We start from the raw sequence: 144179 nt of genomic DNA on the forward strand, positions 1-144179 counted from the left end.
ATGATGTTAGGTTCCATTTTAGGAGTTACCACCCAGGAAAAAGATCTGGGTGTCATAGTTGATATTACATTGAAATTGTCGGCTCAGTGTGCTGTGGTGGTGAAAAAAGCAAACAGAATATTAGGAATTATTAGGAAGTGAATGGAAAATAAAATGGAGGATGTCATAATGCCTCTGTATCGCTCCATGGTTTGACTGCTCATTAAATACTGGATGCAATTCTGGTCGCCGCATCTCAAAAAGGATATAGTTGCACTGGAGAAAGTACAGAGAAGGGCAACCAAAATGATAAAGGGGAAGGAACGGCTCCCCTATGAGGAAAGACTAAAGAAATTAGGGCTGGTCAGCTTGGAGAAGAAATAGCTGAGAGGGGATATGATAAAGGTCTACAAAAGCTTGAAAGGACTTGAACAGGTAAATGTGAAATGGTTATTTACTCTTTCAGATAATACAAAGATTAGGGGGCACTCCATGAAGTTAGCAAGAAGCACATTTAAAACAAATCGTAGAAAATTCTTTTTCACTCAACATACAATTAAGCTCTGAAATTGTTGCCAGAACATGTAGTTAAGGCAGTTAATGTGGCTGGGTTTAAAAAAAAAACAGTTAACAGTTTGGATACAAAATCAGGCATGCATGTATGTGCGGGCATCATATTTTATAACATGTGTGTGGTGATGCGCACATGTTATAAAAGTGCGTTCATGTGCGCCCGCCGGGAACCGCGTGCCCATGGACACCTGTGCATTTTTTTTAATCGACCTTTATGGTTTTTGAAGAAGGTGGATGTAAAAAAGGAAAATGATTAGCAAACAGAAGGTGCAAAGGGCCTCAGAAAAAGGACAGGAAAGAATATTTGGAGAAGCTGAGAGAGGCAGAGAAGATAGTAAAGGTAAGAGCAGTGGCAGTAAAGCTAGGTGACAAGTCTTTGTTCGGATATATTAGAAGAATGGAGAGAAACCTGCAACAGAGGATATTGCTGGTACAAATTGCAGAAGCCATGGGAAAAAAAATCATCAGTATTGCAAGTGCAGCAAGGTCAGTTTTGGAGGGTGGAAGGACTGAGTAACAATAGTAGCAGAAGAGAGCACCATATGGGTAGTAAATGAAGCAGTCACAGAGAACTGCACTTTCTGGGATTACATCAACATTTCAGCAGGAGTGTTAGGCAAAGGGGAGGAATGTCATGAGTAGCATAAAGAGAAAGAAAGTATGGGTTGGAAAAATGGGAATGTTGATGATATGTTTAATATCATCCATAAATATCAAATTAATCTTTATATGTTTCTACTCTTTCTTAAAATCAGTAGAATACCTTCAAAATGGGTAAACAAATAAGAGTGGGGGTAGCTTGCTTATTATGGCGGTTACTACCCTAAACCAATTAAGCCTGATACATCAATTTGAAAGCATATACAGCGTTGCTATCTGCTTCAACAGTAGGGGGGGTGAGGAAAACAGGATTTACATTCAGACATCATCCAACAAGGCATCGATCTGTGCAATCTGGGTAAACAAGCATCGGGGTAACTTGCTTGATGCGGCAGTTAGAACACTTAACCATAAGCCTTATGCTCACTTTGATGCAACTCCAACATTACTCTCTGCATCAATGACAGGGGATGGCAGGAAATTTGAATCTAACAGTTACCAACAAGGGCCCTGAAATTGGTGATTGGTGAAACAGTTATGGAAAAATAAGTGTGGAAGCTTGCTGGGCAGACTAGATGGGCCGATTGGTCTTTTTCTGCCATCATTTCTATGTTTCTATGTTAAAATACTACTGTAATAATGAATAATGTCAACAGATTCATATGGTTGGCAGTGAAGTCAGCTTTCTTCTTTACTTGGATATAGACAATGTTCACTACTTCTCTTCTAGAAGGTCATAACTGCTTTGAGCTCTTTAGAAACAGCTTTTACCAGGTTGAACATGTGGCTACCCATGTGTTTTAAAGTTGCAATTATATATTGTTGTAGCTACTATGATACTTTTTACATGTGCATTTCGGGGTAGATTTTAAAAGGAGCGCGCATGGCGTGTGCACATGTACGCCCGATTTTATAACTTGTGCGAGCAGGCACTCACAAGTTATAAAATCAGGGGTCGGCACTTGGAACTGAAAATGAGGACTTGGACATTGAAGAGACTTGGCTCTTGGAACTGAAGACAAAGACTTGGACATTGAAGAGACGGAGGCAAGAGCAAGGAGCTCCCAGGACCCGGACACAGTTCAGGGGAGAGCTCGGAGAAGGGACTCGGAGCCAGGTACACAGAGGCGGAACTCAGTGAAGGAAGGTTAAAAGCCAGGAACCTCAGGAGACTTTCACAGCCATGGAGACATCAGGAGACGAAGGACGTGAAGACAAGGAAGACTGAAGTCACCACAGGAACATGGACGAGGGATCCAAGACAGAGGATGCCAGGCAGGAACAGAAGACGGAAGTCCAACGGAGCAGAAACAAGGAGTCCATGGGAGGACTGCTCCAAGGAGGCTCGCTCCTTGCCAAGGCGAAGGCTGAATGAGCTCAAAGCCCTTTTGTAGGGCAGAAGAGGCAACTCCCTGGGAGGAGCTACAGGTGGAGTCAACAGGACCACACCTTCACTGTCCCTTTAAGAAGGGGATAGAGGCACGACCTCGCTCCTTAGGAGAAGGGGGCAGGACCCTGGACAGCGGCCATGCTGCCACTGCAGAGTGCAGGAGGAAGCTGGGCCATTCTCTCCACTCCTTCCGGCGTGTCCACTCTGTTGCAGATCTTAGTATCATCCGCAAAAAGACAAACCTTACCTTCTATCCCGTCCGTAATATCGCTCACAAAGATATTGAACAGGACCGGTCCCAACACGGATCCTTGCGGTACACCGCTTAAAACCGCTCTTTCTTCAGAGAGAGTTCCATTTACCATCACACATTGTCTTCTGTCTGTCAACCAGTTTGCAATCCAGGCCACCACCTCGGCACTCATTCCTAAGCTTCTCATTTTATTCACCAGTCTCCTGTGTGGGACCGTATCAAAAGCTTTGCTGAAATCCAAGTAGATGACATCAAGTGCTCTTCCTTGATCCAATTCCTTGGTTACCCAGTCAAAAAGAGCTGGAGAAACTGAAAGTGGACAAAGCCATGGGGCCTGATGAAATTCATCCCAGGATACTGAGGGAGCTCAGAGATGTGCTGGCGGGTCCGCTGTGCGACCTGTTCAATAGATCCCTAGAAACGGGAGTGGTGCCGAGTGATTGGAGAAGAGCGTTGGTGGTCCCGCTTCACAAGAGTGGGAACAGAGAAGAGGCTGGTAACTACAGACCAGTTAGCCTCACTTCGGTGGTGGGAAAAGTAATGGAGTCAATGTTGAAAGAGAGAATAGTGAACTATCTACAGTCGGGAGAATTGATGGACCAGAGGCAGCATGGATTCACCAGGGGAAGATCCTGTCAGACAAATCTGATCGACTTATATGGGGGTGTTATCAGAGGTTCTGTGGGTTAACCACATGATGTTGTCACTTTCTACACTAAATTTTCTTCTTTTTTTCTTTGCTGTATGGTTTTATTTAAAAATTTCTATACTATATAGCCAATAAAATTTACAAAAGCAGATTAGAGTTAACACACATAATAAAAGCCAACATAAAATCAATTACCAACAATACATTAAAAGGTAGATTTTAAAACAAGCTCGTGCACATGCATGTACGCGGGGTTCCCAGCATGCGCACATGGACACGATCATTTTATAATATATATCAAGAAACTCAATCGATTAACCAACGAGTCCAATATGAAATAAATCTAAATACGTTAGGTTATAAAGTTTTCTCCAATATATTGCCTCGCGAACGTGAATTTTACTTCGTCGCGGTCTAGACGAGGCAATATTGAAGTGTAACCGAAGGAAATTTGGCACACGCGAATACAGCCAGACAGGTTCCTGAAGCAGCACAGGACGCGAAACGTGCACGTCGAACTGAACTCTGGACTGCATTTAAAAGTAATTGGAAGGGTATTCACTCTCCGCGGACATTGAGCTTCATAAGGGAAGTACAATTTTTATCTAAAAAGTAAAAAATTGCAATATAAATACATGGGCAAAATTGTGACCAGTGATTAAAGATGATCCCTGATGCGGCTTGAGAGCAGATATGCCAATGAGCTTGCGGGATGGTATGAGAGTCACTTGCCTATGAATACATTTCAGAATCGGTACTATTCACATATATTGGAGAAAACTTTATAACCTAACGTATTTAGATTTATTTCACGATCATTTTATAACATGCACTCGTATGTGCGGGTGGCCCGCGACTAAACTATGCACGGTGATGCAATCGGGCCTTTCCCAGTTCCCTCCCAGTCCGCTCCAATTAAGGAGCAGACTAGGAGGGAACTTTCCTTTAGCCCTACTCTTCCTCCCTTTTCCCCTCTCCTCCTTGACCCCTAAACTAACCATATCTATCCCCCTTTTTTTTTTTATTTTCATATTTACTGCTCCTTGGGAGGAGAAGTAAACTCCACGTGCCGGCAGTGGCTAATGGCACTGTCCCGGCCTGCCCTGCTCAGACCACACCTCTGACCAGGCCCTTTTGCAGGGCCCGGCACTTCTGCACCTAATGGAGGTTATGTGCGTGGCAGGGCCCATTATAAAATGCACGCAGCACACGCAAGGCCAAGCCACACGTGTAACCCCCGTTTTTTATGCGAGGCCCTTTTAAAATTGGGCCTTAAATATATAAACTACCAACTGCTTACCCCCACTCTCTAAATCATAATCCCAACTTTCCACAGCATCAAAAACCAGTGTTGTTCTGCTTGTATGGAAGTGTATGCCATAATGTACTGCTTTTTATTTAAAATCTTGCTTATAAAGTTTTTTGGGGGTTTTTTTAAGTGTCAAGCTCACTGCTAATGGAAATAGTTTCTACAGCAAATTATCAAAATGTAAAGCCTAAACTCTAAGAAGTAAACAAAAAGTGTGAGGGAACGAGGGAGTACTGATTGCCTCCTAATCATAGACGAGATATAACCAGTTTTAGGAGTATTCTTGTAAAATAAAAAATATATATATTTGCCGAATCTTGTTTGCTTTTTATTCCCCTTCCAGTTGCCTGTTCAAGTGGGCATCGAAAAGATCAGTGTATACTGGGATTATTTAGTGTTCTTTCCAAGACATGTATCATTTTCCAGCTAATTATAAAATGTTGCACAATGATTCCATGATTAGGGTTGTCAGAAATACACCTAAACTTCAGACATCTCTTGGCACCTAATTAACCCTCAGGTATACCCTAGCCCGGTTGAATTTATACTCTGCCACCTGCCCCAGGACCACACGCAGGCAGCGAACCCTGCTTTTCCTGTCACCTCTGATTGGCTGCTGCTGATTTGTCATCACTCTGCGACTGTTGGCTAGGCTGTCCGAGGCAACAACAAAAAAAAACAAAACAGAGACGCCAACAGCATAGCACGCAGCTACTCAATCGCCTAGCCCAAAACTACCCCAACTCGCACAAAAATATTTTTTTCCTGCACAACGGAAAGAAAAGTAGCCCAATTGGGGGCGTGAAATAGCCTAATCTGGCAACAGGCGCAGGAGACCATGTGACCGCAGCCAGATCAGGAAATGCGTTTCGCTGAACAGAAGTAACGTGGTGACGTACGTTTGAGGAAGCTCGTGTGGTGACGTGTTACTGCGGCGTGTGGGACCGACCGGCGCTTCCGGCTCTGCCTATCAGGACCTTCGCTTGGTTGTTGTTGTCAGTCTCTGTTTCTTGTCATCTCTCTGCTTTTATCTCCTGGTGTCCTGCAGCATGTAAGTTCGAGAGAGGTGGGCAGACTGTCCTGGTAGTGGTCTCCTGCTCTCGTTGTGCAGCAGGCTGAGGTTCGGCGTTGACACTGATTTTGTCTGCTTGTCGCCAGTCAACTGTTAGCTGATTTAATAACTGGGTTATATGGGGGGTTAAACTATATTGGTAAATGTTCGAAGTGAAATAATTCAATTATGATTCTATTCTTAAAATAGAATAGTACTAAAGAAAATCAATTATGATTCTATTCTTAAGATAGAATAGTACTATAGATGGTATTAAAGTTATTTACTTTTAGAAAGTAATTATTTCCGTTCTCTTTTATATGTAGGCATGTTAGACTGAGGACAAGAGCCTACTACTTTGCAAGCTAAAAAAAATCAAATTAATATGAGACATTGTGCATCTTGGCATATAGATCTTCTTTGTAACAGTAGCTTTTATTTATATATTCCTTCTACTTTGGGAACGGTTGTTATATCATTGTGTCCCTAGTGGGGTTGAGTGGCAGGATGTTAACCCCTCATATTGTACAGGGTCTCGTTCTCAGCCTAAAGGCTATGAAGAATCTTTCCTTCGCATATAGATCAGACATTTGTTTTGATTTTAGCCCAGAGATGTATATATAATTTCTGTTTGTAAGCCTATGTGGATATGACTTTATGGAGTAATTTTCAAAGACATACCAATGAGTTGTGTGCATAAAATTGGCATATATCTGCATAAGTAGCATTTAAACACAGCAAACAAATTTTCTGAGGGAGTGAAAGGAAATGTGTACTACTGCTGCCATACAGTTCTGGGATGGGGTTTGGAAGTACATACACATTTGTATTTTGTAATCAAAGTATGTGGATACATCAGGCAACTTTATAGAGAATAATTTTAAGTAACTGTATCAAAGTCAGCACATACATGCATAAATAGGTGCACCTGAAGTTCCACCTGTATTATAAATGATGCAGTAGAAACTGTACAGTTTATAAAATACTGCTCCAAAAGTACATGCTTATGTTTCAGTTAATGCTCATTTTTATTAATGCAGGGATTCGAATACGTTCTACACCTATTATTTAAAAGTGCATGCATGCATTTTACATGTTTGTAATATATATATGTAATACCCCTCAGTTTATGCATGGTAGCAAGTATTTTATAAAGCTGGTTGATGTACTGTATCCACATATTTCGCTTATGAAAATACTTGTGCACGTACTTCCAAGAAGCAGTTCGCTGAGACCTCCACCATTTGAAACAGACCTTCACGAGTTCACCAATACCCTCCACCACTTGCTCCTGAACCCACCACCAAAAACTGCAGATAGACGAGTCAGATTTAATATCCGTGGGTTGATTAGCAAATGTCAAAGCAGGTATGCATGTACTCCCTTTATATAAATGTGCGCATACTTGTAATCTCTACTCTAAAATGCCCTTTTTGTATGCAGGTGACAGTACATAAGTACTCCTGCCCTTCTGAAAAGTTGTTTGCCATACACAAAGGTCACTTGCATGTGATAATGCTGATTTACACTCGCAGTTCCACCTAAATCTTTGGAAAATTATTCCCATAAAATACCCACGACCTTGCATATATTGAGTTATTATATAAATGGATAAATTATGGTTTACTTCTTACTGTTATGTGTCTGGAGATAGGTTAAGGGTAGATGGATGAGCATAGAACTGTTGGCTTTTATATTGTTCTTAAGAATTATTTTAATACTGTATCTTGCTCTGATGTTGGAAGATTAAGAGCAAGTAATCAGGTGTTATGAAAATGAATAAATTTTGCATATGTGACAATTGTTTAACATGTAAAATATACACATGACATATGTCACTAAAGAGGACCCTGGAGAAGGACCGTCGCTAGTTAACAAGAAACCGGAGGGGAGTGGAGTAGATGTAACTCCATTTACAGTAGAGAATGTATGGGAAGAGCTGGGGAAACTGAAAGTGGAAAAAGCCTTGGGGCCTGATGAGGTTCATCCCAGGATACTAAAAGAGCTCAGAGATGTGCGGGCGGCTCCTCTGAGTGACCTGTTCAATAGATCCCTGGAAACGGGAGTGGTGCCGAGTGATTGGAGGCGAGCGGTGGTGGTCCTGCTTCACAAGAGTGGGAGCAGAGAAGAGGCTGGTAACTATAGACCGGTTACCTCACCTCGGTGGTGGGAAATGTAATGGAGTCACTGAAAGTAAGAATAGTGAACTATCTACAGTCTGGAGAATTGCTGGACCAGAGGCAGCATGGATTCACCAGGGGAAGTTCCTGTCAGACAAATCTGATTGACTTTTTTGACTGGGTGACTAGGGAATTGGATAGAGGAAGAGTCCCTGATGTCATCTACTTGGATTTCAGCGAAGCTTTTGATACAGTCCCGCACAGGAGGCTGGTGAGTAAAATGAGAAGCTTAGGAGTGAGTGCGGAGGTGGTGACCTGGATTGCAAACTGGTTGACAGACAGAAGGCAATGTGTGATGGTAAATGGAACTTACTCTGAAGAGAGAGCGGTGTTAAGCGGAGTGCCGCAAGGATCTTTGTTGGGACCAATCCTGTTCAATATCTATGTGAGCGACATAGTGGACAAGATAGAAGGTAAGGTTTGTCTTTTTGCAGATGACACTAAGATCTGCAACAGAGTAGACACGCCGGAAGGAGTGGAGAGAATGAGACGGGATTTAAGGAAGCTGGAAGAGTGGCCAAATATATGGCAGCTGAGATTCAATGCCAAGACGTGCAGAGTCATGCATATGGGGTGTGGAAATCCAAAAGAACTGTATTCGATCGGGGGGTGAAGGGCTGATGTGCACGGAGCAGGAGAGAGACCTTGGGGTGATAGTGTCAAACGATCTGAAGTCAGGGAAACAATGTGACAAGGCGATAGCTAAAGCCAGAAGAATGCTGGGCTGCATAGATAGAGAAGAATATCGAGTAATAAAAGGGAAGTGATTATCCCCTTGTACAGATCCTTGGTGAGGCCTCACTTGGAGTACTGTGCTCAGTTCTGGAGACCGTATCTCCGAAGGGACAGAGACAGGATGGGAGGCGGTCCAGAGAAAAGCGAACAAAAAGGTGGATGGTCTTCATCGAATGACTTATGAGGAGAGATTGAAGAATCTAAATATGTACACCTGGAGGAAAGGAAGAACAGAGGTGATATGATACAGACTTTCAGATACTTGAAAGGTTTTAATGATCCAAAGACAACGACAAACCTTTTCCGTTGGAAAAAAAATCAGCAGATCTAGGGGTCACAATTTGAAGCTCCAAGGAGGAAGACTTAGAACCAATGTCAGGAAGTATTTCTTCACAGAGAGGGTGGTGGATGCCTGGAATGCCCTTCCGGAGGAAGTGGTGAAGACCAAAACTGTGAAGGACTTCAAAGGGGCGTGGGATAAACACTGTGGATCCATAAAGTCTGAGGATGTTAATGAAGAGAGGGTGGCTTGCGGGAAAGACAGCTAATACCTGGAGATAATACCTTTATTCAATAGACATACACACGGTTAATGCGACTACGACAGTGCTCTATGCTTCAACGACAAGAGGAAATGTGGATAAAAGGATTGGCAGTCACAAAAAAGCGGGGAGTAGCTTGCTTGTTACGGCGATTACTACCCCAAACCAAACAAGCCTGATACTTCACTTTCAATGCATATCCATGTAGCTCTCTGCTTCAACGGCAGGGGTGAATGAAGAAAAGATGATTTTATATTCAGACAACAACCAGCAAGGACTGAATTACACAGTCTGGGTAAACAAACAAGCATGGGTGTAGCTTGCTTGTTATGGCAGTTATTACCCCGAATCAATTAAGCCTGATACTTTACTTTCAATACATTATCCAGAGTAGCTCTGCTTCAACGGCAGGGGGGAATGAAGAAAGGTGTATTTATATTCAGATAACAACCAACAAGGACTAAATTGCACAGGCTGGGCAAACAAATAAGCGTGAGAATAGCTTGCTTATCGTGGAGGTTACTACCCCTAACCAGTTAAGCTAGATACTTCACTTAGAAGCAGTTCCTGCACTGCTCGCTACATTAATGGCGGGTTTGGATGGGAAATGGAACCAAAAGGTTTCTAAATGCCAAGAGTAACAGATAAGTGTGAGCGAGGAGGGGAAATAAAAAAAAAAAAAAAGTGTGAAAGCTTGCTGGGCAGACTAGATGGGCCATTTGGTCTTCTTCTGCCGTCATTTCTATGTTTCTATGTAACTCTGCAGATCCCTGTATTAAAAAATAAAATGCAACAACTGAAACATATGCATGTACTTTTAGGTCAGTGCACAGTATTTTATAAACTGTACAGCTCCTACTGCATAGTTTTTCTTTATAAAATATATGCGTTACTTTAAGGACACTTATGTGTATGTATCTGGATTATACACACTATATTGAAAATTACCCTTTTTCTATATGTATTTTTCTAATATACTTCGGGATTTCTTATCCTGTAGGTCGAAAGCTACGTTTAAAATCACACTAACTTCTGACCCTCGGCTTCCCTACAAAGTGTAAGTTTGTTTTTTATGTAGACTCTGATGTTTGATTTATATGTTCTATATATCGTCCTTCCAAAAGAAGATCACAACGGTTTACAAAATCAGCATTCATATTCTATGACAACATTTATAAACATTGTCATGTATTCTAGTTGGTCACTTTTGTAAGATTAAAGTTGGAATTGCTGCTACTATAGGATCACAGTGAGAAATAGCTTTGAACAGAGATGCTATATATATGTAGGAACCTTCGTTTTCAGTTTTTATTTTATTTCCCCCCAGAATTTATCAGTGTTATTATAACTAACAAAAGCAGAAAAAAGTCATTAGGGGGTGGAAGGAATGACTTTTTTTCCACTGATTTTGTACTATTTGGTTGGTTATAATAAACACTTAAAAATTCAAAAAAATAAAAACTGAAAATGAAGGTTCCTATTTAAATGTTATAGTGTTACAAGAGAGAGAGATGACAGCAAGTTCTGAGAATATCACTATTTATTATTATGGAAATACCTAGTTGTATTAGACATTGTGTAGCCAACTTCAGACAATGCATTTATCTGTAGCGCTAACCAATAAGATAAGGAGCTTCTCCATCAATAAGCAGGACTGAATTAACCATGTCATGTGGGTGACATCCTCCAACAGCATCAAACAGAGCCTCCTCTCCTAGTTAATAGAGCTTATGCTCTACTGAGTATGGGCAGTGTTGCCTCGTGAAGTCCTCAGTCTCTCATGCGAGACAAATTGGACTGGTTAAGTACGCCCCTACGATACCACACACCGCAACGAACCCTCCGATCCTCTTAACACTGGTCTTCTCCATATCCCCATCCCAAAAGAAGCACATCTAACCATGACAAGGGAACACGCGTTCTCCATAGCCGGACCTTCCCTCTGGAACAGCCTTCCAGCACAACTAAGATTCGAACCTTCAACACAGCTCTTCAAAAAAGACCTAAAAACCTGGCTTTTCCAGCTAGCCTTTCCCCAATGATCATACCCCCAACCACCCTACCACTCTTCCTTGTTAGCCCTGTCCCTGTTACCATTTTGTCCGACACCCCCCCCCCCCCCCCCCGTACCTGGTCACATGCTGCTCACTTTCACCACGTGTCATTTTAAGGCTAACCAATCCCTTTAAGTTGCGTTAGAGTTTGCGTATCAACGTTCATTCTTTTTATATTCCCATATTTTCCTTATCTTGTTGCTAAACTTCAAGTTTCATTTTGTTGCATTGTTAAAGATATGTTTCACTGTAAGAAATAAGTACCCCTCCCGCTTATTTCCTTTTCGTTATCTGTAAACCGATCTCAAATCTCTCCTTCATAATCCAAGATCATCGAGAAACACGTGAACCTCGAACTCTCAGAGTACCTAGAAAAATCACAACCTCATGTTCCTCAACCAACACGGCTTCTGATAGTCCCTAAGCACCGAGACCCTCCTATTGTCTCTCATAGATGCCGGTCGCTCCTACTTACTCATCCTACTGGACATCTCTGCCGCCTTTGACACCGTAAACATGACATTCTCATGACACGACTGGAGGAGATCGGCCTAAGAGAAAACACCCTCAACTGGTTTCAATCTTACCTCTCCAACCATTCCTACAAAGTTCAACTTAACAGCTGCCAATCTGACCAATACCCACTTCCTCACGGAGTTCCCCAAGGATCCTCCCTCTCATCAACCCTGTTCAATATATACATGCTCCCGCTCTGTAAATTCCTCACCAGCCTGAACCTCATTTTCTACATCTACGCAGACGACGTCCAGATTCTCCTCCCCATCAAAGAAAGCTTAACCAACACAATCGCACTCTGGGACACCCTTGCCACCCAAATAAAGAACCTCCTCTCGCAGATCTCCCTCAGCCTCAACCACAAAAAAAACTGAAATACTACACATAACTAACAAACCCTCTACTAGAACCGACAGTGACTCCTCCTCCAGCCAACCCCCCCCCCCCCCCCCCCCACCAATGAGGTCAGAGATCTCGGCTTCACCCTCGACTCTGATCTCAATATGAAAAAACACAGCAGCAGGACAATCAAAGAGGGCTTCTACAGGCTACAAGTCCTCAAAAAAACTCAAACCTCTCCTCTTCCACCACGATTACCGCACTGTCCTACAATCCCTCATACTTTCCAAGTTAGACTACTGTAACTCCCTCCTCACTGGACTGCCTGCCTCCACATTAAGACCCTTCCAGCTGCTACAAAACGCAGCAGCCAGATCACTCACAAACGTCAACCGCTCAGCACACATCACTCCTATACTAAAAGAACTACACTGGCTCCCCATTCCACACCGGTCACAATATAAAATTCTCACCTTACTTCATAAAACCATCAACAACCAAAACATCAAGTGGACCAACGACCCTCCCCAACTACTCCACAGCCAGAAAAATCTGTGATCTCAAAACACAGGCCTTCTTATCATCCCTCTCCTCCACCAGACAATGCACTTTCTCTGTAGCTGGCCCCACCCTCTGGAACAAGCTTCCCCCCCCAACTCAGACTGGAACCCTCCATCCACTCTTTCAAAAAGAAATTGAAAACCTGGTTATTCCTAAACGCCTACCAACACCCACCGTCTCTCCTGCTTAATTGTATATACTGGATACATGTGCCCCCTCAAGGCTTACCGCCACTCGTTTATTAAAGTTCGTTTCTATGTATACTTAGTTCCAACCAGTTTATGTTAAATGTAAAATAGTACGACCTCTTGTCATACTATTCCAATTGTTGTTTTGTGAACCGATGTGATGTACGCCAACAATTGTCGGTATATAAAAGCAAATAAATAAAAGAAATATATCTTTGATCTAATGTCGGTATATAAAAATGTATAAATAAATACATGGACATGCATTCTTTCTCTTGTCTGTTTTGACTCAATTGAGTTGCCTTGTTGCCTCAGCCCATCAACAGCATTTTTCAGTGTTAATAAAAAAAATATAAAAGAAAATGTCTAGCTTGAAGAAGACTGCATCCAGTAGCTTCAGAAACTACGTGTATAGTAGAAAGATGTCCATTACCAATGGCCAAAACATCTGTTTCCTGTGTCTGGGATCAGACCATGACACACTTAATTAGAACATAAGAATATAAGGCTTACCATACTGGGTCAGTCCAGGGGTCCATCATGCCAAGTATCCTAGTTCCAACAGTGGCCAAGCCAGGCCACAAGTACCTGGAAGGATTCCAAGGGGTAGATAGATTCCAAGCTGCTCATTCCAAGAATAATCAGTGGATTTCTGCAACTCTTCCTTAATAATTGTTAATGAACTTTTCCTCTAGGAAGTTGTCCAAACTTTTTTTTAAATGTAGCTATACTAATAGCTTTCACCATATCCTCTGGCAATGAACTGCAGAGCTTAATTATTCATTGAGTTAAAACTAATAAGAGAGAATATTTTTTTTAATGTATTACCCAGTAACTTTGTGTGTCCCCCTGGTCTTTGTACTTTTCGAAAGAATAAACTGATTATTTACTCATTCCATTCTACTCATTATTTTATAGACCTTTATCATATCTCCCCTCAGCCGTCTCTTCTCTAAGCTGAAGAGTCCTAACCTCCTTTAGCCTTTTTTTTCATAGGGGAATTGTTCTGTCCCTTTTATCATCTTGGTCGTCCTTCTCTGTACCTTTTCTAATTCTTTTATATCTTTCATGAGATGTGGTATCCAGAACTGAACACAATACTCAAGATGAGGTTGCACCAAGAAGCGATACAGAGGCATTATGATATTCTCTGTTTTATTCTTCATTCCTTTCCTAATAATTCCTAGCATTCTATTTGCTATCTTGGCTGCTGCTGCACACTGAGCAGAAGATTTCAACATATTTTCGATGATGACACCTAGATCCTTTTCCTGCATGGTGATTCCTAATGTGGAACCTTGCATTTTGTAGCTATAATTTGGGTTACTGTTTCCTAAGTACATCACTTTCCACTTGTCTATATTAAATTTCATTTGCCATTTGCTTGCCCAGTCTCCCAGTTTTGCCATGTCCTCTTGCAATTTCTCACAATGCTCTTGTGATTTGACAACTTTGAATAATTTTGTGTCTTCGTTAAATTTGATCATCTCAATTTGTGTTCCTGTTTCCAGGTCATTTATAAATATATTAAAAAGCATCGGTCCCAGAACAGATCCCTTGGGCATTCACATTCAATCACTTTACACACAGATTCCTCAACAGTCGGCGTTAGAGGTGATAATTCAGGAAATATCGAGTTATGATGGATTTAAGAGAATACCAAAATAATTTCTTATTTCTCTCACAGAGTTGGTGCTATTCAACAATTTTTTTCTGTTCAAAGATAAAATATACCATCAAAATCACGGTATCCCTATGGGATCCTCGTTGGCACCAGCAGTCGCCAATTTGTATGTGGCAGACTTTGAGGCAAGGTATATATATACACATCTGAATGGTGGCGTTATATCAATCACTGGTACAGATTTATTGATGTTTTTTTCATATGGCGGGGGACCGGTGAACAACTGATTACATTTGTGACATGGATTAACACATTGGATGGTAACTTGAAATTCATCCATGACTAGTATAAAAAGCATCGCTTATTTGGATGTGATGATTAAAATTGAAAACAACACACTTCATACCACAGTCAATAGAAAATCTACGGACAGAAATAATCTGCTCCGTTATGAGAGCTATCACCCAGTGGGGTTCAAGCGAGGACTTCTGGTCTCCCAGTTTTTTCGGATACGCCGAGTTTGTGCCACGTTAGAAGAATTCAAAATACAAGCTGACATTTTAAGCCAAAGATTTTTAGAAAGAGGATACCCGAGAGTGTAGTAAAGAAAGCTTATAAAAGAGCCAGATATAGTGATAGAGAGGCTTTGTTGCAGTACAAACCCATTAAGGAACAGAATTGATTGGTATGCACATTGCCACAAAGCACATCCACAGCAGCTGTCAAGACGTCCATTAGAAAACATTGGCATATAGTGGCACTCCATAAAATTTTGGAAGAGGAACCCCTCATGACAACACAGAGAGGGAGGAATATTCGGGATCAAGTAGTGCACGCACAGTTGAAGACGAAGAAGCCCCACGGTAGAGGGCACCACAGCAAATGTGGGAATTGCACTGTTTGCGACACTACAATTGAGGGAGAGGAGTGGATTCATCCAGTCACTGGATATAAAGTACACAGAAAATTCACAACAGACTGTACTTACAAAGCAGTAATATATGTAATAATATGTCCCTGCCCGAAGGTATATGTTGGCCGTAACAGTCGGCTAGTCAAAGTACGGATAGCGAAGCACTGTTCCCAATTAAACACCTGTACAGTAACAGCACCTATAGTACTTCATTGTATTGAGGCCAATCATACATATGACCAACTAAGATGGACAGTGATTGATAGCATTGATGAAGAAAAACAGGGGAGTCTGTCACTACTTAACTATCGGGAGCAGGCATGGATTTTCAAATTAAGCTCTGAACAGCCAGCAGGGCTCAACGAGCAATTGGATTGGATGTCTCTGGTTTAATAGGCTATGATTGGGCGAGCCGGTATCCGGGGAGTTCTTTAAGCAGGAAGTGAACTAGAGTTGAGCACCGTCAGAGCCAGCGTTACATGGAGGCTTGTGGAGCACCGAATTGAGACTGGAAGAAGCGGTTGAATACGAGAAGTACTGCTTTGAATTTCATAAAAAGGAAAAGGAAGAACAAAGGGGGAAACAATCCCTGATGAAGACATTAGGTGTCGAAACTTGCGCAAGTCGGGATATTTGAAACAGGATTCTTTACGAAGCAAGAATGGACATTGAGACAGTTCAAAGCTAAGTAAAATTCAGTCATTTGTCTGACGGTTTATTATACAGGCAGGCGTAAATCCATGGATAAAGGTGGGGGGGGTTTAGGTAGGGGAAGGGAGGGGAACGGAGGCAGGCTGCGCGGCTCGGCGCGCGCAGGCTGCCCAAAATCGGCAGCCTTGCGCACGCCGATCCCGGATTTTATAAGATACGCGCGGCTACGCGCGTATCTTATAAAATCCAGCGTACGTTTGTTCGCGCTTGGTGCGCGAACAAAAGTACGCGATCGCGCTATTTTTTAAAATCTACCCCTAAGTGTTCAGTACAGTACTGCGAGCGCATGGTGCTAAAGATGAAATATAAGACATCCTAATGTGCAATTATATTATTTTTTTCTCTAGGAGAGCTTGATTTTCCAACTATGAGTTCCAGTATCAAAATATTATGAATAGTGTTCCTCCAATAAGCAAAAGAAAGTCTGTCTGCTCTCCATGAGTGAAGAATTGCCATTTTAGGCAAAGGAAACAGCTTTGCAATCCAAAGATTCTGTATCGCTCGTCTGTGCCCTCCAGTGGACAACATACCAATTATTGCAACAGAAGCATTAAAAGGAAAATGAAAAGATAAAACACTTTTCACATAGCAGTATACTTATTTCCAAAACATTGGAATTATATCGCAAGCCCAGAATGCATGCCCCAAAGTTCCCTCTGCAACCTTGCATTTCAAACATAAATCCGAATCGGCTAATCCTGGAGCTTACAATTTTAAAACTCTTTATTAAGTTTTTTAGCATACACCAAAATATAAAAGACAAGGTAGAACAGCTTACAGTTTTTTAAATGGAAAAGATTTTCATCTTGGTGTCAAGCCAAAGAAGTTGCTTTAGTATTTGTTTTCCATCCCCACCCTGGATCTCGGTATATCTTCATTCAAAGTGCTTCCCAGAACCATTGTGGCTTACCATGTTCAAGTTGCAAACTAATATTCATACGTCCTTTTAGAGTCAAAATTAATGAAAGGTTTCTGGCACACCAAACCGCCAGTGCCATGAGATCTGGATGTGGTATTGGCACAATGCATGTATCCACCTTATCAATCATTAGCATCGGCTTCCTTTAAGTTCCTTCCCTGGAAAGTAGTCACAATTGAGGCACTAGGAGAGTCAGTAAGCTTCAAGCATTGGTTCATTACTCACCATACATGCACTTTTTCAACAAGAATAAAGCTCCTCACTCACCCCAGGTTTCTGCCAAAAGTGGTTTCAGCCTTTCATCTGAATGAAGCCAACATTTTTTTGGGGGTTTGCCCTTCTTGCACTGGTGTGTTATACAAAATTTTTATTGAGGCATGACTTCAAAAGGTTGGGAAATAGTGGCATAAAACACAATTCTGTTGATATGTCCAAAGTTCTTAGTACATCCTTTTCCTGCTTTAAGTATTTATAATAATTTAAAGTTCACTTCCCAATTTACTAATGATAGCCATTTTTTTTCACTGGACATTTTGACCTTAGTACATTGCCTGAGTGTGAGGCAGTCTCCAGTGACTTTGTTCCCTTGGTGGATCTGGACAGGGCTGCTAGGGCAACAGTCTTCAGGCCAATTTCCCTAGTTGAGCGAGCTCCTGGGGCTCAACAGTCTTCGGGCTGATTTCCGTGGTTGAGTAGATGCCTAAAAAAGAAGAAGAAAAGTCTCCTATGATGCTGTGTCAGATTTGGTCTCGGGCGAAGGTGATCATTCTCCCGTTCCCTCCCTCTGGCTTCCAGTTTCTCTGTGGGGAGTGGGGAAGAGAAAAAGAAGGTGAGGTACCACAGGAAAGTCACGGTGACTCAGCAGGTCGGCCAGTGAATTCTGCCTGGTTTGTGAGCAGGCAGATACCATGGAAGGTCAGCACCCTGCCAAAAATAAAATTGGATTGTTCCCTATTTCAAGCCTTGGCCCCTATGGGGAAAGGCAGTGCTATGGATAACATGGAATAGGGCCAGGCCAGTGTGTCAGTTTTGGAGGGATTAGCATCCATTTTACTGTCACTTTGAGCCAAAAATAAAATGAAAAAAGATAATTATAAAAATAAATCAAACCCACCAGACTCTTTACCTCTCTCTCCCCTCTGATAGTTGAATGGAGAAGTTTCATGGCGGGGCTACAGATTTCCCCTCAGGCACAGCAGAATCTGCATAGCTCCAATTTGTTCTGGAGTACTTATTGCAGCAGATGACCTCCAGGCATGATGGAGTTTTTCTCTCCCACCCTCTCTGTTAGTGGAGCGATTAAAAGAATTGTCTGTAGAACTGGCTCTCTTCCCTGCCGCACAAATAAAACTTCCTAGAGGGGCTTTTAAAACCAAATTAAGGGCCCGATTCACTAAGTATTTTTCCCATAGACACAGAATGGAAGAAATTCCTTAGTGAATCGGCCTTAAGCTTGTGCTGCTAAAAATGACTGTAGGCTGTTTAAAAAAAAAAAAAATCCCAGGGTGGTTCTGCTTGGGCAGCATCTTTGGATTCCTTCTTGAGCACTTCCCAGCCCTTATTTATGTTCCCACATGGCAGAACCTCAGGTTAGCCTTAGCCAATGTTAGGGGTGCTAGAGTGCACCTCTGGCTGGGACAGACCTAGGTAATCAGCAGGACAAGAGGAGGAGAGAGCTGTTACTCCTTGAACAGTGGAAGAGGCGGGATACAAATACTTCTAATTGAATAAATAAGTAAAGGGGGCAGATAATGCCTCAGTGGGGGGAGGCTATTCAGGAGATAGGAGGTGGTGTCCTTTAATTATGGAGCATGAACTACAGCTCTTGGAGAAGCAATGGGAGACAGTCTGTAAGGGGATCCCATATTCCTAAAGCCGCCTCCCCCACCGAATGCTTCCTGTTACATCTGCCTGTTGAAGATGTGATCTCAGAGTGGGACACCTGATTTCAGCCTTAAGGTGACCAAGGCTAGGAGGAAGGATCTATGTTCCCTTCCCAGAGAAGATAGTGTGTTGGATCACAGAGTGAGGGTGGGTGAGTTGCCCTCATCTTTTAAGATCAAGATTGGTGGAGGAAAGCAAAGTGGAGTGAGGCTCCGTTTTAAAAAGTGTTTGGGGTTTTTTTTCCCTATAATCTCTCTCTCCCCAAGTGGCTGTGTTCAATAGTTTCATGTCTTTTGAATCCTCCTGCGTTGGGTCCAACATTCCTCAAAAGAGGCTCTGATGTCCTTTCCCACAGGTAACGGTGTACAGAGGCTGGAGGTCTCAAATCTTCCTATGTGGGGACTGACAGATTCACAGCTGGTGAGTCTCATACAATGGAGTGATGCTGGGAGTTCCATTTAGTCAGACCCTCCATCTGGCCTTGTCAGTGCTAGTTTAAGATGGGGCCACAAAGTTTATGCCCATGCTTCTCAGGAACTCCCCTCAGAGCAATGGCCATTGCAACCTTGGCCTTGTTACACAGTTTTATCCACTCTAAAAGAACTGTTTTTTGGCATGATCCTGGAAGTTTAGGGATCAAAGGCCAGCTAGGAGTGCTTATCAGAAGCTCCCCCCCCCCCCCTTTCTCATCTAACCAAGACTAGTCCTGATTGAGGGCTGTTTCAGAGGCTTCAAGCAATCTGCTGAGGCAGTTAGCTCTCTTCCTTAAGGAAGTATTCCAGGATTGTGGATTTGGCTGAGGCAGTTGCCTTCTTATTACAGGTTACTGGGTTCCTGACGTGCTCCTTCATGGAAAAACTGGGAGTCTTCTGCACTGGGTGATGGACCCCACTAGGGGGACTTCCGTGTTCCCTCAGTGTAGGCCTCAGAGACAGTGATATTAGGCTGGTTTGGTCAGTCACAGGTTTTAAGGCTCCATCTCTTCTTTAAAAAGAGGTCAGTAGTGTAGTACTACTTATTTCAGGTCTCATAGTAGAAGCGGTGAATTCTAACCTTGAGGCCATGGAGAATGGCAGAACTTTTCTTAGATATTTTTCTCATATAGAGGCACAAGGGTTTTCCCACTTACTCCCTCCAGGGGTTATTACCAGATATTTCTCAGATGCATTATCCTGTATCACTGGCAGCTATGAGGCTCTTCCCTTGTGCTAACCAATATTTCAGATTCCTTTCAGTCAAAGAGTAGTAAAGGCCCCTCCCTGTATATGTGTTTCTTCCTTTCGTGAAATATCTGACTATTCACGGCTGAGGTGGTTATGCAGGTGTGGAAATTATATTCCCAGTGACTGATTTATGTATTTATTTACTTATTAAAAGTGTTTATAATTCACATCTTCCACAGTTCAGGGCGGGTTACATGATTATCTCACATAGCAATTAGTCCTTCACTATCTCTGGAGTATAGAGAGAAAAATGTTGACCTTATGGCCGTGGATGTCATGGGCTGAAAACCTCACTCTTGGTGTTCAATTTTCCTGTTTCCATGTCTGTCCCGCGCATGGTCTATTTTGCAAGTCCTAGATTACAGGGCAGTTGGCCTGAAGGTAGTACCTTAAGTACAGACCCATGTGCATCTCACTCAATTTGGTCTCCTCTCAAGGTGTAATTCAGTAGCCCAGGTAGCAAGGCTATTTTTCTCCCTCTTTAGGGAGGTTTTAAGAAGCCTGAGCAGTTGGGTTTTCATAGTTGCCTCCCACAAGGAATGACAATCATGAGTCTCCTTCATGGTTCTTTTGTGCCATAGGTGTGAGACTTATAGGTTGAAAGGGGAGTTATGATCTGGGGCAGCTGAAGCGGGGACAAGAATACTAGTAGAAAACCAATAGGCAGCTCTAGGCAGAGGCAGCTGTCTCACATTCCAGCAATCCTGGCTTTTAGCTCAGAAGAAGGTAGCTTAGATTGTAGAGGTCAATGTAATGCTATTAGCTGATGAGAACAAATTGAGGAAATCTAGTAGCCCCCAGGTACCCTGTGAGTCAGATTTGGTGTGAGATAGAGTTCCTCTGCAGGATGTAGCAGATGCTTACATGATCAGTGCTGTCATTGTACAAATGAACATTTTGAGCTGACCCTTTTGAGACCCTGAAATGCAAGGTCTGGCAGAAGTGACCTTTTCCCTACTAGGGGTCAGGTGATGCGCTTCCATAAGTGGATTTGGGATCAATCCCATGAAGTTCCAAAATGGCCATGTTCTTCAGTGAAAGAGAAAAGCAGGAACCAGGGGATTCGGATATCCTGGTAAAACCATGACCATCATCCAATTGTTGGAGTGTGGATATTCCTTGGACTAAGTTCAGAAGGTGCAGTCAGGGGTGCTCCTTCACTTTTTCCCCTATTCAGAAGAATTCTTCCCTAGAAGACCCCTTTCATTCTTTTACAGTCTAGGCTGTTAAGAGAACCAGGCTACATAGCAAGCATACATAATATCCGGGGGTTACAGCCTTCAGTAGTACGAAAGAGTAGCAGACCTAAGAGTTTTGAGCCTCTGTGAGAAGACAATAATCCTTTAATCTTATCCTTCTACCAGAAGAGATTGGGATGAAGGCCTAAATCTGAAATCTCACAGAGGGCAGAGGCTGGCTCTGGCTTGCTGCAAGGGACACAGTCACATATATTTTCTTGTTATTGTCTGGTTAAACACTTCTTTCAAGGAATCAAGAACATAAGTCCTCTATTGCAGGAGGTCTCCTTGACTTGGAAGTGAGCTTAGTTTTGAAGGGATCTGGCATTCCCTTCATCTTAAGCTTTCTAGGGTAGCATCTCTTTGGTCTATTAAGGGTTCTGTTAAACCACAGTAGTTTCTAAGGCATCAATTCCAAGAGTAATCAAGGAGCATATTGGCCCACTTCAGCAAGTGTGCAGGTCTCAGAGGGCCAGTAGCGCCCTACTTGACAAGGGTGCAGGAGTTCTTATAGGCAGAGTCAGAATCTGTCTTTCCAGAAGATAATGGTAGGACATCCCCCTTGCCTCCACTGCATCCCTGCTCTAACACTTCAGAGTGGGTGTGCAAACCAGGAGACGTTATGCCTTGAATGTAGGAGTCATGAGAGCTAACATGGCTTCCTCCCACTTGGTCTGGGTTGACCTTTGGTATGTACCACTTGTCTTGACTGGTCTGGCATGGACAATAAAGAAGTTGAAATTGAAACTACCTGTTAATTTCCTTTCCCTTAGTCCTGCCAGACCAGTCCAGAACCACCCAAGGAAGAGACAGAGATCAAGGTTCAGAATAACATTGAGTACGTTGTTACCCTGAAGGCAGCTGGCCTAATTGTGAATTTGGTGTATGTATTCTTATTCCAGGATTAATAAACATGGAGTGACGTTTTTTGGCGGTATCAGGTTTTGGTTGTGGTAGTGATTTGGAAACCAAAACAAGCAACTTCCTTTGGTTGTCTTTGCTTTGATATAAGATATTATAGAGCTGATGGCAGCACCAAACCTTGTAGGAGATGTGACGTCAGCTTTGACCTGTTTGTCTCTGTTTGCTGGCCGGAGGACATAACCCTACTTGCCTGGACTGGTCTGGCACCACCAAAAGAAAGGAAATTAATAGGTAAGTTTTACTTTCATCTTCCTAAAACATTCATCAGTGAAATAAAGTTATCATCTTTATCCAGCTACTTTATTTGCTTTTATTTAACAAATTATTTTTGGCAGATATTCACTTTCCACTTTATGCAGTGCAAAAAAAATGAATGTTGTTTAAAATGGTTTATTACCTAGGTTATAATACTTCCTAAGTATGTCTGGTGCTAAAATATAATGCTTTGTTGCTTTACAAGGAGAAATCAACTTTTAAATGAAAATTATTTCTCTGTGATTTGGGATTTGTTCGTGTTCCATGCAGCTGGCTATGCTTCTGTCTTCTGTGAAATCTATTAGGGAACCGTTGTGGAAGCATATGGTATCTTAATGGGCTCTATAGGGGTATGAAACACCACTGGGAAGGAAACAATGGTTTCTTGGCATGGACCAAGCACCACATAAATGTAACACTATATCCTCAGTCAGTATTTTAATCTGGCCAAATTTGAGTCAGCAAGTGTGAAATAGCAGTAAGTACATTTTCTTCTTTTAATTGCTCCAAATCCATTGCACAAAGGCCAACTCCTGCAGTGAGTTTCTTTTGCTGAAAACGTCGTGCTGCAGTGCAGGTCATTGCTTCCAGTATTGCGCAGCCACAACTTCTGTAATGGAACACGTTTATAGACTGGCGTTCTCCCTGCGGAAGAAGCAGCATCCCCTGTCCTTTCTAGCCTAAGAAACCTAGCTAGGTAGAGTCTCCCCCAGGTATCCTACTTTAATAGTCAAAATGATTTTTGTGTCTTAATTTAATGTTTATTTTTGCTTGTGCTTTTAAATTTCAGACGCAGCAAACTCTCATATGTCCTTCAAAGGTCAACAAGAGCACATTTGCTAGGAATTACTAACACTTGGATTATCTTTATTTAATTAGGAAGCCGCAGGAGCAGGGGTACACAGTATCATGGATACTTTTGAGAAATCATCAGTCTTAACAGTTGTATTTCAGATTAGTGAGAAATAAATTATCTGAGGACATTGATTTAACTAACCCTGGCAAAGCTGACATAAAAACTTTCCATGCTTGCTTAGAAGAAAATAATAGGATTACTAAAACTTTACCATCTAAACATTTCTTTAATTAACCTGTTTTGATGTTGTCTCTGTGTTTGTGTATATCCACATTAACACTTGTGGTCTTACTATTTAAACAAAACAAGCAATCCAATTATAAAGATGGTACTTTGTTATAAACTAGCTGATAGCCATTCACTTGGTTAAGATAGTCTTTGTTTCAAGTGAGTTCAACAGTCTCTTAATGGAAGACCCTCTCACCATCTGAAGTTTAAAGGGGAGAGTGGTATGGTTTTCACAGGGAATGGCTGAAAAAGTGAGCTCCAAAAAATTGGTATTCAGAAGGTCATGAAAAGAAGAGCAAAGAAAAGAATATTTGGAAAAGCTGAGAGAAGCAGGGAAGATAGGATAGCAAAGATGTAGATGGAAGAAAAGGTAACTAAGGATGTAGAACAATGTGTAGAGCAAGGCATGTCAGTGAAAGGAAGTGTAGAGATGGGATTGTAACAGATTTTTAAAAAGAAATGTGTGGAAGACCAAGAAAAAGCAGAAACGCTACACAAATATTTTTGTTCAGTATTCATTGAAGAAGCGACTGGAGAAAAAGGGAGGGAAGTACATATGGTAGTGGCGTTGATGTCACATCGTTTATGTAACAGAGGGTTTGAATGAAACTAACAGAACTAAAAATGGACAAAGTTATGGGGCGGATGAGATCTAATGTATGATATTAAAGGAACCCTGAGATGTTCTGATAGGTGCACTGAAGGCTCTGATAATTGACCTTTGGAATGGAAGTGGTTCTGCAGGACTAGAGAAGGGCAAATGTTTAACCTCTTCATAAGAGTGGAAGTAAGGAGGAGATGGGAAGATTATAGGCTGCTTAGCCTCACTTCAGAGTGGATACATTGATGAAAACTGTTCAAGGAGAGGATAGAATTCAGTAGCATGTAAAATGCGAGGCACAAAGGTTTTACCAGTGGACGATCATGTCAGACAAATTTGATTTTCTTTGATTGGGAGCATGTACTGGATATGGTATACTTGGATTTCATCAAAGAGGTCAATATTCAATGACATGGCGCGTGACAAATTTATCAGGGAGAAATTATGTACCTAATAATCTCTGTTTAGATATTAATATTGGGGCATACATTTTCTGAGAGGGTTCATTTAAAGCAAAGGACAAAAACTTCTAGAAAGAATCCTGCTCTAACCAGCTTGGGGGCTGTTTGACTCAGAGAGCCAGCAAGAGTCAATCAATCAGATCCTTGTGGGCTGTGCTCTGCCAGGAGACAGGAAGCACTAATGCTTCTTGTGTCCAGCTAAGTAAAAGTTTAACTTAGCCAATCAGGGGAGGGTCTTTTCAAACTCAAATTGCAGATAGTAGTGAGTACAACCTTGAGCAAGGGTTAACTGTTTAACTCCCACCCACTCCTAGGTTTGTTTTTCTGATATGATCTGCCTAAATACATAATTGGCAACAAGATAAAATTAGTAAATTGGTATTTCCTTAGATGTTACCCATCAAATTTACCAAAACGAGGACTATCCAATGTAACTATTGTGGAGCCTTTATTCTGAGGGAAATCATCTGGAAACTTAGGGCTTGCCCCATTTGTTTAGAACTCTCTTCCTTGAAAAAAGAGCTGGCTGAGGTTAAAGCTGAATTAGCTGCAATAAAGAAAGTTTTACCCACATTACATTATTCAGGAATTAATTCCCCATTACCACAGAAAAACCAAAAGTCAAAAAGGGATTTACAGTGGGCTCAGGTAGGATAAGACCTGTGACCCACAAACACCTATTATTGACAGCTGTGCAGCCCACAAGTCTACCCCCCCCCCCCCCACACACACACACACACACACACAGAGTCATCAGAGGCACTATTTTGGGAACTCTTCTAGAGGGAAACACTACAGTTAAATGCCTCTTAGGATTATCGGCCGGCAGAAATGCTATTCAGATAGTCAAAATGATCAAAGAAGAAAGCAGAGATTCTAAAGCTGATATTATCATCCATCTGAGAACCAATGACCTTGCTAGTAACAGTATCCAAGCGGTACAGAGAGATTTCCAGTCTCTAGCGATGCAGATTGGTCACATGGCGACAACCATTACCTTTTCAGAAGTGTTACCTGTTCATGGAAAGGGGAAGGAAAGGCTAAGCCGTATTGATAACTTCAATGTATGGCTCAAATCCTGGTGTAAAGAAAAATGTTTTGGATATATTGGGGGCTGGGGCCATGTATGGAACAGAAAAAAGCTCTTTGTCAAAAATGGCGTACATCTGTCTGTGGAGGGAAAAAGGGTCCTAACAGATAAATTCAAATCTTATGTCATAAGGCATTTAAACTAGATGACGGGGGTGACAGTAGGACATTATAATGTCACCCCCCCCCCCCCAAATAGAAATACAATGAAAAAGGGCAAAGTGGATAACAAACGTCAGCTAAATAAGTCACAAAGAGAGTCCAAGAAAAGCATTCACCTGTACCAGAATAGCTGGAAAGCTATGAGCACAAATGCTCGTAGTTTGGGCAATAAAATCCCAGACCTGCAAGCCCTAATGATGGAGGCGAACTTGAACATTGTTGCTGTCACGGAAACGTGGTTCACAGATTCACATGGTTGGAATACTATCATACCGGGATATAACTTATTAAGGAAGGACAGAGAGGAAAGAAAAGGGGGAGGAGTGGCTCTTTATGTCAAAAACAATATCCAAGCATCCGAGCTGCAAGGAAGATGAGGCAAAGAAGAAGCTTTATGGGCCGTCCTAAAAAAAAAGATGATGGGGCATCCGTTTTTATTGGCGTGGTTTACAGGCCTCCAAATCAAATGGAAATAATAGAGATCTGGTTGAAGACATCCAAAAGATGGGTAAGAAAGGAGAAGTAGTGATTGTCGGAGATTTTAATCTGCCGGATGTAAACTGGAGAATCCCTTCTGCGGAATATAACAGCAGTAGAGAGATAGTGAATGCTCTGCAAAGGGCTCTGTTCAAACAAATGGTAATGGAGCCTACGAGGGAGGGAGCTATACTAAATTTAGTGCTCCCTAATGGATATAATGTCTCTAATGTCTGGGTGGGTAACCACCTCAGCACTAGTGATCATCAAACGGTATGGTTTCATATCACTAATACGATACGGAGAAGTCTCACAAAGACCTGGATTTTGAGTTGTTGAAATGGGGAAGTACCTGGAGGAAGAACTAGAAAGCTGGGAGAAAATGAGAAATGTGGAACAACAGTGGGCCAAACTAAAAGGAGCAATTACTGAAGCGACTAATATATATGTTGGGTTTCATTCTTTTCTTGCTTTTCTTTACTTTTCTATCTGGTTCATAAAGGAGGTGGCTGTTAAAATAAAAGATAAAAGAACAGCATTTATGAAATATCCCAAAGGGAAGATCACAAGGAAGAATATCTGGTAAAACTGAGGGAGACAAAGAAAGAAATCAAGAAAGCCAAAAGTCAAGTGGAAGAAAGGATTGCCAAAGAGGTAAAGTAATATGACAAAACATTTTTCAGATATATCAGTGAAAGGAGAAAAGCCCAAAGTGGTATAGTGAAATTGAAAGGTGAAATGGATCAATGGGTGGAAACCGATGAAGAAATGGCAGAAATATTAAACGAATACTTCAGTTCAGTGTTTACTAAAGAAGACTCCGGAGAACGACCGTCGCTAGTTGACAAGAAACTGGAGGGGAGTGGAATGGATGAAACTCCATTTACGGAAGAGAATGTATGGGAAGAGCTAGGAAAACTGAAAGTGGACAAAGCCATGGGGCCTGATGAGGTTCATCCCAGGATTCTGAGGGAGTTCAGAGATGTGCTGGTGGCCCCGCTGTGTGACCTGTTCAATAGATCCCTGGAAACGGGAGTGGTGCCAAGTGATTGGAGAAGACCGGCGGTGGTCCCTCTTCACAAGAGTGGGAGCAGAGAGGAGGCTGGAAACTGGAGGCTGGTTAGCCTCACTTCTGTGGTGGGAAAAGTATTGGAGTCCCTGCTGAAGGAAAGAAGAGTGAACTATCTACAAGCAGCAGAATTGCTGGATCAGAGGCAGCATGGTTTCACCAAGGGAAGGTCCTTTCAGACGAATCTGATCGACTTTTTTGATTGGATAACTAAGGAATTGGATCGAGGAAGAGCGCTCGATGTCATCTACTTGGATTTTAGCAAAGCTTTTGATAAGGTCCCGCACAGGAGGCTTGTGAATTAAATGAGAAGCTTGGGAGTGAATGCCAAGGTGATGGCCTGGATAGCAAACTGGTTGAAGGACAGAAGACAATATGTGATGGTAAATGGAACTTACTCGGAAGAGATGAGCGGAGTGCCGCAAGGGTCAGTGTTGGGACCAGTCATGTTCAATATCTATGCGAGCAACATCGCGGACAGGATAGAAGGTAAGGTTTGTCTATTTGCTGATGATACTAAGACCTGCAACAGAGTGGACATGCCGGAAGGAATGGAGAGAATGAGATGGGATTTAAGGAAGCTGGAAGAGTGGTCGAAGATATGGCAGCTGAGATTCAATGCCAAAAAGTGCAGAGTCATGCATATGGGGTGTGGAAATCCGAAAGAAATGTATTCGATGGGGGGTGAAGGGCTGATGTGTACGGAGCAGGAGAGAGACCTTGGGGTGATCGTGTCTAACAATCTGAAGTCAGCGAAACAATGTGACAAGGCGATAGCTAAAGTCGGAATGCTGGGCTGCATAGAGAGAGGAATATCGGGTAAGAAAGGGGAAGTGATTATCTCCTTGTACAGATCTGGAGTACTGTGCTCAGTTCTGGAAACAGAATCTCTGAAGGGACAGAGACAGGATGGAGGCAGTCCAGAGAAGGGCAACCAAAAAGGTGGATTGTCTTCATCAAATGACTTATGAGGAGAGACTGAAGAATCTAAATATGTATACCCTGGAGGAAAGGAGGAACAGGGGTGATATGATACAGACTTTCAGATACCTGAAAGGTTTTAATGATCCAAGGTCAACAACAAACCTTTTCCGTTGGGGAAAAAAATCAGCAGAACCAGGGGTCACGATTTAAAACTCCAGGGAGGAAGACTCAGAACCAATGTCAGGAAGTATTTCTTCACGGAGAGGGTGGTGGATGCCTGGAATGCCCTTCCGGAGGAAGAGGTGAAGACTAAAACTGTGAAGGATTTCAAAGGGGTGTGGGATAAACACTGCGGATCCATAAAGTCTAGAGGATGTGAATGAAGTGAAGACAAATACTACCTGGTGATTAACACCCTTATTCAACAAACACACACGGTTAATGCGATTCCAACATTGCTCTGTGCTTCAACGGCAAGAGGAAATGTGGAAAAAAGGATTTGCCATTCACAAATAAGTGGGGGAGTAACTTGCTTGTTGCAGCGGTTACTACCCCCAAACCTAATAAGTCTGATACTTCACTTTCAATGCATATCCAGCGTAGCTCTCTGCTTTAACGGCAAGGGAAATGAAGATAAGAGGATTTACATTCAGACAACAACCAACAAGGACTGAATTGCATAGTCCGCTTAAATAAGTGTGCGGCAGTATCTGAAATCAATTAAGCCTGATACTTCACTTTGAATACATATCCAGTGCAGCTCACTGCTTTAACGGCTGGGGGGAACGAAGAAAAGAGGATTTATATTCAGACAACAACCAACAAGGACTGAATTGCACAGGCTGGGTAAACAAATAAGCATTGGAGGTAGATTGCTTATTGCAGCGGTTACTACCCCTAACCAATTAAACTTGATACTTCACTTTGATGCAGATCCAGCACTGCTCTCTACATCAATGGTAGGGGTGGAAGGAAATTAGAACCATAAAGTTACCAATAGGGCCCTGAACTTAGCGGTCAGAGTAACAGATAAGTAAGTGTGAAAGCTTGCTGGGCAGACTGGATGGGCCGTTTGGTCTTCTTCTGCCATCATTTCTATGTTTCTATGTAATTTCTACCAGATATTCAGTGGGATTTATGTGCACATATTTCTTGCCGAATATATCATTTTATTGATTGTTACTTTGTTACTTTGTTTATTGTTGCAGTATATTGTTTGCTCTTGGCTGGTTGTACCCCGCCAAGAGTGTCTGATCAGGTGGGCAATAAGACTAAATCAGATAAATAGGACTGCTTTTTTTTTCCAATCAGACATGCACATGTGACTTTCCTCAGACAGCGCTGAATGTGTTCACTCACTGGGTAAAGTAACCCTGTTGATCCCCCCTTTTTGACTGGATACATTTTGTTTGCAGAAAACGTGTGCACAATATTTATGTACTCGGTAGGAAGAAATATTCAAAACTCAGCTTTTTGTGTGCTTAACTCCAAACATACACAGAAGTTTTTTAATATCAACCTCAAAGCTTTTGGTAGTATCCTGCATAGAAGATTTATAAAGTGAGCAGCTTGTTGGGTGGACCAAAGATGGTACATTTGATTAGAAATTGGTTAACTGGTAGACAACAGAGAGTGGTGGTAAATGTGATTCATTCTGAGGAAAGAAGGGTGATTTAGTGGAGTGCCTCAGGGTTGCGTTATGTTTATTGTCTTTGTGTATAATATTGTAGAGGGGTTAGGAGGAGAAGTTTGCCTTTTTACGGATACACTGCAACAGAGTAGACTTCTCTGAGAGAGCAGACAGAATGAAATGTAGTCTAAGAGAGTCTGAGAAGTGGGTGAGTAGTTGGCAATTTAACTTTCAGTGCAAAAAGTGCTATGAAATGAGATGTGTGGACCTAAATATGCATTCCTAGAAGAGACTGTGGAGAGAGAGAGAGAGAGTGATGAGTTATGTTCACATTCCTCGGAGGTATCAATAATACACAAGAAACAAAACTTTTTTTTTCCAGAGGAAAGAGTACTGTAGAACAAGATGTAATTGCATGAGGCCATAAGGGGGTAGAATCAGCAGCAATATCAGGAAATAATATTTAATGGAAAAGGAAGTAGATTCATGGAATGACCACCTAGGGCGGGTGGTGAGACAGGAAAGAGTGACAGAGTTCAAGAAAGAATGGGATAAGCACTAGCAGAGGATTCCTGGTTATGGGAAAACCAAAAATGAACTCGGATTTTTAGCTCTGGTAGCAGGAATAGAGTTGGGCCTTAGGGTTTTTATCTGCCATCAGGTTCTGTGTCTTTTTTTTTTTTTTCTTCCCACCAAATGGTGTTGGCTATGTTCAGAAGCCCAGCTCTGGAATTGCCCCTGAAGTAGGTAGGGGCTAAGCTACTGTCCACTTTTTTGAGCCAAAATGAAAAGGGAGAGTTGACTTTCTTGTGATTCATTTTTTATATTATGCTTGTACGTTATTTATTATTTGTTTTTTTTAACTACTTGTGATGGCGAAACCGAATGGCAGTATATAAAACTCGATAGATAAATTACTGTAGTAGAACACAAGGGTTTTTTAATATTTACAAATGTATTCTGTGTTGAAGATATCTTGTCTTTTCATCTGATTATAAAGCAGCAATGTGTTGAAACAGAACTGTCATGAGTGGAAGGGCAGTCTTTATCAGAATGAGTGATTAGAGCCTTAAGGGTTACTTTTGCTAAACAACCTTAAATTATGAGTTTCATAGAATTAGCTTGGAACCAAGAAAATTAATGACAAGTGCCCTCTCTCTCTTATGTTATGCCCTGACCACAAGATGCATGCTTTCGCAGTGGCACCTAATTTGTTGCCGAAGATGATGAAAAGAGGAGCACCTAGGAACCATCAGCAATTTTATTGATTTCCAGTTAACTAAAATACCTTCATGATTTCTGTGCTATAATTTTATTGTTTTTACAAATAGTCTGCTGCATCATCTTGTTTTATCATACTTTATTTAATCACATACCTGAAATTTTGTTGGATTTATAAATTTATATTTTAATGTATATCTTGTAAATTACGTACTAATTAGATGCACATTTTGACATATCTGGTTGTCTTACACATACAATTGAAGTGATGTCTGACAGAGTAAACATTATAGATTTGCACAAAATTCATTGTTTTCAAACTACAGTGTGTATGCTAAAAATAAATAAAGGTAAAATCTTTCAGTGGCTGTTACAAAGACTGCTATAAAAATGGCCATTGCACTGAGGATTAACACAACCAGTGATGTCAAGCAAAAGGACCTCAGGGATTTCTTCCACTGGACCTTAGAGAGTTGCAGCTGTGGGCCCTGAGATATTCTCTAGAGAGCAGCATACATCAGCATGGGCCCAAGTATCCCCCTGCACCAGGCCTGAACAAGTTGTAGCAATTTGTGCAAATCTTGAGAGATCCCTCTGTGGGCTTCAGAATGTCCGCTTTCCCTCCTGGAGCCTAGGAGAGGAGCGAGGAAACTCTGGGCTGGTGATTTTACCCTACACCATGCCAATCTGAAAATCCCTTTTGCTGTTTTTCATGCGTTGCCACTTGTAATAACATGATTCAGTGGTAATTGCATTGTTTTCAGACGTCTCGCCAAATAGCAACCTGCCTTGTTTCCCCCTTGAAAGTTCAGCTTATGGGCAATTTGTTCATTGTCAAGTGCGGATTGTGATAAATTGCAGGAGGATCTTGCAAGACTGGAAGATTGAGCTTCCAAATGGCAGATAAAATTTAATGTGTGCAAGGTGTTGCATATAGAGAAAAAAAACCCTTGCTGTAGTTACACGATGTTAGGTTCCATATAAGGAGCTACTACCCAGGAAAGATCTAGGCATCATAGTGGATAATACATTGAAATTGTCGGCTCAGTGTGCTGTGGCAATAAAAAAAAAAAGCAAACAATGTTAGGAATTATTAGGAAGGGAATGGTTAATAAAATGGAAAATGTCATAATGCCTCTGTATCGCTCCATGTTGAGACCGCATCTTGAATACTGTGTGCAATTCTGGTCACCGCATCTCAAAAAGGATATAGCTGCACTGGAGAAAGTGCAGAGAAGGACGACCAAAATGATAAGTGGCATGGAACAGCTCCCCTATGAAGAAAAGCTAAAGAAGTTAGGGCTGTTCAGTTTGGAGAAGAGACGACTGAGGGGGGGATATGATAGAAGTCTACAAAATCATGAAAGGACTTGAATGAGTTAATGTAAATTGTTTATTTACTCTCTCAGATAATAGGACTAGGGGTAACCCCATGAAGTTAGCAAGTAACTCATTTAAAACAGAAGACAATTATTTTTCACTCAGTGCTTAGTTAAGTTCTGGAATTCATTGCCAGAGGTTGTGGTTACAGCAGTTAGTGTAACTGGGTTTAAAAAAGGTTTGGATAAGTTTCTAGAGGAAAAATCCATCAACTGCTATTATGGTAATTTAATAAGCAATAGTAGCTTAAGATTTATTTAATGTTTGGGTACTTGCCAGGTACTTGTGACTTGGCTTGGCCACTGTTGGAAACAGGGTACTGGGCTTGATGGACCCTTGGTCTGACCCAGTATGGCATATCTTATGTTCTTATGTATATTTTGGGATAAGTTAATTGTACTCTTTTGGTACTAGGCTAATTGAGGAGGAGGCTTATGGGGACATTTCTGACATCGTAAACTAAGATTTCTGTGAATTCTGGAAAGACAGACAGATGAAACTGGAGTTTCAGGCTCATCTGAACAGTTGACAGATACAGAAGTTCCTCACAAAGGGGCGGATTTTAAAAAGCATTTACATGCGTAAATCTGGGTTTTACGCATGTAAATGCACTTTACTCGAGTAAGTGGGCTTTTGAAAATTGCTACAATATATGCCATTGAATCGTCCATAGGATTTATTCGCATAAGTGCACTTTACGTGAGTAAATGGCTTTTGAAAATTGCTACAATAGTAGTTACATTTATGCGCGTAACTCCTTTGAAAATTACCCCCAAAGTGAAATAAATCTCCCAGGATCACACTGTTGCTTACCCAATCAGGTTACAAACTTCTGTATTAAGATAAATATACAGTGAATGCTAAAGCACTGTTTCTCTGTAATAAGTGAGTAGCAGCATAGCACAAAATGAGTATACAGAACAGCAATATATCAAATTAGTGTAGACAATTTTTCTAAGACAATTATGTTTGCCAATCGTTTGCTTCTTTCTAGGAGTCTTTTAAAACTTCTGAATATCATATTTTATTATGATTTGAGCTCCTAGAGTATCAAAACTATGACCCACTCCTTTGATTGTCATCAATAGCAATAATAGTGATGCATTGCTTTTTACCTAAATTCAGTTATTCATTACAGCTTTAATATTTCAGAGATTCTGTGACAGTTATTCTTATTTCCATTTCTTCAACCACTAACTTCAGTTTTCCAGTTGTTCTCAATGCATGTTTGGAATTTAAAAATCAAATCTGCCTTCATGTATGAAGCTGAAAAAGTGTAGCTATCTGTATAGCTGTACCTTGTGATACACAGCAAAAACAGATTATTAATAAATATTAAAAACCCGAAGTCATTGCTAAAAGTGCAAGGTTTATTCTATAACAGATTATATAATCATGGTACTGTACCATAATCCCGATTTGCAACTTCCCAGGTATTTCAGTAAGAGGCTTGAACCTGTACTTAATTAGCTAGGTTGCTCCAAGATCACGACAGATCTTTAAAATCAAATCCTAGCTAAAAATACCACACTTCTACCCAACTACTTTGTTTCAAATTTCTGCTGTCTTGCTCATTAAATTGTACTCTCTTTCAGATTATGCGTTCCTGAAAATACACCATTTACTGCAGTTTTAAAGTTTGCAGCAGAAGAAGTAAGTAATTAAGATGATATGATCAAACTTATCCCAAAGTTAATTCTAAAGTTCCATGTAAATAGTTTAAAAGAGGTATCATATGACTTAGACTATAGATTATCAAGGCTTCATTAAAAACATTTCTTAGCAGAATTATTTATATTTATTTATAAATTCCAGTTTCTGTTCCTATATACTCTTAGATAATGGAGGTAATTTTCAAAAAGATTTATGCATGTAAATGGGCTTTTGAAAATTGATACCTTTATGTATGTAACTCCTTTGAAATTTCAAAATGTTTTATACACTTAAATGGACATTTGAAAATTACTACAATACATGATACTTTTACACACACAAATATTGGAGGTAATTTTCAAAAGGATTTATGTTAAAAAAAAAATAAAAAATAAAAAAATAAAGAAAGAAAGAAACAAAATATTTTGGCAGTATATTCCTATAAACGAGAGGTGGGTAAACTTCCCCTCAGTCCCTACCCCAGGACCACATGTGTGGTTATTGCCAGCTCCAGGGTACGAAGGGGGGATGGTCTCACAGAGAAGAAAAGGAGTGGAGAGGGAGAAGAGACTGGCCGGGAGCAGAAAAGAGGAAGAGCAGGAGGAGGTGAAGTTTTGGTGGTGGTCTAGGGTTTTGGGGCCAGATTTACATGCAGATTGAGACGTACGAACAGCACAGTAGACCTCTGTGAAGATTTGATGTGAGGAAAGTCATTCTAAGATGAGATTACTTCAATATTCTCTCACCCTAGCTTGATAGAACCCCAATAGAGAGTCCATCAAGCTGGGGCGAGAGAACATTGTAGAAATCTCATCTTTGTGTGACTTTCCTCACTCCAAATCAAAACCTCACCTCAAGTTACTAGCTGGCCCTCCTATAGCAGTATAAATAGTTGACTACTATGTGTACCACCCCAGAGGCTCGCTCTCTGTCCTCATTTCCTCTTTTTTAAAATTTTATAGAGTATATTTGCAAATAAAATCTTTTCTTCTTGTTTCTTTAAAAACTTATTGACATAGTGTGCTTAAATCGTCTATATGCCTGTATCTCTTGCCACATTTACATTTTAAGTTCATGTATTATTCTTTCATGTATTTGTTTATTCTACAGTCCAACTTCAGACTGACAATGTACTATTATAGTCTTTGGTCATTGTTAAAATGCCTAATAAGTTCGAACTTACCTTGAGGCTGTATTTTCTCAAATCATTTCCGTCGTATGCTTCATGTTCACAATGTACATAATGCATTGGTTGTACCAGTTTTTTGGGTCCTGCAATGAGTGGTATAAGTATAGATGTGCTTTGTACCATGCAGGGTAGGTTTTGAATGGTGGAATCTCTGTGTGGGTCGGATGAGACTTTAACATATCAAAACGGATCAACAAAGAAGATAAACACTATGGTGAACTTTAAGGGTGAAAGCATTACAGGAGTCATCTTTCAGATGCTCTGAGTAAACAAAAGGTGTGCTTTGCCATATGAAAATTCAATGCCATACCTTTAGGGGCAGGAGAGCTATTCGTCAGTTAGGGAGAAGGCAATATGCAGACATAGAAAAGATATATTTTGGGGGAAAAGATACATTTATCTTTCAAGATTGCAATTCATACATTTTACCTTCCTAAGCCATTATCTTTTTATTAATTTAAACAGAAGCATTTTATTGGTAAATAAGAGAATTTTTATATGTGAATTGTTGCTGCTTTTTCCCCCGTGGGTTTTAATGGAGCCAGGCCATAAAAAATGTTTCAAAGGAAATTAAAATAAAATGAAGCCAAATGGTAGTTTAGTGTGGGCATTTGATTTTGGCTTCTTACCCATACTTTGTTCTGGCATCATGTCGTAAATGTGCTTCAATTCCAGATGTTACTGATAGTGCAAAGCAATTTTGGATGTCTAAAAAAGGGTAATGGACTTTATATATACTGTAATGAAGCTTATAATATATCATGTGCTAAGGGCAGGGGCGGCCTAAAATCTTGACTAAAGGGACTTACTTGGGGTTATACATGTATATACTTGTGTATGCCTATCTCATGTATAAGTCGATTTTGAGACTAAACTCCATTGAAATGCATTGACCTGTGTATAACTAGAGGTTTAAAATGAGTGATCTATCAGAAACATAAAAATTCAAGAAAAACCATGTCCGAATTAAAAAAAAAAAAAAAAAAAAAAAAAAGGTCATGCGGTGTGCTAACTTTTGGACAGGTCGGCAGCATGACCACAGTTAGCCGCATAAGTTAAACAGCTAACTTTGCTCCGTTTTGGCTGTTTGCACATACATACACGCATACCTCCAGGACTTTACAGTGTATGTGGAAAAACGAATAGTATGCGTGCATTAGTAAAACTGTCTTTTTTGGACCTATTTTCCAGCATCATTTTTATGGAAAGAGAAAACTTCTTGGATCAAATTCCAAATGTTGCATCAACCCACAAGACTATGGAGAGTTAGAATTTCTAGATTTATTTTTGTATTATTGATTGGATCAATTAATTTGGGTTAGGGGTGGCCTCAGTGATGATTCTTTATGATCTTAGCAGACTGGAGGAGTTGCAAACTAGGGTTGATGCTCTGATTTCTGTTTGTTACACAATAGGATCAGTAGGGGTAGTCCTGTAATCTCGCACATAGTGAAGATTTGGCATGATGTTCATAAGTTGTTAATGAAAGATATTGATGAGTTTCCCCCTTTATCTCCATTGTTAAATAATCCTTCCCTCTCACCTGCTACAATTTCACCACATGCTAGGGAATAGAAGTGAAGGGGATTACAATATCTTGGCCAGATATGGAAGGACAGGGTATTCAAATCTTTCACAGATTTGATGACTGAGTTTGATGTACCCACTTACACACACTACTTATTTCTGCAACTATTTGAATGTAAAGGAAAGATGTGCTCATTACGTGATAGAAATGGCCTAGAAAACATTTTAATTAGGAAATTGTCGGATAAAATGATTTCATACATTTATTGTTTGCGCAGTAACATTTGTGAGTCTAAGATGAATGCTTTACTAATTACCGTATTTTTCGCTCCATAAGACGCACCTGACCATAAGACGCACCTAGGATTCAGAGGGGGAAAATTTAAAAAAAAATAAATTGTGCTAAACCGGCTCTGCGTCTGGGCGTCTTATGGAGCAAATTAGGGGAGTGCATAGCTTTTTTTTTTCTCCCCATTTTGTTTTCGGGTCTGGGGAGGGCCATTTCGGTCCACTCCCCAGATCAGAAAACTTTTCTTTCTCTGGGAACCCCCCCCCATCCCAACCCTTTAAATTAACAACCTCCACCCCCCTGACCCCCAAGTCCTGCCGAATTAATTTCCTGCAACCCCCCACCCTCCTGACCCCCCCAAGACCTGCCGAATTAATTTCCTGCAACCTCCCACCCTCCTGACCCCCCCAAGACCTGCCAAACGTCCCTGGTGGTCCAGCGGGGGTCCAGGAGCGGTCCGGGAACGATCTCCTAAGCGTGAGCCGTCGGCTGCCAGTAAACAAAATGGCGCCGACGGCCCTATGCCCTCACTATGTCACTGAGACCGACCAACAGCAGCGGTCGGTCTCAGTGACATAGTGAGGGCATAGGGCCGTCGGCGCCATTTTGTTTACTGGCAGCCGACGGCCCACACCCAGGAGATCATTCCCGGACCCCCGCTGGACCACCAGGGACGTTTGGCAGGTCTTGGGGGGGTCAGGAGGGTGGGGGTTGCAGGAAATTAATTTGTCAGGTCTTGGGGGGGGGTCAGGAGGGTGGGGGGTTGTAGGAAATTAAGTCGGCAGGTCTTGGGGGAGTCGGGGGGGGGGGGGGTTTGTTAGGTTTTTTTTTTATATTCGCTCCATAAGACGCACATACATTTTCCCCCCACCTTTGGGGGAAAAAAAGTGCGTCTTATGGAGCAAAAAATACGGTAATACATGGAACTCTGAGCTTGCCTTGGAATTAGATGCAGATGATTGGTTAACCATATGGTGCTCTATTTCAAAGTTATCCAACTGTAACAAAAACAAAGGTTTAATGTTCTAGCTACTTTACCGAATGTACGTATTTCCACTATACTTTGCTAGGTTTAGCCCCTCTAGCCCTCTGTGTTGGAGGAGGTGTTAGTTTCTTATACATAGATATATTGGGGGGTGGATGCACTGTCGTACAAGAGTTTTGGTCCAAGGTAGAAAAGGATATTCATTCTGTCACTGGTTTATCTTTTTCTCTCCCTGCATAGTTATATGTATACTGGGTAGATGGGGTGCGCTTGATTTTCCTATCAAGGTCAAATGCTTGTTGTCTCATTTATTGCAAGCTGCTTGGCTACCATTGCTTTCTGTTGGAAGTTAATACCATGCCTGGAATGCTGGAGTATGGCAGAGATTACTGTAATGGAAAAATGTACTTATGCCTTACAAAGACAGACCTGAGATGTACGACCAGGTTTGGGACCTGTATTGTACTTGGATGAGACTGCTTTGTGAATCATAGAAGGATATTTTAAGGACAGTAGCTGTTTTATTGTTTCTGTACAGTGGATCCTTGACTTGCGAACTCAAATCGTTCCAGAGGGCTGGTTTGTAAGTCAAGACTATTTTTTTCCATAAGAAATAATGGAAATACCCATAATGCGTTCCAAACCTCCCAAAGCACCCTTTACCTAACATTTTCATAATAAAAAAGGGTTGTATAATGTGCGTAATTACCAGAAACACCTATAATTTTCCTAGTGTATTCACCAAAAAGTTATAAAATGTGCCTAGCCTACCAGAAACAACAATTTCATACTATACTCACCATTCAAGTTGACATCTTTGTCTTGCAGGAAGGGAGGAGGGAGAGGATTCCCCCCTCTCCACCCCCTCAGAGCACATCTCTGGACCCCAAACACTCATTTCCCCCTCCCAGCATACTCATTCCTCCCCTCCTGATGCCTTGCTGTAGCCAGCTGAGTGCTACACTCCCTTTCTGCTGCTGCACAGAAGCTTCCTTGGTCACCAGTGATGCTGTTGCTTGCTGCAATGCCGTTCCGGGTCTGTCTACGTGTTCCTGTGAACATTTGCAGCTCAGGTGCACCTGAGATGGACAGGCCTCATCGGCGGCGGCAGCAGCAGCAGCAGCCAATCACTGCAACAGCAGAGCAGAAGTCCCACCCACCAAGCCCAAAAAAACGCAATCGACAGGGAAAAAACGCCCAATTAGAAGCAACCGCACGCATGAGCGGATAGACATGGCCTTGGCCGGCATTCAGGTTGTAACTCAAGACTTTAGTTGTAACTCAAAACTAAAATTGTGGTTGTAACCCAAGTTGTTCATATGTCAAGCCGGTTGTAACTTGAGGATCCACTGTATATTTCTGCTGTATTATGCTGGTGCCCATGCTTGATGATATGTGTTTTCTCAGTATGATTTAAAATAAAAATTTCATGCAAGAGTTTTATAGCATTCCAGACCTCTGCTCAGTAACATTCCAGTGCTTTGGGACATCAGTGTAGTCCTAGCTCAACTTATGAAACCTTTTGAACCTCTCAAATAGGTAAACGTGACATTTCTCGCATGGAAAGTGTTTCTTCTTGTGGCCCTCACTTTGGCAAGAAGAGTAAGCGAGCTACAGGCTCTGATTTCTGATTCATCATACCTGCAGTTTTTTCACAATAGAGTGGTTCTGTGATCTCTCCCCAAGTTCCTTCCAAAAGAGGGGTACCTGTGTTTCTCATTAAGCAAGCTATTGAGCTTACCTGCTTTCTTTCCAAGACCACATGCACACAGAGGAGAAGGGCTTTTCTGTCCTTGAACTGTAAGAGAGCTCTTATATATATAGGGGCGGATTTTAAGAGCCCTGCTCGCGTAAATCCGCCCGGATTTACGCGAGCAGGGCCTTGCGCACCGGTGCACCTATGTTCCATAGGCCTACCGGCGTGCGCAGAGCCCCGGGAATCGCCGTCCCGTCTCGGCGCGCTAGAGGCCCGCTTGCGCGCGGGGATTTACTTCTCCCTCCGGGAGGCGTAAATCCCCCGACAAAGGTAGGGGGGGGTCTAGATAGGGCCGGGGGGGGTGGGTTAGATAGAGGAAGGGAGGGGAAGGTGAGGGGAGGGCGAAAGCGAGTTCCCTCCGAGGCCGCTCCGATTTCGGAGCGGCCTTGGAGGGAATGGCGGCAGGCTGCACGGCTCGGCACGCGCCAGCTACACGAAATCGGCAGCCTTGCGCGCGCCGATCCAGGATTTTAGCGGATACGTGCGGCTACGCACGAATCTACTAAAATCCAGTGTACTTTTGTTTGCGCCTGATGCGCCAACAAAAGTACGCGAAGGCGCGCTTTTTGAAAATCTACCCCATATTTATTTATTTATTTATTTAGATATTTATATTCCGCTTTTCACGCTTTTTTTTTTTTTCAGCATTTCAAAGCAGATTACATTAAAGAGGGCTCAACTTCACTGTTAGGTTTCTCAGTTGTTTTGTCCTTTGATCCTAATGGGATGGGAAGGGCAGTTGCCAAATGAGATTTGTCTAATTAGCTAGCAGACTATATTGTGCATTCCTGTGGGTTGGATGGCTTATAGATCACAGACTCTGAATGTTCATCAAGTGAGAGCCAAGATGACTTCGGTGGTTCATCTTAGGGCCACTTCTATTGAAGACATTTCAGAGCTGCCACTTGGTCATCTGTTCATATCTTCATGTCCCTCTACTGTCTGGACAATATGTGCTGAGGAGACTAACTTTGGACAAGCAGTTCTGCACAGCCTGTTCACTCATAATTTGCTCTCCATTGGTGAGGTCCGAGTTGTCTGTTTCAGAATTTACTCCACAAATCAACTCTCAGCACGGGACTCGTGTTATGGCACATTCATGCCTTCTTTACTGAGCTCTGAGAGCTGAGTCTATATCGATGCCTTCGGATGCCTTCGATGCCTTCGGATGACACCTTTATTGTAGCTAATTCATCTCGCTGTCTATGGAGAATCCATTTCTTTGACTGGTGCGTGGTACAGGCTTTTTGGGTCTAAGAGCCTCACTTACGAAAGAATTTCCTTATTAAACTGTTAAGAAGCAAGTTAGAATCCCTCAGTATTCGTTTTCATTTTAAGCCTTCCTGTGGGTCAGCTCTGTAGCTAGTGCCTCTGGAGATCATGATCAGTTCTCAAAACTGGTATCATACTAGTACTGTCACATTGGAATTTTGTTAGTGTCAGATGTACATAATATAAGAACTATTTCTCTTTTTTTTTTATAATTTATTTTCAACAGTTTTAGCTTTGACATGCTTCTCTGTCTCACTTTGTGATAACATTCTGATACATTTTATATTCCTTTTGTACAAAAAAAATTGTTCTGTTAATTGGTTCTACTCTGTTCTCTTCTTTTTTTTGTTCATACATACAAAGCAGGAAAGAATGTTAAGTCAATTTAATTGTCTCATGCAGACTTTATTATATCAAACAGAAGATGATGTGTTCCAGTGTGCAGTCCTATAAACTGACAAGTTTTTTTAATATATCATGCTTATTAAGTAGGAGAACCTTTTTTTTTTTTTTTTTTTTTAGTTCTCTTGTAGACTAAAAATATATTCATTCCACTTTAATAAATTCATTTATTCAAGTGAGGCACATCGGATTATGACCACTTTAATTCTCCAGCAAGATGAGGTGATAAACAGCAGTCCTTATTTCATCCAGCTCACCCACGCACTGTCAGCATAGGATTGTTCCTGTTACCCCCCTCCATTTCCTTTTTATTTTTTATTTTTTCAAAACATTAGACATATTAGTTTGAAACTTAGTATATACTAAATCTTTCAAAGGGGCAAGCCAAAAGGAGTTAGTTTTGAGATCCCCTTCCAGAGTCCCTGGATACACCAAAGGTTGGTACTTGGCTGTCTATAGACATCTCAGGTATTGAGACATGTTTGGGCTGTGGAGTTACGAGATATGGGTACAGTGGGGTGGTAATTTGGAGGATTCACCTATTCATATTGACCTTGTTAGAGAGGTAAGAGTGCTGTTGTTTAAAGCAATGGTTCTCAACAGGTGTGTCACGAGGTCCTGGGAGGTGTGTCACAGGGCCAGCAGATGACTGCCTGCTTATCAGCCGAGTGGGAGTTGGTCGACTTCTCTTATACTGAGCCTGATGGGAGACTACTCTCACTTCCTTCTCTTTTTTTCTGGCCCAGTGGGAGGCTGTTTCCTCCTTCACCTAGGTCAGAGTGAAACATTGCCAGCTCCTGCTGTTCTGGGCCTGATGGGACGCAAACTTTATCTTCCCCTACTGAGTCTGGAAGTGAAGCTGCTGATGATCTGTTCACCCTGTGGAGGGTGGGGGAAAGTAGGGTGGGGATACTGGGAAGACGAAGGTGGAACGGAGAGGGAGTGTGGGGACTGCTGAGCAGGAAAGGATGGGAAATGGGGTCGGGGTAGCTGGGAATGCAGGGAGATGGAGTGAAGGTGGTAGGGAGAGTCAAGCAGGGGAGAGAGGGAACACAGGGAAGAGGATGGAGGTCAGGAATGCTGGGTAGGGATATGAGTATGAGCGGAAGATTGAAAGTGAGTAATTGGGAAAAGTGAAGGATGATGGAGGTATGGAAAGGGAGTGACAGGGTGCAAGAGCCATATGTCAGTTTTGGGAATGTGCATTTCTTCTATCTTTGTACTTTGCTTAGTGTAAGAGAATATATATTTCTGTTTCTAGCTGTCCAGTTTTGCATTGCATACAGAGTAGCTTTTTGAGGTTTCCATTCCATTTTTTGTCTCCATATGTAATTTGTGCTCTCTTATTCTGAATTGGGTAAAGGTCTGATATGTGTGTGTGACTGAAGTGAGGTATTTTACTAGTAGGTAGGGATTTGTGTCTATCATCTTTGTGGCATTTTCTCATTCTCAATAGGACATGCATTGGTGCTGCACTGCTGCCTTTTCATAGGAAGGGTAATTGCTATTTGAGCTCTTGGAATTAGTGTTGCAGAGATATGGAAGGTTTGCTACACATGTGCGGAGTGGGTTTTTTTTGGTTGTTTTTTTCAGGTTTTGTATTTTACAATGTGCCTGGTAGTAAGGGAGTTTGTGTTTCTGTTACTGAGTTAGCACCAAAATCAGAATATCTTTTTTTTATATAGTGAGTTGTATTTGAAGCATCCTAGTTCTGCTCTGCATCCATTATTTGGGGATGAGGCGGGGGCAGGTTCCTATGGATGCAGAGTATATGTTTACATTTAGCCCCGTGATGGTCAAGGTTTCAGGTGTCATGTCTGTAAACATTATCTGTTAGGTGTGTCCCAATAGGAAAAAGGTTGAAAACCACTGATTTAAGGTATTCCAGGAGAAGAGGGGAAACTCATATTTTATCTGTTTCATTAATAAGGTTTTATGTTCTTAAACCAAATTATACAGATACTAAAGTTTTCATCAACCACTTTTTATTGGTCTAATTAAAGGTTACTCTGTTAAAGGCAAAATTATTACAATTTGTGATTTAATTTTAGACAAGCACGTTGATGGTCTTTGCAAGGGTTTCCCAAACCTGTCCTGGTAAACCCCATAGCCAGTCAAGTTTTCATGATGTCCATGAGATAAATGTCCATATACTTGAGCTCCAATATATGCAAGTTTATCTTATGCATATTTATTGTTCCTAACCTGAAAACTGAAGGCTTCTTACAATGCTTAGCCCTGTGTTTTCAGATAAACAGTCTGTACTCAGGTTAGAAACATTTATTGGTATGCAAAATAAGACAGAGTATCGGGAAGGAGAGATATATATCCTGACAGTCACTGTCAGAGCTCCTTCAATTTTCTGCTTGCACATTAGCTGCTTATATAGAAAATTTCTTTCTTTGTTTACCAGCTTCCTCTTCTCAGCATCATGACAGTCTGATCTGTTTCTTTTCATCTTAGCCCACTATTGTCGCCCCAGCATTATATCTTTCCAGTTCTCACAAGCTGTCATTCTGTATCTGAGTTTTTCTTACCATGAGGCCAGTGGTTTCCGCCTTGAGTCTCTTTTTTTTTCTCTGGTTGTAAGATCTCCCCACTGGCAATGTTTCTTTTTCTGATATGAATCGTGAACACCACAGCTGCAGTTCTATGCGTACATATTATGTCTTTTAGAGCTTTCTCTAACTCTGCAGATATACTTTTCCCTCTTGACCCTTGCCCAGATGTCGACAAAAAGAGTCATAAATATATGTCTGAGTTGGCTGACATAAGGAGATCAGATCATTGAGATCTGAGAGAGGGAACCTTATGAGCAGATGAAGAACAGTAGGAAAGATACGTAATGCTATCATTATCCCAGTTTAGGTACTTGTCTTCTGAAAATCTCAAGGGAAGGACTACACAAGCTGCCTGGTTAGCTAAGAGAAGAATATGGTGACAGATTTAAAAAAAAAAAAAAGCATTATAGGCAATCACTTCATCTCTAAACCATATAAAATTGGAGTACTCAAATTAGGGGGCACAATAACTGGCAAAGTTAGGCAAAATGCAGGTAGTCTTGTGGTTTAAAGCACTTTTAATGCATACTATGATTAAAACTAATACAATACAGCCACCGAGCCCAATGGCAAGACACATGAGAATATTTGTACTCCAACCTTGTATTTGTTCCCAAAGTGATAGGAAGGGCTTACGCCACTTGGGTCCAGCTAAGCAGAGGGTAAATTATAATTTTCATGTAAATGCTTAGTAAGATTAAAATTAATAGGGGTTGTATCAGTAATTTCAGCACAACATTGGTGGCCAAATTTTGTTTTTAAACTATGACATGAGCCTTCTTGTGCCCATAATAACAAATTTAATGCTACGTGGTGGTCCTATAGGGTTTCAGTAATTTTTCTAATTTGGGTAGCAGTGTGCTCTTGAATTTCAATAGTAATATTTTTAAAGATTTCAACAATAACTTGTAAGCAAAAAATACTTGTTGCCAATTTGACTGTACTATGGCCAGCACCAAATATAAATACTGTAGCTGTAATAAGGCTATCTCTTTCGGTCAGGGTTAAATGATCCCATGTAATTGCTTCAGCTAGGGTGGTGCGCTTACTTACATGTAAATATGTTACCATAATTTATGTGGTATTTGTGAATGATTCTAATACTAAGCATGAAAAATGCAATATAAAGCAATCCAAACTAAAACAAATTATATAGTCTTTTGTATACAACGTTCATAAATGTAGTCCAAGAAAAAGAGATGAAACAAGAATATGCAGCATAGATGATCTTTTGCATCTCTGCTTGGGTCAAGGCTTGTGAATTCATTCCTGATGACACAGGTAAGTAGACGTTCTGGTCTGTTGATTCAGGACCAGAAAGATGTTTTGTTTTGTTTTTTCTTTTGTAGCGGAATGTCAACAGTAAAGGCATTTCATTATCAGGCATGCAAACTAATAGGCAAGTCTGCTTTTAAATAGAAATAAAACAAAGTGTAAACTAAACTTACATTATATTCAAGGAAAATAGACAAGACAGCTGTTCTCTCTCTATTTCCTGATCAGAGCCATTCCTTATCTATCTCACATACAAGTATTTATTTACCCAGCGTTTAAAGAAACCATTTGTTATTAGTTAATTTCCAGGCTTTTCTTCTCTGGACTCTGAAACATGGTGAATGCCTGGTACTGGTTCTTATCTTTATCCTGACTCCTAGTGGTAAGTTTACATTTGTTAAAAATTTCACAAAGCTTTTCAGCTTCCCCTACTAGAAAACCCATGGGTATCTGCTTGCAGGCACAGAGATGAATCCTATAGTTAGTGGAAAGAGATTTGTCAACAGCATCACTGAATGCTTTGCTATTGTACTCCCCTGTGTGGAGGAGGGTCTGCCTTTAGTTTATATCTAAGCTCTGTGGCACTCATCCTCTCTGCTGGACATCACATACGTGACCTTAGAGGATTTTATTGGCACAAGCACCAAAATGTTTTTAAGGGCGGACTCAGGCTGGCTAGTGCTTCTTTTGAGAAGCCAACAATTTGCATCTGGGGTACTTCAGTAAAGTTCAAAGGGATAATGGCAATCTTGTCTCCCTCAGAATTAATGCCTGCAGTTTAACAAGATGATTTATGGCAAGCTCCGACCCCTTTCTCATGATTGTGGTCTGCTTAGCTAAACTTTTGCATAGCTCCACACCCTCTTGTGTTTTTACCGGGTGGTACAGAAGGGGAACTCCTGTCTTCTTCCCCCCTTAAATCAGTTAAGGGGGTGGGGGAAGCCAGGCAGGATTCATCAACCTTTAACAGCTGTGAATACCTTATCAAACCTGCTCTGCCAGTTTTCATTTTGTTCACACAGCAAGGCAATCATTCCTGAATGCTTTTACAATCTCACAGCATGTCCCCAGCTGGATTCATTCTGGTTAACAGTTTAATTTTCTTTCTGGCCGATACAGAAAATAGTGTGGGAGAGCCAGCGAGTGCCCGCTTTCCCGACGCGCGCACAGGCCACTCTCCTGTGCGTGCGATTTAGTATCGGCCCACATGCAAATGAGGGCCCACGGTAAAAAGAGGCACTAGGGACACGCTAGTGTCCCTAGCACCTCCTTTTTGACAGGAGCGGCGGCTGTCAGTGGGTTTGGCAGCAGACGCTCAATTTTGCCAGCGTCGGTTCTCGAGCCCACTGACAGCCACGGGTTCAGAAAACGGATGCCGGCATAATTGAGCGTCTGTCTTCCGACCCGCGGGCCGCCAGCCAATTTAAATGGTTTTTTTTTGGTTTGTTTTTTTTACATTATGGGGTCTCCGACTTAATATCGTTATGATATTAAGTCGGAGCGTGTACAGAAAATCAGTTTTTTCTGCTTTTCTGTACACTTTTCCGGTGCCGGCAGAAATTAACGCCAGCATTTGGGCAGGCGTTTATTTCTGAAAGTAAAATGTGCGGCTTGGCTGCACATTTTACTTGCATTTGCATGTTGCGGGCGCTATTAGTTTCGGGGGGGGGTTGGATGCGCGTTTTCGACGTGCCAGTGGTTTCCATCATGAGTCTCTTTTGTCATTAGTCTCTTTTGTCTGGTTGTAAGATCTCCCCAAACTGGCAATGTTTGTCAGCTACTGTGATTTCCTTCCCAGGACACTCTATATACATGAATCAATCTCACATGAAAACTCTAAATGTACTGTTTAATTCTTTCCTGTGCATTTTGTAGCAATTCAATACTAGCCATTAAGAGAGGTATACATTCTCTGCTGTCACTTTGATAAATTACAGATTGCACTTAGTGCAAAAGATACTAAACCTTTGTACTAAATTAAATTCATGTTCTGCAAAAATAAACTCATTTCTTCACATCTTTAATTCTCCTTCAGTCTGTTTATAACTTTTAAACTGAAAAATTTAAATTAGTTTTTTTTCTATTTGTATTTGCATATTAGAAACACTTTTTAAATTTTACATATTCTCTGCTTCCCCTCCTTCTCACTGGCTCTGTTCCCTTTATCCGCATACTCATCTTCAGCTCCTTGTGTCCTTTCAAGTTCTAAAATTTCAGTATTAGCAATTGCTTTTACAGCAACAGAATCGTCACTCACTAGGGGAACCCCTGTGTCTCCTCATGACCGAATTCTGAATCTCTATACAATTGTGCATGTCCATGGCAAGTGTAACTTGAGATTGGGCTGTGATTCCTGGAATGGATCCCCACTCCGGGATTTGGACAGACAGCTGCGGTAACTTAGTTACACCATAGCTGCAGTCAGACGTATACATAAGACCCAATTTCAAACAATTACTGACACTTGACAACCTTTGCTGGAAAAGGCAAGCATCTTCAAAAAAACAAATCAGAATTTTGTCCTAGCATTAAAAGATTCTTTAAATTGCTGCCTTAAACTACTTTTTGTTGTGCTCCAGTACAAGTTTTTTGTTTAAAGGAAATGCACAGACTTCATATACAGGCAACATTAAAGCAGAATCTGACATACTGAAGCTTATATTGCAAAAACAATTTTTTTCTTAAACTCAAAAACTGTACAATAGAAATAGATTTTATACTTACAACATCCTTATGGAGTTTTTCATCGTACAGCTTCACTTACTGTCATAAATTCTTTTCTGACATCTCTCTGGCAGGGCTACTTTGTTCACTGATTCCTCTCAGATGTCTCTGCTGAGATTACTCTATCTCTCTGACCCGCGGAGGATAAACAGCTTTTGCTGCCTTCCAGGCCACACCTGGGAATCAGGAAGGTCGTCACCAGAATGAAGGTTTCTTACAGTGCTTATCCCTGTGTTTATAGATAAACAGGCTCAGTACATGGTCAGGTTAGAAGCATTTATTGATATGCAAAATGATTCAGAGTATCGGAAAGGAGAGACAAATGACCTAACAGTCACTATCTGAGCTCCTTCAGTTTTCTGCTTGCACATTAACTGCTTATATAGGAAATGTCTTTCTTTTTTTTACCAGCTTCCTATTATCTCAGCATCATGACAGCTGGATTTGTTTCTTTTCATCTTAGCCCACTATTGTTGCCCCAGCATAATAGCCTGTGGGAACAGGAAAGGTATCTCTCTTCTATTTGAGTTTGTCTTACCATGGTGCCAGTGGTTTCCATCATGAGTCTCTCTTGTCTGGTTGTAAGATCTCCCCACTGGCAATGTTTCTTTTTCTAATATGGATCATGAGCACCACAGCTGCAGTTCTGTGCATACACATTATGTCTGCTAGCGCTGTCTCTCGCTCTGGAGATATACAAAACCTAATAGTGGGATCATCAGGACAGGTTTGGGAATCATTTGTTCTTTGTATTACCGAAACTTGGTTAGATGAGTTAAATTTATTTATTTATTTATTTAACTTCTTTTACTATACCGACACTCAAGACCAGGTCTTATCGTACCGGTTTACATTAGAACAAGGGGAAAAACCAATTAACGTATAAGTGGAAAAGAGAAGTTACATTAAAACAGGGAGAGTAAAAACATGGATGTCAGAAGATAGGACAGAATTAAGTAATTGAACAATAAGTTAACAAAATTACAAACTATAAATTAACATAAAACAATAAATTAATAATACAGAAACATGGATTATAATCAGCGGAAATATACATGGAAATATATATATATGGAATATATACAGCTGGAATATACATGGTATGTCAAATGGGAGGAGTGGCGGGGGTGAGGGAAAAGGGTGGGTTGAGGTTGCGAGTGGAAAAGGGAAAAAGGTTGGGAGTGCGGGGAGTGAGAAGGGTGGTTGGAGGGTGAGAGAGAGTTGGTTAATATGGAATCCTTCAACGATAGGCTTGTGTGAACAGCCAGGTTTTAAGTTTTTTTCTGAAGGTTAAATGGCATTGTTCCTGGCGTAAGTCTTGAGGAAGCGAATTCCAATGTAGGGGACCTGCTGTTGAAAATGCTCGCTTGTGGATGGAGTTGTGAACTGATGATTTGTTGGGAGGGGCCATGAGTTTACTTTTGTAGGCAGTTCTTATTGGTCTTGAAGATGTATGTAGTTCCAGAGGGAAGGTGAGTTGGAGAGAGGATTGTTGGTAGACCGATTTGTGGATGATAGTGAGAGCTTTGAACAGTATTCTATGTTGAATAGGAAGCCAATGTAAGATTTTTAGGATAGGTGTGATGTGGTCCTTGCGCCGTGTGTTTGTAAGGATCCTGGCTGCTGCGTTTTGCAGCATCTGTAGAGGTTTGGTCGAAGAGGCGGGGAGACCGAGTAGAAGAGCGTTGCAATAGTCAATCTTTGAAAACAGTATTGCTTGAAGCACAGAACGGAAATCCTGGAAGTGTAAGAGCGGTCTTAGATGCTTCAGGACCATAGTTGTCGTCTTGGATTTTTGATTAGCCAATAATGGGGAACATAGGGATGCCAACTGCCTAGTTTTGGACTGGACAGCCAGGTTTTCAGTGCTGTACAGTGTCTGGTCAGAAGTACTGACTGGACACTAAAAATCTGGTTTTTGCAAGAGGCTTTTTCTCTTTCCCATCATCGTTTCCTGGTTATAGGGAAAGACAGAGCTGAAAGCTGAGCTGTGTTCCTGCCCGCTTGACTTTTTTCCCATGTTGTGATTGAATGGGATGGGAAGAGGAGGCGGTTCCCAATGGCTCCACAGATCTATGCAGCCCCTGTGCCAGGGATAAGGTGCCACCCCCACCCCAGTCATGGGGAGGGGTCCCTTCCCCCCTACCCTAGCGAAAAGGACTCTTTCACACACTACGTTTTCTTTTCCATATACATACACTTGTTCTTTTGTACCATAGCACCCACGAAGCCACCTGCAGGCAGTGAAACAAATACACACAGAAAACAAAGTAGCTTATGCCATGCACACTAGGTGCATGGCTTAGTTTCCGTTTAGGATTAGTGACCCACAAAGGACTTAGCTGTTACTTTTTTAGTCTCTGGTGCCCCCCTTGAGAGGACACTAGAGAAGTGGTGGTTCTTTTTTGTGAAATAGGAACAGAAAGAAGCAAACACTCAGCTGTTCCCCAGCCCAAGAAAGAGCCCTCAATTCATGTATAATCCTGAAAGCAGCAAAAGCAGAGAGGAAAATGTCTGCAGGAGTTTCTGCTCAGGTCCCAGTAACCTTTGAGGTCATCACTGTCTGTTTCTCCCAGGAGGAGTGGGAAGATTTAGAAGAATGACAGAAGGAACTTTACAAGGATGTGAAGAAGGAGAATTATCAGACCCTTGGATCACTGGGAACAGGGTCTCCGACCATCACTCCTGAGATTATATCTCACATTGAATGAGGGGAAGAGCCTGCATCTGGAATGAGCAGGGATCAGAGGAAGGAGATACTGGGAAAAGCAGCTGCTCAGAAAAAAATGAGTCCAAGTGAAGACATAAGGAGACACATTCTGAAGAGTATCTGGAAGTTACTGAAACTGTATCAGAGGAAGAGAAGGGATTACCTGCCCATGGGGGAAAAACAGCTGGACTCAGTGTAAACCAGAGAAGAGGCTGAGAAACCCAGTAGGAGACTTCTGAGAGTGTGACTCCCTGTGAGCAAAGTACCAGTGATACCTTGAACTCTAAATATGAGAGATGGTTCAGGCTTAAACACCTTTTCATGCAGTGATTATGGAAAAAGATTTACAAAGTAGTAATAAAAGCTCACCAGAAGAATCATATAAGAGAGAAACAGTTTTCATGTAGTAAATATAATAAAAACTTAATTTGTCATCACAACTGAAAAACCACCAAAAGAGTCACACAGGAGGAAAATCATTTAAACATACTCGGGTAGATTTTCAAACAGCGCGATTTGGCGTACTTTTGTTGGCGCATCAGGCGCAAACAAAAGTACGCTGGATTTTAGTATATACGCGCGTAGCCGCTAAAATCCTGGATCGGCGCACGCAAGGCTACCGATTCCGTATAGCTGGCGCGCGCTGAGCCGCGCAGCCTACCTCCATTCCCTCTGAGGCCGCTCCGAAATCGGAGCGGCCTCGGAGGGAACTTTCTTTTGCCCTCCCCTCACCTTCCCCTACCTAACCCACCCGCCCAGCCCTGTCTAAAACCCCCCCTTACCTTTGTCGGGGGATTTATGCCTCCCGGAGGGAGACGTAAATCCCCGCGCGCCAGCGGGCCGCTAGCGCGCCGGGACGCGACCTGGGGGCGGGTCCGGAGGGCGCGGCCACGCACCCGGACCGCCCCGGGCCATAACCACGCCCCCGGCCCGCCCCCGAAACGCTACGTCCCGCCCCGAAAACGCCGCGTGGATCGGGCCCGCCCCAGACACGCCCCCCTCGGAAAACCCCGGGACTTACGCGAGTCCCGGGGTCTGCGCGCGCCGGTAGGCCTATTGAACATAGGCGCACCGGCGTGCAGGGCTCTTAAAATCCGCCCCACTGAGTGTGTGAGAAAAGCTTCATTGATTAGTGTGAGCTGAAAAAGCATAAAATGATCCACTTGGCAGAAAACTGTGTTAAAAGCTTCCAGTGGAGATCAAGACTGAAATGGCATCAAAGAAGCCATACAAGAAAGAAACCATTTTCAGCTACTGAGTGTGATGAAAGCTTCCATCTAAGTTCAGAACTTAAAACACATCAAATGATCCACACAGGAGATATAGTACATCCATAAGGTTTGAGTGTGCTAAAAACTAGAGGCATACATGGTAACTCAGTGGTTCTCAACCCTGTCCTGGGGACCCCCCCCCCCAGCCAGTCGGGTTTTCAGGATATCCACAATGAATATGCATGAGAGAAAATTTGCATGCACTGCCTCCATAATATGCAAATTTTCTCTCATGCATATTCATTGTGGATATCCTGAAAACCCGACTGGCTGGGGTGGGGGGGGGGGTCCCCAGGACAGGGTTGAGAACCACTGCGCTAACTGAAAACACAAAAAAGCCACTCTAAAGTGAAACCATTTAAATGTATGGTGTGTGATAAAAGCTTTGTGTCTAAAAATTGACTGAAGGCACCAAATAATCTGCACTGGTGTGAAACTACACGTACTGAGTGTGATAAAAGCTTCAGGTATAAATTTCATCTGAAAGCACATCAAATAATCCACAAGATAGAGAAACCATACAAATGCTCTGAGTGTGATAAAAGCTTTTCTTGGAGATCAGATGTGAAAAAGCAGCAAATAATCCACAGTGGAGATAAACCATTTACCTGCACTAAGTATGATAATAGCATCCATTGGAGATCAGATCTGAAAAAAACACCAAATGCTCCACATGGGAGAGAAACTGTACAAATGTCTTGGGTGTGATAAAAGCTTCTTTTGGTAATCAGAATTGCAAATGGTCCACATGGGAGAGAAACCATACACATGGTACTGAGTGAGATAAAAGCTTTGGTAAAAAATCTAAGCTGAAAATGCACCCAATAATGCACATAGGAAATAAATCACACACATGTACTAAGTTAAGAGCTTCAGATGGACATCAGAACTGAAAATGCATCAAAGAGATAGAAGCCATTCATATGTACTGAGTGTGATGAAAGCTTCAGACAGTACCTAAATGTAATCCACTTTGAAGTGCTGAAAAAAAGTGCAAAAAGCGGAACAAATCTAAATAAAAAAAACAAGATGAAAATCAGACCTGATAACACATCAAAGGATCCAAACTGGCTTACAAATGAGGTTCATTCCTGTAAATGTATGTGCAAAACAAATCTATTTGGAGAAACTTTCCCAAGGGAAAATATAAAGGAACAGGAATGTGCAAATAAATATCTAAAAATAAAGGATGGTGGAAAAATTCAACAAAGTACTAAGAGAAAAGTTTAATAAAGAGTACCATAGGAGACTGAAGCTGATATAGAAAAGTGCCTTACCAGTATGGAATAAGATAAACGCTATTAGTGCAAGAATTGCAAGCTGATTATCATACAGCTTTGGAACAGTAGACTGGCCCATAAATATCTTGTCACATGTAAAAACAAGAAAGCTCCTCCATGCTTATCAGCTAAACTATATGAACTAGTTTGCTGAAACTGTACATCTCTAGAGCTGAAGGCAGCGTGGGTCTTATTGAAGCTGGTTACACATGTAGAGCTACCATAATAGGTCTTCAGGCATATTTAATGGCATCAATAGTCCCAAATGTGCAAATAGTGCTGATGTATGAAAGTGAGGAAGCATCATCAGTCTCTGTCCTTAAGCTTGGACAATCATTCTGGTGAATGGAGCAAGTGACTGAAAATCCATCAGCACACGAAGGGAAAGAAGCTACAGAATTAGCAAAACAAAAGAAGAAGCTCTTTAAAGAATTAGACCAGCAAACATGGAGAGATAACTGGCAGAATCACAAATCCAATGGGAAGTACAGAGAGCAGCTTCAGGAACCCCACATGGCTCAAGATCTGACAAGCAGTGGTTAAGGAGATGTGAACCCACACCTATGCACGAGAGCTTGATAATTGCAGTACAGGATAATGGACTATGAACAAGATGGTTCTCAGCTAGCGGGCTGATACAGTAAAGTGCGATCCGGCGGAGCACACTGTTAGCCCGCGTGTGGCCGCGTGTTTTCGACGCGCTATTTTTACCCCTTATACAGTATGGGGTAAAAGCATGTCAAACATGTGGCCAACCCCCCCCCCCCCCCCCCCCCCAAAACTAATAGCGCCCGCAGCATGTTGATGGGCCTATTAGTTATTCCCGCGCGATTCAGAAAGTAAAATGTGCAGCCAAGCCGCACATTTTTATATATTTATAGCGATATTAAGTCGGAGGCCCCAAAAAATTAAAAAAAAATTTTTTTTTAAATTAAAAAATCTGCCCGCGGCCTGCGGATTGGAAGCGGGCTCGAGAACCGACGCCAGTAAAATTGAGCGTTGGCTGTCAAACCCACTGACAGCTGCCGCTTCTGTCAAAAAGGAGGCGCTGGGGACACACTAGTGACCCTAGCGCCTCCTTTTACCGCAGGCCCTCGTTTACATAAATGTATTTACTGGATCTTGCGCCCGGGTGAAGTTAAATGTAACTCGAGCCACAGCGCTTTCTGCAATTAGCTCTGTGTCATGGAATTCTGTTTCTTTGGAAGTTTGCAGCCAGACTGCTTAAAATTCAGAAAGATCTTTTCATGTCTGTTTATTCTGTTTCATATTGTACTGTTGAATTGTGTTATATGTTGATTACAATCTGGCATGAATTTGTGTGACTTGTAGAATATAAGCAATGCAAAATAAAATAAATTCAAAATAAAGATAAAAAAAAGGGGGGGGGGGGTTGGCAGCCCCACCCCTGGTCTAGGTTTAAAATAGGAACAGATCTTTGTAGCAATGCCCTCTGGGTCCCTCCCCCTCCTCACTGAATTCTGGGCAAAGACCTGAGAAAGAGGGCTGCAGTGAACCAGCTGAGGGATACAGGAACTGAGGAGGAGAAGAGACAAAGTGACAGGGTGAGGAAAGGGGAGAGACAGAAGTAGACACAGAGAAAAGAGGAGGGGAAAAAAGATAGACATATGGGGAGCAAGGGAGGAAAGACACACAGAGGAAGTATTGGAGGAAGGTCACGGAAGGGGAGAGGCACTACAGGAGCATGAAGGAAGGAGGGAGGAAGGGAAAGAAGAGACAAGAGGCACAAAGACAGGGACATGAGAAAAGGAGATAGAAGGCACTGGGGAGAAGAGGGAGACAGGAAAGAAAGATGAGCATGGGGAGGGAGGGGATTAGAGACAGGAGGGCAGCATAAGAGAGGAGGGCATATTGAGAAACAGGTGGCATAAGGGAGACAGATGAAAGGCTGGGATGTTTTTAAGGAAAGGGAGAGTGAGCCACCTGTGTGCGAGACAGGAGGCTGTGTATTTGGGAGTGTGCATGTATGAATGAGAGAAAAGACTGCGTGTTTGGGTTGTGTGTAGGTATAAGAGAGGAGGCCATGTATTTGGGAGTATGTGTGTGTATAAGAGAGGAGGCTGTGTATTTATGGGGGAGTATGGAGGTGGATGGGTATTAGAAAGGCTTTAGTCGTGAAAAAGAGCAAAACTGCATGAGGGAGGCTACGGGTGATGTCTTTATGAAAATAGCTGAAATAATATTTTATAAAACGAAGTATATTGAGGGGGGATGCTTGAAAGCCAAGTAACGAGTGGATCGACAACTGACAATAGTCTGTTAACTTGCCCCACCCCCACCCGCCTCCCCTCCCAAAGCACGACATTTAGTGATATGTCCAGTTATGATCCATGGAAAAGTTGCCACCCTAGGGGGACATGGCAGGGGAAGGGAAATTATTTACTAGTATACTATACCTTTATTTAATATGGCTATCCAACAACCATTTGGCTCAGAATGTTTATTTCTGGTAAGGTCCAAGAGAAACTTCGTATTCTTTTGTTATTATGCACACCCCAAAATTCTGGAGCACCTCTGACTGTTGTTTAAACATGATTTGCTTTTGGACTTGGCTGTAGAAGCAGTCCTGCACTTTTTCCCTAATGTCTGCGTATCAGTATCCTGGACCATAAAAGTCAGGGCCTAGTGTTGGCTGTCATCAGAATCCATCCCCTGCTGTCGAAGCTTCAAAATCATGTAAGCTAATTGGTTAAGGGTAGTAATCCCCATGCCTTCTGTAAGGGGTAGTAGCTGCCACTCCATGCTGGTTACGCCGCATGTACCCTTTTCTTAATTTCCAACTGTAGCCTTTAGGGATCCATAATGTTTATCCCATGCCTTTTTCAATTTGTTTACTGTTTATGTCTTCATCTCTTCTAGAAGGGTATTCCAGGCATCCACCAATCTTTCCTTGGAGACTTCAGTATTCAATAGCAATAACACACTTCACTCAAAAACATATCGAATACAGTCAAATTGAAAAAATAAAAATAAAATTTATAAAATTGAGGGGAAAAAGACTTCAACACATCATTTTATTTATTTATTTACGATTTTTATATACCGATGTTCATTTCAAAAAGAGATATCACATCGGTTTACAATAAGGTACAATAGGTAATTCACTATCCCCTAAAAGGGCTTACAATCTAAAATTTTTGTACCTGAGGCTAAGAGATTACAAAAATAAAACCATCAAAATCAAAGAGCAAAAGCTCTCAATAAAGTGTAAGAAACATTACAAGCCATCTCCCACCAGAATATTTTTTTTATATTAAAAAGTACATATAAATTTTACCAAGAAAAATTTCCACCCAACATTATGGTGACAACTCTCTAAGACAAAATTGTTCATAAATAGCAGCTGTCAAAAATGCAATAGCAATGGTCCTCTCATTGGCCAATTTATGTAGCTAACTTTTCTCTTTGGAGATGTTTTATCAATGATGTTTTTGGTCTGTGGAATGGCACTATTGACCAACTGAAAAAGATTAACGCTTGAGTGCATTCAGTTCACTACGAATTTTAATTGTGATGAGATCAATTTTCTGGATGTTTTAATTAGCCTTGATCCAAAGTGACATTCTTTTTTACATTGACGTACACATCGATATCAAGGATTATAAGTCTAAGTCTTTGAACTTGATGAAGCGAGGGTATCCATATCACTATATTTGTAAATCATACAAGAGGGCACTGTATACTCAGACTTATTTTTCTTAAGACAGAGAAATCAAATCATGATGTGTTTTTTAATATACTCCTTTGCTAAAATTACTAAAATTAAAAAAAAAAACAACCACTGGAACATTTTGAAATTGTATTCCTATTTTTCATCTACCTGTTTAAGAGTTGCCTATAGTCGGAGAAAAAAAATTAAAAGGAATTGTTAAGAATTTCATATCTTCCGAGGTCAAGGTCAGGAGTGGACTTGTTTAATGAGGCCACTATAAATGTGGTCAGTGCAGATCTTGTGAAGACACTGCCCAGTTTAGGGATTTCACTCATCCAACTCTTAAGAAAAAATATCATCTAAGATACCTGACTACTTGTGCATCCACATTCGTTGCATTTGTTCTGCTTTGCCTCTGTAACTCTTTGTGGGCAAGACGAAGAGAATACTCAGGGTTGTCATTCTCTGAAATTCTGTGCTATTGCAACGAAAAGCAGATTGAAGCCACTTTTGTTAAGCATTGTGTAGATTTGAATCACACTTTTTGATTCCCTTAGATGTTTTGCAGTGGATCAAGTTATGAAGAATCCACAAGGAGATCGTGATCGAAATTTAAAATGTAGAGAACAAAAATGGGTGTTCTCTTTAAATGACCTGGAACCATACAGAATGATAAAGCAAATTTTATTTCAGATTTGATGTTATGATTTAAAATTTATTTGGAAGGTTTTGATAAAATGTTACTACTATATGATTCTTTATCTGAGTGGTAGAAAAGCTCATAGGTGGTAACATATAGGGGCAGATTTTAAAAGGGTTACGCTCGGATTTTAAAAGGGTTACGCGCGTTTATGCCGCATGTAACCCCGAAAACCCGCTCCTGCACGCGCCAAGCCTATTTTGCATAGGCCCAGTGACGCGCGCAAGCCCCGGGGCTTGAAAAAAGGGGCGGGGCGGTCCGCGGGCGGGACCGAGGCCTCCGGCACAGTGGCTGTGCCGGGGGATCGCACGCCGGCACTTGGCCTGCGTACGCAACCTATGCCTGCACACAGGAAGGCGCAACTTATTTAACAAAGGTAAGGGGGGGGGGGTTTAGATGGAGCGGGTTAGGGAGGGGAAGGTGTGGGGGGGCGGAAGGAAAGTTCCCTCCAAGGCCGCTCCGATTTTGGCCTCGGACAGAACAGGGAAAGCCATCGGGGCTCCCCTAGGGCTCAGCGCACAGAAGGTGCACAAGTGTGCACCCCCTTGTGCACCCCCATGCTGCGCGCGCATGTTATAAAATTGGGCGTAGATTTGTGTGCGCCAGGCTGCACGCACAAATCTACGCCTGTACGTATGTATTAAAATGCGGCCCATGAGTTTTAAACACTGCCACTAATTGTTTGAGTCCTTTTGAGGAAGATGTAGATGGCAAGTTACTAGGAATGATTAAGTTGGAGGAAAAGCAGCCTTGATGTGAATATTTAAAAAACAACTCATAAATTTGTTTGAAAGTTCCTTTGTTAATGTTTAATTTTTAATTTCTTGGAGAAGTCCATAAACTGCTGTTAAATCAAGTTGACTTAGGGAATAGCCATTGCTTATTACTGGCATTAGTAGCATGGGATTTATATGTTTGGGTATTTGCCAGGTACTTGTATCCTGGACTGGCCATTGTTGGAAATAGGATGCTGGGCTTGATGGACCCTTGGTCAGGTGGGCAGATTTGGGAGGAGTTTGGGTGGCGTAAATGAAAACATCTTTCTGTTCCTTTCCTCATTCCAAATCACGTCAAATCTTCACTGTTGTATGTACTGTGCTGTTTGTACATTTGCCTGTGCATATATAACTGGCCCAAAACCCTAGACCACCACCAAAACCTCACCACGAGTTACTAGAGGACCCTCCTATAGTGATATAAATAGTTGACTATTATGACAGCCTTATAAAAAGTCTCTCTCTCTCCTGCCCAAAACAAGGAAGCTCTAAAATTACCTTAACCACACCCCTTTTTTTTTTGTAATTTCATGGTTGTAATTCATGCAAAATTTATAGCATTTTGATGAATCTAGGGGTTTGTTAGGTAGAGCAATTGATATAGTTGTTCCAAAAAAACTATGTCCAGTTTTGACTGTTAAGTCTGCCCCTTGGTTTACCAAGGAGCTCGGTGAATTAAAATGGTCTGGATGATATAAAGGAAGATTAAAACCTTGCATGAGACTAGTAGCATGCAATGTAAGGCCATGTATTGTAGTGGCACAAAATTCTGTAGAAAGAGGTCCATATTCCGCTGCAGGATGTCTGGCTAAGTTAACTGGATAAACTTACCAGTTAAACCAAATATTTAGTGACAAAGCCATATCTCTGAATATGCCCGGTTCAATCCAGAGTTAGCCTGGTAACTTTATTCGGCTAATTTTAGGACAGCTCTTTGGCACAACTAAAGTTATCCGGATAACTTAGGCCTGGATTTTCTAAGTTCGCAGAACTTAGAAAATTGGCGGTAACGGGGGGCGAAGCGGGTGGCGGGCCTGCGAAAGCCAGCGGCGATCGCACCTCCGAGGTGCTATCGCTGCTTGCTTTTGCACCCAATAGTGCCACCGTGAAAGGTGGCGCTATTTATTTATTTATTTTATTTATTTATTTAAGGCTTTTATATACCGACTTTCTTGATACAGATCAAATCAACTCGGTTTACATCGAACTAAGCAGAACTATAACCAACAATTCAACAAGAGACATTTAGAAGGAGCATAAAAGTTACATTATAACAAGGTTGCCTTAACTGGGAGAAGGAAAAAAAGAGGGGGAGAATGAAAGATAAATTATTATATACGATAAATTACTATATACAATAATATATACGATAAATTACTATATACAATGGAGTATGGGATGGAGGCAGAGGCCAAACCTCATGATAAGTTGTGAGCAAGATTAGCGTTTGATTATTTACATACGTGATATGATGATTCTAAATCAGACTGTAGAGCTAGTATCTGGGAAGGCTCGGCAGAATAGCCATGTCTTTAGTTTCTTTTTAAAAGTTAGTAGACAGGTTTCCTGCCTGAGGTCCGGAGGCATGGCGTTCCAGATGGAGGGTCCTGTGATAGAGAATGTCCTGTCTCTGATGTTTGAGTGGTGAACTATTTTGATTGGGGGAACATGTAAGGATCCCTTGTAGGCATCTCTTAAGGGTCTGGTCGTCGAGTGCAATTTGAGAGGGTGTGAAAGATCTAATGGAGTTTGATGGTGAATATTTTTATGGATAATTGTCAGTGATTTATGAAGGTTCCTAAAATTTACTGGGAGCCAGTGAAGATCTTTTAGGATGGGGGAGATATGCGCTCTGCGATTAGTATTTGTTAAAATTCTCGCCGCTGCATTTTGGAGCAACTGGAGAGGTTTTATAGTAGAAGTCGGTAGACCTTGCAAGATGGAGTTGCAGTAGTCTATCTTGGAGAAAAGAATGGCTTGAAGGACAGATCTGAAATCGTAATGGAATAGAAGCGGTTTGAGTTTTTTGAGTACTTGTAGCTTGTAGAAGCACTCCCTTGTTGTTTGTCTTATACATTGCTTTAAGTTCACGTGACTATCTATTATAACTCCAAGATCTCGGGCATGGGATATTTGTAAGTTAGAATGCAATTGGTTATGAAAGGGACTACCTTCTGGGGTGATTAGCAGTAGTTCAGTCTTGGAAGTGTTGAGCACCAGGTTAATGCTTGAAAGGTGGTGGTTGATCGTTTGTAGATGAGAGTTCCATAATTTGAGTGTAGAGTCCAGTGATCTGGATATGGGGATTAAAATTTGTACATCGTCGGCATATATATAGAACTTAAGATTTAGATTTGAGAGGACATGGCAGAGAGGGAGTATATAGATGTTAAACAGGGTGGGTGATAAGGAGGAGCCCTGAGGAACTCCGAATGGGGCGTTAGTATGAGAGGATTCCTTGTTATTGATTTTAACCTTATACCCTCTGTTGCTAAGAAAGGAGTCGAACCATTTGAGAGCTGATCCTGAAATACCTATATCTGATAACCGGTTTAATAGGGTATTGTGATTTACAGTATCGAAAGCTGCGGAGATGTCCAGAAGGGCTAGAAGGAATGATTGACCTTTGTCAAAACCGATGTAGATTTGATCAAGAAGTGAGATGAGGAGGGTTTCAGTATTGTGTTCTTTACGGAAACCGTATTGTGATGGGTGTAGAATATTGTGGTCCTCCAGGTAGTCTGAAAGCTGCTTATTTACAATTTTCTCCATGATCTTGGCTATAAATGAGAGATTTGAGATGGGGCGGTAGTTATTGAGGTCATCCGGATCCAGGTTCGGTTTTTTGAGAATGGGTTTAAGTGTGGCTGATTTGAGAATGTCTGGGAATATTCCTTGTGAGAGGGAACAGTTGATAATATCAGCTAGATATTTGGAGATGTATTCTGGTATAAGAATCAGGAATTTGGAGGGGATTTGGTCCAGCGGGTGGGTCGAAGGTTTCATTCTTTTTATCAGATTTTCCACCTCTATAGTGTGGGTTGGATCAAAGGATTCCAATCTTATGTCTGTGTTCAGTCGGTGGAGGGTATCCGGAGGTAGTGAGTTTGGGTTGGTGGGTAATTTAGCTAGGGTGTTTGAGATTTTATTCTGAAAGAATAATGCCAGATCTTTAGCTTTCGATTGGGCTGTATCGTCAGGAATGATAGGGGGGGCAGTTTTGGTAAGTTCTGATACGTAAGAGAAAAGAGCCTTCGCATCGAATATCATATCGTGGATACGGTGGGCATAGAAATCTCTTTTTGTTCGAAGTGTTGTCGTTCTGTAATGGTGGAGGGCGTTTTTATATATGGATAGAGAATGGGGGTTGGGGTTCTTCCTCCATTCCTTTTCTTTCCGTCTAAGGTTTTGCTTCAGGGTACGGAGCTCCTTAGAGAACCATGGCTGTTTATTTTTTCGAAAAGGATCTATGGTTTTTTTAGACAGTGGACATAAATTATTGGTTATCCTTTCAGTAATAGTTTGCCAAGAGCTAATTGCAGAGTTGGGGTTAGATAGGTCCAGGTTAGGAAGTTCTTTGATTAGAGAGTTGCCGAGGTCTTCTGAAGGACAAGGTTTCCTGTAGTGCAGAGTGGTCGCCTGACCGGGAGCAGAAAATCCTGTCAATGACTTAATGGTGGAGGTGATCATGAAATGGTCTGACCATGGAACCGGGAGGCATAGAGGGGGTGAAAGTGGAAAGAGGTTGGAATTTGTGAAGATAAGGTCAAGAGTATGACCTGCTTTATGTGTGGGTTGGTTGATGTGTTGTTTGAAGCCCATGTCTGAAAGGGCTGATAGGAAGGCTTCACAGTTAGAAGATCGAGGATTGGCATCAATATGAAAATTGAAGTCTCCAAGGATTATGGCTGGTGAATCTAGTTTTACGTATTTTGCTATGATTTCCACCATTGGGCGCGATACTGGCGGTGGATAAGGATTCTTACTTTTCGCCGTCAGCAAAGTCGTCACGGAGTCCGCCCCGACTCCTCCCCTTCCGGTGCGGACTCCACCCCGACTCTGCCCTGATTTAGATATCGCACGCGAAAAGGGACTTTTCGCATGCGATACCTTTGGAAAATGACCCCTTAGCTAGATAGTGTTGAATATCAGTACTATCCAGCTAAATTATGTGGATGACTTGGCCCCACCCCTGGAACGCCTTTTGGTTTTCTGGGTAAATTTTAGCCATCTAAACACCTGGATAAATCTGAGGCGGTCAGCGCAGCAGGATTTTTAAATCCTGAGGTTTGTCCGGCTAAGTCCAAACGTATCTAGACAAAGCTTTTCAGCATGGCTCTCTAGAATTATTTTGAGTAGTTAAGGGTTTACTTCATCAGCCAGACGAAAACTCAAATCCATATCGAGACCAAATGTGTCAGTTTTTCTAATAAGATTTATTTGTTTATTTAATCACATTTATAGCCTGCTTATAACAAATCAGTCATACTAAGCAGAATCTCTTGGATTTACTGTTATTGGATCTTGATAACTGTTGCACCTGTGGCTACTTCAGATATTAATCCAATTACTATGATATTGGATTCTTGACCTGAATACTTTATTGATAAAAAAAATTGATAAATGAAATAAACAATTACAAGCAAAAACTGCCTGACAGAAAATAAGGCAGCATGTTTGAACATACATCACAAGAAAAACAGCATACAATAACAATTAAATGCAGTGCCTTCTAACAAGCCCCAAATTAAAAGAGGAGGATTCATCAGAAAAGAGGGGAACAACAACAAACATGAAAGGAAAGGCACAGAGAGAGAGGAAGAAAAATGCTTAAGCCAGATTAACAAAGAAGATATTAGGCATTTTCTGGAGCTATTTAAAGAATAATAATATTCCTATTATCCAAAAAAGATCTTAGATGACAAAAGTTCAAAGAAAACATATCTAGTGCCAGCTTTTGTAATCTAATTGCAGAATATTTCAGTGAACACCTTATGGTTTGATCTTATGATGTTGCATTTTTCAGTACTGTTCCTCACTAATAATATTTCATTATATTAGCAGATAAAAAATATGAAACAAAATATGGGGGCTGTAGATACAAATATAATTGTTTTAATTCTGATTACATTTTGTAAAATTGATTATAAGACCACTGTCAATTGAGGGAAAATAAGACCCACCACTTGCTTGTTTAGACCCATGGAGGTCAATATTCAAAAAAATGTAAAACTGATAACTTACCCAGTTAAATTTAGGGCCATAAATGTTCTGCTTGAATATTCCTAAATGAAGTTAATCGGCCACCTTTAGCTGGATAACATTAAACCCAACCAGCTGTCTTTTGAAGGTTATCCAGCCTTGTATACCCAAATATTTTTAGGTTTAACCAGCTATATTGAAAAGAATATAGCTAGTTAAGTGGCCAAACAAAAAATAAATACCATGCAGGCCTAGCAACTCAAAGCACACAATCCACCCAATGTCAACCATATTCTCTGCTGGACCGAGCTTTCCCCCCAGCCCATCTGACAGCATTATAAAAATAATAGAGGTAGGAGTCTGAGGCCAGCCTTCAGCTCTAACCCTGCCAGCACCTTTCACAAACTTGATCTTCTGCCAGGTTTGCAGTAAGCTACTACTTCAGTCCCAGCTGACCCTTTCTGCGTTGCTGTGACAGCAACTGAGAAATCCTAAACTGCTTATGCTTCCTACATTGCTGTTAATAGGATTGCAGAAAGTGCCAGCCGGGATTGTGGTAGCAGCCTACCGTGATGCCGAAGAGCAAGTTTGCAAAAGTTACTGGCAGAGTGGGTGGGGTTAGGGCTGGGGTGAGCCAGGGAATGGAGGGTGACAAAAGGATGAGTATTTCCAAATTAGGCCATACAGGGAAGTGGGTGGGAGAGAGGGGGAGGCCATCCCCAGACCCCTACTACTGAATTGCTCTCAGATGGGTTTAGAATGGCGCTGCAGGTCTCATGGTTGTCTTATTGGGTGAGTTTGTACTTTGGGCCTTCAGGCCCACGAGGTTTTTTATTTTGTTTATTTTAAAGTCTAGCCCATAGGTCAGCAACATATGGCATGCATGCCATAAGTAACGCACAAGGCCATTTTTACTGGCACTTCAACAGCAGCATGGCACTGAATAGCAAGTGAGTGGTCCCCGCTGCTGCCACCACCGCCGATGTCCGAGACAAGATACAGCCCCCCCCCCCCCCCAGCTCCCTGGCAGCAGGAGCCATGTAAGGAAACATCATCTCCTGCTGCTGCTGCGAGGCCATTCTCACAGCTCTTATAGTGAGACTGGCCCTGTGGCAGCAAGAGGTGACAGGTCCTTAAACATGACTCCTCCTGCCACCCACTCTGATATGGGAGGCTGCCTCTGAAAAGAGAGAGAGGGAAGATCTGGTGGCTGCCAGTGGATTCTCCTTCTGTTGGTGGTTGAAGATTAAGAGGCCCAGCAGGGCGCACCCACAGCAGCCAAAGAGAGACTGAGGAACCAACGGCCACCAGCAGACCCCATCCTGCTGGCGGCTTAGAAGAAGCCCTCGCAGTGAGAGTATATGTGGGTGGATATGTGAGCTTGTGTGTGGGAAAGAGAACCTGTATGTGATTGCAAGTGGGAGGGAGGGATAGATTGTACGTGGGAGGGTTGGAGAGAGAGTGTGATTGCTTGAAGGAGAGAGAGAATGTATGATTGCCCTTGGGAGGGAGGGAGAGAGCAATTGTGATTGCCTGTGGAAAGCAGAGAGTATGTGTGTGTGTGTTGGAGAGTGTATGTATGTGAGAGAGAGAGAGGAGAAAATGTGTGTGCACCCTCCCACGCCCCAACTAATTTGACACTCTCAGGGTGACTGAAAAATCAAACGTGCCCAGGTATGGAGAGTATATATTTTTTTATTTCTTATAAGTTTAAATTATTTGGTGGTGTTTAATATCTGCTATTTAGAAATATTTTATTGGTGTTTGGAAAATGTAAAAAAAAAAAAGTGTACATGTTTAATTATTGGATATTTTTCTATTTGTCAGCTGTTTTGAAATATTTATTCTTTTTATTGGTATGATTTTACTATTATGATTGATATTTTATATTTCTTTATTTTGTTTGATGTTTTATGAGGTTGGTAGTGTTACTGTTTTTTCATTGTTGCACTGCACACAGAATTTGGCGTGTTGCAGTTTCCAGTTCAGTTGTTCCCATGTTTTTCTTTACTTTTTTATGGTCACTTTATTATGTATTTGATGAGGTTCTGCATGTATGACTGAGGTGAGGTATTCTGGTAGCTAGCATGTAGTTTCTGTGTAGGGATATATAGCAGCCTGACCTGTTCTGTTTTCTTAATAGGTGGTGTATTGTCAAGGGGGGAAGGGAGTTAGAGACTTTTTTTTTTCTCCTTTTTTTTTTTTTTACATGAGGAAAACATAATTTCAAGAATTTTTACACAAGTCAATATTTTAACTGAAGATTTCCAATTAAAATTAATATTTGAGTTGTGTGAATCAGGGTGCTGACTGGCTTGTGCCATTCGAGGCTTAGTTACCTATCCCTGATTTAAATCTTGGCACACCACTAAAGTTATCCGGGCACTTGATGCTTCACTAGATTCACTAGATTAAAAAAAAATTAGCGAGCAAAAGACCAATCTTGAATATTCAATTTCTTGAAAAAGCTATTGAACTGGTGCTGGCCCAGAAATTATAGGGACTGATGGGAGAAAAAGAAAAGCAAATATCTTAGATCCTTCCCAGTCTCGCTTTAGATCAGGACATGGTACTAAAGCAGTTTTGGTGGCCTTGCTAGTCAAGATATGCTGGGAATAGGACAGGAATAATGATTCTTTATTAGTTTTATTGTATTTTATTGTGGTTTTTGATATGATTGCCCACAAAATGATACTAAATTGTCCAACAGACATAGGCTTCGATAGTATGGCCTTAGAATGGTTCACTTCATGCTTAGATGGGAGTCCATGGAGTGTAATTTTTGGAGAATGCACTTCATTTAACTGGCTGTTAATATACTGAAATTTAAGGGACATAATCATGTCTATGATATATTCCATCTTGGATCTTAGATGATCAGGTTTATTTATTTAAAAACTTTTCTATACCGTCACTAAGTTATATACCATCGCAACGGTTTACAAATAGGCACATAGACTAAGGTAAGTAAATGTAGGATATCGTACATTCTAACAGGTGCCAATAAAGTTCGGTTACAATTTCATAAATAAAATCATTATTTGAGTAATGTTGGTCAAGTCCAGGTATATTATTGAGTTACTATCTCTTTGAGATATTACTTCTTAAATGTAGGATTGAGTAAATTCATTCTCATCTGCATTACCCTGTACTTTCATTCTCTACCCTCCAGGGTAGAAAATGAAAGTACAGGGTAATGGTGATTATGTCAGTGTTTGGGAACAATTACAGACTGGATGTGATTGAAAAAATTGAAACTAAACCCTGCAAAGAGGTTCTTTATTTTACAGCTTTGTTGCAGATTCCTCAACTTTCTCCTGGCTTCCTATCTATTGGTGTGGTCACTCTTTCAACCCAAGGCCAGGATTCATCAAACTATCGCATGCGATAGGAAGAGGGGCGTGTTTTATGGTAATAGTTCACTTTGCGATAAATAGGCTATTTTACCACTTCGCATAGGTATTACCGCAGGCTGCGATAGCGCCACAATTGATGCAATTCCTAACTACAACCACTGGGGGGGGGGGGAAGAGAGAGAGAGCTTAATGGACTCTACCTGGGTAACATGAAGCTAGGTTGAGAGAACATTGTACAAACCTCACTCTGAAGGACATCAAATCTTCACAAGCGTGTACTGTTCTGTTCGTACGTCTCACTCTGAATGTCAAAATGGCCCTTAACCCCTACACTACTACCTAAACCTCACCTCGAGTAACTAGGTGGGCCTCATAAAGAGGTATAAATACCAACCTAGTATAAGGGTCTTATAGCTAGTCAGTCTCAGACTCTCTCTCTCTCTCCCCCCCTACATCTTAAAATACTCAAAACACTTCTTGCGAAAAAATCGCAAAGTGCGATATAGCCATATCGTACAGCTGCGAAGCCAGCCCATTTGGACAGAAATTCCGCCCCAAATTCCTCCCCCTTTTCCAAATTAGCATCACCTTAACGCGAGCAGAAAGGCCATAGCGCGGCTTGGAAAATAACCCCCTAAGACTCTTAAGTCTTGGCATTACAGTAGATCTTTCTTTATCCATCTGTTCTTATATTTCATCCCCGTATTTTTCTCTTTGCTACTGGTTGTATAATATCAATGCAGTTTGCACTTCTCTCGCTTTCATGGCCTATCACCTTTCGCTTCACTTGGTTGGACTATATTAATAGCTTTCCTGTTCTCCCTGATTTTGCATTTCATTCACTTCAACTGCTAAAAAAATGTGCTGCACACTTGCTCTATTGCCACCTGCACCATCCTTATGTCACTTTGTTGTTGAGGCCACTACACTGGCTCTCTATCAGATGTCATATATTCAAATGTTTGACTTATTCATATAAATGTATTCACAGTTTTGCCTCCAGCTATCTCTCTGCTCTTTATTCTGTAAATGATCTTGCATTCTTTGCTCATAATCATGCACTCTACTCTCTGTCCCTCCTGCCAGGCACAGCAACCTCTTGTTGCTCTGCCTTTTCTCTCTTGACATCAATTCTCTGAAATAAACAACTCGTGCATGTAAGATGCCCCTTCTCTCTTTTTAGAATTAAATTTTAAACCTAAATGTTCTGCTTGCCTTCCTTAACACCTAATTGTATAATGTCTTTCATCCTGAGAGGTTCTAATGCATTGAAATTAAAAATTAATAAATACCTATTGGGTCTTCAAACCTGCCTAGAGAAATCAGGCTACATATCTATATAAATAAAAATGTTAAATAGTTTGGACAAAATCGCTAATCTCAGAAACCACTGAACCGATTGCTTTCAAATTTGGACACAACCTTCATTTCGCATACAGGAAGGTTCTTCTGTACTTACATTACAGATATGTCACACCTGTGACAGGTAAAATAGGTTTAAAAATTTTTTTTTAGAAAACAGCGACATCTGCTGGATGTAAGCGCCATCTGTACACCTTACACTAACACAAGCTACACTAATCATTTCGCCAGTCCAGGTCCACGTTTCACTTCCATTTTAACACATTCGCGCACTTTTTTCCCCAGAAGATAACTATTTCCTTTACAGATAAAATACACGCACCACCCTCCTCACACCCCCCACACACATGCCAAATTTATTTACTTCCCACAGCCTCCCAACACACACAAAACCACCCTCCTCACACCCCCCACACACATGCCAAATTTATTTATTTCCCAGGCCCTCACAACACATACAAAACCTGACAGAAGTCCGGGAGGCTCCAGCGGGGGGCCAGGACCGGTCCGGGACACATCTCCTGCACTACGGCCGTCGGCTGCCAGCAATCAACATGGCGCCGACGGCCCTTTCCCTTACTATGCCACTCGGGGACACCAATGGTGGCAGTAGCCCATGTAACATAGTAAGGGCGAGGGCCCCTCTGCGCCATTTTCAGGACTGGCAGCCGGCAGACCTTTGGCCTTACTATGTCAGAGGACCTACCGCTGCCATTGCTCCACCCCACTGACATAGTAAGGGCAAAGGGCCATCTGAACCAGTTTCAGTGCTCGCAGCCGACAGACCAACGCCAATACATCGTTCCCAGACCACTCCTGAACGCCCGCTCCACCGACTGACATTTTTATCAGGTCTTGAGGGGTCTGGAGGGTGGGGAGTGGTAATGAATTTATTGCGAACATCTTGGGGGAGGGGTCACGAAGGGGGGGCAGGTTTCATTCATACAGCAACTCTGGGGGGGGGGCAGGGGGTGGGCTACTGTTTTTCGCAGGGCTGGGGGAGGGGGGGCAAGAGAGTGTGGGGTGGTTAGTTTAAGAGAACTTTTCTCATAGGGTTGTTTTTTGGGGGAAGGGGGATGTTCACACACAAATACATACACTAAACTTGCACAATCTCGGGAACGCACCAAAATAGCCCTCCCCAGACCACAAAACAAATTTGGAAGTGCAAATTTGGTTAAGCACTCCCCTATTTGGCTACATAACGCGCACAGACGCCCAGGGACAGACCACATGTAGCACCAACAATTTTAATTTCCCAGGTCTTGGGAGGGGGCAGGAGGGTGGGGGGTTATTATTTGATTTAAAGGGTTGAGATTGGGGGGTTTCCCACAGAAATAGAAAGACAAAGGTTTTCTGATCTGAAGGGTAGGCTGTAGGTGGGGGGAGGTGACAGTGAGAGGAGGGAGAATGAGGGGGGAGGTGAGTGTGAGGGGAGAGAGTTGGAGTGGGGACAGGGGAGGGAAGGGGGGTGAGTGACCAAGGGAGAGGAGGATGAGTGACTGAGGTAAATGAGCAAGGGGAAGGGGAAGGGAGCGTAAAGAACATGACTCTGCCACTGCAACGCATGGCCGGGTACCACTAGTATATCATATGTCACAGAATGGTTTCTTTAAGATTACAGTTAGAATGTGGTTTTTCATGTGCCTTCAAGATACCGGTAATTGTAATATTTTATTCTGTGTTTTGGTATTAAATATGTGGAATCCAAAATTTTAAAATAAGTACAAATTATAGTGAAATTAAAAAAAAAATGTAAATCACATTGGAATTTATAGGCATTAGAACAGACATGACTAGGGTAAATCATTGTAATACCCAACCAGCCCTCCTCGTGAATTATGCCACATCTAAGTGTGTTAGCCAGTCATAATAGATACTACCGGCAATGATTGCCTTCCTTGCCTTATGATTAATCGTCAGCTTTTAAATAACAAGAATATTTAGAATCTGGAAGGACTTAAACGATCATTTTTATATGCACAAAAAACCCCCTAAAAAATGTTGATTAAAAGCTGTTGTTTTGATATATAACCCTCTGTTTATAACACAGTAAAGCAGCGTTATAGGGTAAATCATTTCCAGCTATATTGTCTTGGACAAATGTCTGAATTTTCATTACATTAATCTAACTTCTCCTCTTCCCAGTCCTCTCTTTCTGTAGCTGCTCCTGTTGGAGCTCTGCTTTTCTCTATCTGTTCCTTAGTTGTACTTAACAAATATTATCTGAATATCATGTTAACCACTGTAGGTACAATTTAAATTACTGGTTCTAGCTATACCAAGCCTTGGTGACAGCGTCCATTACATTTGCAAACCTCATCCCCTTAAAAGCAGAGGAACAAATCATTCTGTAAAACAGTGAGTCATGTTATTAATTCCAACTTGCAACAAAATGTCTCATCTGTCCTTACTCCCTTGTGTTTTGTCAAGAAGGGTATTTGGCACATGTTAAAATTTGGTCGGTTTGTGCACTGTTGCTTTGCATCCTTAAGTAAACCTACATTCAGGATTAAAAAAAAAAATGAATGTGGGTTCACTTAAGGATACACAAATATCCCAATAAAGTGTTTTCTGTCCTCTTAGAATGCCCCCATGTCTAGCTTGATTAACTTTAAGCATTACTGGATTTGAAATGCCATGATATTGGCTGTTCGTCTGTAAAGCAAAGAGCAGTTAGGAAATGAGTTTTGATACCACAAGAAGCCACTTATCAAGTACGAGCATGTGAATCCACAAAAATAGCCTACTGTGTGTTGAAAACATCGCCAGTCTGTCACTTTCTTAGGCAGGAAAATGATCATCTTTTCTTCCAAATTATTTTACTTGTTCTTGGTGTGCCATCCCTTGGGTAATTTTTCTGAGAATCATGCAAAGAAGAAAATTAATAAAACATAGTATAGGGTATCTACTGTATAAAGAGCTATCAAGCATGCAGTAATGGATTAGTTCAGTAGCAGCTGTGCACACTGCTTTCAGACTCTCAAGCACTGGAGTATTGTGATGATTAAATGCAAGAGATGTTTTTCAGGGCATAGCCAAACCATTCTTTTGATAGGCATATTGACTGTGCAGAGCTGCGTCAGGTACTGAGCTGCTTCCACACGGAAGTGAAACCAGTATTTTTGCATGCAGTGTGAACACTGCTAGGATAACAAGTCCAGCCTCAGCTGGTCTAGAGATCTGACACTACCTTTCTCCCCCCCTCTTCATTTAATCAGTGTCTTCAAGAGCCCCCTTCTGTGCCTCGCTTCTTAGCCGAAGTGGTTCTTTGCATGCCTTATTGTCTGCTTCAGTGCCATAGCAGTATCACTATGTGAAGAAGCAGAGTCATAAGAGACCAGGAGCAAGGCAGCTGCAATCCATCTCTGTACCTATTATATAGTTTTACATACTTTTACATTCTGGGAGCTGACTACAATAATGCTTTTATACCACTGCAGAGTGATTTTGCTTCGCTTGCATGAAAATGTATTATGTATTTGTCTTCTGAGATAAGTTTCATTGTCGTCATATGCTGAAATGATAATACAAATGATACATAAAATTCATTGTAGTAGTTAGTATAGGCATACATGCATTTATTGGTCACGTTTGAGAGCAGAACATGGAAACTTATTTGTGAACAGGGAGAATAAATGTGTCCCAGTGATCAGTTGCCCTTTATTATGATACATAAATATACACAGTTAAACAGAGGCAGCAGCATCCATACTGAATTATATTTATAGTGTACATAGCATAATCCATGGACCTAATTCTTTTCAGGTATATAGTCATATATATTTTTGAATATGAAGGAAGATATCTATTATTATTGCCCTTGACAGAATAGCATTCAAGCTTCTAGTATTCATTTGCAGTTGTCTTTTTCTTGGTGAATAGGTGGGAGTGGGGATATGCTTATAACTAGTCATTGTGATATCCAGAGAGAATATTCATGTTTTATAACTTGATTTACAAAGCTGTTTTCCCATAGACACAGAAGGGGAGAAAAGCCTTAGTATAAATCAAGCCCTCAGTCGTTCTCCAGACTGTTTCCTTGAACCTGGTTAACCAGCATGCTCATCATTTCATGAGATTGTGAAAAGTGTTGTTAGCACATAGAAATCTGATAGTTGAGTAACCATTTTAGACAAAGCAGTGCAAACAGGCATAAACTGTAATTTGGACCTGGAGGAGAGGGGGTAATCCAAGGAAGCTTACTTTTACAGGTTAAAGGGGGAGATGAGATATGTGCTTCTTTAAAGATTGTAGCTGTGCCTTGTATGTTATTTATGCTTTAGTTAAATCTATTATTTACTTTTTGTCTCTTTTAGTTCAAAGTACCAGCAGCAACAAGTGCCATTATAACAAATGGTAAGAATATAATGTTAAAAATGTGTTGCACCAGAAGCTAAAGGATGCTGCATGTCAAAGTAGCCATTGTTGAATTAAAAAGCATAAAATGTCACTTGAAAAGTGGCACACAGTTGAGTGATGCATGACATTATTATTTACCTTGCTGTGTGGAAACTGAATTTTCTGCTCCCTCTCTGTTTTCCTGTTGTTCCCTTTGCTCCTTTTCTAAGCAAAGTTACACAGTTCTGCTTTTCACATTCAGCTTTGCTTCATGTCATACCGCAAAGAGCAGAGTGAAAACAGAATAACTAATCTCTGCAGAGAGAAGGATCCAGGCAGAACACAAAATTGAATTTTAAACTGTAAAATGTCTCCTAGATCTATCCTTTTTATAAGAAATAGGGTCAGGCTGAAGAAGGACCCCGGGTGCTATTCATAAAAATCTTTTCAGTCTGGCAAAGATTCAGCTTCCCTTTCACTGTCTATATTGATGTATTGTTGCTTTCATTATATGAGAAATTGCTTTGCATGCATTTGTATTTTAGTTTATAAATCCATGACAATTACTTACCATTAACCAGTCTCCTATGGTTTTCAATAGTTCATTTTGTTACTAACAATATTTTAAACAAAGGTTTTAGACATAATTTTCTTTTAGATTGATATTTTGATGTGTGTATGTTCAAATTACTGTTGAAGTTTGCTTCTGCATTAAACAGAACTACCGCTGACAGTGCTTTTTTTCAGAGCTGAAAGAATAATAAAACTTACACAAATGTAAGCATCTATACATTTTTCTTCCCTAGATGGAATAGGAATTAATCCTGCACAAACAGCCGGTAAGTTACTTCCCAAAATTCAAACTAAATTGTGCTCCCACAAACTTATTTTTCTTATGGTCACATTTTAACAGATTTGTTTTTGAGGTATTTTATTTTATTTTATTTCTTTTGTTGGGGTTTGAATGTGCCTAGATTTCTAATTTATTGTCAGTTGGAAGATTTTGGCTCTGAAACCTCTATCTACCTTGGGTTGTGAGCCAGAAAGAGAATGCACACTTGAGTCTGCAGGTAAACATTTCAGTAATTGTCTGTAATACAAGATTCATGCATTTGCAGCCAACTGGAAGCATGAATTCTGTTGACTGCAAAGCAGAAACTGCAATTTTTCTTCAGTGAGAACAAGTAGAATATGGACTTGATTTAATAAATTTTTCCCCCATGAGCACAGAATGGGAGAAAAAGCCTTGGTAAATCAGACCCTAAGAACCATCATCAATTAAAAAACAATATTTCTCTGTCGACAAGCAGCTGTGGCATTGGTGTCGTCAGCAAAGTTTTACCGAGCACAGGAGTTCCTGCACGCATGTGCTGCCTTGTGAGCTCTTTGCTCTTTCTTCATCTGAGCTACCGCACAGACATGTCCCATTCTCTATCTGAGATTTGTCTACCTCTTGAGGCCTGGTGCATCCTTGTATTTTCTACCTTGTTGCTAAACATTTTTCACTGCTTTTTGGTTAGCTCCTCCAACAGAATGTTTAAAGTTCTAACAAAAAGCTGGAGAAGCCAATGTCCGAGAATCCCATGATGATCAGGTTTTAATAAGAGGTGTATAAAATGAGTGGAATGGAATGAGTAAACATCAGTTGGTTGTTTACTCTTTCATAGAGTACAAAGACTAGGGGACACACAATGAAGTTACTATGTGATACATTTAAAATTAATAGAAGAAATGGAGCAAAGTCACCTTTTCTACCTAGACCTGAGACTATCAGGATATTGTGCGTGTCATCAGTGCAGAGCACGAACTTCAAGGCATAGTCTTCACACCTGGCATGGGAAACCATGGTGCCATCTGCAGCACAGGAGCAGAGCACTTCGGCCTGAAAGCTCAAGAGTTCTGCTGTGGATGTGAAGGCACAGAAGGAATTGCCAGTGCCAGAGAGTTGTTCTTCGAGAAGTGACGACCCAGTCGATATGGAGAACCTGAGCCAGCCACTACTGGAACTGTGGTGTCGAGCTTTTCTTCAGCCTTGCCACCAACTCAGTGAGGACAAGCCCATCTAGGTTTCTGAGGAAGTTGTATCTCCTCCAATTCCAGCTCAGAGAGTCCCCCCCACCCACCCAATCGGAGCCCAATTATCAGACTTAGTGAAGAATGTATTTGCCTCCTTTAACATTTGAAGACAGGAGAGGAGTTAGAGTCTCTCTCTATCCAAGATGGACGAAATTTTCTGCATAGTGTGCCTGCTCCAAGTCCCACACCAGTACATACTTCACTGCAGGAGCTGCTGGAACTAGGTGTAAGCCCTCACCTGGAAGAGCTGGATTCTCATTCTCCTCCTTGAAACGTGTCCCTTCAGGAAAGTGGGCTGTATCCAGTTTGTTCTTTCTGGATGTTGCTCCTCTGGGCCAGTAGAGGTTTCCTATTCTCACCAGGATCATGGCATAGTGTTCCCCATTAGCATGACAGTAGCTTTGGACAAGAAGTTTTGTTCACTCTCTTCTCCCAGTAGTTCACTCTGCAATTGGTGGGGCTGGGTTGTATTAAGTAAGCACTTTTGTTGTACATCTCTCAGCTTGGGACTTCCCAAGCGTAATGGCAATTCATGCTTGCTTGTCGATGAAAAAAGCAGTTTGCTTACTGTAAATAGTGTTCTTTGTAGACAGCAGGATGAATTAGCTATTCGTAATACCCACCTCAGAAAAGCTTACGCTCTGAAAGAGACTGAATGGCTCACAAGGCAGCATGTGCATGTGGGAACTCCTACACATGCTCAGTAAAATTTTGCTGAGCTCTGTGAGCTGGATCCATGTTGGTGCCTTTGGATGACAATAACCACCTATGACTAATTCATACTGCTATCTACAGAGAACCCTGTTTACAGATAAGCAAATTTGCTTTCCATAGGTACAGAATGAGGAAAATGTCCTTATAAATAAGGGCCTAAGAGTATTAGGAAAAAATGCCTATCTGTGATGTTCCATAGCAAAACTCACCCTCTAGCTTTGTTCGTTTAGATGTGAGGAACCTATTCATGAAACTGTAGAGCAGTAGTTCATTTTAGGACAATAATAGTGACAGGTTGTAGAAACTGTGGGTTGGACGAAGACTCACAGAAAATAGCTGGGTGAATATAGAGAGATTATATAAGAAGCAAAATTAGTAGTTTTCAAAGTCATCTTGAATCTTTGAACACTAATAGTATAGTTCAGGAACTTTTAAAGCATCTCACTCTTCCCCCCCCCCAGATCTTTCTTTGCAAGAGGAGATGTAGAGAACCCCTCTAAGGATTTATTTTTCTCCTTAAAAATGTTTTATTGTTATTGTTTTCCTAACTCTTGTGCTGGCTCCTGCTGACAGGTTTTTTTTTGCAGCCTACCACTAGGTATCTGAAGAATAAAAAGAACCACTGTATTGCTTTAGGTGGTAATTTTCCAGAGTGATACAATTAAACAGTTCTGTCCACATGACACATTGTGAGTAGCAGATTGTAAATTAATCTGTTTCTAGGACATGGTGTGAATACTGGAAAAGGATTTAAAATATTTTAATAGAAGAGACAAATCTTGGTGATATTCCCAGATTTCCTGCTTTCGTTATGCTCTAGAGAGGAAAGTGGTAGTGGTGCAGGGAAGAGAGATGCTTTAAATTGTGACTACCCACTTTTTCTCCCTTATATATCCTCTTCTTTTATGATAAATAGAAAAGGTCCCAATGAACTTCTTCAAAAGTGTAGAATTTTTATATTTTGAATCTTGAGGAGTTCCCTTTCACATTCACTTCTATTTGTTTTATTTTAAATTCTGCTGACAGGGTGCATATCATCTAAAGCAAAGTCAGGCCTGGACCCCACACTAAGCCAGTCCATAACATGGTGTTTGTACACAATCAGTGGCCTTTTCTCCCTTCCCTTTTCCTGTGTGGCCTCTGTGAAATTCCCAGCCAAAACTCCCTGGGCCATACAGGATTCTGAGCTGGGGGGAACCTGGGTAAAGTGAGCACCTTAAGCAGCCAGTCTCGCACAGTATCCATTTTGTGTTGTGTGAGTCAACAGTGCCTGAGTGTTTGGTGGTTTAGCTTTTAGTCTTATTTTGTCTAGCAAATAGGCTCTGAATATGTGTTTTGTTGATATTATTTGCTTTGTTTGTCACAGCGGGTGGGTTACCCAAGCCAAAGACAGGAGGTGAAGTTTGAATGATGATAAATGGAGTCATCCCCTACGGAGGTTCTTTATCCCATGAAGGCCAGGGGCCCTCTCGGGAGGGATGCACTTCAGGTCACAGGTTGAAGGCAGCTGGTGGGTGCCTTGGGAAGTCTAACAGCATGAATTGGGTACAGCCATGCCATTAAGGGGGGGCACTCTAGCTCGAATAGAGCAGGGGTGCCAGGAAACAGACCTAGCTACTATTGCAGCAAGCCAGCTGACCTTGGAATTGATTGCCCAGCTAACAGTGGTCAGTTGGGAACCATAGATTGGTACTTTAGCTTCTGTACAGAGAATTATAATAAAAAATAAAACTGCAGCTTTTTCATCTCTCTTTAGACTCTTGTATTAACTGTTGAATTGGGATCTGGTGGGAAGGAGGACATGATTGGCAATATTATATGGAAAATTGCCCCAGAGGGCCCCAAGGCTGTTTTATTATTGTTTTCCTGTTTTGTATAATTGTAAATGTTTAATGCTGTACTTTTTGTATTATTTTATAATTTACCTTGCTTTTTGGAACTTGCTATAATAGTACTTAAGTCTGAGTAAATAAAAAAAATAAGGTTGATTCTGCCTCCGTCACCATATTAAAAATCTAAAATATTTTAAAGAAAAAAAGTTTACTTCATATGGTTCTTCCTAAGTTTTCCATTTTTTTTTATATTTAAGGGAAGATGGCATAATCAACAGGGAGCACTGCTATATAAACATTTAATGAAGCTGCTATTCATTGCTCATTCATATTTACTATTGACTTGCATAACTCATTCATGACTTTTTCTCCTAGCACTTTTTCTAGGTTACCTAAATCATTGGTTAAGAAAAAATATTTTCTCAATTCATCTTTTAGAAAACCATAGATAGCGATTAATAAAAACATGCATAGAAGTCCATATCGAGTAAGCCGGTGAGCAGTGATGTTGTTTGCCTACAGTTAGTTGGATAACTTGTCATGGATATTCAGCAGGACAAGTATCCTGCTGAATATAGTCTGTGAAAGTTTTCCAGGTACAGAAAGCCAGATAGTTTTTAAAGCTAATGGCTATATTTGAATATAATTGTTACTTACGGTGTCAGTAAGTGCAGAGAAAAAAGGCATCCAAAGAACAAAATCCTCTCACACACAAGCATATGCTCTTATATTTGAAAGACTAACATAATCTTATAGACCTTCATAATAGGCACTACTGGCCCAAGTAAAAACTACCTTCAGTTGCCATATGCTTGCTTGATTATTGGTCTAGTCCACCATTCCAACAAAAAATGTGAAAAAATAGTTTTTTTTGATTGCAAGTAAAAAAAAAATCAAACTTATCTGATTTGATGTTCTTGAGTGATGTTCTTCAAGGATGCATCATCTCTGTTAAATAAACCCCAACACGGTCCATGTTTCGAATGAATATTTTGCATCGGGGGGGGGGGGGGTACATGCAATGTATCATGTGAAGATGCTGACAGAATCAGTCTCTCATGTGTATAAGGATACATTGCACTTATCCCCTGATTCAGAATAACCGTTTGAAACATGGACCGTGTTGGGGTTATTTAACAGAGATGCTACTTCCTTGAAAAACATCACTCAAGAACATTAAATCAGATAAGTATGATTTTTACTTGCATTTAAAAAATTACAGACTATTGGAATGAAGAACTAGACCAATAATTAAGCATAAAGCATAAGATATACCATGCTGGGTCAGACCAAGGGTCCATCAAGCCCAGTATCCCGTTTCCAACAGTGGCCAATCCAAGTCACAAGTACCTGGCAAGTATCCAAACTTTAAAAAGAATCCATCCTAATTATGGCAGCAAGAAGCAGTGGCTTTTCCCTATTGATTAATAGCAGTTTATGGACTTCTCCTCCAGAAACTTATCCAAACCTTTTTTAAACCCAGCTACACTAACTGCCTTAACCACATCCTCTGGCAATAAATCCCAGAGCTTAATTGTGTGTTGAGCGAAAAAGAATTTTCTCCGATTTGCGTTAAATGTGCTACTTTCCAACTTTATGGTGTGCCCTTTAGTCTTTGTATTATTCGAAAGAGTAAATAACCAATTCATATATACCTGTTCAAGTACTTTTATGATTTTGCAGACCTCTAAAATATCCCCCTCAGCTGTCTCGTCTCCAAGCTGAACAACCTTAACCTCTTTAGCCTTTCCTCATAGGGGAGCTGTTCAATACCCTTTATCATTTTGGTCACCCTTCTCTGTACTTTCTTCAGTGCAACTATATCATTTTTGAGATGCGGTGACCAGAATTGCATACAATGTTCAAGGTACATTCTCACCATGGAGCGATATAGAGGCATTATGACATCCACTGTTTTATTAGCCATTCCCTTCCCAAAATTCTGTTTGCTTTTTTGATCGCCAGAGGCCACTGAGCTGATGATTTCAATGTATTATCCACTATGATGCCAAGATCTCTTTCCTGGGTGGTAACTCCTAAGATAGAACCTAACATTGTATAACTACGGCAAGGGTTAGTTACACAATGTTAGGTTCTGTCTTAGGAGTACTGTGTATAATTCTGGTCACCACATAGCAAAAGAGATATAGTTGCACTGGGGAAGGTAGAGAGATGAGTGAACAAAATAATAAAGGGGATGAAAAGGCTAAAGAGATTAGGGCTTTTCAGCTTGGAGAAGAAACGGCTGAGGGGGATATGATAGAGGTCTATAGAATTATCAGAGGTCTAGAAATGGTAAATGTGAATCGGTTAAATACTGTTTTGGATAATAGAAGGACTAGGGGGCACTTCATGAAGTTAGCAAGTAACACATTTAAAACAAATCAAAGAAAATTATTTTTCACTCAACACACAATTAAGCTCTGGAATTTGTTGCCAGAGGATGTGGTTAGTGCAGTTAGTATAGCTATGTTTAAAAAAGGTTTGGATAAGTTCCTGGAGGAGAAGTCCATTAACTGCTATAAATAAAGTTGAGTTAGGGAATAGCCACTGCTATTTCTACGGTCTATTTTAAAAGAAGCCACACATGTCCATGTGTGGGCAGTTCCCAGCACACACACATGGACGCACCAATTTATGACATGCACGCGCATGTTATAAAATCCAATGCCTGCGCACACATGTGCCGGATTTTAAAATCCATGTACGCATGTGCGGACGGCCCACGACTCGTGCATGCAAGGGGGAGGATTTTATAACCTACGCACGGCAACGCAATCGGGCCTCCCCCAGTTCCCTCCCAGTCCGCTCCAATTAAAGAGCGGACTGGGAGGGCTAATGGCGCTGTCCCGGCTCGCCCCCCCCCCCCAGGCCCGGCACTTCTGCGCATAACCACCGGTATTTGCGCTCACGGACCTCTTAAAATTCGGCCATTAAGGAATAGCCACTGCTATTACTGGCATTGGTAGAATGGGATCTACTTAATGTTTGAGTACTTGCCAGGTACTTGTAACCTGGATGGCCACTGTTGGAAACTGGATACTGGGCTTGATGGACTCTCAGTCTGACCCAGTATGGCAACTTCTTATGTTCACCATTAGCTTGCAAAACAGCTTTAAAATGAGCGGAGTATTAACACAACAAATTTTGAAATCTGTATGATTTTTCAAATATAATAAGACCAATTCCAAATTTCAATGCAAAGTTTTGGTGGAGTAATGTTGCTGACCACTTTCCTTCAACATTAAACTCTCCACTCATCCTTAATAATAGCGCTTTATTTTTCGGCAGTATTCAAGTCTGGAGAGTTTCCGTTACCCCAAAAATCAATGTCATTTTATTTAAGCAGCTCTTGCATGGCACTAGCTCACATGTAAGGCACCTTGTCATGAACAAAAGTAGCTTCGTCTACTACCATAATGTTTTCCAGATCACTCAAAAAATGGGATAACATTTTCGGCTAAAATCATATTCTGAAAATAGGCGCCATTCCCAAGATTTCCCATATTTTTTGATTACCCACAACATTTTCTTCACTGTAAACATGACAAAAATACGAGTACAAGCAGGGTTTCTGACAATTTGGTGATATTGTTCCTCATAGCTAATTTCATTCAAAGTGTTTGACCAAACTTGATAATTTTTAAATTTGGTTTTCGAATCGACCAAATGAAAAATTTGTTGGAAGCCGTTAAATGAAGGAAATCCTCTTCATCCCAATTTCATAACCAATTCGTCAGCCAGATCCTGCATGGATATGGGCTTTGGTTTTAAGTGGTTTTTTGAAATAACATGAAACGCATACCCAGCCCTGTCTCTATATCAATAAACTTGTTTCTCAATCAAATTTTTACCTCCTCTCGTCCAAAATTGTTTGTGCCATCTGCTAACAGCTTTTATTCTGCTTATTACTGAAATTTTCAATAATTTTTGGGATTTCTTGAAACAATTTTAGCAGTGATCCATCACCAAATTCCATAAAACACTCATCAGGAGTTTTGCCCCATGTCCTTTCAACCCAGCTTTCACTTCAACCTAATTTTTCAGCAATCCACTTTTTGGTACTAAAGGTTGCTCCATCATCATGCGCCTCATGAAATGTAATACACTTAATACAGTCAAGCTGAAGATGTTTTTGGCTATCGTACGTTCTGGCCATAAATAATAAATTTAAGTAATGTGTAAGGTACTGTTAAATTTGAAATTGAATGGCCTGCAACATGATACAAAGATTATATTAGCTGGATAATCCATTGGGGCACTGGGGAGGGGAGACAAAGGTTATGCAACTTCCGATACATGTGGTAGAACTACCCGTATACTTTGCAATTGCGCAGGCTACTCAAAAATTGCCCATTTAGATAATATTGTAGTCTCAGTGTCAGCTAATCTGATTGTAACTTAATAGCCACAACATCTGTTTCAGTCAACTCTGATGAGAATTTGAAGTACGGTACTGTATGTCTTCTCCATTTAATAGTCACTTTGAATATTCTCGTGGACAGTTAGATTTGACCTGGATATTCCAGGAGTACTATGGTCTTCACTTATTCATTTGTAATTTTGACTAACAGCTCATTCTTGTTTTTGTTTTTAGGAAATGTTTTTCTAAAACATGGCTCAGAACTACGGCTTATTCCCAGAGATCGTGTTGGGAGTTGTTAACAACTACGGAATGGCTCTATCACCAAATAAAGGGATTAGTGTTTTGTTCAACAGAAAAATATTTATTTTTGAACTGTGCATTCATCCTGAATCACCAGCTACATTAAAGCTATAAATTAATGCCCAGGGATATAAATTCAGCTTTTCTATAGCCTTCTGTCAGTAGAATTTGTCCGAAGTAAGTCAATAGAAAAATGCTGTCCCATGATGTTTTATGGTTGGCAAAATATTGTTCCTGTTGAAAGGATCTTTTCTTCTTGTATTGTGACTGAAAAGAAAAGAAATATACAGTCTTAGCTCTGATTTTATTATAAGCATTTCCCTGCAAGGCATACAGTAAGAAACTTGGGCAACATTTTTTTAAGCTCTGAAAGAGCAATTTTCAAGGTCATTTACCATGGTAAATAAAGTTTCCCTAGGTAAATTAGTCTGTTTGAAAATAACCATCCTCTGTCCAGCCAAAATTATGTGTGGGGCTTCCGCAATGCAGAGACTGAGAGGAGGCAAAAGAGAAACAACGCATGTAGATTAGATTTTCAATTCTACATGTTATGTCTTACAGCACATTTTTGCCCCCTGAAAAAGCAGGTACAAAGTCTGCAGGTACTGTGTACTCTTTGAGAGGTTTTCAAAGAAAAACTGCTTGGCTAAATTAGCAAATTAGCTACAGTGTCTTTTACCCACGGCCCGTGCAGGTGGTTGGACCCTCTGAAAATTGACCCCCTTAATAGTGTATTATAATTAAAGCTAGTAAAATGTTATTGAAAATAGTGTGGCCATCATTTAAAAAGATTTGGAAGATGAAATATTAGCTGTGGGATCATAAAAGTATTTGGTGGCATATTTATACCAATTTTGATGTAATTGAAAATTTTGGTATCAATGAGAGTGATTATACAAAGCTCTATGTCAGTTTTGCAAGTTTCAAAATATTTTATAGATTCTAAACTAATTTGAATGCATCTGTATTATTAGTTGCTACTCCATTTACTTTACTAGTAAGCTAAAATAACAAAATCTTACTTTATAGTAAACATATTAGCATTTTGTGTAATAAAGAGTCAGTTTTCTAGCAATTGGATATGTGGATCCTAAAATATGTCTGTTCTGCCCAAACTGTAAACATACTAGTGCTCCATATTTTGATATCATTGCCTACCTCTGTCTTCTTCTATGGAAATCCAAGCTGTGTTTTAAAAGCTAAGAAATCCAGAAACAGCAGGGCTGAGAAATAAAGAATTACATGATTTTTTGGCTCATTTTAACTGCAAATTGCACATTTTTATGTCAAGAAAAGAATTGTTTTTGTTTGTCTCTATGTTGAGCTGATAGTTAGAAAGTTATTATTTTGTGACAGTTGTACAAGTAAGCATTTGTCTGTATGGAGAAGCAAAAAGCTACTAGTTACAGGGTTTTTTTTTGTTTGTTTGTTTGTTTTACAGAAAAATACAAAAACATATTGGACATATAACAATATGTATTGCTGCTACATATTTCTAAAGAACTACTAGATGTATGTAGTGCTGTACAGATATGCATAAGAGACAGTCCCTGCTCTATGGAGCTTATAGTTGGTCAAGACAAACACACATGTCAGGAGTCTACAAGAAATGTATTTATTATAGAGAAGTGGTTAGGATATAAAAGCTTAGGGACAAGTGGTAAGAAGGAGCACAACTTTGAAACTTCTGATCAGTGGCAGCACAAACCTTGATAATTGGCACTACTGCTTGCATAGCCATTACAGGTCTTTTAAAAAATTGTTTTCTTACTACCAATTTTATTTTTGGAGACAGTCTGACAAGCACTCTGTAGATATGTAAGAGAGAATAAAATAAATGGGTAAAACGTAAAAACTTCCTCAGTTACATAAGAACATAAAAAATGCCATACTGAGTCAGACCAAAGATCCATCAAGCCCAGCATCTGATCTGTGACAGTGGCCATCCAGGTCACAAGTGTCTAGTAGGATTCCAAAGAATGTGCTCAGAACCAAGTATAAGCAGTGGCTGTCCCAAATTTACATGGCTACTAATGCTTTATGGACTTTTCTCCAGGAACTTCTCTAAACCAGTGGTTTTTAACCCAGTCCTTGAAACACACCTAGCCAGTTAAGTTTTCATGATATCCACAATGAATATGCATAAGAGAGATTTGCATGTAACTCTTTATAAGATCAGAAGAACATAAAAACATAAGAAATTGCCATATTGGGTCAGACCAGCATCCTGTTTCTAACAGTGGCCAATCCAGGCTACAAGTACCTGGCAAGTACCCAAACACTAAGAAGATCCCATGCTACTAATGCCAGTAATAGCAGTGGCTATTCTCTAAGACAACTTGATTAATAGCAGTTAATGGATGTCTCCTCCAAGAACTTATCCAAACCTTTTTAAACCCAGCTACACTAACTGCACTAACCTCATCCTCTGGCAACAAATTCCAGAGCTTAATGATGCACTGAGTGAAAAAGAATTTTCTCCGATTAGTTTTAAATTTGCTACTTGCTAACTTCATGGTGTGCCCCCTAGTCATGCTTAGTTATTGTGGATATCCTGAAAAACCTGACTGGCTAGTTGTATTCTGAGGACTGGGTAGACAGACCCTGGTCTAACCCATTTTTAAACCCAGCTACACTAGCTGCTTTAGCCAAGTCCTCTGGCAACAAATTCCACAGTTTAATCATGAGCTGAGTGAAAAAAAGTACTTTCTCTGATTTGTTTTAAATGTACTACCTATTAGTTTCATGGAGTGTCCCCTAGTCGCAGTAATTTTTGAAAGGATAAAAAAATATTCTGTTTACCCGTTCCACTCCAATGAATATTTTATAGACCTCTATCCTGTCTCCTCTCAGCAGTTTCTTCTTCAGGCTGAAGAGCCCTAACCTGTTTAGCCTTTCCTCATAGTGGAGTCATTCCATCCCCTTTATCATTTTGGTCACCCTTTTTGGTACCTCTATATCTTTTTTTTGAGATAGAGTGACCAGAACTCAGTATTGTAGTTTTATAACAGAGGCATTGTGATATTCTCATTTTATTTTCCATTCCTTTTCTAACAATACCTAACGTTTTATTTGTTTTTTGACTGCTGCTGCACACTGGGCCAAGGATTTCAAAGTATTGTCCACAGCAGTTCCAGGATCCTCATCCTGGGTGCTGATGCCTAATATGGAGCCCAACATTTCTTAGCATTTAGATAGGTGGATCCAGAATAAGTGGGGTCATGCACCTCTACCAGCAAATGGAGATGGAGCAAAACTGACTGTGATGTCCGTTTTGCTGCGTCTCCATCTGCTGGTAGAGGTGCATGACCCCACTTGATCTGGATCCACTTGTTTATATTAAAGAAAAGGAAATTATCAGGTAAGTAGTAATTTTTTATTGTATACCTTTTACTTTGAATTATTGTTCCCTCTATGCAGTACTTTATTCCTGCCCACATAACATTTCATCTGCCATTTAGATGCCCGATTCCCTAGTCTCACAAGGTCCTCTTGCAATTCCATGCAATCTGCTCGTGATCTAACAACTCTGAATAATTTTGCCACATGCTAATTGTATCTCCTCCGTCTTCAATCTTGGAGAACCTCAAGGCAGAAGGCGACTGGACATCCCTCCTGCCCATCTTGGACCCCTGTGGACAGGGTAGGTAGGGGCCAGGTTGGTTTCCATCCCTGGGACTTTTTTGGGGAGGGTGAGGAGGGAACAGGGGGGCCTGGAAGGCCCTATTTCAATTTTTGTTTTTTTTTGGGGGGGCATCTTTAAATTATTTTGTTTCTGCAGTGATACCCTGAAGGGGGGGGTAATAAACACTTTTGAGGCTGCACACCTCTAAATATAATGGGCCGGATTTTCAAAAGGTTACGCGCACCGGGCCTATTTTCAAAAGGCCCGGCGATGCTCGTAAAGCGCCGGGTAGCGTACGCACCTCTTAAAATCTACCCCAATATGTCCAAATTTCTGTACCAAAGAAGAAAACTAAGCATCACAAAATTTTTACACATCTTGTACATTCAAAATATGTCATCTTGTAATATCCATATTTCTTTGTAAACATAGTGTTGAACTAATCTCAGATGTTGTCCTTGTGTCATAGTCTTTTCCTCAGTGTAAACATTTTAAGCTGCTCTAGTCTTTAATATTACACTCCCTCAAATTAATTATGTGTTGCACCTTGCTAAGCTATACCCCTTTTAAGATAGGGAGATATAGGTCCAATCCAGTTAGTCTGCCATGCTGGAGTCTGTGATCAGTACCTAGACTCTGCTTCAGATTGTGGCAGTAGGAGCTAGGTATACTAGAGAGCTAACACCCATTCCAACTTTAGTGCAACAGCGACACCTATGAGTGGGTTTCCAGGCACACACCAGTTTCTGACAGTTTTGAGCTATGGCACCTTACCAAGGACTGTCTATACCAAAAACAAAAGGCTGGTTTAGGAAAGAAGGATGATGATTCTGAATTGGAGGAAAATCCCATGGCAGTAATGAATGAAGCTATCGTCCAAAAAGGAAATATCAACTCAACTATTGTTCAACCAACAATGCCACTCACCAGAAAATGTGTCAAATATTAAATTTGATAGGTTTTTTAATTAGGTTTTTTTTTTAGTAAAATTATTTTGCCGCATCATCAAGCGTGACAGCGTACCCACCTGACGTTGAAACCGGGGGGCCGCCCGGTCTTCTAATCACCTGTGGTCTCAGTCTTTTTTTCTTTGTGAGTAATGAATGAAGCCCATGGCCCCTCAAGTTCCTATGCCGCCATAAATAATTGTGACCAAGGTTGGGCTGTAAGTTTAAATGGGGAGGAAGGCAAGCAGTACTAAATATAAAGGAAGCAAAATTGTACACTATACTCCAAGTACCATTAAGTAGGATCTTATACAGTTAAATTAAAAAAAAAAAACACTATATATACACAATTTTCCCACTTCCCTCACTGGAAAATATCGTTGTCCAACAAGTTCTATTATGATGCTATAGTAATTCTTTGTAGCAGTGAATGTTGAATATCATTTTGTTTTGTGTACCGGATAGAATACCTAATGCTACAATTTTGAGACTATCCATTTGTTAATGAATAAAGTGTAATAAATCTAGTATATAATGTAGGCTGAATTCAGAGCTGTTATTAAGTTAGTAAGAGCCAGAACTGTTGCTGACTCGCTACAGAAGAGGGTTTTAATTAGTCATATAAAGAATATTCATGCGCTTCTATCAATATTCTATTCTTTCTCATATTTGGAATAGTGGCCATTAATTAAAATCTTCCTTTGATTTATATGGGACTGTATTGGTTATATTGTATATAAATTCATAAGTAGCTTTTGCTGTTAATCAGCCTAGGACAGCAGCACCAGACATAAGTTCCAGAAATCTTTACAAATTAAATAAAAATTTCAAATTGGTGCTATTGCACAACTAAACTTACCCAAAGAAGTATAACTATTGTTTCTTTATTACAGTAATCAATAAAGGAAACTAAGAATATTATGAAATTTCACACATTTTAAGTGGTAGATGTAAAAGCAAATAAGTTGGCCGTAATGCTAGTTATTGGCTGAATCTAATACACTTTACAGTGCCTGACCTATTATTTGACAACCAACTGTCTAATAAGATAGTTTCAATGGATGATCATGTTGTTGGGTTTTTGTTTTTTTTGTTTCATTTTAAAAACAAATTGAAACAAAATGGGAAAATTTAACATTGTTTCAAACAAATGTAAAGCCCTATCTTTTAATAGCTTTGTCCATGCCCATATTAGATTGGAAAACAGCCCCTTTTTTATATGTATTAATTTTCACCCCATAAAACTAGTGCTACAGTACTACAACTGGGATTTTATTTATTTATTGAATAAAATGAATTAGTCACTTTCCAGATTTGGGATAACATTTCGCAAAGTGATGTACAAAGCTTGAAACAAGCATCAACAACATAAAATTAATAAACAAAACCATGCCATCCTCTCCAGAGTTTAAATTCCTTCACAGTCAGTAGTCCTCATCTGTGCCCCACACCACTATCTCCACATAACGTAATCATTAAACATCTTTAGTTTCTTCCTAAATCACATCAGATCTGTTTATGCTTCTCTTCAATGGTAACTTGTTCCACAGCCTAGGTTTCACCATGGAAAAGATCCTAGGCTCAGGGACCGTAACTTTGAAACTGGCACACAGGCATACTGTGCTGCATGTTATAAAATTTGTATTTATTTGTTTGACAATTTTTCTATACTGTGGTTTGGGGTTGCCATCACAATGGTTCACAGTTCACATGATAAAAATCTAAATAATAATATTACAAATCCAATTATTATAAAATGATACTAAAATTTAAGAAAATAATCAAGTAAATACTAGTGTCAAAATAAAACTTTAAAACATTCATGCTTGACCACGTGCACATGTGCCTTAGCATGTAAATCCTGCATCTACTATGTAAATCAGGGAATTTTATAATGGGCGCATACACGCCATTACCAGTTTCACCAGTTCACCCAGTTAACAGCTAGGTCTTCCAAACCCCCCTGGTATGACAGTATGCACACATCTCTAATTACCCCAGGCCCTTTAAACTCCTGAAAAATAGCTCGTTGATTTTATTCTTTTAACTTACACTTCATAAATAGTAGAAGTAAAGTTATGCAGCAGGGGATCTGGGCATGCACCCAGGCGTGTAAGTATTTATGACATACCTCTTGTCCACACTCCAAAATGTGCATGCCCTGCCCCTATTGGAAACTTGAGATGTGCACGCAGGGGGAGATATGCACAAGTCTAACTTGCACGTGCCGGGCATTTAAAAATTCACCTTTATGAATGTATTGTTTTGTGTTATAAGAAAAACAATAGTGCTTGAAAATCAAAAATATGGGACAAAAGATTTTAAATACATCTAAAAAATGTTGAAGTGTGGTGTCATATAAATACTGCTAGATCATCTACTTAGACCAATTTTTTTTTTTAGAAAATTCTGTCCTGATATATCACTCACTGATAGACTACTTCGTTATCGGCCCGCCACGGGAAATTTCGTTTCCCATGGTTTGGGCAGGGTTTTTTTTTCGGCTGTCCCGATCCGAAAAAAAAAAACCCCAACCCTTCATATTTAATTAATTACAATCCCCCACCCTCTCGCCCCCCCCCCCCCCCCAAAAAAAAACTTGCCTAAAATCCCTGGTGGTCCAGTGGGGTCCCAGGATATCATGGGCCATCCATTGCTCCTATCGTGACAGGAGCCAGCCAATGGCACCGATAGCCCCTGTCACATGGTAAGGGCAAAGGGCCATCGGTGCCATTTTGATTAGTGGCAGCTGATGGCCCGAGAGGGGGAGATTGCTCCTGGGAGCCCTGCTGGACCACCAGGGACTTTAGGCAAGTTTTGGGGGGGTCGGAAGGGTAGGAGATTGTAATTAATTACAAACTGAAGGGTTGTGGTGAGTTTGGGGGGGGGGGGGGGTTATGTGCCCTTTCTCCCCCCTCCCCCCCCCCAAAAAATAAGAAAACCACGAAATTTCGTGGGGTTTTCCTATCATTTTCGGGGACTCCCGAACCACGACGAAATAGGAAATATTGTCTATATTTCCTATTTTGTTGCAAATGAATGCACATCCCTACTCACTGATTCACTAGTTGTGAAGAGCCAAGAGACACCTTTTTCCAGGACCAAGTGACGGCTTCTGCTAGGCTTTTGAATATAATTACACCCTATTAGTTGAGGAAATTGCTCTTGCTTATTGTGCTGCTATATTGTTTATATTCTGTTTTGTTATTTGTCTCAGGTGTTCTCAGTACCTGTTGCATTATATATTATTCAGAAAATACAACTATTCATTGTTTCACAAAAGATGTAGTGAGTGTTATTCTCCTAATTTGTTTGCGTAATACAGACTACAAATCAAATACCACATTCCTAAAGAACCCACTATTACAGGGATGGACTGGTAGAGAGGGAGAGAGTGATTGGGATGGACTGTGGAGAGGGAGGGAGAGACTTGCAGGACAGACTGGGGGGGGGGGGGGGGTGTCTGGTTGAAATGGACCATGAAGCAGAGATGACATTGAGAGACCGGTGGGAAGGAGGGATGTTTGAGACAGGTCCACGTCACTAAAAGGGAGATGTGGAGAGAGGTTTGGTGCATCTATCCCTCCCCCCAACATGGCATTTTTTATTTATGTATTTATTTATTTTAAAGAAAACCATCTGCTCTCTCTCACACACTTTACATAGATGATCTCAATCAAATGCTCTCACACACAGGCTCTCAGTCACAATTACACATGCACACTCTCAATCACACATACATTTTCTCACAGACAGGCTATCTCTCTCATTTCCTGCCCCCCCCCCCCCCCCCCCCCCCCCCCGAGCACAAATGGTAACTGCAGCAGCCTCCTCTAACCCCCGCAAGCCAAGAAAGAAGAATCCCATCGGCCAAGGGAGGCTAATTCTGCTGACTCCTGTGCCGATTTCTGGCTGCTTCTGATTTTGTTTCGGGCACACGCTACTGCTCGGGTCGACGCTACTTTTTTGTGCAGCATGGTTCTTTCTTCTTCCCATGCACCCCACTGCACATCACTTCCTGTTCTGGGCCAGGGTGGGGGCAGGTGCGGGAAGAAGAAAAGGCCCAGCCGCAGGCAGCAGTGGAAGATAGTCTGCCTCTCGCTCGGTGAAGGAAGAGAGGGGAAGAGCAGCGGGAGACCAGTAGCATACGACACACCTGCCGCTTTTGGCGACACACTGGTGGGTCACGACAAACCGGTTGAGAAGCGCTGCTCTAGATAGAAGAACCTTGAAAGTAACAAAGAAACCCTTGGCCAGTTTCAACCATCTCATACACATATGCTGTCACAAACACATCTCTCTCACACACAATGCTCTCTTAGACACACCCACTCCTCATTAACACAGGCTGTCTCACCTGGGCCTCTTCCTCTTTATTTCCTTGAGTCTGAGGGGAGAGTCCCATGGCCTCCTCTCATGATGCCAGCAGGTCGGGATGCAGTGGTGGTGGCGGCCCCACAGCATTGTTCTGTCTTCAGCTGCCAGCGGAATGGGTTGTTGGTGGCTTGTTTGGGACTCAGTCTTCAGCCGCTGTGTTCTGTCTGTCAGTCTACAATGGCTTCGCCCCACCTACCTCACTCTTCTTGCGGCTCCTCCCGCTCACCTCGGACTACTGGCTGCCGCGGCGTCTGTCTGCCATCCTCTCCGGCAGGAGATCGACTGCAGGAGGTCGTTCAGCGAGGCGCCGGAACCCTCGCTGAACGACCTCCTGCAGTCGATCTCCTGCCGGCGCCATTTTCCGTACGGAAAATGGCGCCGGCCATACGCGTATGGCCGGCGCCATTTTCCGTACGAAAACGATTCGCGGCGGGAAATCGCTCCCTGACCCCCGCTGGACCTCCAGGAACTTTTGGCCAGCTTGTGGGGGGCCTCCTGACCCCCACGAGACTTGCCAAAAGTCCAGCGGGGGTCCGGAAGGACCTCCTGCCGTCCAATCTTTTTCGTCTATGGCCGCCGCCATTTTTCGGCGCCATTTTGGAAAATGGCGCCGGCTGAAGACGACAAGATTCAGAGCAGGAGCCCGTTCCGGACCGCTGCCGTTCCGGACCGCCGCTGGACCCGCAGGTTATTTAAGTTATTTGGGGGGGGTTCGGGAGGGTGGGGGATTTAATTTAAAGGGTCGGGGGTGGGTTTTAGGGGGTTTTAGTGTGCCGGCTCACGATTCTAACGATTTATAACGATAAATCGTTAGAATCTGTATTGTATTGTGTTCCATAACGGTTTAAGACGATATTAAAATTATCGGACGATAATTTTAATCGTCCTAAAACGATTCACATCCCTAGCAAGTATAGAATGCAAGACTGTCCGGGGAGGTGGGAGGATCAGCATGGCTAATTTATCTGCTATCTACGGAAAACACGGTTTACAGTAAGCAAACTTGCTCTTTTCATGTAGATAAGCAGCTGAATTAGCCATGCTGTCTGGGAGTCTCCAGCTAACAACTTGAGCTGCACTCATTATTGTTCTGTAATTTGTATGCTCAAGTTGTAAAAAATGTAGTGCAAACAGTCCTTTGTAATATGAAAAGACAGTTAGGAGGTGGTCGCTTGTAAAATCTGTTTGCCTGTGGATGCATCTTATGAAGCAAGCTTATCCAAACAGTAGCAAGTGGTAAATGTATGAAGTGATGACCAAATCACAGCTTTGCAAATGTCTAATATCGGTACATCACATAAGTGGGCAATAGAGGCCACCATTGCTCTTACTTGATGAGCTTTAGGCGTAGATGATATGGTTTTCGAACAACGTTGGTAACAGAATTGAATGCAATTTGTAATCCAGGATGAAAAAGTTTGTTTTGTGACTGGTAAGTCAGGCCTGTTTGGATTAAAGGAGAGGAAGAGTTGAGAAGGTCTGGAAGAAGAGGCTGTGCGATGCTTATAGTATGCCAGTGCTCGTTTACAATCTAAGGTATGTAGCCTACGCTGAGACTCATCAGTATGAGGACGTGGATGAAAGGTTGGTAGGGTTATGGATTGACTCAGATGGAAAGATGAAACTATCTTCGGAAGGAAATTCAGATGTGGACGTAAAACAACCTTATCGTGGTAGAAAACCAGATATGGATAGTAGTGAACAAGAACTTGCAGTTCACTGATTCTTCTAGCTGAAGTAAGCGCCACTAGAAAAAGGACCTTCCATGACAGGTACCTTGTGTGACGGGTGTCAAGTGGTTCAAAAGGAGGCAACATTAATTGTTTTAGGACAAGGTTTAAGTCCCATGGCACTGGGGGTTTGCACACCGGTGGGCGTAATCGTAATACTCCTTTCATAAATCTGGAGATGAGAGGATGAGTGGAAACTGGATTATAAAAAGGACTTTTATTGAATCTTGCCCAACTCTGGCCGAGTTTTGCTCTTCTAGGAGCTGCCTCAGGGGCTTATCAGCCACATCTGTTGGCTCTTCCACGAGCACAATATTTTTTAAAAATTGAAAGGTATTGAAAGTTTGTGAGCAACAAGGCTGCAGCGCAATGTTGAATGTAGTCATTACTACATTCCACTTTGCCCTGCAGCCTTGCTGCTGACAAACAAGTGTATATATACTGGCGTTGAAACAATCACTACATTAGTATGGTTTCAACCAATGAGTATACTTCTCATACATAGCTCCAATGTATGAAAAGATCCAACTTTTAATACCTTTCAATTTTTAAAAAAATTGTGCTCGTGGAAGAGCCAATAGATGTGGTTGATAAGCCCCTGAGGCAGCTCCTAGAAGAGCGAAACTTGGCCAGAGTCGGGCAAGATTCAATAAAAGTCCTTTTTACCGATCCAGTTTCCACTCATCCTCTCATCTCCAGATTTATGAAAGGAGTATTACGACTACGCCCATCAGTGTGCACGTATGAAAAGATCCAACTTTCAATACCTTTCAATTTTTAAAAAATAGTATGCTCATGGAAGAGCCAACAGATGTGGCTGATAAGCCCCTGAGGCAGCTCCTAGAAGAGCGAAACTCGGGCAGAGTCGGGCAAGATTCAATAAAAGTCCTTTTTACCGATCCATCTCTTCATGTCTATTGCTGCTAGCCATCTTGGATCGGCTTCCGCTTTGTTTTTTGAGTGGAAATTGGTGCATCATTGTGTAGTGAATGAAAAGCTGCTATGGCACTAAGGTGAACACTGAGGGAAGCAAGAGCCAAACCTTTCTGGTAAAGTGTATGGAGATAAGATAGTAATGTTTCCGCTGGACAGTTGAATGGGTCAATGTCCAAGTCAGAGTACCATGAGGTATAGTTGAACCATTTTCTTCTGTAGTTTTGTTTGGTCAAAGGTTTTCTAGAGGAAAGTAGAATATCTTCTAATTGAGGCGAGAGATTAGGTTTTGAAATAGCATCCTTTCAACCTCCACACTGTGAGGTTGAAAGAGGAGTGGAGCGGATGTAGAAGTGTGCCCTCATCTTGTGTGTTGGCTCCCAGTGGTATTGGATTGTCCATTGACAGTCAGATTAGGTATGCATACCATGGTTGTCTGGGCCATGCCGGAGCTATCAAGATAAGATTCGCTTTGTCCCTGATACATTTCTGCACTGTGCATGAAATCAAAGGTATTGGAGGGAACGTGTAAAGGAGGTGTTGAGATCAGTCCATGAGGAATGCATCTTGGGTCAGTCTCTCATGGGGATAAATTGAACAAAACTGCAGCACTTTGCGATTGTGTTCTCTGGCAAACAGATTGATGTGAGGCCACTCCCAGGTGTGGAAGATCCTTAGTGCTACACTGTTTTGAAGTTCCCATTCGTGGGGAAGGAAGATCCTGCAGAGTTTGTCCGCTCTGGTATTGTCTATCCCTGGTAAGTATGTCGCTTGAAGTACAATGGAGTTGGTTGTTGCCCACTCCCAAATGGATACCACCTCTTTGCACAGTGTCCAAGAACCAGACCTTCCTTCTTTGTTTATATAGAACATTGCCACTTGGTTGTCCGTATGTATCATTATGGTTTTTCCTTGTAGTTGCAGATGGAAGGCTTGAAGAGCATTCTGGATGGCTCGGAGTTCTAAGAGGTTTATTTGTTGTGTTTTCTCCCAGGCATTCCAGAGGCCTTGAGTTTGAAAGCGGGTTAGATGAGCTCCCCAGCCCTTTGGAGAGGCATCAGTGGTGAGTATGATCTGATGCACCGGAGGTCATAGAGGAGCTCCTGTGGTGTGGGCTGTTGAGTGCAGCCATCAATCCAAATCCAGTTTCATGTTGTTCGTCACTGAAATCAGAGTGGAGAGGCGGTCAGAGAATTCTTTCCATTGGGCCTTTAACCCCCATTGCAGATGTCTCATGTGTAGACGAGTGTATGGGACTACATATATAGACGCCGCCATATGGCCGAGTATGGTTAGGATTTGACAGGCCAGAGTGTGGTTTAAGTGACTCAAAGTCTGAGCTAGAGTCATCAGAGCTATAGCTCTTGGTTGGGGAAGAAAAGCCTTGTCTCATAAAGTGTCAATAGTGGCCCCTATGAACTGCAATACTTGAGTGGGATGCAGATTGGACTTTTTGTAATTGACTAGTAGACCCAATGAGTCCAAACATTGGAGAGTCGTAAGGAGATTGTTCTGTAGAATGGAAGAGCTGGGTGCTACTTGTAGCCAATCATCCAGGTACGGAAATATTTGGATACCCTGGTGATGTAGATGAGCCACCGCTACCGTTAGGCATTTTGTAAAAACTCTGGGGGCTGATGAAAGACCAAATGGAAGAACCTTGTACTGGAAGTGACGATTCATTGCTGTGGCTCCAGTACCACCAGGAGGCCTTGTGCATCGGTATGTGGGAATATGCGTCCCTGAGATCGATGGAACACATCCAGTCCCTGGGTTGGATGAAGAGTAAGATGGATTTGAGAGAAGTCATCTTGAACTTCTCCGTTTTTAGATGTTTGTTGAGTGCCCTGAGATCCAGGATAGGTCGGAATCCTCCTGATTTTTTTGGAATAAGAAAGTTTGGGGAATAAAAACCTGTTTGGTGATGAGAAACTAGTAGTTCCTGAATGCAAATTTGTTGCAGGAGGTTGTTGATCTCCAGGTGTAAAAGTTGTGAATGCATGTTTTGTTCCTTTTTGGATGCTAAATGTGGTATAACTGGGAGGGTTTGGAAGTTTAATGCATATTCATTTTTTATAATGCTTAATACCCAGCTGTCTGTTACGTTGGTCCAGGCAGATAAGAATTGAGTCAATCTGCCCCCGACTAAAAGAGGTAGCGGTAGTATCTGGTCTAAAACCTTTGGGAAGTTTTAGGTTGGGACTGTTCTTGAGGTGCTTTAGCTTGCCTCGGAGGTCTTTGACGTTGACGAGAGGTTTGGGTTTGCGTCATTTGAGGGCGTGGAGAATAAGAAGGCCGAGAATGTGGGTAAGGCCTAAAGGAGCGACTTTTATATTGTGGTCGTCGGTAGGACGGATAGTAACCTCTGTAGTAAGAGAAAGAGGGTGGAGTAGTCAGAGACTGTACTGCTAGCTTTTGCTCCTTTAATTGTGCTACTGTGTCTTTAAAATGATCTCCAAATAAATTGTCAGGTAGGCACGGAAGATTTGCTAGTTTTTCTTGCACATCTTCATGAACAGCACTTGCTCGAAGCCATGCTAATCTTCTGGCTGCAATAGCATTCGCGGTAGACTTTGCTGAAGTCTCGAAACCTTCATATACTGTGCGGATGAGGCGACGCATTCCCTCTTCCATATTATGGAACTCCTCCAGCAGTTGCTTGTCCGGTACTGCGTCTTGTAGTTTTGGCTGTAGAGCTTGTAAACATTCAAATAGATATTGCGTTATTGCAAATTGATGTTGTATTCTGGCGTTTAACATTCCAGACTGAAATGCCTGTTTTCCAAAATCATCCATATATTTATTATCTTGGCCTGGAGGTGTGTTGGAATGAAACCGTGATTTGTGTGCTTTCTGCATCGCGGATTCCACTACCACTGATGCATGTGGCAGTTGTAAATGAGAATAATAGGATGATTTGTGCATCCTGTATTTTAGCTCAGATTTCCTGGAGATAGCAGTCCTGTGAGAGGTGTTTCCCAGGCTCTCTTCATGAGGGTGTCAAGTACCTCATGTGAAGGTAAAGCTACCGGCTCCGATGGCATTTCGAAAACTGTGAGTAGTCCTAGGACATCTGCCCTAGGATCTGGTAACTTTCTGGTTTCTATATTAAGGGTCTTACCCATCTTTTCCAGGAACTTTGAATATGTTAAGTCCTCGGGTGGTGAAATCGGCTCTGGCTGGTCTTCTGGCAGGTCAGATGGGTATCCCGTAGAAGAATCAGGAGAAGATGTTATTGGTGAAGTGTCTGGTGGTGGTGGGGAAGGTAAGGTTGGATTTGTCCTGGGAATAGGGCTCCCCAGAGGAGACTGGGGTTCCTGCGATGGTGGTTGTTCAGCAGGCTGTTCCGAATTTGACATGGAAGCTAAAAAGTTCACCAAGATCAGAGAAATTTGGGACATCGCTTGAGATGCTTGAACCTGCTGAGGCTGTCTAATTGGCTTGGTGTCCGCCGGGCCAGGAAGAGGATGCTCCGCAGGTCTGTGTTTCTCTTCTAAAGACTTGCATGGTCATTTTGGTAATGGCTTCTCTTGTCCAGAATGTGGAGATGGTGAAGAGGGCTCAGGAGGAGATGAACTCGGGTCATCATCCACAATGAGTAGTGGAGATGGTTCGCTCCTTTTTTTATGTCCTGAGACATTTTTTAGGTGGTTTTAGACTCTTATGTGTGGATGGAGACGAGTCTGAATGCCTTTTGTGATGTACCTGCTCCATAATGCGGTGTGTCGAGATGGAGTGACCATGCTTCGAGCCCGAAGCATGGTCTGACTTAGCTATGCCGGCCGGGTACGTTGATCTGTCGGTGTTTATACGTTGATGCGCCGGGTGCTTTGAAGCGATGTGAGTGTGTCAATGCGCTGGTCCCAGTTGACACACCCACTCCGGTCGACGCACTTGTTTCGGCGCACTTGATGCGTTGCTGGCTCCAGTGATCACCTTTGTGGTTGGCGCTGTCAATGCCGAACGTCCCATCAATGCTTCCCGCAGCGACTCCTTCGGCGCACGCTGCAGCCCTGGGGAGGATTTTGTCGACTCCTCCGAGGGGGCATGAAAGCCTACCGCTTGTCTTCTCAGTTCTTTGATTTTTGCTGCCCTCTGGCGTTGTGTTCTGGGGGACATCCGTCCGCAGTCAGCTCTTTGATCATGCTGGGGCCCCAGACATAGATAACATAATACATGTCTGTCTGTAACAGACATGATTTTTCCACAAGAACAAAATTTAAAGCCTGGACAAGGTATTTTGTGGAGACATTTGACAAATTCTGTAGAAGTAGTTAAGCCTAACTACTAAGAAGGGGTTTAGCCTTCAGAATTTTGTTTTTTAGAATTAAACTTTTCTATTAAAAAAAAAAAAGCTCGAGGAGACAGAGAGCTCCATGTGCTGTCAGGCTCGTGGAAAAAATGGACTGAGGAGACTGCAGAGGGAAGGGGGAGATGCCATGCAGAGGCACACACTACAGCAAGATTTAGAACTTTACTTTGAGCTCCGCCACCTACAGGACGGGAGGACATCCCAGACCGCATGGCTAATTCAGCTGCTCATCTACATGAAAACACAGAGAGAAGAAAGCCCGCGCTATGAAAGGAGAGGACCAATAGGCAACCCACAGAACCCAGCCAAAGAAGACTGAAGGAGACAGCAGGGTCACCGGCACACCCATCCCACCAGTAACTGAAGATTTAAGATGGCCCAACAGGCTGCTAGCACACCTATCCCACTGGTGGCTGAAGATTGAAAGAGGCCCATACACCGCTGGTGCAACCATCTCACCAGTGGCTCAAGACTGAAAGAGCTTTATAGGCCACCAGCGCAGCCATTCTGCCAGCGTGTTATGGTTATTGATGTTTGGGTGGATCCTTTTTGAGTATTGGCATTGGATGGTGATTTTGAGTATCAAAATGGCGCCAATCGCCTTTGCCCTCACTATGTATGACATAGTGAGGGCAAAGGCGATCGGCGCCATTTTGAGTATTGGCATCTGACGGCCGGCGTGTAGGAGGTCGCTCCTGGACCCCCGGTCAGGAGACCCCACAAGCTGGCCAAAAGTCCCTGTGGGTCCAACTGGGGTCCCGGAGCAACCTGCCATCCGATGCCAGGACTCAAAATGGCGCCGATAGCCTTTGCCCATACTATGTCACAGGGGCTACCGGTGCCATTGGTCAACCCCTGTCACATGGTAGGAGCACAAGATGGCGCCGGTGACCATGTGACAGGGGCTGACCAATGGCACCAGTAGCCCCTGTGACAAAGGCTATCGGCGCCATGATGAAAAACCAGCACCGAGGGTGTAAGTGAGTTCCCGGACCCCCCGCTGGACCACCAGGGAGTTTTGGTAAGTCTTGGGGGGGTCAGGAGGGTGTGGGGTTGTAGTTAATTTTAATTTTAGCTGGGACAGGAATTTAACTCACCGTAGTAACGTATTGACAGATCGACAACGTATGGAATTCTCCATACTTCTGCATGAAACGGAATTGACCCCCCACGAATACGTATCATGAATGCAACGAAAACTTTTTGGCTGCACATCCCTACCAGCCACAGGCTTTTGACTGGTGGCGAGGGAGCAAAGGCCAGTTGACTGTATCCCTGATGTCTGATCCCCCGGTCAGAGGCAGGCTCTTCAGCTTCTCCCATCGTTGGGAAGAGATCACATCGGACCAATGGGTCCTTGCTACCATCCGTCAGCAGTACCATCTCTTCAGTAGGCTCCCAGAGACCTCTCCCCCATGTCCATCATGGGGTTCATCCACCCATCAGGTCATACCTCCGACAGAACTTGCCACCCTCCTTGTGGCAGGTGCAGTGGAACCGGTCCCTCCCCTTCAGCGGAGCTGAGAGTTCTATTCGAGGTACTTCCTCATTCCAAAAACGAATGGTGGTTGTGCCCCATTCTTGACCTCTGGGCATTTAATAAGTTTCTCATAAGAGAAAAGTGCAAGATGGTCTGTCTGGGCATGCTGCTTCCGCTCCTCAAAGGCAGAGACTGGCTTTGCTCCCTCGATCTCAAGAAGGCTTATGCACACATTGCTTTCTTTCCCAGCTACCGGATGTACCTCCACTTTGTGGTGGGAAAAGCACATTACCAGTACAAAGTGCTGCCCTTCAGGCTGGCATCGGCCCCCTGCATTTTTACCAAATGTCTTACAGTGGTGGCCGCCTGCCTCAGGCTTCACTCGGTGCACGTGTTCCCCTACCTGGACGACTGGTTGCTCAAGAGCAACTCTTGCTCAGGAGCCTTGAATGCTCTGGCCCTGATGATGCAGACCCTGCAGGCATTGGGTTTATCAGCTTCCCCACGTTGCATCTCTGCTGTCTCCTCAGCTGGACTTCATAGGTGCCAGACTGGATAAAGCACAGGCAAAAGCTTTTTTGCCCAGGGACCGAGCGATCATCCTCGTCTTGCTGGCTACCCTCATCCAGAACAGTTGGAGGATGCCAGCCTTCCTTCTGTTTCACCTGCTGGACCACAAGGCAGCCTCCATCCATGTGACCCCTCTTGCTCATCTCTGCATGAGAAGAGCCTAGTGGACTCTTCGGTTCCAGTGATGACAAGCTTCCCAGGATCTTGAGGCTCCTGTCACAATCACTGACCCTCTGCGAGGGTCCCTGTCTTGGTGGAAAGATCTTTCCAATCCAGAAAAAGGATGTCCCTTCCAAGTCTCTCCGCCCCATGTGATTCTCACCACTGATGCTTCTCCTCAGGGCTGGGGAGCCCATGTGAACTGAATCCACACGCGGGGTCTCTGGACTGCTTCCGAAGCCCACTGTCAGATAAACTTTCTGGAGCTTACGGCAATCTGATACACATTGTGGGTGTTCAGAGACCAGTTGTAGCCAAGGAAGTCCTAATTCGGATGGACAACCAAGTTGCGATATGGTACATCAACAAGCAGGGAGGCAAGGGCTCATTCCTGCTGTGCTGGGAAGCAATGCAAGTGTGGACTTAGGCTCTCTTGCAGAGGATATGTCTACATGCCACATACCTGCCGGGTCACCTGAATGTCTTGGCAGATCACTTAAGCCACTCCTTTTAGCTCCACAAGTGGTCCCTCCACCCGGGGGTGGCGACCGAGCTGTTTCGCCACTGGGGCATGCCGGATGTGGACCTCTTTGCCTCCCGTCACAACCACAAAGTGAGCAAGTTCTGCTCCCTGTTGTCGGGGGATGGACATCCGGCCTGCGATGCCTTCTCCCTACACTCGGGGGGAGGTCCGCTATATGCGTACCCACCTCTGTCGCTCCTGCCGACGATGTTGCTGAAACTTTGACAGGATGGCAAGACCATGATCCTGGTGGTGCTCTTCTGGCCACGCCAAGTCGGGTTCCCATTTCTGCAGGACTTGGCCCTCGTCTGGCTGGGGACAGCACCCAATCTCATTTCTCAGAATCAGGGCACCCTGCGCCATCCGAACCTCCGAGTGTTGGCCTTGACGGCGTGGATGTTGAGTACAAGGTCCTTCAGCCTCTGGTGCTCTCGAACTGCAACTCATGGGTACTGGTGGTGTCCCTAAAACCCTCTACCAGAAAGTCCTACAGCTTGCAGTTGAAAAGATATTTTCCATCTGGTGTATGGGACATGGCTTGAATCCCTTCTCCTGCCCCATCCCTCAGCTGTTGGACTACCTATGGCACGTCTCCGAATGTGGGTTTCAGACCAGTTCGGTCAGGATCCACCTGAGTGTTGACAGTTGCTAGCACGCCAGTTTCCATGCAACCTCTGGTAGGCTGGTTCATGCAGAGCCCTCTTCGGCCTCCTGTCATAGCCTGGGACCTCAATGCTGTCCTGGCATGGCTCATGTGACCCACCTTTGAGCTGCTGTAGTCTTGCGACCTGAAGTTCCTCACCTGGAAAGTTTTGTTCCTGTTAGCGATTACTTCAACTCATAGGATCAGCGAGCTTCAAGCTCTGGTGACATACCCACCATACACAAAGTTCTTCCATGGTTGTGTGGTGTTGCGTACACAGCCAAAGTTCCTACCCAAGGTGGTATCAGATTTCCATCTTAATCAATCCATCGTGCTACCCACCTTCTTCCCCCGGCCTCATTCCCACTCAGGGGAGTGAGCCCTTCACATCTTGGACTGCAAAAGAGCCTTGGCTTTCTTTCTGAATCGTACAGCAAGCCACAGGCATTCCACCCAGCTCTTCGCATCTTTTGATCCCAACAGGCTGTGAAGGGCGATGGGTAAGCAGACCCTGTCGAACTGGTTGGCGGATTGCATTTCCTTCTGCTATCAGCAGGCAGGCCTTCCGCTCGCCGGCAAAGTAAAGGTTCACTCTGTGCAGGCCATGCGGTATCGGTAGCTCATTTGTGTGCAGTCTCCATCGCCGAGATTTGCTGGGCCACAACTTGGAGTTCTCGTCACACATTTGCGGCCCATTGCCGTTTGGACAAAGGTGGGTGTCAGCACAGTGCCTTCAGTCAATCTGTCCTGCTCAACCCGTTTCAGACCTGAACCCAACTCTTTGTGCTTCTGTGGGAACCAGACAATCCTCTACTGACCTACAGCACCGCAGTTGTGTTATGCCCATTGGCACCTTGTTCGGTTGCTGTTGGTCTCGCTTGTTCTGAGGGACAGTCTGGAGCTTGGTACTCACCCACATGTGAGGACTATAATCCTGCTTGTCCTGGAGAAAGCATAATTGTTTACCTGTAACAGGTGTTCTCCTAGGGCAGCAGGATGTTAGTCCTCACTCCTCAGGAATCCCGCCCACCTCCCCACGGAATTGAGTTCTCCATCGGTTTGTTGCTTTATTTTTCACTCTTATTTTTTCTTTTAGGTTACGAGACTGAAAGGGGAACTCATGTGAATGCACAGATAGCCTCATGCTGGGCATGCTCAGTGTGCTGGTCAAAGCTTCTAGAAACTTTGACAAACATTTTCTGTGCCGGGCTCCATCCGATGATGTCCCCCACATGTGAGGACTAACATCCTGCTATCCTAGGAGGACACCTGTTACAGGTAATCAACTGTGCTTTTTCCTTCCTGCAAGTGAGCTTTTCCACCCACCCATCCATCCCAAGAAATAGATTTTTATTAAATAATGATTTAATTTACTTTTGCATGATGGCAGTTGCTGATTATTAGCTGATTCATATTTTTCTGTTTCCGTGTAGTTACCTGATATTCTTTTGCATGGTGATCTGTCACAGCTGGGGGTAAGATACCTGAGCCAATGGGTTAGAACAGAGATTCAATGACAGCAAACAATCGAAGTGTATCCTCAAGGCACTGCCATCACAGGAGAGGGGGAGGGCTCTGAAGGGATCAAGTTGATGGGAAGGCACTGCAGGCTTGCACGGCTGGTGAGAATTGCAGTATCAGAAGACCTAGGATGCCGCATAGCAGGCATTGGACACAGCTATGTTGGGTGCATGGGTACCCTTTCTTGGAAACATGGCTGGGGCCTGGATGACTATTTTTCATGGGATGGCCAATTAGATATGGCAGGTACAGGATGGAGTATTAGAGATCATCTTGTAGGCTAATAGTAGATAATCAGGAGTGGATGTTGTTTGTTTTAATAAAGCCGAAGCCTATTATTATCCAATAATGTGTCTATTGCCTTTTTATTTTAATGTGAGAGGTCTTGTGGGTAAGTAGGGACCGGGTTGGTTACAGCTGCCCATGCTAGTTCTTTACTACATTGTTCGAGTTTGTAGAACAGAACACAGGTACAAGAAATGTTTAATTTCTGACACTTTCAAAAATGTGTATATTATAGATTGGTCTTGTACCTAACATCCAGACACAGTATTATTGATGATGGCTATGGTTATTCTGTATCATGAGTGTGTCTATACCTCATTACTGTGTATGTAGGTTAGATCATTTTATGACGTATGAACAGGGGTGGTTCTATAATGAGGCAGGGTGAGGTGTCTGCTTCAGATGGCAGAATTTTGAGGTGCAAAAAATGCCCCTCTTAGAAGGCCACTGTGGCGTCAGCCTCACACTGCCTCAGTGGCATACCAAGGGGGGGGGGGGGGGGGGGGGGGTTGTCAGCACACAGCAGGAAGATTGGCGGGGCCATGCTGCCATTACAGCCCAAAGAAAATCTCACCTCCACATGCTCCTCCCTCCTGGCTGCGCAGCCCTGGAAGAAAAACATTGCCAGAGCTGCACGGGCAGGAAGGACAAGGAGCATCATCCATGTGCAGAACAGGAGCTGTGTCCTGCATTTGTGGCATGGCCGATGTGGATACCATCTTGCGGCAGCTGAGAAGAGAAGGCCAGTAGCAGGGCTGCAATGTATCCCACCTCATGGTGGCCTGAGAAGAGGAGGCCTGGCAGCAGGGCCACCACAGATCCCATCCCACTGTAACCTGCAAAGAGGAGGTCCAGAAGTGAGAGAGAGAGGCTGAGGCCCTGTAGAGTGTGTATGTGTATGAAAGTGAGTTGAGAGATTGAGTGATTTGAGAGACTGTGTGTGTGAGGACAGCATGTGATAGTGGAGAACCTGTTTGTTTTTGAGAGAGAGAGAGAGAGAGCATGTGAATGTGAGAGCCTGTTCCTGTGTGCGTATGTGTATTTGTGAGAAAGAGAGCCGAGAGAGTGTCTGTGTGTGTGTGAGAGAGAGAGAGAGAGTCAACATGTGAGAATGAGAACCTAAGTGTGTGTTTGAGGGGAAAAGAAGAAAGGTGGAGAGCAAATAAACAGGAAAAAAAGAGACCCTCTAAAAAGAATTGGCAAAAGACCAAGAAAGGGAAGGTGGGGGAAAAAGTCTATGACCAACTGATTAGAAAACCAAGATCAGAAAGCAAAGCTTAAAAAAATAATTTTTTAATTTTTAGCAGTTGGCATATGTTATCTTTGGGAATGTGCAAGAGTAGCACTTTCTCTATGCCAGTCTCACAATGTAGGAGATCAGCATGGAGGAACTGGAAGCCCACGGGGCCTGCACAGAGGAGGCAGCAGAACCAGCTTCAGTGTAAGTAGCAGCAATCAGCGCCTCCCCAATAGCCATACGGCATCAGTGACAGTGGCAGCAGAGGAATGAGAGAGGCTCCGAGGTTGCTGGCAAAAAAGAGAGAGAGGAGACTGCCCTCAGTGTGTGCATGTGTATGAATGGGAGTCTGCCTTGGGGGGGGGGGGAGGGAATGAATGGGTGCCTTCCTGGTGTCTGTCAGAATGGGTGCCTGCCTGCTTGCCTGTTTGTGTGTGTAAGTGTATTGAAAATGAATTGGTGCCTGCCTGGGTGTGTGTGTGTGTGAGAATGAATTGGTGCCTGCCTGGTGGGGCGGGGGGGGGGGGGAGAGAATGTGTGCATGCCTGGGGGTTGGGGGAGGGGGGAGCAGTGTAAGAATGAATGGGAGCTTACGTGTGTGTGTGTGTGTGTGTATTTGTGAGGGAGCCAGTGAGAGCATGTGTGTGTGAGAAAATCCGGGGGAGTAAGAGCTTGGGGGGGGGGGGGGGGGAGGAGAGAGAGAGAAAGTCTTAGAACCTGAGCAAGATGTTGTGGGTGTGTTTAAGAGTATGTATGTGTGTGTATTTATTTATTTATATTATTTTGTATAACGATAAACTGTAATCAATCATACCTGTTCAAAATTTCAATATAAAATATAAAAAAAAATACAATATAAAAATAAAACAAATAAAAGAAAGTAAAATCAGACATAAAAACAGTGTATGTGAGAAAGAGAGGACATGCGAGTATGTGTGAGAGAGAGGATAAAGTTTGTGTGCCCTCCCTCCCCCCAATCCACAACAATTTTAGGGTGACTGGGAATCTAAAGATATCAGGTATGGAGAGTGGGCAACTTTTTTTTATTATTAGATTAAACTGATGAATGTTATCTGATGTGTCTTGTTTTGAAATATTTTATTGCTTTTTGAGAACATTTATAAAAAAAAATGTTGATGTCCTGTTCATCAGCCATTTTGAAATACTTATTCCTTCTATTAGTATAGTTTTACTGTTATGATTGTTATATTTCTTGATTTATTATTATTTTATGAGGAATGATGGTGTTTCTATTTTTCCATTGTTGCACTGCATACAGGTCTGGCTTCATGCAGTTACCAGTTCAGTTTTTGTCTGCACATTTCTGTTTATATTTTATTCTATATTTGGTGTTGATCCGTCTGTGTTCTACATGTGTGACAGAAGGGACATATTCTGCTGGCATGTAGTTTCTGTGTAGGGATACAGCAGCCTCGCTTATTTTGTTTTTCTAATAGGAAGTGTATTGATTTTTAGAACCTAGTGTCATATTTGTAGTGTCTTTTCAAAGGTAGAGTTGTTACTGCTTAGGTGCTGACATTTAGTACTATTTTGGTATGGGAGGTTTATTTACTTATTTAAAATATTTCTAGGCCGCTTATAGCAAACATATTATACTAAGCAGATTACAATGTAAACATAAAATACATCATATTAGGTTTACTATATTATCATTGTTATTCAGTTTACTCAGCTTTCTGAGGGCTAAGCCCACATCAGATGTATTTTACAATAGGCCTAATAACATGTCTTTTTTGCAGTTTTCTGATTGGCACCAGTGCAGTGCATGTAAAAATAATATACATCTTGCTGTGATATTTTTACCTTGGAAGAGGCAGGTTGAAGTGTTCCTGGGAGTGTAGCAGGGTTGCCAGCTTCCAAGAAATATCATCAGTGATACACTGTCTGCAATTTCTTTGGGAATTCTGACCCTTCCTTTCCCCCTTCTGTAGCATTTCCAATCACCGGAAGGGCCAGACTCCAAAGGGGACTCTCTGCCCCCCATGACCTTCTCAATGATTTGACCTATGCTATGCCTTTGGGGCAGGCAGGCGGGGCCTCATCTCATCCCTCACCACAGGCAGCAGATTGCCTTGAGCCGCCCCTGCTTATGATACTGCTTTTATGATTCTTTGTACACTTTCAGTGTTTGAGGTGGGGTTTTTTTTTTATTGTACATCTGAAATGTAATAAATAAAATTAAAAGTTAAAATGGTTAAAGGCTGATTCCTGTAATGTGCTAGTAGAGCATTGGCAAGGAATGTTGTACAGCTAAAAACTGATGGTGGGCAGATGTTTGTCCAGATCCCCACCAGTACATTATAGTGATTTCTACTTTTGTATTGATTACACCAATGAGGAAATTGCCAGGAAAAAATAATTTATTGTAGATGCTACCAAATATATGTGAAATAGGGGGGGGGGGGGGGGGGGAGGAGGGAAATGTAGTTTTTAAGTTTCTTCCTTTCATAGTTCCAGGATTGTTCATTTTCAGAGGTTCATCAAAGAAATTGCACTTTAAGCTACTCAAGATTTATTATAGGCTTTAACAAATCTACATAGGGAGATGACTAGCCTGAGAGCCTGGGATGTTTGAACTGTTTTAAAATTAATGTCTGTTCATAATTAAACAATAATTCCTGCTTGACATGAATGCTTTAATGTGAGAAGTTTGAGATTATAAATATTCATGCTTGTCCAAGTGCTTAACTTTAAGTAGACCAGATATGAAGTCTACCATAAGAAATTATCAGTAGCCGTAAAAGTAGTAAGAGATCTTATTAATAGGAAGATGACATACCTGTGGGATATTTTATTAACTCTCACAATATAAGTGAGATCGTTGTCATAATAGAAGTTAGGAATAAATATATGAAAAGTGCATAAAATTTCAATGTATTTAAAAGACTACTTTAAATAATTCCCGTGTAAGAATGATACCAAGTGAGAACAATTCAATGCCCTTTTTTCAATTTCTAGAATCTTCTAGAATATCTTGCAATTGTATTTTTAGTAAATTTGTTTATTCTCTTGAAGATTGCTAGAATAAGGACACATTTTTGTAAAGCTTTCAAGGACTGCATTGATCTTTGATCAGCAATTATGCAAGATGGATATCTTAAAGCATGTCACTTCAGATTAATTTGCTCCAGTTTACCATGAATGTATTTTGTGCTTGTTATATTATAATTTAAATTATATTGCATTGTTTTTAATGTATTTATGTTTGTATTGTAGTTGTGAGCTGATTCTGTATTGTTGTGCTATCGGATTATTTCAAGCCAGCAGTGTTTTTTTCTTTCTCCCTACTTTCTATAGCTCCACTACTTTTCCTATTCGTGATGTTTACCCTCCCCAGTCTTATTCCCCATTGGAAACCATTACAAGCATCAAAGCCCACTGTCTACATTTTCCACCTCCCAAGTCATTCTGTCTTCTGCCCTGTCTAATGACCTTAAGCTTCAAAATATTCTAACTTTCATCTATACTTCACTTCTCGAGAGCATCTTATGCTCATCATTGTCATAACACCTCTGCTTCTCTCTGTACTCTTTTCTTCCTTCTCCTTTTAGCTGGAAACATCAATTCCAAACCTCCAAGAATACTGTTATCCCATCTGAATACTTCAGCCCATCACTCCTCCAACCTAGTCCTTCTCTTTCTTGCCTCTTCTCTCCCTCATGTTTCCTGTGGAATGCCCGCTGTATTTCTAGAAAGATTGCCTACATTCATGACATCTCATTCCCTCCATCTTCTTGCTTTAACTGAGATTTGACTTTCCCCCTGAGAGCTCTGCTTCTATTGCTACTCTTTGTCATGGAGGTTATCATTTCTCACCTAAACTACAATCAGTAGGCCTCAGTGGCGGTGTCAGGCTGCTCCTGTCCTCCTCCTCTGGCCTTCATTCCCTTCCACTTCAAGCTCACCCATTTTCTTTGTTTGAGGCTCACTCCATCCAGCTTTTCACCCCATTATTACTGCAGGTAACTGTCAATGATCATGCTCCTGATATATCCCCCTCCCTCTTCCTTGTTGATTTTGATTCCTGGTTTTCCTTCTTCCTGGAACCATTTTCCCCTTCTTTTATTCTTAGGGACTTTGATCTCCAAATTCATGACCCCTCTGACTCTTTTACCTCAAACTTTATCACCTTAACCTCCTCATTTTACCTCACACTATGCTGTACTGTTCCCACTCCCCAGCACGACCACTGTTTTGACCTAGCCCTGTCATCGAGCTACACTTTCTCAGGCTTCTCCACCTCCGTTCTTACCCTCTCGGACCATCATCTGATAATGTTCACACTTAACCACCCTCCTTGTCCAGTTACCACCAATATGTTTAGGAATATCCAGGCTATTTATATGCTTTCTAGTACTGTCTCATCTCTCCTCTCTTCTACAGCCTTGTCAGAGTCTGTTGATGAGGCAGTTTCTTCTTATAACACTATACTCTCCTCTGCTTTGGATTTGTTTGTTCTGCCCATCCCCCATCCTGTAAGGCATGCCAAACCCCAACTTTAGCTCACCCCCAGATTTCACTTCATGCATTCATGTGTGTGCTCTGTGGAGTGTCTCTAGCTGAAGTCCTCTTCCCATGCTGATTTCATGTATTCCAAATTTATGCTCTCAGCCTTCCAGTGTTATTACATTTGCCAAGCAAGATTATTATGTCCATGTAACAAACATCCTTTCTTCTAAGCCCAGCCATCTGTTTGCCATATTTGTCTCCCTCCTCAAACTGCCTCTACCTCCCATCGCCCCTTCACTCTTTGCCCAGTCTAAGTACAAGAGTAAGTGTATTTAACTCACTGGGCCGGATTTTAAAAGGGTTACGTGCATAAGGTACGCGCGTAACCCTTTTGAAACGCCCCTGTGAGCGCCGAGCCTATTTTGCATAGGCTTGGTGGTGCGCACAAGCCCCGAGATGCGCGTAAGTCCCGGGGCTTTCAAAAAGGGGCGGTCGGGGGAGTGGCCAGAGGGGCGTGGTGTCAGCTCGGGGTCATGTTCGGGGGCGTGTGGGCATTCCGGGGGCATGGCCGAGTGCCCCGACACAGCGGCCTGTGTCGGGGCCTGCCGCGCCAGCAGACAGCCGGTGCGCATAAGTTACTACTGCCCAGAGGCAGGCGTAACTTTTCGAATAAAGGTGGGGGGGGGTTAGATAGGGCCGGGGGGGGGGGTAAGGGAGGGGAAGGTGCGGGGGGTGGCAAGAAAGTTCCCTCCGATTTCGGAGCGGCCTCGGAGGGAACGGGCAGCACGCACAGGGCTCGGCGTGCGCAAGGTGCACAAATGTGCACCCCCTTGCGCGAGCCGACCCCGGATTTTATAAGATACGCGCGTATCTTATAAAATCCAGCATACTTTTGTTTGCACCTGGTGCACGAACAAAAGTACGCACGCGCGTAGATTTATAAAATCTACCCCTTTGGCTTTTATTGTAGTTTAAATTATAAATTTTGGCATTCTATTTATACATTTTTTGCATGCCTCTTTATAGATTTTCATTTGTTTTGCCTGATGTTGCATACACCCCCTGAGAAAGCCTTGTTAAGCAAAACATAAGGCCATTGTAAGGGTTTCTATGTTTGAGGCTTTAACACTCATCGATTGATTTCTGCCTCAATCAACATTTAATTACTTCTGAGGCTGTACACAAGGCTATTGGGCTACAAATGACAATGCAGTAGTATAATTGTTTGTAAAAGTATTTTGTATGATATTCTTTTCGGTGTCACTACTTTGAATGTTGAGACATTGTTATAGCATTTTTTGTAAAAATATTTTGTATAGCATTTTTTATATATTTTTATTTTATATAAATAGTTGCTTTCCACAAACAACCAGAATTACCCTTCAAATTTAATACACAAGTTCCACAACCAATTAGATTTAAAGAAATTCCAGTAGTCAATAGTTACTTCTCTCTTTTGTCTGCTTCCCTGCATTCTTCATCATCTTATTCAATCACATATGCTGCTAATTTATTTTATATATGTCTTAATGAGGGCATAAAATAAACACATAGGGCCAGATCTTAAAATCTACACCCGATTTTATAGCATGCGCGCGCTGCCACACACATTTTATAAAATCCGGGCTCGGTGCATGCAATCAGGTGCACACATGTGCACCTTGCACGCGCCGAGCCCGAGGGGAGCCCCGATGGCTTTCCCCATTTCCTCCAAGGCCGCTCCGATTTCAGAATGGCCTTGGAGGGAACATTTTTTCCGGCCTTCCCCCACCCCCACCTTTGCTGGAAAAGATACGCCTGCCTAAGGCAGGCATAATTTGCACGTGGCTGCTAGTGCGCCATGCCCCAGCACAGGCTGCTGTGCCGGAGCACTTGACCCCGCCCCCGGACCGCCACCACGCCCCCATCCACGCCCTGGACTGCCCCTTTTTGCAAGCCCCGGGACATGCGCACCTCCAAGCCTATGCAAAATAGGCTCGGCGCACGCAGGGGCAGATTTTCATGGGTTACGCGCGTAGCTTTTGAAAATCTGCCCCATAATTAAAATAGAAATAACTGATTTATTTTGAATTATTGTACATTTATAAGAAATTGCCAATCTGGGTCAGATCAAGGGTCCATCAAGCCCAGCATCCTGTCTCCAACAGAGGCCAAACCAGGCCACAAGAACCTGGCAAGTACCCAAACACCAAGAAGAGCCCATGCTACAGATGCAGTTAATAGCAGTGGTTATTATCTAAATCAACTTGATTAATAGCAGTTAATGGACTTCTCCTCCAAGAACTTATCCAAACCTTTTTTGAACCCAGCTACGCTAACCACATCCTCTGGCAACAAAGTCCAGAGCTTAATTGTGCATTGAGTGAAAAAGAATTTTCTCAGATTAGCATTAAATGTGCTACTTGCTAACTTCATGGAGTGCCCCCTGGGTCTTCTATTATCCGAAAGAGTAAATAACAGATTCACACCTACTCATTCAAGACCTCTGATGATCTTAATGACCTTTATCATATCCCCCCTCAGCCGTTTCTTCTCCAAGCTGAACAGCCCTAACCTCTTCAACCTTTCCTCATAAGGGAGCTGTTCCATTCCCTTTATCATTTTGGTTGCCCTTCTCTGTACCTTCTCCATCGCAACTATAATATCTTTTTTGAGATACTGCGACCAGAATTGTACACAGTATTCAAGGTGCGGTCTCACCATGGAGTGATTCAGAGGCATTATGACATTTTCCATTTTATTAACCATTCCCTTCCTAATCATTCCTAACATTGTTTGCTTTTTTGACTGCTGCAGCACACTAAGCCGATGATTTCAAAGTATTTATTTATAATTGGGTGCTGCCATGATTTCCGAAAAATATTCATGAGTCAGAATCTATATTCTAGCAGAAATAATGATATGTTCTTATTTCTTAACTAATGAAAATATTGATTTCTAGGAATGTTCTGCTGTTTCATTTTTTGTTTTATTTCTTATGCAATAATATTTATGGATATGCTTTCATTTGGAACAATGCCAAAAAAATGCAACAAATGAGGTCATTTTTGGTTCATACAAATGATACAAACTGGAAATATGTTTTTGAAGCATATGTATGGGTGTTGAGCCTAGGCCCTTGCCCAGGCCTCGGTGATCAGGACCCAGCCTTGGCCAGGCACCAGCGTTAGACCTGGCCTAAGCCTTGGGCCTGCGCATGGGCCTGGGCCTAGGCCTAGGCTTGGGACCCAGCCTCAGACCCTGGCCAAGGACTTGATCTTAGAACTCAGGCCTAGACCTGGGCCTCAGGGACTGGAACCTGGTCTCAGGCTTGGTACATTTATCAGGTCTAAGCTTAGGCCCAGGACCCAGGCTTCGGCCTCCAGTTTTCTTTGACAGGGATGTTAATGGGGCCTTTCCCTATTGACATCAATGTAAAATGATAAACAAATGGAACAAAAAATGAAACAAATTTGGCAACCACAAAATGAACCAATGACCTTAAATTACTTTTTTGAGGCTGCACATCTCTATTAATTATTTTTTTTAGTGAGCACTGAATCAAATAGGCACACTAATGACTGCTTATGCACATGCGCAATTGAATGTGCACATAAAATTTCATTTAACGTGCACAAAATGGGTTTTATGTGCATTAAAAAAATGTAGTGTGCACAAAAATAAAATGACATATAGGGAAAGAGAAGAAATGGAAAAAACCTGAAATAAAACAAAAATGTTTGGCTTCTCACCTCTGTTAATTACATGTATATAGTATAGCTTAACTAGAAGATCCATACAGAATAAATGGAGCCTACTTTCAAAATGTGTGTACACTCACATGTACCTGTCTACTTGGATATTGTAACATACCCGTGTCCAACTTCTTTAGCCTCCCCCTCCCCTGCCCGACATCTGAAAATTTGGTGTAGAACCAATTCAAAAACTCAAACAATTGTATGTGCTCATGTTTATTCATGGCATACACAACTTCACCCCAATAATAAGTCTCTCTTGTAGATCCCCTGGCATATGCTGAAAATGTGGTTTGGATTAGACATAAAACAAAAAAGTCATTAGACGATCAAAGGGTAAAAGAGAGAAGACTAGGCCATAGTGAAAGACTAAATTAATTCTTTGCTACAGTGTTTAGAGAGGAGAATTTTGGGGAAATAGCCATGCTATAAATTGTATTTAATGGTGATGATTCAGAAGAACTGAAACAAATCATAGCGAACCTGAAAGATGCAATAGGGCAGAATGACCAACTGAAGAGTAGCAAATTAGCTGATTCAGAAAGTTTATACCCCAGCGTTCTGAAAGAACTAAAAATGTAAATTGCAGATCTGTTATTAGTAATTTGCAATCTATCATTACAATTGTCTATTGTACCTGAAGATTGAAGGGTGGCCATGTAATGCCAATCTTTAAAAAGGGCTCCAGGGGTGATCTGGGAAACTATATATATCAGTGGTTATAATTTCATTGCTGGGAAATGACATAGAAACTATTCTAAAGAGCAAAATCACAAAACATATAGAAAGACTTAGTTTAATGGGACACAGGATGGATTTATACAAGGGAAGTCTTGCCTAACCAATCTGCTACTTTTTTTGAATAGGTTAATAAACGTGGATCATAGTGGGGCAGATTTTAAAACACACGCGGGCGTACATTTGTGTGCGCAACCCGGCGCGCAGAAATGTACGCCCAATTTTATAACATGCGCAATTTATAAAATCAGGGGTCAGCGCGTGCAAGGGGGTGCACACTAGTGCAAATTGCATGCGCTGAGCCCTTGGGGAGCCCCGCTGGCTTTCCCCGTTCCCCCCACCTTCCCCTCCCTGTCCTTCCCCCCAGCCCTAAAGAAACCCCCCCCCCCCCCCCCCGTTCCTTTGTTTTGGAAGTTACGCCTGCCAGCCGACTGCCGGCGCGATCCCCCTGTGCCGGAGTCCTCGGCCACGCCTCCTGGACTGCCCCTGGACCATCTGCCCCACCCTGTGCCGCCCCCTGCCCACCCATTCAGAAAAACCCTGGGACATACGCGGGTCCCAGGGCTTTATGTGCGGCGCCGGGCTTTTTGAAAATAGGCCCAGTGAGCTAACTCCCCTTTGCACGTAAATCCTTGAAAATCTGCCCCAGTGTATTTAGATTTTCAGAAGGCATTTGACAATATCTGCTGTGAGAGACTCCTGAGAAAATAAAAAAGTCAAAGGATAGTAAGGCAATGTAAATGGTCAGTTTTCTCACTGGAAAAGTGTAAACAGTGGAGTGCCTCAGGGATCTTTACTGAGACCGGCTAAGGTATAGGACCGGATGTTCTTCCCCTTTGTCCACTTGGGAGAGAACTGCTCCCAACCTGCTCCCTGAGGCATCTGTCTGTAGCAGGAGCGGTAGTGTAAAGTCAACCGCCTTCAACACGGGGTCTTGGCACAAGGCCTGTTTAAGCCTCTCAAACCTCTCTACCTCCACCGTTCTCCACCGCAACTTGTTTGGGGTCCCTTTCCTTAACATATCATTCAAAGGGGTGGCCAGATCTGCAAAGTGTGGTATGAAATGTCGATAGTATCCAATTAAACCTAAAAAGGGTCGGAGATGCTTCTGGGTCTCGGGCAGAGGGTAGTCTCTGATGCACTTAACCTTATCCAGTAATGGCTTCACCACCCCTCTACCCACCAGATGTCCTAGGTATTTAACCTCCCGTTGGGCAATCCGACACTTAGCTGGGTTGGCAGTCAACCCGGCGTGTCTTAGGGATTGCAGTACCGCTCTTACTCTTGTCAGATGTGATTCCCAGTCAGTGGAGTAGATAACGTCGTCATCCATGTAGGCCGCCATATACCCTATACGGGGACGTAGCACCATGTTCAGAGGCGCTGACAAGTAGCGGCAGCTCCCTGTAGTCCAAAAGGCATGCGCACGAACTGGAATAACCCTGGTTTTCTCTCGAGATGACCTTCCCAAGGGAATCTGCCAATACCCCTTGGTCAGGTATAGTGTGGTTAAAAACTGAGCCCGGCCTAGTCTCTCCACTAGCTCGTCAACCCGTGGCATGGGGTAGGCGTCAAAAGTAGAGATAGCATTAACCAATCGGAAATCTATGCAAAAACGTAGGGTTCCATCTGGCTTAGGCACTAGGACAATGGGACTACACCAGGCGCTGCTGGACTCTTCGATGACTCCCAGTTGCAACATTTCTTCCACCTGCCTCCTAACTTCCTCCTGCATGGCTGCTGGCAGGCGATAAGGCCTCCTCCTAACTACCTGTCCCGGCGGTGTTGTTATCTCATGGGTGATTAGCGTGGTTTGCCCCGGCATCGGGGAGTACACGTCTTCGGCCTGTTTAACTATTTTCTGTATTTGAGCTCTTTGTCTGGGAGTTAGCTCCTCTCCTATTTGGACCTCGTCCTTTCGACTTAGTTCCCCTACTTGCGGACCTAGATCCACCTCTTCTTCGGATATTGTATCCGTGGCCATACCTTGCCTTTCTATCCAGGGTTTTAGCAAATTGACGTGGTATACCTGAGGGCGTTTAAGACCTACCTTAACCTGATAGTTTAGGGGCCCTAGGCACCTTAATATTGTTCCCGGACCCTTCCACTTGGCCAACAGCTTATTGGGTGACATAGGCACCAATATTAGGACCTGATCTCCTTCTTGAAACTCCCGGTCCCTAGCCTCCCGATCGTAATAGGTCTTCTGCCTTTCCTGAGCTTGTTTAAGATTTTCCCTAGCCAATCCCAGGGTTGTCTCAGCATGCTGTCTCATACCCTCAACGTAATGATATCTTGGGGTTCCGTCTCTGCCCCTGTCCACTGTTCCTGGATGACATCAAGCAGGCCCGGGGGTTACCTCCCAAAAATGAGTTCAAAAGGGGAAAACCCCGTGGAAGCTTGGGGCACTTCCCGGGAGGCAAACAGCAGGAATGGGATGAGGCGATCCCAATTACTGGCATCCTCTTCTAGACAACGGTGCATCATGGCCTTCAGGGTATGATTATATCGCTCCACTAACCCATCTGTCTGGGGATGGTACGCTGATGTTCATACATGCTTAATGCTGAACTGGGCCCATAAGCCTGCTAACTCTCGTGACATAAAATTTGTCCCTCTGTCTGTCAATAGCTCACGGGGAAAACCGAACTGGCAGAAAATCTTTAGCAACTCGGGGGCTACCATCTTTGCTCCTATAGACCGCAAAGGAACAGCCCATGGAAACCTTGTGGCGTAATCTAATACGACTAAAATGTATTGATGACCCCTTTTACTTCTCTCCAATAGCCCAATTATATCCACCGCTACCCGGTCCATAGGCTCTTGTACTATCGGCAAGGGTACCAACGGTTCTTTCGAGGGGGCTCTTGGGGAGACCAACTCTCAGTTGGGGCAAGACCTGCAAAACTTCTTAACTGAGCCGTAGATACCCGGCCAGAAGAATCACTGCTTTATTCTGGCTAAGGTACTATGTACGCCTAAATGCCCGGCCAGGGGATGGTCATGCGCCAGTGCCATGACTTCTTGCTAAAACCGTAGGGGCACCAATAATTGTTTATGCGGTTCCTGTCCCTGCAGCCCCTCTTCTACCCTATACAGCAAGCCCATCTGGACCATAAAATAGGGGTACTCCATAGACTCTTTATTAGCAAGCTGTGGTCCAGACAGTTTAGCCTTTTCCCATGCTACCTTCAAAGGCTGGGTCCTTAACCTGCTCATCTCTAAATTCAGGGAACCGATCTAGCAAGGTGCCTACCATTTCTTTAGTGGACCCCCCTGTCCCTACCTTCCTCCGGGTCAGCCTGTCCCCTTTTCTTCTTCTTTCTCTCCGCTCGGGGCTTACGACTTACCCCGGGAGCTTCCACCACTTCCCCCTCCTCAAAGGGAAAAATCTCTCCTAGGGGAGGCTCGTGCTCTCGTTCCTCTTGTGTCTGGGCTTAAGCCCTTGTGGTTACAAACGTTTGCCTGCCCCTCAATACCTCAGCGAGGTGCTTCCACTCTCTCCCTAAAATGAGGGGCACGGGCAATCCCTCCACTATGGCTACCTCCACAATGTCTTCATGGGTTCTCCAACAGATCGTTACCTCCTATACCGGGTACCTAACAGCTGTACCGTGTACACACTGTATCACTACCTCTCCTTTTTGGGTTTGGGACATCTTAACCCCCAAAGCTAAAGCCATTTTCTTGGAAAGCAGTGCCTGATTAGTGCCTGTGTCTATTAAGGCCTGCACCGGCTGTCCGTTGACCTTAACCTGTTGAAAGTATGGATTCGAATCCCCATGGACTGCCCCACCCCTTCGCTCCAGGGATGGGCATAGGCCACTGCTAAGCGTGGACATTCTCTTTTGAAATGCCCCTACTTCTCCGCAACTGAAACATTGCCATGGGGCCAACTTTACACTTGACTCCCTGCCTTGGCCCTTCTCTTCCTGTGGTCCGCCCCCTCTACCGGGCACCTGCAGTGAAGCTCTCCGGTTCCTTGTAACCCCTAGGTTCTCTTCTTCACTCGGGCCCAGTCTCTTAGACCCTTTCTCTTTATTAGAGAGAGCGCTGCCTCCCATAGCGGCTTCGGTCTCCAGGTACCTCTCTGTGTTTACTATCGCCCTCTTGAGCCCGCTCGCTCCCTGGCAAATCACCCAATTCCTTATCGGAGGTGGTAGTGCCCTGATATACTGTTCCAGGACTACCAGCTCCATAAGCTTAGTCACAGTTTTCCCTTCTGGTTCTAGCCATCTATAGGCCAGGTCCTTCAAATGTTGGGCCAGGGCCCGGGATCTGTCCTTCGGCTGTAAACAGGTTTCCCTGAATTGCTGCCGGTACCAATCCTGGGTGATGCCCAATCTGTCCAAAATGGCTGTCTTCAGCAAGGTATAGTTCAGGGCCTGCTCCGAGGCCAAAGACCTATAGGCGGCTTGGGCCTCACCCATTAAACAAGGGGCTAACCTGGCCGACCATTGTTCTCGGGGCCAACCAGCCACATTAGCCACACGCTCAAAAGTGACAAGGAAGGCCTCGGGGTCATCCCCTGGTCCCATCTTCTCCGTGGATACCGTGCATGGGGTCCATCCGGCCTACTCCGCCAGCCCCTGCCATCGGGTGTGGGGTACCTGCTGTTCCAGTAGCCTGCTGGGCCACCCAGAGTTGGGTAACCTTGCGCTGCTCCTCCAACATCTGGATCAATGGGAGCTGTTGTTGCTGCTGGTGTTCCATCATGCGCTGAATCAGCTGCTGCATGGCCTCTTGTTGCTGCTGCATTTGTGTCGCCATCCATTTCAGCACATCCTTGGACGCCATGCCTGGAAACAACAAGAAAACACCAAGTGCGGCCGTACAACACCAGCCCCCCTGTGGTTAGCTTGGAGTTTCACTTCTTCTCACTTCCCACCCCTTAGCTCTGGACGCTTACCAGAGACTGGAGAGGTAACAGCTTTTTTTTTTCTTCTACTCTCTTTCCTGGCCTCAGAGAGCAATCCTGTTCAGACCCCTCCTGCCCCTTTACCTTCAGTCGATTAGCAGGAGCATAGATCTTTAAGCGCTGGGTCCGCTCTTCGTTTGGCGAGTTCCAAACGATCCCACTGCTGCCACCATGTGTCACGATCACGCCCCTCCACTCAGCACTCTGTGTGGGCTCTGCTGGGCTTCAGGGATCCCTCTCCGCTCCTATACCACTTCCTGTCCAATCGCACAGCTCCTGCACACCGCTGCTATGGACTCCTCCAAGCCTCTAGTCAGAGTGCCAGGCCTAGTCCTGGCACTCCCAAACAGTACACAGAAAAAGGTCTTTATCACAAAAGGGTTTAATGTGGTCCTGTAGCCTCACCGGCTGCAGCCCATATAGTAATGCCTGGTTGTCTTAGCCTGCCCAAACCTAAACGCTTAGGTTCGCCTAAACCAGCCAGAATTAAACAGCATTTAAGACAGCAATTCCTTTCCAACCTTTCTCAACCCTCCTTGTACAAACACAGTGTTTGCCCATCCCCCAACCTCCTGCTTATTCCACCTCCATAGAGGAACAGCTGGAGCTTTCCTCTCCCCAGCTTACCTCCATCTCCTCCACCCCCAACTTTGCATAGCTGGGCTTTTGTGGCCAGTTCCACCACACTGGCACGACCTCTTCCTCAGCTTCCATGGACTCTGCTGAGTCATAGGCATCACTCCCTATTTCCTCCACCTGTTCCTGCTCACTCTCCAGCCAGGGATTAGGTGCCGGTTCAGGGAACCTGGGAAGTGTAGTTCTCGCCGCCCTCCTGCTCGCCCTCTGTTGTCTCGGTTTGGCATTGGCTGTGACTGTTTTCCTATATCCTAGCTGTTTCTGCCCCGGGCCAGGTTGTACTGCATCACAATATACTATAAACCAGGTTTGTTTGGTGCCCATGTGACAAATTTGCCATCTCAGGCTTTGTGATTAGTACCTTGTGCTACAAAACAAAACAGTTCAGACCCTGCTCAGTGCATTCCAAGAAGTTAGCAAGTAGCACATTTAAGACTAATCGGAGAAAATTCTTTTTCACTCAACGCACAATAAAGCTCTGGAATTTGTTGCCAGAGGATGTGGTTAGTGCAGTTAGTGTAGCTGGGTTCAAAAAGGGTTTGGATAAGTTCTTGGAGGAGAAGTCCATTAATGGCTATTAATCAATTATACTTAGGGAATAGCCATTGCTATTAATTGCATCAGTAGCATGGGTTCTTCTTAGTGTTTGGGTAATTGCCAGGTTCTTGTGGCCTGGTTTTGGCCTCTGTTGGAAACAGGATGCTGGGCTTGATGGACCCTTGGTCTGACCCAGTATGGCATTTTCTTATGTTCTCTCTCTCTCTCCTCCACTCCACTCTCCCTTTCCTCGCTCCCTCCCCAAGCCCAGAAATGGCCGAAATGCAATTAGCAATATTTATCGTAAAATGCATTACAGCCATTTCGGGCATATAACACAGCTCAATGCCAGGAAAAAAAAGAGTAGTTATTTCCAGTGTTAAAACCGTGCAATATTGCTCCTCATTTTAATTAATCCCGCCCAAACCCTTCTAAAAATTTGCATTTGCGCTGAGCGATAATTGTATTATCATATTCATTATGGCATTATCATATATATAAATTATATATATGATAATAAAAGATATATAAAAGATCCCAAAGGGAGGAGCACAAAGAAGAATATCTGGGAGAACTGAGGGAGATGAAGAAATTAATCAAGACGGCAAAAAGTCAAGCGGAAGAGAGGATTGCCAAGGAGGTAAAGAGAGGTGACAAAACATTTTTCTGATACATCAGTGAAAAGAGAAAAGTTCAAAGTGGTATAGTGAAATTGAAAGGTGGAAAGGATCAATGTGTGGAGAGAGACGAAGAAATGGCAGAAATATTAAACAAATACTTCAGTAAAGAGGACCCTGGAAAAGGACCGTTGCTAGTTAACAAGAAACTGGAGGGGAGTGGAGTAGATGTAACTCCATTTACAGTAGAAAATGTATGGGAAGAGCTGGAGAAACTGAAAGTGGACAAAGCCATGGGGCCTGATGAAGTTCATCCCAGGATACTGAGGGAGCTCAGAGATGTGCTGGCAGGTCCGCTGTGTGACCTGTTCAATAGATCCCTAGAAATGGGAGTGGTGCTGAGTGATTGGAGAAGAGCGGTGGTGGTTCCGCTTCACAAGAGTGGGAACAAAGAAGAGGCTGGTAACTACAGACCGGTTAGCCTCACTTCGGTGGTGGGAAAAGTAATGGAGTCACTGTTAAAAGAGAGAATAGTGAACTATCTACAGTCTGGAGAATTGCTGGACCAGAGGCAGCATGGATTCACCAGGGGAAGATCCTGTCAGACAAATCTGATTGACTTTTTTGACTGGGTAACCAAGGAATTGGATCAAGGAAGAGGACTCTATGTCATCTACTTGGATTTCAGCAAAGCTTTTGACACTGTCCCGCACAGGAGACTGGTGAATAAAATGAGAAGTTTAGGAGTGAGTGCTGAGGTGGTAGCCTGGATTGCAAACTGGTTGACAGACAGAAGACAATTTGTGATGGTAAATGGAACTTTCTCTGAAGAGAGAGCGGTTTTAAGTGGTGTACCGCAAGGATCGGTGTTGGGACCGGTCCTGTTCAATATCTTTGTGAGCGACATTGCGGACGGGATAGAAGGTAAGGTTTGTCTTTTTGTGGATGATACTAAGATCTGCAACAGAGTGGACATGCCGGAAGGAGTGGCGAGAATGAGACGGGATTTAAGGAAGCTGGAAGAGTGGTCGAAGATATGGCAGCTGAGATTCAATGCCAAGAAGTGCAGAGTCATGCATATGGGGAGTGGAAATCCAAATGAACTGTATTCGATGGGGGCAGAAAGGCTAATGTGCATGGAGCAGGAGAGAGATCTTGGGGTGATAGTGTCTAATGATCTGAAGTTGGCGAAACAATGCGACAAGGCGATAGCTAAAGCCAGAAGAATGCTGGGCTGCATAGAGAGAGGAATATTGAGTAAGAAAAGGGAAGTGATTATCCCCTTGTACAGGTCCTTGGTGAGGCCTCACCTGGAGTACTGTGTTCAGTTCTGGAGACCGTATTTCCGAAGAGACAGAGACAAAATGGAGGCGGTCCAGAGAAGGGTGACCAAAAAGGTGGAAGATCTTCATCAAATGACTTATGAGGAGAGATTGAAGAATCTAAATATGTACACCCTGGAGGAAAGGAGAAGCAGAGGTGATATGATACAGACTTTCAGATACTTGAAAGGTTTTAATGATCCAAAGACAACGACAAACCTTTTCCGTTGGAAAAAAATCAGCAGAACCAGGGGTCATGATTTGAAGCTCCAGGGAAGAAGACTCAGAACCAATGTCAGGAAGTATTTCTTCACGGAGAGGGTGGTGGATGCCTGGAATGCCCTTCCGGAGGAAGTGGTGAAGACCAGAACTGTGAAGGACTTCAAAGGAGCGTGGGATAAACACTGTGGATCCATAGTCAAGAGGACGTGAATGAAGAGTGGGTGGCTCGCGGGAATGACAGCTACTACCTGGAGATAATACCCTTATTCAATAAACATATACACGGTTAATGTGACTCCAACATTGCTCTAAGACTCCAACATTGCTCTAAGCTTCAACAGCAAGAGGAAATGTGGAAAAAAGGATTTGCATTCACAAAAAAGTGGGGAGTCGCTTGCTTGTTATGGCGGTTACTACCCCAAACCAAATAAGCCTGATACTTCACTTTCAATGCATATCCAGCATAGCTCTCTGCTTCAATGGCAGGAGAGAAAGTCTGATACTTCACTTTCAATGCATATCCAGCATAACTCTCTGCTTCAACGGCAGGGGCAATGAAGAACAACCATAGTCTGGGTAAACAAATAAGCATGGGTGTAGCTTGTTTATTGCGGCGGTTACTACCCCTAACTAATTAAGCTAGATATTTCACTTAGATGCAGCTCCATCACTGCTCTCTACATTAATGGTGGGGGTGGAAGGGAAATAGAACCAAAAGGTTACTAAGAGCCAAGACTAACAGATAAGTATGATAAGTATGAGAAAAAAAAAGGTGCAAAACATGCTGGGCAGATTGGATGGGCCGTTTGATCTTCTTCTGCCATCATTTCTATGTTTCTATCATGTGTGTTAATGCCATAACACATTTTGATGAATGACTCTATAAGATAGAAAGCTAAAAAGCTATCATATATAACACTATATGGTTTCTGCGTGGACTGAAGAACATCAGTTTAGTTTTGAATCCTTTTCTCTGCCAGATGATTGCACATGGCTCTGATCATTCACAGAGAATGGGTTATAGGTTTATTGGATGCTCTCAGTATTAAAGGGAGCGAGGACAATCTTCAGTGCTAGTGTATGTGCGTAAATTGCTATTAACATGCATGAATGAATTTGAAAATTGTTCTCAAATTGTACATAAATTAACAGGGTCTGATTGCTATATGGCACTGGATGTTTGCTTTATAGAGGATCTTAAACGTATTACAATTAACTTCTGGAAATTTCTAATTTCTAACTATGAAAATTGACTTCATACTGTCTCATTGTATTCAATATTATATAGAAATATGTAAAAAAAAAATGCATATTCATTTTTTTTAAATAATGACAGATTATGATTAGGATATCTTGGTTATTTTTTTCTCATTAGACTCCAATGGGTAACATTATCAGACAAGGTCAACATCTGATGTTACCTAAACAGTCTGCCACATCATGCATTAATTTCCAAGCTTAGTGACCTGAACGCCAAGTTTATAAACTGAATGTTTAAACTCCCTGCTTCCCTTGAGTGGATTAGTTCTGCCAAGGAAATAGGTTATGGATTCCTGAACATAAAATATTCATGCTAGTGGAGATATTGTTTGAGCCACTGCCCCAGAATGAGTTGGGAGGACTCGAAGCCAGATTGTATATTTAACATATTTCTATACCGGTCTTCATGAAGGGATTCATATCAGACCGGTTTACATGGACAGGTAAGAAGCTTTAGCTAACTTACATAGCCTAGATTTGATTGTCCTAATGAAGAAAGAATGAAGCAGCTGTAGAAGGCAGGAAACTGAGGCTGCCTGCACTAGATCCATGGGACTCACAGCAGCAGAAATAGAGCTACAGTGACTAACCGTCATAGCACTTTACTCTGGACCCGACCCCTGTAGCTACCTCACCCCAAGATTAATCAAAATGCAGTAAGAAAAAGGGGCATGTATTAGGGTAATTTTAGAATTACTTCCCGGCATGCTAACATAGTGCTTCGCCTAGTAGTATCACATGGTGTGGTATAAAGAGAGAGAGACTATTCATAAGGTCTTTATAGTACTCAACTATTTATATCTCTCTATAGGAGGGCCAGCTAATAGCTCGAGGTGAGGTGTTGGTAGTGGTTTAGTGTTTAGGGGCCAGTTTTACATGCAGACTGAGACATACGAACAGCACAGTACACCTCGGTGAAGATTTGACGTCATTTGGCATGCAGAAAGTCTCGCCCTAGCTTGATGGACTCTATAAGAGGGCAAAGCTAACAAAGCAATATACAGATAAAATAAAATTAGTAATAAAAACTACAAGTCAAAACTGAAAAACAAAATAGCAAAATATAATTTAAAAATAACTAAATACAGATAAACTTCAAATAAAAAATATGGCAAATAAACATATACTAGCTGATTTAGTTAACAATCCATTGTGAAAAAGCCTGTACAAAGAAATAAGATTTTAGTGCCTTCCTAAATGAAAAAGATTTTTTTTTTTAAAGACAAATATCAAGAGGAAAAGAATTCCAAAGGTGAGGAGATAGGTAGGGAAAACAAATTACATTGTGGATATCCTAAAAGCCAGACCTGTTTTTGGCACTACAGGGCCAGAGTTGCCTATCCCTGGCATAGATGAAGTAGCAGTCCTGCAAGTTTCAAAAACACTGCTTGGCTGGCAGGAGGAGCAGTGGAACAGGCTGCTCTAATGGTTCCTGCTGTCCACCTTCCCAGCCTTGGGGATCAAGTCTCAGGAGCCATGAGCTGGGGGCAGGATAATCTGCAGAGCCAGTACCAGGCTGAGGACACGCCACACAATAAACCAATGTCCAGAAACAAGTTGAGCTCCAAAATAAAAAGTCTACTGTAGAATCTTCAGCGTAAAACATAGTGACGACTCAAGTAGATGCAGAAAAATAAACAGAATCACAGTTCCAGAAAATGTCTAAACTCTTCTCCATCTAACTTCTCTTCCTTTAATAACAATGACTTCTTCCAGCAACACAGTGCCTCTCTTTACTTTGTTTCATTTCTTTACTCATGCTTTTCCCAAGCCCAGCTTGGTCCTCCCTTTCTTCCTATCAGTTAGCAAGATAGTTACTCCCTCAGTCCTCCTGTTCAGCTCAAGGAGTGATTCCTAGGGATGTGCAGAGCAAAATTTTATGTTCATATTTTTTATGTCCGAAAGGGGGTCCCACTTGCGGCCAATATGGACATAAAAAAAATCCAATGAGTTGGGTATATGTACATATGTGCAAAAAAAAATTTAAACCCCCTCACCCTCCTTAATCCCCCCCCCAGACTTACCACAACTCCCTGGTGATCGAGCGAGGAGTGAGGACGTCATTTCTGCAATCCTTGGCGAGAAGCATGTGACGTCGGTGGCACGTCGAGTGACGCGGCGTCACGTGATTCCCGGCGAGTTCGCGCCGGACGGCTCGTTCGGCCCAAAAAGAACTTTTGGCCAGCTTGGGGGGGCCTCCTGACCCCCTCAAGCTGGCCAAAAGTTCTTTTTGGGCCGAACGAGCCGTCCGGCCCAAAAAGAACTTTTGGCCAGCTTGGGGGGGCCTCCTGACCCCCCCCAAGCTGGCCAAAAGTTCTTTTTGGGCCGAACGAGCCGTCCGGCGCGAACTCGCCGGGAATCACGTGACGCCGACGTCACGTGATTCCCGGCAAGTTCGCGCCGGACGGCTCGTTCGGCCCAAAAAGAACTTTTGGCCAGCTTGGGGGGCCTCCTGACCCCCTCAAGCTGGCCAAAAGTTCTTTTTGGGCCGAACGAGCCGTCCGGCGCGAACTTGCCGGGAATCACGTGACGTCGCGTCTGAGTGACGCGGCGCCACGTGATTCCCGGCTCGTTTGCGCCGGACGGCTCGTTCGGCCCAAAAAGAACTTTTGGCCAGCTTGGGGGGGCCTCCTGACCCCCCCAAGCTGGCCAAAAGTTCTTTTTTGGCCGAACGAGCCGTCCAGCGCGAACGAGCCGGGAATCACGTGACGCCGGCGTCACTCGACGTGCCGCCGACGTCACATGCTTCTCGCCAAGGATTGCAGAAATGGCGTCCTCACTCCTCGCTCGATCACCAGGGAGTTGTGGTAAGTCTGGGGGGGGATTAAGGAGGGTGAGGGGGTTTAAATTTTTATTTTGGCTCAACAATCGCGATTTCCCACATATCGAACATATCTATGTTCGATATGTGGGAAATCCGATCGTTTATGTCGAATCAATTTTTTAAGTAAAAAAAAAATATGAGTTGCGTTTTACTAATGCGGTCAATCCGAATGCACACCCCTAGTGATTCCCTCTGGGGCAGCAGATAGGAACCCATCGAGCCCTGCAACAAGTCCCTGCTGGCACAGTTTATCTTCCTCATCTGGTCAGATGCCTCCTACAGTCAAGCGCAGGTTTCTCTTTAAATCTTCCAAGCTGTTTGGCAAATACACTATTTCCTCTCTTCAGGGCTTTTTGAGATTTGGGGAGAAAATCTCGGCCCCACTCCTGCCTGCTCCCTGAGAGAGGATCACAGCTCTAACCTGTCTCTGTCCCTGGCAGCCCCAGATTCAATAGAGTCAGGGTTTTTATTACTTCTATACATTGGCCAAACCCCTAGGGGCTGCACCCCATTGTCAGTCAAGAAGGGCATGTAATACCCTCTGACCAAAAGATGACCCAGTGCCCTGGAACATTCCTTTCTTCAGCTCCAGGACAACCTTTTGCACGCTGCAGATTCTGTGCACCTCTAGTAGATGTTACACATTGCTTTAGACTTTGCAGATTTCCCCTAAGGGGAAAACCTCCACTTTATCATAAAACTGTTAGCAATAACCAAACTCCTTTACACTCTTGTGGCATAAGGGTGCCGCAGTAATGATGACAGAAAAAAAAAAACAAATGGTCCATCCAGTCTGCCCAAAAAGTTTCTAATGGTAGTAACTGCTGCTCCTTGCAGGTTACCCCCAAGCCTTATGTTAGGGGTAGCAACATTTAAAATCCAAACCAAGCAACTGTCAAAACCATCACAAAATTATTGCTAAGGTGAGCAGCCTTCAAGATAATTCAGATAATGCTGCTTGAATGTGCTTTGCTTTTGGACTTGGCCATAGAAGGAATCCTGTGCTTTATGCTTAATGTCTGCATATCAGTATCCCGGACCATAAAAGTTGGGGCCCAGCATTGGCTGTCATCTGAATTAAATCCCCTTTTTTTCCCCTGCCCTCAAAGCAGAGATTGATGTTGCATTTGCATAACAAGCATCAAGGTTAATTGGTTAAGGGTAGTAATGCCTGGGCCTACTTTTCAAGAGTAGTAACTTCTGTTCCAAGCAAGTCACACCCACGCACCCTTTTCTTCATTTCCAGGGCCAGTACAACCCACTGTGCAAGCCGTGCACTTGCACAGGGTGGCAGCCTGAAGGATGTGGCAGCCTGGGAGGCACCGGGCCCCAAAGTCAAGAGAAAGCCACAGGGCTAGCCGCCAAAATGAAAGAATGCCTCTGCCACCACTGGACAGTAATCCACCAAGCACCCGAGAAAAAGACCACTGCCCACCTGGCAGGAACCTGCCAGGCGGCCTGAAGAAGCTAATGCCGCAAAGTTGCCCAGTGGTTACAGGGCTGCCTGGCAGTTCCCAATCCGCCGTGTGGCCAAAATGAGACAGCTACGGGGCCACCTAGAAGTTTTCAACCTGCCACGCAGCAGAGAAGAAAGAGCTGCATGACTGCTCGGCGGTTCCCAACCCACCATGTGTCTGAGATGAGAGAGCCATGGGGCCACCCAGCACTTCCCAGGCAGCTGCATGGACAGAAGATAAAACACCTCGAGGCAGTTCCCAGCCTGCCCCTCAGGGGAAGTGAAGAAGAGGAGGGTTCTGGGCTGCCAAGAGAGACCTTGGTGTGTGTAAGAGAGAGCCACTGTGTGTGTGTATATGTGTGTCTGAGCATGATAGCATGTGTGTATGAGAGGGAGTGTGTTTGTGTGTGAGAGGGAGCACTGAAATAAGTGCAGAGACCAAGCTCTAGGGAGATGGAGTAAGAGGTCTAAATAGTAAGTAGCAAATTCCGTTGATCAGTAAATTTATGCAGTTTATATCAGGAAAGCTTGTGGTCTTGAAGCATAGGGTATTCTGAGTGGGTGGAAGTCCAGGCCTGCTTCTTCTCTTCATGTGTGTGTTTGAGGATGTGTATGTGAGAGAGGGAGCATGTGTATGAGCATATGTGTGTGTCTGATCTTGTGTGTGTATGTGAGTATGTGCATATAAGAAGAAGCATGTGTGAGCGTGTTTCTGAGAATGTGTGTGAGAGAGGGTGAATGTGTGCGTGAGCATGTGCATGTAAGAAGAAGCATGTGATTGTGTAAGTGGGAGCATGTGTGTATGAGAGAGCGTATGTATGTATGTGTATGGGAAAGGGAGCATATGTGTGTATGTATAGATATATATCTATATATATGAGAGAGAGAAGAGAAAGTTTGTGAATCCTTCTCCCACTAATGCACGATAATATCAGAGTGGCTGGAAATCAAACATTCCCAGGTATGGAAAGCATGAATTATTTTATCCTTATTAGTTTTAATTTTGGGGTGGTATGTGTTATTTGATCCAATTCTCTACTCACCCAATCAAAAAAATCAATCAGATTTGTCTGACAGGACCTTGAATTCATGTTGCCTCTGTCCAGCAACCCACTGGATTATAGATAGTTCACTATCTTTTCCTTCAGCAGACTCTCCTTTAATTTTCCCACCATTGAGGTAAAGCTAACTGGCCTGTAGGTTTCAGCCTCCTCTCTGCTACCACTCTTGTAAAGTGGGACTACCACACTCTTCTCCAATTTTGCGGGACCATTTCCATTTCCAGGGATCGGTGCCTGACCCATCAGAGTCAGGAGCTCGACTGGTCCCGACCATGGCCTTTTCACAACACCAGCGAGGCCTCTCTGCACTCGACTGCAAGGACCGCCTCCAACCCGACGTCACCTGAGCGACGCAAGGAATGGCCTAATAGTGAGTTCCTCAACTCAGGCGCCGCGCGCCAGGTGTTGCACACCAAAGGAGCGCAACAAAGGGGCCTGACCCTTAGTACGCCCCTTTGTGCCCCTCGTGACGCCCATTGATCCCTCTAACTTCCCAAGAAACTAGCACAAAACCCCCCACCTACACTAACATCACCCCCCCCACCCACAACGCCTCTGAACTTCACTACACATCACCAGCTGTGAGTACCAATTACCTACTACAGCATCCCTACCAATAAATATACCCCAATATGGAATGGACCCACTCAATCCCAAAACTAAACTACAGCAACAATACCAAAAGATACAACGCAAAGTTCACCACATACCCGCAATCTCCCACCATCATCCCCATTAACCCTAATGCCAACATAGCTGCCCTCACAGTTTTGACCCTTTTCCTACTCAACGCTCAGTCCGTAACAAAAAACATTTAGATTCTGCATGACCTACTATTGGACCACCATCCTGTCGATTTCTTTATAACTGAAACCTGGCTCAAAAGCTCAGACGCTGCCCTCATTGAACAACTACCCAAATCTATTTATGACACTTATTTCATACCCAGACCGAAAAGAAAAGGAAGTGGTCTGCTCTTCCTGGCATTAAAAAAATTCAGATTCACTATCCACCCACTCGATCTTTCACCCCCCCCCCCCCCCCTTGAACTATGCCTATTCAAATCGAAAAACCTTCAAATTCTCTTGCTCTATGCCCCACAAAGACTTCCCGACTGCAACCTATCACCTCTAATCGAAGTCATCACTACCAACATCAACACAACTACCAACAACCATCAACTAGAGACTAGATCATCAACTAGATCATCAACTAGAGCATCAACTAGAGCATCAACTAGAGACTAGAGCACCTCTAGGTTAAAGCACTCTTAAGCTTTAACCCGTATCCTCCATTGTATTTCTTAATTATTTCCACATTTACTTCCTTCCAGCTATATAAGCTTCCAAGTTCCTTACCCTTGTTGAATGTAACTTGCCTTATTCATTTCCTTTTTGTTTAACTTTCTTCAGTTATGCTACAGTTATACCCTTGTTAAATGTAAACCGATCCGATATGGTTATTACTATGAAGGTCGGTATAAAAAAGTGTTAAATAAATAAATAAATAAATAAACACAGACACCCCCACAATCATTCTGGATGACTTCAACCTCCACATCGACAAAATACTACCCTCTCACACCTGCAAACTCCTCATAAACACCATGATGGCCATTGGATTCAAACAAATAATCAACACCCCTACCCAGAAGTCTGGTCACACCCTCGACTTAATCTTTATCATTGAAAATATTTCAAGCAATAACCCACCCACAACTATATCCATCCCCTGCTCCAATCACAAACTCCAAACCAACCTATTTCTGGAAAAAAAAACCCTCATGGAGACAAACATCCCTAACAAATTCATCAAACTCATCAAACCATGCACCAGTGAAGACCTCACGGAAATACTACCAGACGCCTTAAGTTCCCTAAACAAGAATGACGCAAACTCCGCAGTAAACTCATGGATCACGATCAACTCCGAGGTAGCAAAGATCAAATGCCCAACCATAAGAAAAGAAATTAAGACCTCTACCAAACACAATTCCCCATGGTACACCCCAGAACTAAAAAACACAAAACGCTTACTAAGACAAGCTGAAAAATTATGGAGAAGAAAGCAAACACCTGACCTAAAAGGCAAATACAGAACACTGATGCACATCTACAATACAGATATTGACAAAACCAAACCCGACTTCTACACGAAGAAGATTCACAACTACCAATTTAATCCCAGAAAACTATTCGCTTATGTCTCTGACCTAACCCACCCAACTCACAACCCACCCCCAAATGATAACCCAACCAAAACCTGTGATGAATTAGCTCAATTCTTCAGCACCAAAATCTCCAAACTAATCGCAAACATCCCTCACTTCAGCATGGAAACCCCCAGCACATTACATAGAACAGGAATGGGAGAAACAATATTTCCCTGGGAAACCTTACAATCATCAGTGTCATTATCTTTATTGAGACGGAAATCCTTCTTCCTCTCAGGTTCATTCCCCTTCATCTCCAGAGAGGACTCTACCTAAAGTGAAGAAAAAAGGAGACAAGGTGCAGGAATGTAAAGGGGAAGAAGGGAGCACGAGGGTGGTGTGTGGGAAGGGAAAAAGAACTAAGAATATGGCTTTAAATGGCAGCCAGGGAATTGAGGGGTGGAAATAGCCAACTTTTCCATAGACCAGGACTGCACACTTGAAGACTGGGGGGGAGGGGGGGATGGTACCCCTCAAAGCCAAACGCGACCACTATGCCTTCAAAATTCACGACTTTCAATTCAACCCGAGAGCTCTGTTCTCTCTTATCTCGAACCTCACCAAGACATCTCCAATGACTCCACCATGCGAGGACCCTAACACCAAATGCAAACAACTCGCACAATACTTCCACAACAAGATTGCCATTATCACCTCCCGCTTTCCCCATGTGCCCTCACCGACCAATTTTACCCCAAAAGTCACTGACTTCAAAATGGACACATTCGAAAACACCTCCCCCTCTGAAATCTCTGCTATACTTAAGAAAATGCGCCCCTCTACCCATCCCTATGATTTGATTCCCTCCAAAATGCTCCTGACCATACCGGACAGCATTTCCCAAACGCTAGCTGATATCATCAACACCTCCATTTCCACTGGGGATGTTCCTACACAGCTCAAATTAGCCATAGTCAAACCCATTCTTAAGAAACCGAAACTTGACCCTTCCGACTTGTCCAACTACCGCCCTATCTCCAACCTTCCATTCGTCGCTAAAATCCTTGAAAAAACTGTCAACACCCAACTCTCCAACTACTTAGATGAACACCAAATACTCTATCCATCACAACATGGCTTTAGAAAGCGTTTCAGCACTGAAACTCTTCTTCTCTCCCTCACTGAATTCGTCATCAGAGGCTTTGACAAAGGTCACACATTCATCTTAGCTCTATTAGACATTTCAGCAGCCTTCGACACTATCAACTATTCTATTCCACTCGACAGGCTAGCTGACATTGGCATCTCTGGGACTCCACTTTGCTGGTTCAAATCATACATAAGTGACAGACACTTCAAGGTAAAAATTGAAAACCATGAATCCGAACCAATTGACATCACAAGGGGCATACCTCAAGCCTCCTCATTATCATCCACCCTCTTTAACATATACCTCCTCCCCCTTTGCCAGCTTCTCTCAAATCTCAGTCTCCCACACTTTGTCTACGCTGACGACGTACAGGTTCTTATACCTATAACTGATTCCATCTCCAATGCCCTAAAAAGATGGGATAGTGCCCTCGCATCCATCAACTGTCTCCTCACTCAACTCAACCTAGCCCTAAACCCTAATAAAATTGAACTCATGATCATCTCACCTCAATCCATCAATTCTTTACCTACGCTTTCAGCCAATTCACCCCCCTCTCTCCCTACACTCTCCCAAACCGTAAGAGACCTAGGTGTCACACTTGACCCCCAATTCAGCCTACAGAAATTTCTCTTCCACCATCAAAGACTGTTACTACAAACTACACACTCTCAAAAAACTTAAACCCATCCTGCATTTCAACGACTTTAGAACTGCCCTACAAGCCCTTATATTATCCAAAATAGACTACTCAAACGCTTTACTCCTAGGTCTCCCGAAGAACAGCCCCTTCAGCTGCTTCAAAATGCAGCTGCACGTGTATTAACTGGCTCCCGTAGAAAAGAACACATCACACCTGTTCTCAAACAACTTCATTGGCTTCCCATCACAGCCAGAATTCAATTTAAAACTCTCACCCTCATACATAAAGCCATCCACAATCCCGACATGCTCTGGTTCTCAGACAGTTTACACAACCGTTTCTCCTCCAGACCCACCAGAACACCCTACACAGCAAATATTCACACTCCATCTCCCAAACTTTTCCACCTAACAACCACCAAACAACGTGCGCTATCCCTAGCTGGACCTTCCCTATGGAACTCTATCCCCACCCACCTACGCCTTGAGACCTGCGCCAAAAAATTCAGACAAAATCTCAAGACTTGGCTTTTTACATGAGCCTACACATGAACCCCCCTACTTTTCGCCCCTCCCCTCGCCCCCCAAGCATTCTACCGATCTCCCCCCCTCCTAACTCCCTCCCCCTAACTTTTTATTGTAAATAATTTACTTGTATATAATTTGTCTTTGCATATATCTAACCATTTTATTGCGCTTATCTAATTGTACAGCATTTCCTTTGTTTTCCCCCCTCTCCCCCCCTACCCAGTTCTCTTACCAGTTTCACTGTAAAGCCCCGTTGGCCATTTTATGTTACATGGAAACCGATGTGATGTTCTCTTAACGAATGTCGGTATACAAAAATTTTAAATAAAATAAATAAATAAATAAAAGTCCCCTGACCAAAACCTCTGGTAACTGAGGGGGAGGTGTTACTGTTTGGGACACAGGCCTTTGGCCAGTCCCTTCATCATTTTGTGAAAGGGGCTGAGGCACTTCTGCCTGCGTCTCCTTTTGTCCTTTCTTTGGCATTTTGCCTCACAAACTAGAACAATATTTTAGAAATGTGCACATACGTGTACGCATGTTATGAATTGACCGCAGCCCTGAGCATGAGCTGACATATGTGCGAATGTATGCACACGCGTTGGTTTGGAAGTTACCGTCTTGTTGTCTGCTTTTCTCTGAGTAGACATGGTTTAGAAATGGGTATGGGACTTCAGAATTCTTTCATAATTTAGTTGGCTATTTAATATTGAAGCTTCATAATCCTGATGATGCATCCGTAGACGGGAAAATGTTTTCCCTGCTTTATTGGAAAGATGACGTTGTGTGCGATTTAAAAATGACCCTTGGGGTAAATAGTTGAGAGGCAATTTATTTGCAAATGCATTTTTATTAAATCACCATCTTGATAGACATGTCCCTGGAATGCTGCTGAATAGAAGCTAAAATTAAGATAGATTGAGATCGTTTTTGAGGAAAACATAAAGAAAATGAAGAAATGGTTTATTTTAGTGCACAGTTCTATACATTGGGAAAATGAGAACACCTATCCAGGAGCAGAAGCAGACTATAAGTCTAAGCCTGCCTTCTCCATATTTTAAATACAGGGTTGTGGAGTACAATACAAACACATAGACGTCAATATTCAAAGCCTTTGCACTCATAACTTTCCAAGTTAACACCTAGAAAGCAAAGAGGAAGGCGATCTATGATAGCCGTTAGGATAAACACAAAAATAGATGCCTGGATCTTTTTCAATTGTTTATTCAGAGACGTGTTCAGTGGGCGAATTGTGAACACGTCTCTGTTTGAATAAACAATTGAAAAAGATCCAGGCATCTATTTTTGTGTTTATCCTCAAGTTAACACCTAGACACTGAGCTTTGAATAGTTTCCCCCTGATGTGCTAGAGGTGTTCATTTATTCAGCACTATATGGAGAGGTTACGCACAAAAAATTGGTCTGAAAACTTTGCAGTGCTGACTTTACCCAGATAAAGTCTACATGAATAGCTTTAGCCGAATATATTCAGCTGGAGACTTGTGTACGTAAGTCCCGCTGAAGTTCCGGGTCAAGCTATGCCCATAACTGTTCCCAGACAAATTTGTCACTCACCACATCACTGAATATTAACCTTATCATTTTTCTAAAAGAACAAAGTTCAGTTTTCTAAAAGAACAAAGTTCACTAGCGCGTCCCTAGCGCCTCCTTTTGGCCCGGAGCGGCGGCTGTCAGCGGGTTTGACAGCCGATGCTCAATTTTGCCAGCGTCAGTTCTCGAGTCCGCTGACAGCCATGGGCTCGGAAACTGGACGCCGGCAAAATTGAGCGTCCAGTTTTCTACCCGACAGCCGCCGGCTGACTTCAAATTTTTTTTAAATTTTTTTTTTACTTTTCTTATTCTTCGGGACCTCCGACTTAATATCGCCATGATATTAAGTCGGAGGGTGTACAGAAAAGCAGTTTTTACAGCTTTTCTGTGCACTTTCCCGGTGCTGGCAGAAACTAGTGCCTACCTTTGGGTAGGCGCTAATTTCTGAAAGTAAAATGTGCGGTTTGGCTGCACATTTTACTTACTGAATCGCGTGGGAATACCTAATAGGGCCATCAATATGCATTTGCATGTTGAGGGCGTTATTAGGTTCGGCGGGTTGGACGCGCATTTTCCGCCCCTTACTGAATAAGGGGTAAGGGAAAATGCACTGTATCGGCCCGAATCTATTAGCAACCAGTTTGGGAGTAAGTAGCAACCAGTGCAGGAATGCAAAGGAAGTAAGAGATACCTCCTCCTGCTTGTGAAGATATGCAGCTTGTGTGAGGGAGGGGGGCAGCGTTTAAAGGCTGCAGGGTGTGGACTGCAAGCGGATGGATCAATATGTCAGGAGGGTAATCGGGCTTCTAAGAGGGGGGATCAGGCTATCAGGAGAGGGATTGCGCTGCAGAGAGGGAGGGTGTTGGGCTGGCAGGAGGATTGCTGCAGCTTGATTGGCAATATTAAAGCAAATGAAATAAAATGATATAGAATTTGGTGTGTACAGAAAAGCAGTTTTTACAGCTTTTCTGTGCACTTTCCCGGTGCTGGCAGAAACTAGTGCCTACCTTTGGGTAGGCGCTAATTTCTGAAAGTAAAATGTGCGGTTTGGCTGCACATTTTACTTACTGAATCGCGTGGGAATACCTAATAGGGCCATCAATATGCATTTGCATGTTGAGGGCGTTATTAGGTTCGGCGGGTTGGACGCGCATTTTCCGCCCCTTACTGAATAAGGGGTAAGGGAAAATGCACTGTATCGGCCCGAATCTATTAGCAACCAGTTTGGGAGTAAGTAGCAACCAGTGCAGGAATGCAAAGGAAGTAAGAGATACCTCCTCCTGCTTGTGAAGATATGCAGCTTGTGTGAGGGAGGGGGGCAGAGTTTAAAGGCTGCAGGGTGTGGACTGCAAGCGGATGGATCAATATGTCAGGAGGGTAATCGGGCTTCTAAGAGGGGGGATCAGGCTATCAGGAGAGGGATTGCGCTGCAGAGAGGGAGGGTGTTGGGCTGGCAGGAGGATTGCTGCAGCTTGATTGGCAATATTAAAGCAAATGAAATAAAATGATATAGAATTTGGTGTGTGTAGCAAATGGAGCACAGCAGAGAAGAACTCTGTACTCTCTATATCCTGCTGTCTGAATGACAGTTTTATTATCTCTTGTAATGTCTTAGTGGAATGTCTGTGGGTATTTACTAGGGATGTGCATCGGGTGCCCGATCGATTGCGCTTTCAGGTTCTTGTAGCCGTGGGAAAATCTCATTTTCCTGCGAATCGGCTTTTTTTTTCTTTTTTTAGTAAAAAATCGTTTTTCGGCATAGTGTGCACACTAACAAAAAATAACAAAAAGTAACAAGAAATAACAAAAATAAATGTTTTTTTGTTAGTGTATGCTAACTCCCATCAGTGTGCACTAAGCTGAAAAACGATTTTCACGAAAAATCAGAGAAAATGTGATCATTTCTCATTTTAACTGATATATAACGAATTTAGAAATATCGTACGATATTTTAATTCGTTATAAAAAAATTCACATCCCTAGTATTTACATGTTACCACTTTCTTGAAACTGCTAGGGAGCGCTGTTCATGGGCATGTTTAAGAACATAAGAACATGCCATATTGGGTCAGACCAAGGGTCCATCAAGCCCAGCATCCTGTTTCCAACAGTGGCCAAGCCAGGCCATAAGAACCTGGTAAGTACCCAAAAACTAAGTCTATTCCATGTTACCATTGCTAGTAATAGTAGTGGCTATTTTCTAAGTCAACTTAATTAATAGCAGCTAATGGACTTCTCCTCCAAAAACTTATCCAATCCTTTTTTAAACACAGCTATACTAACTGCACTAACCACATCATCTGGCAACAAATTCCAGAGTTTAATTGTGCATTGAGTAAAATAGAACTTTCTCCAATTAGTTTTAAATGTGCCACATGCTAACTTCATGGAGTGCCCCCTAGTCTTTCTATTCAACACAAATCTTTCTGGGGTATGCGGTCTCCTTTCCCTGGTGTGTTTTCACTTCCTCCTTCTCTGAACTCTGGTTTTCTCACCTACTACTCTACCTTTTAAATAAAATAATAGGACAGAAGCCTACCTACCTACTCTCCACCCGATGTTCTTCCGATCAACTAGCTGTGTTCCCTGTTGGGTAAGTCCAGGAAGACTTAGGGGCGGATTTTAAGAGCCCTGCTCGCGTAAATCCGGGCGGATTTACACGAGCAGGGCCTTGCGCGCCGGTGCGCCTATTTTACATAGGCCTACCGGCGCGCGCAGAGCCCCGGGACTCGCGTAAGTCCCGGGGTTTTTCGAGGGGACGTGTCAGGGGCATGTCGGGGGCAGGGCCGATCGGCGCGGCGTTTTCGGGGCGGGACGTGGCATTTCGGGGGCGGGCCCAGGGGCGTGGTTTTGGGCCGGGGCGGTCCGGGGGCGTGGCCGCGCCCTCCGGAACCGCCCCCAGGTCCCGTCCCCAGGTCCCGTCTTGGCGCGCTAGAGGCCCGCTGGTGTGCGGGGATTTACTTCTCCCTCCGGGAGGCGTAAATCCCCCGACAAAGGTAAGGGGGGGGGGTCTAGATAGGGCCGGGGGGGTGGGTTAGATAGAGGAAGGGAGGGGAAGGTGAGGGAACGGCGGCAGGCTGCACGGCTCGGCGCGCGCCGGCTACACGAAATCGGCAGCCTTGCGCACGCCGATCCAGGATTTTAGCGGATACGCACGGCTACATGCGTATCTACTAAAATCCAGCGTACTTTTGTTTGCGCCTGATGCGCCAACAAAAGTACGCTAAGGCCCGCTTTTTGAAAATCTACCCCTTATTGAACTCCACTAGCTTTTCCCAAAATAAATGGATAATTATTCAGCCCTATTCTATCTGTTAAAAGAACAGCAGGCTACTTTTCAGGGGAGGGAGGTTATAATTAAATGTTTATAGCATTTTGGTAGCTATTTTTATAATACTGTCCTAAACTCAGTTTTCAGGTGAAGTGTGAGTCCTCTAGTTTGCAGGAACCTTCTTTGACTTCATAATGTAGTTCCACCTTTGACTTGTATTAGAGAGACCTCTTCAGCTTCATTATTAGCTGAAATATCACTCTCTTCGAATTTTTCATTTATCTTATTTTATTTATTTCTAGGCAGAGGGCTATCCTTCTGTGGGAGCACCTTTATCTAGTGGGCAACTCCTTCTCTCACTTGAATTGGGCAACTAAATCAACTCACATTTAACATAAGTGACATCCAGTTCCTGCTTCAGTCTTTCCCTCAATCACATCTGCTTGAGTGTAATTAAAGCTAACTACTAATTCCCTCATGTCAGCTTAATAATTCTTAAATTTCAATTACTCTGTTTCTTACCTTGTCTCAGAATATAGTCAAATAAATTGTCTCATACACATAGCACATTCATGGCTTAATGTTCTTTGCTGTTCCTTTAAATGTTTTTTGTACTGCAGAGGCAATGCAAGCTGTTTTTGCAATAGTGTTACAGGAGTCACAGCTGTGTGGGTCTGCCTCTGCCAATTTTCAAAGTTTTACTCTCCTCATTCTAAACTGCAAGCTTGTATACATTACTGCCATATTCATATCTTGCTTATGTTATGGAAGGAACTACTTTTGAGCTATATCTAAGTCTCACAGTCACATGTGCTTATCAGAGCCACAAGCTGTTTGGTACTCATGAGGACATCATGCCGATTTTCTTTAGGTGTAATTCTGTTTTCCTGGATCTATTGTTGGGCTGTGAAACTTGGTCACCTCACCTCTCTAACTGTGTCCTTCCCTGGTCAGCTCACTGATTTGCTTCCCCAAGCCATACTCGAGTTGTCATGGCAACAGCTGTTAAGAATTCTGAGCCGTGCTAATGAATTCTATGAGGTCTGCAGTCAGACACAGTCCGGATAGCAAAGTTAACTTATCCAGCTAACTTTGGAGGCATATTCAACAGTGCAGTATCACTACTGAATATAGCCGGCTATCTTAATTAGTTAGCTGGCTAAATTTAGGACAGCTCTTTGAATATCAGAGTTAGCTGGTTAACTTAGCCATCTGACTCAACTCCTCCCAGTTACGCCTGTGGGCTGCCCCTAACTTATCTGGCTAATTTCTAGTTGTCTAACTTATTAGCCAGCTAGAATCTAGCTGGATAAAGGCTGAATATAGCCAGGTAAGCCATTTAGATAACTATTACATTATCCATTTAAATCAATTGATAATAAATGAACAATAAACAGTAATTCCCCCTCTCTATCTATACCCTACCCCCCTTTAATGTCTGTCAATTTTCAGCAGCAAGAACATAGGACTGGCAGAGAAAAACCCAAAATGATCTCATAAAATTGCTAAAAGTCATTTAAGATCATACTCCAAGCTTTTGGTGATAAAGATTGAATGTATAGACTCCAGATTTTCAGAAGGATTTTCCTTTTTGTAAATGCATCAGTTTTCTCCACATATTTCTCAGACATGCACATCTGCAGAAGCTGATTTCTCCATAGTGTAATTGCTGGAGGATCCTCTGCAAGCCAACATTGTAGTATACATTTTTAAGCCAACAAAAGGAATTTACAAACCCACAATCTATGAATGTGGTTTGCAAAGGCAATGCCTTGGAAATGATCAAAGAGGAGCATTTTGGTTTCAAGAGGTAGCATACCCCGAATTACTGTGAAAATATAACACACACTACTAATTGACAATAGGTAATAATTCTTGGGCAATCCCAAAAGTGATGGCCCAACATTCCAGTGATAGATTGACATTTAATATATTGATCTGAGCTGGAGAGTTTCAGTTTCATAACAAATGCTCTGCACTGAGAGATATAATGACGCATCAAGAATTAAAATTGCAGCTCAAGAAAAGTTACATTTCATGAATATTTTTAAATAACTTGGTATATTATTCTTCCATAAAAACAACTCCCAGCTCCTTCTCCTAAGCATCCAGGACTGGAACATGGCTCCCAGCTTTACAAATACCTCATTTCTTTTAGTTTTTGAAGGGAATAAATCTAATTTTCCTCATTTACAGGCATTCTAATTCTCTCAATGTCTATTGTATTTGTTTCTCTCTTTTTTTTTTTTTTAATTATTGTTGTGCTCTTCACTCTGGCAGTGTTACCGTAGCCAGTTTTTTTTAAATTCCAACTTTGTGGCGTCCTGGGACTTGGGCAGTGTCTTTGGGCACTCTCCAATGTGCCACGTTTAAAACGTTTCTTTTCCCAGATTTTTTTGGTTATTTTCTTACCTTGATTTCTCTCGCTTCCAGCGCTGAGAAAAGTGAATGTGTGTAGGACAAAAAATGAGCAAATACAGTGTGGGCCAAGAATGTGCAGGAAGGAAGGGAATGGGTGAAAGAAGGAGGAACAATAAGGAAAACTAGGAAGCAAGGACATATAAAGAAGAAACAATTTTGTTGGGAAGGGAAGAGAGGGAACAGTGGATGACGGGGAAGGGAATAGCACAGAGTGGGTGAAAAATGAGGTATAGGAAAGCAGAAATGGGCAAGACTGAGGTTTATACAAAGGGAAGAAATTGAGCTGAGTCTGAGCATTAATTTTATAATAGACAAGTAAAGGGATCAATCTGGATGAAATAAGGTTGTGAAGAGAAGAAGGAATAACGAGCTAGTTATAAGCCACCCTTTGCGTGATTTCATTCATACATGGCAGTGGGGGGGAGGAGAAGAGTATGACCGACTGGGCCTGCTGAATGAGGTGCTAGTGAGAGAAGGGTGAACTGATTTTGGCACTGGATGTAGCGGAAGAAGAGTTTTAGGGAGGAAGGCCTTGACAGATGCAGGCGAACTGCCATTCTGAAAGGTAAAGATTGGGCGGTGAGGGGAGGAGTTACCACTGCCAATGAAAGGAAGTTGATTGGGAGAGAACATTTTTTGGAGCTTATGAGGTGCTTACTAGCAGATAGATTTTAGAAACAGTCCCATACATGCGTGAGCAACATGAATTATAAGGAGGAGCAGAGGTGATATGATACAGACTTTCAGATACTTGAAAGGTGTTAATGATCCAAAGACAACGACAAACCTTTTCCGTAGGAAAAAAATCAGCAGAACCAGGGATCACGATTTGAAGCTCCAGGGAGGAAGATTCAGAACCAATGTCAGGAAGTATTTCTTCACGGAGAGGGTGGTGGATGCCTGGAATGCCCTTGCAGAGGATGTGGTGAAGACCAGAACTGTGAAGGACTTCAAAGGGGCATGGGATAAACACTGTGGATCCATAAAGTCAAGAGGCTGCCAATGAAGAGTGGGTGACTCGCCAGAATGATGGCTACTGCCTGGAGACAATACTCTTATTAAATAAACATACACATGCTTACTGTGACTCCAACATTGCTCTAAGCTTCAACAGCAAGAGGAAATGTGGAAAAAAGTATTCGCACTCACAAAGAGGGGAGTAGCTGGCTTGTTACGGCGGTTACTACCCCAAATCAAATAAGTCTGATACTTCACTTTCAATGCATATACAGCATAGTTCTTTGCTTCAACGGCAGGGGAGAAGAAAAACTGATACTTCACACATCCAGCAGAGCTCTCTGCTTCAACGGCAGGGGAGAAGAAAAGAGGGTTCGCACTCACAAAGCGGGGAGAGCTGGCTTGTTACGGCGGTTACTACCCCAAACCAAATGTGCCTGATACTTCACTTTCGATGCATATCCTGCATGACTCTCTGCTTCAACAGCATGGGAGAAGACTGATACTTCACGCATAACCAGCATAGCTCCCTGCTTCAACGGCAGGGGAGAAGAAAAGAGGGTTCGCACTCACAAAGCGGGGAGAGCTGGCTTGTTACGGCGGTTACTACCCCAAACCAAATGTGCCTGATACTTCACTTTCGATGCATATCCTGCATGACTCTCTGCTTCAACAGCATGGGAGAAGACTGATACTTCACGCATAACCAGCATAGCTCCCTGCTTCAACGGCAGGGGAGAAGAAAAGAGGGTTCGCACTCACAAAGCGGGGAGAGCTGGCTTGTTACGGCGGTTACTACCCCAAACCAAATGTGCCTGATACTTCACTTTCGATGCATATCCTGCATGACTCTCTGCTTCAACAGCATGGGAGAAGACTGATACTTCACGCATAACCAGCATAGCTCCCTGCTTCAACGGCAGGGGAGAAGAAAAACAACCAATAAGGGCTGTATAACATAGTCTGGGTAAAACAAATAAGCATGGGTGTAGCTTGCTTATTGCGGCGGCTACTACCCCTAACGAATCAAGCTAGATATTTCACTTGGATGCAGCTCCATCACTGCTCTCTACATTAAAGGTGGGGGTGGAAGGGAAATAGAACCAAGAGCTAAGAGAAACAGATAAGTATGAGAGAAAAAATGTGTGAAGCTTGCTGGGCAGACTGGATGGGCCATTTGGTCTTCTTCTGCCGTCATTTCTATGTTTCTATGTTTCTATCATGGGCGTTCGGGGGTGAACATCTGGGGTTGGAGAGAGAGAATCTGACACTCTATATATCTCTCACTGAAAGAGGGGCACGTTCATCTCAGGGTTGGTTTTGGAGGGGGGGTGTTACATTGGTCTGCCTAGGGCGCAAGGGTCTGTAGACCCTTGTAACACCGCCCCCTCTCCAAACCCACCCTGAGTTGAAAGTGCTCCTCTTACAGTGGGAGATATATAGTCGGATTGTCTCTCTAACAGAGGCAATCTCTCTTTCTCTCTCTCGCCCTCCCTGCCTGCCCAATGGGCACGTGTATGCTGCCTTTAAAATATACCTGAAAATGTTTACCTCACAAAACAAATTCTTAAACCATGAATACCAATCTCCTCTGATACCTGCAGTGAAATGGTCTATCTAGCATTATATTGGACAATGCTGTAATATTGGTGTGCAGGTTTCGCCATGAGAACCGCAAGGTGAGTGGTTTTCATGATGCCCTATCTCTGTGCAGTGATCGCCTTAACATTGTTTTGCCAGGCTGGGGGCATTCAATTGTTTACTCCTGCTCCTGTGTGATGTTACCACCAGCCCGGTATTTCTGCTGGCCCGCAGAGGGACTAAAGACAGCTTCAGCAGCAGTAGGAGATGAAGATGAACTATTCCCCTGCCACCGCCTCTGTCTTCCAGTTCAGCTGTTTTGCCAAGATGGGCACATTGGATCATTTGGCCCTGCACCATGCAACATCACCAGCAGCCTGGAATTTCTGCCAGGCTGCCAAAGATCATGTTTATCTTTTGGCTCTTGCATTGAGAAGATGAATTAGTTTGAGTCATAATGTAGGTTAGTGTTTGTAAGAATTAATATATTTTAGAATATTTTCTGATTGGGATTGTTTTGTTTGATTTATTCTGTTACTATTGTAATTATGATTATTTATAACATTTATTGATTTTATATTTCATGTTATATTGTAAATATATTTTTATATGTTTAGATGTACTGATGTATTTTTGTGTTTTGATTGATATAAATCATTTGGGGGTCTCCTATTTCAGTGAGAAAGACGATATATAATTATGAGATAAAAATAGAAGGAAACATAAACAGAAATGGGGATATTTAGGGTGAAATAAGGGGTATGGGGGGGGGGGGGGAAGGTTGGAGGAAAGGAAATGGCAGGAAAAACATTTAGAGCTGGAAAAGCAACTCCTCTAAACTTGTCTGGAGCTGCCAGGAGTATGAAAGCAGGAGTAAATAAATTTGCTCTAGAGGTTGGCGGCACATGGTACTGAAAAACCTTTTGGGAAGTTTGCAGAGCAAGTCTGAAATTCAGTCAGAGGGTGGAGTTATGGGCATGTGCAGATCATCCTACAATATAGCACTTTTTTTTTTCTGAGCATGGGACAACAGCCCAATACATCTCTGATTTCAGAAGAATCAAGCCCTATATTGTCATAGATTTAAATCACGTTACTATTTCATAGTTTAAACGCATCTGTGGATGTAAAAGAGAAAGTTTTGCAAGATTATGTAAAGAATGGCTCAGCACAGAAATACAGCATGCAAGAAGATAAGCATTCAGTGCTAAAAGTATCCTGTTTTAGAGAAAGCACTAAACATTAGCATTGTTAATGACATTGCCTTAATTGTTTTCCTACGATCATAAAGTGCTGTAATATATTCATGAAAGCTGTACAGGTCACTGAATCTTCTCTGTTATTTCCTAGTACATTGAACCAGCTAGAATGAATAAATGCATAATTATGGTTAAAATACTTCTCTAATAAGAAGATCCTATTTTATACAATTACTATTTTCAGAGGGTTTTTTTCCCAAGTCCCAGTTGCAGACATTGAAAAGATATGC

At 42.7% G+C, this 144179-nt stretch overlaps 1 protein-coding gene across 1 annotated transcript; it reads left to right on the forward strand.

Moving 5' to 3' along the window:
* Positions 1 to 5610: 5610 nt before the first annotated feature.
* On the forward strand, positions 5611 to 83564 carry UFM1 (ubiquitin fold modifier 1). The gene is made up of 6 exons (XM_029602746.1): positions 5611 to 5804; positions 10262 to 10318; positions 34304 to 34361; positions 72991 to 73030; positions 73819 to 73851; positions 82232 to 83564. Coding segments are annotated over exons 1-6 (258 nt in total). The 5' UTR covers positions 5611 to 5802; the 3' UTR covers positions 82300 to 83564.
* Positions 83565 to 144179: the final 60615 nt, after the last annotated feature.

Source organism: Rhinatrema bivittatum, chromosome 5 (genome assembly GCF_901001135.1).
Source record: "Rhinatrema bivittatum chromosome 5, aRhiBiv1.1, whole genome shotgun sequence".
NCBI classification, from domain to species: domain Eukaryota; kingdom Metazoa; phylum Chordata; class Amphibia; order Gymnophiona; family Rhinatrematidae; genus Rhinatrema; species Rhinatrema bivittatum.

Excerpts from the sequence above, each read along its gene's own strand:
- UFM1 (XM_029602746.1), top strand. Across the intron at positions 10,319-34,303 it reads CCTCGGCTTCCCTACAAAGT|ATTATGCGTTCCTGAAAATA; the intron begins GTAAGTTTGTTT and ends ACTCTCTTTCAG. Across the intron at positions 34,362-72,990 it reads TAAAGTTTGCAGCAGAAGAA|TTCAAAGTACCAGCAGCAAC; the intron begins GTAAGTAATTAA and ends TGTCTCTTTTAG.